The 144,179-nt window shown below is 48.8% G+C and overlaps 1 long non-coding RNA gene across 1 annotated transcript; it reads left to right on the top strand.

Moving 5' to 3' along the window:
• The first annotated feature begins 15,067 nt into the window (after nt 1-15,067).
• On the top strand, nt 15,068-117,627 carry LOC144139243 (uncharacterized). Its single transcript, XR_013316115.1, has 3 exons — nt 15,068-15,201; nt 74,716-74,858; nt 116,470-117,627. It is a non-coding gene; the product is annotated as an uncharacterized LOC144139243 (long non-coding RNA).
• Nucleotides 117,628-144,179: the final 26,552 nt, after the last annotated feature.

Consider the following 144,179-nt stretch of genomic DNA (forward strand, 5'->3'; position numbering starts at 1 on the left):
GACTACGGCTGCGTCAGCGAGTGATGGAGATTGTTTGGCAGTAACTCCAGCGTACCCATGTGTCTTTTCTTTGACAATGGCAACAGCATCCCCGCACGAGCAGCGACGCTTACCCATGACCTCAACAACTTGGACTTCTTGAGCTCTAGCAGGGCAATTAGAATAGTCAGCTGGGTGTGCCGCTCCGCACAAACAACATTTGGCATCTTGGGCAGTGCATAGCTCGACAGAATGGCTCTCACCGCATGCGCGACACCGGGGAGACGATTTGCACGCCCTGGATGTGTGGCCAAAACGCCAACAGCTGTGGCACTGAAGTGGCCGACAAGAGAGAGGTTCCACACGGTAAATGAGTGGCCATACTTTAATCTCCGATAGACATGCGGTCCCTACAAATGTAGCGATGACAGATTCTGTTGGCACCCTGTTTTTCTCTACAGCACGGCTGCAACGGTAAACTGACGTGACTCCCGCTACCGAAAACTGCTGTAGTACCTCCTGAGGTGTCATCTTAACATCAACACCTCGAACGATGCCCTTCACGCAAGCAAGGTGAGGGGGGATAAATGCACTCACCTGAACAGAGCCAAACATTGTACATTTCAAGAGGTCAGCGACACAGGTCTCGTCTGACGATCGGCACAAGACGCCACCTTTGCCGAATGGGCGAACCTCCGTAATGTGCTCGAACTTCTCAGTAGCCGCTCGAAGTGCCGCCTGTACAGCCCGCGGGTTTTTCAGCCGGATGAATCCGCCGCTTACTGGCACCAGGGCCACGGGGATGCTGCCCACCCCACTGCGCTTTAGGGCTTCCAATTGCACGTCCTGCGGACGAATAGAGGCCGCCCAGGGGGAACTCCCCTGGCCAGGAGACTCAAAAGACATCCAGGCGCGGAAACCAGCATTCTGGAAGAAAAGAAGACCAAAAGAATGACGGCAAACAACCGCTAATCTGCCTGAAGGTTGACCGATCACCTGAACCAGGAAAGCGAAAAACCAAGCGGCTTAGAAGCAAGCGACCACGCTGGCAGACACGTCAGCTCACTTCGGTCATTCCTTGCGGTCTGCTGCCACTTCTTTCTTCTTCTTCCTTTACTACTTCTTCGTGTTCTTTTTCTACATGATCCTTTGCCGAACAAACGCCAAATTTTGGAGTGTATTTGCTTGAAAACCCTGATATCCCTCTATATTTTCAGCTTGAAACAAACACCAATTTTAACACGTTGTAGTTAAGAAGCTTGTGATACTTACTGAAAATGAACTGAGTGTATTACATAATACACCTGTAGATTTAGCCGACAAAACCCGAATTTAGGAATGATTTTGCGAAAAAAACGATTTCTCACCGATTACCAATTTTAAAAAATATCACCCGATTTCTACCCCCAGATTTTAAATAAATTATAAAACCCGAAAACGAACAAACCTAAATATATTGCAGGCGACAATCCAATCACTGACTTGTGTTGGATTATGTACGGGTCGGCTTGCATCCGACTGCAGAGTTAGCTGTTATTCTTCTAGACGTTACACCACCATACCTTAGAAACGTACTAACATCTTTTTGCTATTATTTCCTCGATGCAAGCAATACTGATATGGAAACAACCCTCGTATCCATGTTTGAACTTGGCGCCTTGCCTGGACACGGCCGTCAGGCATCAACGAACAACTGATAGGCAAGGAAGAAGAAGACGAGGCGCGCTACGGGTGGAAAAGGAGGAAGACGACGCTCCAGCTCTGAGTCTACGAGCAGCGCATCAATTCCGGGCGCAAGTTCGCCTTGTAAATAAACCTTTACCACCTCATTCGCAACCATCGTTACAGAAGTGGTGAAGGCGGCTGGGTACATGATACGCGCCTAGCACCCGTCAAGACATCCCGATCGCTCCTGTTCACGGGAGCGCCGGGGCAATGGTCTAATTAGTGTTGCATCATGGCCGCCATGGGGGCAGTCATATTTGATTTCACCCGACCGGACGAACCGCTTCCAAGTTCATTGACTAGCGAGAGTCACTGTTAATTATTGATAGTGGCGCTTGCTAGTCAGTGGGCGGAAGCGGCTTGTCCGGTTGGGTGAAATCGAGAGACTGATCACTTGCGGTTGCGAAGCGACACCAGCGAGGATTGCTGTACTGGATGGAAGCAGTCTATCTTGATTCTTACCTAACCGGCCAAACCGCTTCCGCTCACTGACTAGCCAGCGTCACTATCAATAATTAACAGTGATTCTGGCTAGTCAGTGAGCGAAAGCAATCGGCCCATTGGGTGAAATCGACTGCCCCCATGGCCGCCATGATGCAACACTATTTCGACCATTGCCCGCGCCAGTCGCCGCTTGCTGGGACTGCTTACGGAGTGCGAGCCATTGCTCGGTCAGACACCCAAAATGCCAACGCAACACTCACACCTCCAAATGAAGCGATTCTCAAATATGTCGTCGAGCAACCTCGTGCACCTAAGCCTTTCTACGGGGAATCCTTTGAAGATACGGAGCACTGGCTGGAACAGTTTGAGCGCATCGCCAACTTCAACGGCTGGAATGAAAAGCGCAAGCTGCACAACGTTTATTTCTCCCTGGAGGAATCGGCCCGACCGTGGTTCTAGAACCACGAAACCGCGATGTCATTCTGGCAGGAGTTTCGTCAGCGGCTACTTGCGACCTACGTTAGCGTCGATCGCAAAGAGACAGCTGAAGCTGCACTACACGCGATAATCCAACATCCCAACGAGTCCGTCGTCATGTGCGCTGAAGCCATGACGCGCTTGTTTCAACGCGTAGATTCATCCATGACGGACGACAAGAAGGCGCGGGACATAATGCGTGGTGTGAAGCAGGAGATATTCGCCGGGCTCGTGAGGAACCCGCCGCGCACGACATCCGAGTTTACTGCCGAGGCCACCGCAGTAGAATGGGCACTTCAGCAAAGGTCACGGCAGTACTGCAGAGCTGATGCCACCATCTCCAGCGCAAACTGCATGACAGGGCTGGGGGGCAACTTCGACGGCCTTCGCGAACTGGTAAGGAAAATCGTGCGAGAAGAGCTCCAGGCGCTCCGTGCAAACCAAGCTTCACCTCCGACAGTGTCCATCGCCGAGATCATAGGAGAAAAAGTAAAGCAAGCGGTGCGGATTCCTGAGCCAACGGAAGAAGCGCTGACTGAAGAACCGCGGTGTTCGTGCGCAGCCAACCCTATTTCTGCGCACCTCCGACCGTCGCCAGCATTGCGCCCAAGCCGCTATTCAACCCCAGGCCTCGTATCAACCTGCCGTATTCGCGGGAAATGCCCCCCCCCCCCCTCCCCCACAAAAGTGATCTCTGGAGCACTTTCGACAACAGGCAACTTTGTTTCCACTGCGGAGAAGAAGGACGTGTCTTCTGCTGTCCCTACCGTCGTGCTGGGTTTCGAGGATTCGCACCGAATGCGCCAAGTCCGAGAAATGGTGAGCGCTCGCCAGAGGTAGAAGACTACCTCGCCGAACGCCATGAAGCCTTAACGCCACGACGCTCTGAGTCCTGTTTGCCATTCCCTATGCAATGCCGATCCCCGAGCCCACGCTTTGCCCGAATTCCGCCGACTGTTCATCGCGCAGCCCTGGAATCCGGGGAAACTGAGGTCAGTGACCCCGAGAGGTGAGGCCGCTGGCATCGACATGTATCATGATCTTGCAAGATCCTCCGTTGCGACGACGACGACGACAACTGCGAGATAAGCAGTTATAAACAGTTCCTTGTGGCAATATCACAACTCAGATCAAATTACAGTAACACGCGTACACGACATACCTTAACCTGGTTTGTGCCTCGTTTCTGCACTATGTATAAGTCACAAGCACTTCACTTTACCTTGCCATCAATTCCGAATGAATCTTGTGAATTAAATAATGCCCCACACCGACAGTTACGCGAACTATTTGCATCTGTGTTGTGAGCAACAGCTTTCACGGTGTGATCCTTAGGAAGGTGCACGTATGTTTTCCTTGTAGGCATCGGTTTATTCCTGTTTATGTTCTTATCCTATTTCTGCCATCTTTGTGCCACATATCTTTTTGCCATCTTTATGCCACTTCTGTACACTCTCTGTTGTATACTCACCCTATCAAACCTCGGCTTGCAATATTTCTCTACATGTCGAGTTTCCTTTTGTTTATAGTTATAAGATTAAATTGATCATGCTATATTTGAAGTCAATCATTGCTGCATTAATAAATCGTACTCTATTATACTGTCTTTGTAGGGAATTGTACGTTGCCATGTTAAACAATTTGTTTAAACTCATTCTGCAACAATGTTCATGTACAAATGTGCTGTAAACGTCATATGCTGCAAAATGTAACGGTATTCAGGGACCTGTCAAGCTGCCTAGAGCGGCATTTAGCCCTGAAGAACCGTCGAGACTTTCCTGGGAAAATAAAGATTGATTGATTGATTGATTGATTGATTGATTGATTGATTGATTGATTGGTTGATTGATTGATTGATTGATTGATTGATTGATTGATTGATTGATTGATTGATTGATTGATTGATTGATTGATTGATTGGCTAAACGGATACCGCCAGCTGCACCACCGAACATGTGACATGCGACGTACTTGTAGAAATCGACGGCTGCGAGATGACTGCGTTGGCCGACACTGGTACGGACCATTCCGTTATGACCACAGAGCTAAAGAAGATGCTCACGTCTGGACTGGCTTGCAGATTCGTACAGTACAACCGGAGGCCATTTGATCGCTCCTGTGGATAGGTGCACGGCGCAAATCACGATCCAAGGATTCACATACATCGGCACCTTCATCGTGCTTCGCGATTGCTCAAAAAGTTTAATTCTTGGTACGGACCTCTTACAAGGAAGCGGTGCGGTTATTGACTTGGAGAAACTCACGATCAGCTTCTCCACGAAACAGGCCATCGGAAGTAGCCTCGAAGACCGACGCGACATAGCTTTACGTATCGCTGACGACGGTGTCACGCTTCCTCCTCGCACCAGCGTGCCCGTCAAGATAAAGAATGACGCATTCCACGGCTCTGAAGGAAGAGCCGAAGGGAACATGAGGTTACTTCTGCATAAGGGTATCTGCATAGCGAGGGGACTTTTCCAACTGAAAAATGGGTGCAAGTCAGTTTTGCTCACCAATTTCTGCAATGAACGTCGACACCTCGCGAAAGACACCACTATCGCGTTCATGGAAGAGGCCGCCACGTAACGCGTCTAGCTACACTGGGAACGGCGCCACCGGATTCAGTGACAGCTGACGTCATGCGCTACCGGTGGAAATTAACCGAAATCTCTCTCAGTCACTCAAAAGGAGCGCGAATTTTCTGATTGCTTCGCCACGACGACATCTAACGTTCGCCAGACTCCGGACGGACGAATAACGGACGAATCCACCCGGCCTGTTCGTCAGCGTCCATACAGAGTGTCCACAACGGAGCACGAAACAATTAAAAAAACAGGTGAAGGAGATGCTGAATGATGACGTTATTCAGCCATCTAAAAGTGCATGGGCCTCACCTGTCGTACTCGCCCGGAAAAAAATTCGCGCATCTCCACGAAGTGAATCATGACGAGTGGGCGAAGCACTGGGGATCGTTCTTACCGCAAATCACCCGTGGCATTGCCCACTCGCGCATGTAAAGGAGTGACAACGCGTGTGTACAGTATATACGATTCCAATCCAATCCAATCCGACACAATTCAAGTTAATCCAATCCAATGCTCCGCGCACATGCGCAACACTGTGTACGCGGACGCCAAGCCCTGGACAGAGCGAGGTCCTAAAGCCCTTGACCCCTAAACAGACAACAGGCCCCGCTTCTAGAGCACTGCACGGGCCCGGGCCGGCCCGAAAGCCCGGGCCCGACCCGGCCCGCGGGCCGGGCCGGGCCGCCCGAAATCGATTATCGGCGGACCCGGGCCGTGCCCGGGCTCAGTGCCGCGGGCCCGGGCTGGGCTCGGGTTCAGTGCCGCGGGCCCGGGCCGGGCTCGGGTTCGACGCCACGGGCCCGGGCCGGGCTCGGGCAGGAATTCATAGGCCCGGCCGTTAATAGTTCCGACGTGAAGTGTAGAAAAGAGCATAAAATTGAATATTCTGAGAATACTTTTACGCGCTTTTGATGTTAGTTGTGCACATTGTTTTAAAAACGTGTTTTGCTAGGTCTGAAAGTCACTATACTGTAACTTTAACGACATTTCATCTACTGCATCAAGATTTTATATTTTGGTGTATAACATATCAAAGATACGGTTCCAAGGAATGCCCTAGCGGGGAAGGAATTAATTAAGCCACCCTAGAGCTGTGCACCTCTGTCTATGTACGTGTATTTTAGATTTCGAACTAATCTAAATGCGGCTGTCGTGGCTGGAAATCAAACTCACGTGCTAGAGAAGCGCCACCGCTTAACAACCACTCCAGGGAAAATATTTCAACGCATACACATATTCGTGGATTCAAATGGTGAGCAAAAAATTTCATTAATACCAACTTGTGATCAAAACAACCACATGAAGTTGCCAAGAGTCTGGTCATCAAAGGTGATGGTGTCTCTCGTGTAAGAATACGAGCTATTATTACGCCCATGTGGCGTGAACTGCAGACGGTGTGAGCTAAGCTACGTGTACTTTTAAACCCTTATTTTTTGCGTTACAATTCAGGGCGTGCTTGTACAGACTAGATGCACCGTCTGATTTCTCGCTAGGAAGACACTCGACCAAATATAATAAACAAATTCTCTTCGACGTCTAAGACCAGGCCTGGTCACACACATGCGGGCCCTCCATAGGCTCAAAAAAAGAAAGACCGTGCCCGGGCTGGGCGTGGGCTTGAGACGACGGGCCTGGGCCGGGCCTGGGATTGAGACGACGGGCCCGGGCCGGACCTCGGCTTGAGACGACGGGCCCATGCCGGGCCCGGGCTAGGCTCACTTATGAATGCCCGGGCTTGGGTCGGGCCCGGGCTCGGTGTTATGGGCCCGGGTCGGGCTCGGGCTTCACAAAGCGGGCTCGGGCCGGGCTCGGGCCTTAAAATCAGGCCCGTGCAGTGCTCTACCCGCTTCTGTGTCGATTACCGCCTATTGAACAGCGTGACGAAACGCGACGTTTATCCACTCGCAAGAATTGACGACACATTGGACCGCCTGCGCGACGCCAAATTTTTCGTTTCCTTGGACCTGAACTCTGGATATTGGCAAATTGACGTTGATGAACGGGACCGTGAGAAGACGGCATTTGTGACACCGGACGGCCTCTATGAATTCAAGGTGATTCCTTTTGGGCCTATGCACTGCGCCGGCTACATTCCAGCGCATGATGGATACCGTTCTCGCTGGGCTGAAAGGGCAGACGTGACGACGTGGTTGTCTTCTCCAGCTCGTTTGAAGAACACCTGTCACGGCTGAGACGTGTTCTAGAGGTCATCCGCTCTGCAGATTTAACGATCAAGCCTCAGAAGTGTCACCTGGGCTTCGAGGAGCTTAAATTTCTCAACCATGTGGTCAGTGCGGCCGACGTTCGGCCGGACCTCGAGAAGACTACTTCCGTTGCTTCTTTTCCTCGACCTACCGATAAGAAGGCCGTGCGACTCTTCTTGGGACTTTGTGCCTACTGCAGGCGCTTTGTGGAAGCCTTCTCAAGAATTTCAGAACCCCACACGCGATTTACAAAAGATGACGTTCTGTTTCTGTGGAGCAAAGACTAGCAAGAGGAATTTGACACGCTGCGCAGCCGCCTACAAACTGCGCCAGTTTTAGCCCACTTCGATGACGCCACCGATACGGAAATTCGTACAGATGCGGGAAACGGCGGAATCGGTGCTATCCTTGTCCAGTGGCAAGTTGGCGTGGAAAAAGTTTTAGCTTATGCTAGTCGCGCCCTTTCCAAAGCTGAAAGAAATTATTCGGCGACCGAGAAGGACTACCTCGCCGTAGCAAATTTCGTCCAAACTTGTACGGAAGACCATTCAACGCAGTCAGCGACCACCATGCCCTCTGCTGGCTCGCGAACCTGAAGTACCCATCGGGGTGACTTGCTCGTTGGAGTTAAAGGCTGCAAGGGTACGACGTCACGGTCGTGTACAAGTCCGGAAGCAAGCACAGCGATGCTGACTGTTTGTCACGGGCACCAGCTTCCGCGGGTCCATCCGAGATGAACGAGGACTTTCCCTTCATCGGGATCATCCACAACGCGGATATGGCTGACTGCCAGCTGGCCGACGTGGAGCTGCGACCGCTTAACGAATACTTGAGAGATGACAGCGCTGTGCCACCCCATGCCTTCCGTAGGGGACTAGCTTCGTACTGTCTACGCGAAAACGTGCTCTATAAGCGGAGTTACGACGGCAGTAACGAGAAAGTCCTGTTGGTCGTACCATCAGCACTACGTAGGGAAATTTTGCAAGTATGCCGTGACGAACCTACGGCTAGGCACTTAGGCGTCACCCGCACGTGTGCCCGAATTCACAAGAAGTATACTACTGGCCAAAACTGCTGGAATCGGTCAAAAAGTACGTAAGAACATGCCATGGTTGCCATCACCAGAAGTCACCACCGGTACAACCAGTAGGCGTACTCCATCCGATAGACCCGCGCCGTTCTGGCAAATCCGAATGGATATACTTGACCCATTCCCGACGTGAGCCGCGGGGAACAAGTGCATAATCGTGGCCACGGACTACTTAACCCGTGGAAACGCTGCAGAGGTCGCTAATTTTTTTCTGCCCAACATCGTCATCCGACATGGTGCGCCCGCCATCGTACTGACCGACGGAGGCATCTCTTCCACAGCCAACTTCATGCAAGAAGTCTTACGCCTAACGCGTGCACACTACTCACGGCAACACGACCGCCTAGCACCCCAAACAAATGGCCTTACAGAGTGTCTTACCCGAACCTCGTCTGCCATGTTGTATATGTATGTGGACCTGAATCGCAAGTCATGGGATGAAATTCTCCCGTAAGCGGCATTCGCGTACAAGACAGCTGCGCACAAGACGGCGCGATCTACGCCGTTTGAGCTTGTTTTTGGCCGCCCAGTCACGACAACCCTCGACGCAATTCTGCCTGTCGACAACGGCATGATAACCGACACCGACATTGTCGACATCAAGCAGCAGGCGGAAGAGGCCCACGAGCTCACTAGATTCCGCATTCGCAAGCAACAGGAAACGGACGCTCGACAATATAACTTGCGACGACGACCTGTGAAATACCGACCCGGCGATATCGTTTGCGTATGGACGCCTATTCGCCGCCGCGGGATTTCAGAGAAGCCCGCGGCGTAGTAGGAGAGCAGTACGCCGTGTGTCAAACGTGAACTACGAGGTGGTCCCAGAGACCATGGCCCCCATTTCTCCTCGACGGCGGCCACACGCTGAAGTCGTTCACGTGGTGCGCCTTAAACCGTACCATGCCCGGACATTTGACACTCCCAGTTGACATGATGTAATAAAAATGCGCAAGTAAGGACGGGACAAACGAAGGAATTCAACACACAGCGCATACTAACAAAGTGGGTTTATTTCCGCGCGCATATATACTCCATCCATCGGCACGTGGGAACAGAGAAAGAAAAAGAAAAAGAAAGACAACAAAGTAGCTAAAACCGACAAAACACATATTCACTTTACACGAAAGCAGCCACAGACCGGTCAATTGTCATCCAGAAATGGAATCTCTTTAGAAGATAAAGATATCGATGCAATGCTAATGCAATTGTCACTCGCACGTGAAATTTCCCTTGCATCTATTATTTCCCGGGTGAGGAGGTCATGGCTCCTAGCAAGCACGTACCTCAGTTTTCTTTAAAAAAGGGAAACATCCGCAATCACGGCAAAGTATGCCAAGATGCCTACAAGAATTAATGACGTTCCTGTGCTCCCTAAGCCTGTCGTTAATACATCGGCCGGTGTGGCCGATGTACACTTTTTTGCACATTAAAGGAATCTTATAAACCACTCCTTCTGTAGAAGCAACGAACCGGTTCTGGTGTTTCGTTTTGCACCCACTTCGTTCTTATTTTGCGCCGTTGACCTGCCCACAGAGTTTGGACAGTTTATTAGGCGCGGAGAATGCAACATCGGCCCCTGCTCCCTTGGCGATGCGTTTCAAGTTATGGCTGAGCCGGTGAATGTCCGGGGTCACTGCAACTTTTTGGTTGCGAGTGGAATTCACCGCACCCGACAAGCTCGCCAAACCTCGCGCTGACAGCGTGGCCTCTTTGAGCACTTTTTCGGCAACCGATACAACAAGGTGTGAAGGGTATCCAGACTTGGACAGCCGCTCCGCCTGCTGCGTGAGGCTTGCTGTCATCTAGTGCGGGCAGGATTTCTCCAGGGCATTCATAACGCATAGGGAGGCAGTGGCCCTCTTGACCAGCTTTGAGTGGGCGGACCTAAACGAAAGGAGCGGTTTGATTGTTGATTGTTGGCGAAGTGAAGATTTAGGTCTAAAAATCTGATGTGGGCCTCGTGGGGTAGCTCGCTAGTTACAACTAATGGTTGGAGGTGCTCACTAAAAAGCGCTATGGCCTGCTCAGCGGGGGCTCCGAAGTCGAGGGGAGGACAGTCTAATATCAACAGATAATCATCCACGTAACGGAAAACTTTTACCACCTTCGTTTTATCCAGAGAATCGTGAATTTTTCCGTCCAGGAGTGCAAGGTACAAATCGCTTAGGCGCAATGCAAGAGCCGATACATACGCCGTTCTTCTGAATGAATGTTTGTTCGTCAAAACACACGTTGGTGGACTTTAAGTACATGGACAGCAGCTCTAGAAACCCACCAGCAGTCGTTACTGCGTTATTTAAAAAGGTAACGCCAAAGTTGTCATTACATTCTCGAACGCAGGTGAGCACAGCGTCATGTGGTAGGGGGCTAAAGGTCCCTCATGTCGATAAAGCAAGCAAAAAAAGCTCCTGTATGAATTTTGCTTCAGATAGTCAGTAATGGGGTTAGAATGGCTAACCCGAAACGTGTCGTAGCAACGGGTCCCTGGTTGCTGGCAGAATTTGCATCCGGCTGAATATTCGCTTGGGTACATTAGGTTAAGTTGGGTGGGATGAGGACATGTATTTGATTGAAGAAGTCGTAGAGTTATTGCCTGATCCTTTGTGAGGCTTGAATGTGGGAGTGGGAACGTTTTCCTACTAAGCCTGTAGTGCTGAGTAATTAATCTCTTGGAATGTAGTGAGTGGGATATGCTCTACCGTACTCTCCAGGGCCTGGTTCGTCAGTACGCGGGCCTGTTGGTGAGCAAATTCGTTGTCCTCCATGGAGGCGTGGGCAGGCGTCCACACAATTTGCACCTTTAGGTTGGGGGATCGACTCGATAATGTTCGATGTGCTAGAGGGGCCACCCATCCCGGTTGGTAACTTCGCTACGCTTATTGAGAGTCCGTGATGATTGTACGGGCTGTGGTCTGCGTGAGCGCCAACGCGATGGCTAATTCTTCCGCTTCTTTAGTTGAACTTTTTTTTGCAGTAGCGCTTGTGACCAGATCTTGCTTGGTCGTCCCTACTGCTATCTTAGCCTTTCGTCCAGGGAGAGCTGCTGCGTCAGTATATAGACCGTGTTTTGGACTGCTCCATATACCTTGTTCAATGCTTTAGCTAGATCTTGCTGCCCGCCGGCCTGTGTGGTGGACGGGTTCATATTTCTGGGTAGAGGACAAAGAGTGACTTGCGCTCTCCAGTGGTCAGGAAAATCTAATTCTTGGTTTCCAGTTTCGGAAGCCCATTTTTATTTTCTCGAGCACTTTTCTTCGCGCTTGAGTCTTGGCTAGTCTTGAAACCCAGAAATTTTGGTCTGTCTGTATGTCTGTCTGTGACTCGATTCAGCCACCCGGCCAAAGTGAGACCAAGTCTGCGCAATAGTATTATATATTCACTGTCAAATTTAAACGTCTAAGCCCATTTTATATGTTCATACTGGTCAACATTGTACAACAAGGACAAGACATTACGCAAATATAGGACAGAAAATTAATACACAAGGCATATTTACAGTGTTTTTTATTTAAAAAACTCATAGATACTTGATTGTTGCGAAATTAAATTCTACATCCACTGCAGAAAAAAAATCTGTCTGTCGCCTGCCGTCGCCCGCGCCACTACAGCTTCTGGTGGCAATTTAAGAAATCAAGCGGCAACAGTTACAAAAGGTTCCACTAGATAGGTTCCACGTTCTGCTTGGAACGCACGTGGACTAGGGCAACGCGGTTCTAAAATTAAAAGCTGTAGTAGGACGCCTCGATTCACAAGCGTTTCCGCCGTACGGCAGCGCTGGCATCGAGACACCCGGCCTGGAGCAGTGGAACGCGGTAAATCTAAATTGACTTGAGCAAACATTTAGCGTGTTTACCTTGGGAGGAGCGCGACGCAAGAGGAACAACGTGAGAGGTGAGCGGGAAAGCGAAGGGAGGCATTTACTTGGCAAATGTCGACGGAAGACTACCGTCTTTTGTCGACATTTGCAACGACAGGAGCAAATACGCGGTCTTTTTTTTTTCTTGTTCAGTCCTCGTCTTGCGAACCTGCGTTTCATCCCTGGTATGTTTGTTCAGTGAACTTATCTTCCCTCGTGCCCTTCGTGCTAATGGCATCGGGTCGATGCCTACCGGGAGGGGGGAGTAATGCAACAAACCTCGTATCCATGTTTGAACTTGCGCCTTGCCTGGACACTGCCGTCAGGCATCAGCGAACAACCGAAAGGCAAGGATGAAGAAGACCAGACGCGCTACGGATGGAAGAGGACCTGTATACTGGCCGGAGCACGGATACGTCGGTATCAACGTCTGGCGAAGTGGCAGGAGGGTGTCATCACCTCCTTTGATGATTACGCCCATTTGGCATATGCGTGGAACTCCCGATGTTACGAATCTCGCCCATGCGAGGTTACATTACCTAGCTTACGTTGTAGGGTTCCACAGCTCAACTTCGATATGCACCGCGCTGGTCTCACCTCCTCTGGTCGTTGTGCTCTTTGTGATGAACCTGAAACCATAGAGCATTTTTTCTTAGCTTGCCGCGGTTTCTCATTAATGAGAAGAAGATACCTCGCGGAGCCAATTCACCGCCTTGGATTTACCCTTTCAATGCCGGTCTTACTTTCGTTTGGTGCATTTCGCTTGGGTTTACTGACAGGAATTTCGTTACAGCCATCCACGCCTACGTCTCAGAGACAAGGCGCCGCTCTTCTTGAGTTTGTTCTAGCTGTACACAGACGAAAGAAGAGCCCTTTTAAGTGCGATGCACTTCTTAAGCGACCCTGAACCTGCGTCCACCGGCGATGTCCGCATAGCATACCCACGTGGGGGATTGGCCAGGAATCTCCTCGTCTTCCTTGGCAACGGGGGGAGATGGGCGCGCGCTGCCTGGCCGCTGACATGGCACATACCCACGTGGGGGATTGGCCAGGAATCGGGCGTGAGAAGGGCTAATGCACCCGCTTAAAGGAGTACTGACACGAAATTTCAAAGCTCAGATCCGCTCTAGCAATCAGGTACAACGACAACACAAATAGGTGTCTGTGAATAAATGCATCTTTCTTTCTTTGTAGTTGTGCGTGTGTGTGTGTGATCTCTCTTTCGCGAACATTACCGAACCGCGCAAATTCAACTCGTGCATTCGCACTTTCACATTCTTCCCCTCGGGGAAATGCGGGGAATTTTTCTTCCAAATTTCCGCATAGCTTTTTTCTTCCAAATTCCCGCATAGTACGCACTTTTATTCTACAAATTCCTGTATTTGTTGCGCGATTATTCTCATCAATTTTTTTCTCCAAATCTTAGTTTCCTAAATCAGGCACATTACCCTAAATAAAGCTCCCGATCCTGGCCAATCCCCCAAATGGGTATGCGCCACAAACAAAGGAACAACAACAACAACAACAACAAGACGATGGTCCAGCCCTGAGTCTACGTGCAGCGCATCATTTCTGGGCACAAGTTCGCCTTGTAAATAAACCTTTACCAGTCCTCACTCGTAACCATCGTTACAATATTTCCATTTTATACAGTCGTAGATTGCGTGGAAGCATTTTGGATTATACATGCTGGCTATTTCATTTTGTTTCTGTCGACTTCATTTGGTTCAAGGACTGCTTTTATTTTCCACGGGATAGAAAGTATATTCCTACTGCCCTTCTTATTTATGCTGCACGCGGTAGACCCACTTAAAGTGTACAGTATTTTACGAGAGCGACATGATCAAATTTTTGTATTATAATTTGGCTTGCGAACAATTGTTTCGAATACTAAAGGGTCTGGCTTTCTTTTTTCGCCAAGAAATGGTCCTAGTGATGTTGTTGCTAAGTTCTCAAGATATTATGTTGTGTCCAATGATGTTATATGTAACAGCGGTAACCTCGGAAACGTTGAGTAGCCGGAAAGGATTACGGGAAGTAATCCTGGCGAATTTCTGGGGCTTTGAATTGTCCTTGTGCAGAGTAGAATCTCACGCTTAAAATGCCGCTGACGTGGACCAATGCCGAACTCTTCCCTCAAAGACGTCAAATCAACCTCCCACTCATTTAATGTTACGAAATTCACACTTTTTTGTTCTGTACGGCTCATGCCTTACTCGAAAGCCTGAATGAACCACTTAGGGACAAAGATATCGCCCGTGGCTGCGTTTATTTGGAATATTTGCTATTAACTTTCGCTACTGTGACTGATGTTACACACTGTATTTACTATTTTAGTTTCGTTTACGCGTGTAAATTGTTCAGCTTGTTATATAAGGGCTCAGTACATCTTGACTCAGCGTTGTTCGAGCGATAAGCATCACTCCAGTCTGTTTTGCACCCTGGGTCAGCGCAGTTGTTGAGGGCGTTACCTTGGTGGCATCCTGCGAAGCCGTAGTATCGCGTCAACACTTGTCTTGTCGCTCGCTTGATACGACGAACAGCCCCTCCAAAAACACACAAATAGCGCGAAAGAAAACCTTGACACGGTCGAGCGAGCGCGAGTGCTGCGCCGTCACATCCGTCAAGTGCAGCGGCGAGTGGCCCGCCAGTTGGCAACAGTGGCTCAGCGGCTGCCGCCCGTCGTCTGCTCTCTTGCGCATTTCGTCTGCGTGCGTTCAAAGTCGGAACGGGGCGTTGGGGTGGGTGCGCAGGCAACAGTTGTCCTTGACTACTACTTACCCCCGCCGTCATGCGCAGCGTCCGTACGCGGCTCAAACCTCGACCTGAGAGGCGCAGGTGAGTTCCTATTTCGGCCTCAATTTGGGCCAGCTTTTAGCGTGTTTCGTTTCGGGGGTTTTTGCGGAGCAGACGGCGCGCGGCGCGGCCGTGCGCGCGCACGCACTGCTCGGTACCGTCGCCGTCGTCTGCGCGAATGGCGCTGTGCAGACGACGATTCACGGGGGGCCGACGCCATGCTATTGTTATCGAGGTGGGCCAGACTTTTTAGGCAGAGAAACCCAGCTTTAGAATGCGTCGGGTGAGAACACAACTGCGCGACCGGCCGTCGAACGCGTTCGCGAGCGCTTCTGCGCGGCTGGGCGGATGCGAAGGAGAAAGAAACGATGGCTGACACCCCCGCCACCGTTCCGTCTGCAATCACGCTGATGGGATGGAGCTAGGGCTAGCGGATACATCCGTTCAACCTCTCATTATTGTGGTGCCGCCAACCGTTGGAATTAATTTTGTATCGCTTGACAGGTACCGCCGATCGTATATAGGGCACATCAAACGGTTGCGTACGACTTACCCGCAAAGAAAAAAAAATCATAGAAAAGGCTAAGCATCACACCACATATTTACGCTTTGTCAGCATGCTGTAACGCGTAGAGACGGTAACAATGCGAGTCCGTGGCAGAGGTATATGCTGACCGAAACGCAAGTACTAAGCGCTTTCCTAACTTCGGTATTGCATCCGCTGGCGTTCCGAGGCGTTTTCGACGGTCGCGCGGCTGTGACAGGGGTCCGATTCTTACGATGTCGAGACGACCGTGACGGGTTTTTAAAAATGGCGTCGTTGCGATGCGTTTGATAAAGAAGCTCCGCCTCAATCCGTCGTCGTGGCGCTGTAAGCGATGCAGGAATGTGCCGTTGCACGTGGGTAAAGCCGTCCTTCGGATAAGTTGCGCGTTGTCCGCAAGCAGCACTGTCCGCTGACCACACCCCTGAATTTCCACACGGGTATTCTGCATACTTTTAGCAACAGTGGACGAGGAATGCGAAAATTATAATCGCTAATTCTGGAACTCCGCGAAACGCTTTCCCTTTTTTTTCTTCTTGTTTTTACGCTTTACCAGATTGCGCGGGAAATTTCCACGCGCTAGCGCCACGTGGTAGTGCGATCGCGGCTCGCTGTTTGTTGAATCGTTTATATAACCGAACCTCGGTAAGCCCCAACGTACCTGTTGCTAACTATTACGATTTCAACGCACTTTTTAGGCGATCGAAAATTAGCGCAGCGATCCCGTGAAAACACGTGCTCTCTGGCGCGCGCGCGGGAACCCGTTTTGGCGGGAAATCCGGTTAAGCACGCAGTGCGGATTTCGGCGGAATTTTTTTACAGCAACCGGGACGTTTGATGCGACGTAGGTAAGTTGCACTTAGATGTCAAAATTGCGCGTAAAATGTAGTAACAATTGGATTTTAGAAGGCGCACGTGACCGGAAGCGTTGGGGGCTGGCGCTTCACATGGCGCTGGCTCGGCTAAAACTTTTACGTTTATTTTGAACTTTAGCCCCCATTTTTTTTTTGTTTCCTTCCGTTGTCGCGTATCTTTATTGTTTTCATACCTACTTGCCTGATCACATCATAAAAAAAATAGAGAGGCTTACGTAAATGCAGTATCGCACCTGTCTCCGGGCGCTATTCTGACGTCCTTGTATACCGCTTGAACATCTGATTATGTCTGCAACAATTAACCCTAACAAACACGCACGTAATATTGTTCTCATACCTAGTTGCCTGATTATATCTTTAAAAAATAGAGAGACTTACATAAACGCAGTATCGCACCTGTCTGCGGACGCTATTCTGACGTCCTCGTATGCCGCTTGAAGGTCTGATTATGTCTGGGATAATTAACCTTAGCAAGCACGTTTGTAATATTACTACATAGTTCTAATTATACAGCAAAAGTTTATGTATGTTAAAAAAGAAAAATCGAGAACACAACGTCGCACTGTACGCTCGTGAATTCCAAACGGCGGACTAATTGTCATATCGCGCCTAAGCTTCAGTTTAAGCTGCTCGCGTTTAACTCCCATCGTAGCCGAATGGTGGCGCTCGTCAACCTTGTTGGTTTTTCATAATTCCGTTCGGCGTATGGTCAAACATTTAAAAATTTCGTGTGAACAGTTGTTATATTGACACTTCCATGTGTTGTCACGGTCGTGAAGCCTAGCATTGTGGTAGTTTTATTGCGAGTAGGCGCATTTTCATCTATATTTTGTTTCAGTGAAATCCTTGTTATAACTGAGAGTTGCTTATGATTAGTTGAAACAACAAGACGGCAAATTCAGCGTTCGCAATTGCGACGAACTTTAAGTAATCGACAAGTGGTGTAGCGCTTATAACCTGTACGTATTTTCGGGCAAAATTTTTTTCCTGGGCTCATATCTGACACTATGAGTACGCGCTCCTAAAAATGCCTGCGTGCTGTTCGTAAAAACGCGCTCTATAATGAGTATTCGTGGCAGCCATTTTTCTTGAGAGGGCTTTTATTGTGACGCTTGAAATCCCCGTAGCTAACTCTTGGCGCCTTACTAAACGGCTTGAAAGCAAACTTAGGCCGGCTCAACGGGCCATGGAACGAATAATGTTAGGAGTAACACTCAGGGACAGGAAACGAGCTACCTGGACCAGAGAACGAGCTCGAGTAGATGATACCATAGTTCAAACTAAAAAAAAAAAAAAGGACTTCGCTGGCGATGTTGTGAGACGAATTGACAACCGGTGGACAATTAGGGTGACAGAGCGGATACCAAGACATGCGTCTAGGAGGAGGGTAAGGCCAATAACACGACGGCGGGATGAAATTCGAAACTTCGGGGGTAAACTGTAGACTCGGGTATATATATAGCGCAGGAGAGTAGCGGTTGGAGGACAATGGGAGAGGCATTCGTCCTGATGAAGTGTAACTACTAGTTGGCTGCTGCGGTTAATGATGACGGCCTACAATGTTCCTGACGTGTAAAGGACCATAAAGACAATGTACATCGTGATGTAATTTAGAAGTGCTTGCCTTTCGCAACTCGCCCAACTCGGCCCAGGCCTCGAAATACGCGGTTATTGAAAAAAAAAAAAAAAAAGACGTCGCTATGGTCAAGGTGTCCAGTTACGCTATACGTTAGCAGTGACGTCATCGGAAGGTGTACCAGAAACCGAGAATTGTGAATCTCTTGACTTCGCGTACCTGCGAACTCAAATATACTTCACTGTATTTAGCATTCGAGTGGTGAGATCACAAAGAACCATAGGCTGCAATTACTACAATCGCAACGTCATGTTTATTTGCAAAAGGATTTGTCAGCGGTCGCCACTCTCACAAACAATAGTTCCTGTGACGTCATAGAGGCATTGCGAAACAATGTCTGGTTAGTGGCTACTTGTTCGTCCGTTATTAAAAGCGCAGAGCATTTTAGGGCCACGCCTTGTCGTCGAAGCTCGCACGCTGGACCCAAGTATAGAGCCCCACGGCGTTCTGTAGTCGCCGCGTAACCCACAGGCTTCAAAAGCTAAGCGATTTATATAGTCATAAGCCTTTGAAACTCGTGAGCCGCTGGTGCTTGTCATACATCTCCCCGTTGTTTAGGGCAACGAAAACTGCAGGTACATTTGAGGCAACATATACGTAGTTAACCAGCAGCGCCTGCGTTCATTTAGTTAGGAACGCTGGTTGGGTTGGTTTTTGCGATAGTAAGCCCCCCCCCCCCCCAAAAAAAAACGGCGCCGGCACGTGCGGGAGGATTGGATTGGATTGAAAAACGTTTTTTTTATTATTATTATTGCACGGAGTTCGACCGTAGGCGGTCGGTGGGCTTCCTAGTCCGGTAGTACACGCTGGGCTGCTGCGGTACGGGCGCGCGTCACAAGTAACTCCTGATCTGCGAGCTGGCCACTGCGCAGCAAGCTCAAAGCAAGCACAAAATGAACAGAACTCCCGCTGGCGCAGTTTCAGGCAGCGGGCGCGCCAGCACCGCGAAGGCGGAAAATCTGATTTGCATTGGGTGGTAGCAGTGAGCGGATAACGGCGCTACAGCCCATTATGACGAATCATTGCTCTGCACTTCCGACAGTTTTGACATTGAGGGGAACGGATTTAATTTTTTTTATTGCTCTTCAGCTTAACTACTACAAGTTTGCGTTAAAATTGTCATGACCGTTGTTTTGACGGTGTTTTGTCTTCTCGGCCCGCTTAAAATGTGTGGTCTGAACCTCCAGTGCTTTAAACCTTGTAAATTGTATTAGGGATTTTAAACTGCTTTTTTCAAACGGAAGCTTCAAGGAGCCACAAGAAAGTTACAGCTTCAAAATCAGGCTGGCCCTGTTTCCGGGCTCAAAAAGTGCGAGGCTTGCTTATAAAGTTGTACAAGTAAAGTGGGTTTTCCTACAGACAATTAACTTTATTTCTCAACATTTACCGTCTCTGTGAGCGCTGCACGATCGTTCCGGTGAACGCCGCAAAAATGGGAATTGCCATGTACAGCGAAATAGGCATTGACGGAGGGCATGGCATCTTCACTTCTCTAAAATTCTCTCCCGCCGAGCAAGATTTTCAAGCTTGTAAAGGATAAATCAGGCGGACTAAATCCGGAGTATACGGGACAACAAACTGAGGGCAAAATTCTCAGTTTTGTCCATTTCATGTCCATTTCAAAGTGTCCACTTGGAGAGAGAGCCCTGATTGGTTGAAAGCGGACGACCCGGATGTGACGTAACACAAGCAAGGCAGAGCGTTGGTTTCTGGGCGTGTCATTGGTCAACGGCACCGCGAGCCGACGTATGCCGTGAATGAAACGGACACAAATTCCGCCCCAGTGGACGCCAAACTCATGCAATTCATTCCAAATTCATTCATAGAACACCTGCATGTGCGGCCGCCTGGGCCGTCTTTCCTTAGCTCTTCTTTGAAGCAGTCGATAAACCATGCATGCCGTTATACTGTTACTGTATTACCTTTTTCAGACAAGTAGTCAGCCAGGACTATTCCTTGGCTGTCCCAAGAAGCAGTGACCGCGATCTTGCTAGCCGACAAAATGGCCTTCTTTAGAGCGCCATTTTGTCTGCGCTGTCCATTGGTTTGACTGCTACACTGCATCGATTACACTGTAAAATTATTTACACCCTTTTTGTCTATAACTAACACCCTTACACCCTATAAAAAACACTCTTTGAAAGGGTGTAATTACCAACAAGCCACCCATTAAAAAGGCGTAGTCTTGTGCTTTTTGTGGGATGTAAGGGTGTTATAAATTTCAAAACATCCTTGAAGGTGTTTTCCTTCGATTTGCTTTGCTAGGGCGTAAAGGTGTTATAAATGAGAAAACACTCTTACGGGTGTTTTCCACCGTTATCTCTTGCTAGGGTAAGGGTGTTAGACAGTGGTTTTACACTCCTAATGGTGTAAATCATTTTACAGTGTAGGATGCGCAGCGGTAATGATTGCTTCGTCCGCGTCCACGAATTGCAAAAAGACCGGCGGGTTGTGATTCAGCATCGCCAGACACTGCATGGATACGTCGTTTTGCGAGCGCTTTTAGTACTGAAGTAGCCACAAATAGGCGTACGACGACGACAGCGGTGACGGCGTTGATGATGATGATAATGAGGGGGTGGTGGTTGGTGTGTTTAATCGGTTGTAACTACGCGCGCGAAATGAACCAAGACAGAGCCACCTTGAAATTCTGCGCCAGCATGTCGGGGATGTTACTCCGTTCAAACAGCCCGCTTCACGCCAGTATACAAGAAACTATGCAAGTATGCTTAAAGATAGTAGTGATAAAAGAGGAGAAAACTGGCGAATTTTTAATGCAAACAAAACTTACAAACGCGCATTCCCACCGTTTTGAGCGATGGCGATGGACTATCACTGCAACGTGAGTAATCTACGATTAATCGGGCCCCTTGCAATAACAGTGGATGCGGAGGTTCCTCATTCCAGAAATAGCGAGAATTACGAACGCGTTGATAAGCGTCCCGACCGGCATAAGGGACATGTGATGATCTGTTTACGTCACCCGGGAATGCCCATGAATAATCCCAGAAACATCCATCCCGGCAAGCACGCTTCTTTGTCTTCGGAACAGCACGAACTCTCTATGGAATTCGGAAATGGCTTAAACTTCGCCATATATGTCACGTTAAAGTAAAAAAAAAAACACCCGTAAAATGTGGAGCAATGTTTTAGGCGTTGTTTTTTACAGAAATGATTGGTCGATCAAGCAATGGAATAAAGCCTGCCGATTAAGCGGGTTAAAATTCCCAGTTGACACCTAGCCCTAGTTTTGTGCTGTCTGCTCGACCTTCGCCTGCAACATTTTAGTTCTGTTTCAATCATCATCATCATCATCATAACCATGTTTGTCTCCGCTAGGGGACAAAGTCATCTGCCATGACCCTGTCTTGCGACACCCTATAGTTCATTCCTTGCCTCCGATTTTGGCGGAAAGCTTTTCAGTTGCGCGAGAGCATTTTCTTTCCCCCTCATAAGGTCGTTGAAGTTTTCAACATTCGCCTTAGTATACATATAGATGCGTGTTTTGATTGCAAGCTGCTGTTCCCCGCGCATAAATCCAAGACAAGACATACGCGAAGTACGCAGGCGTAGTCAACAGTAATCGCATTTCGGTCACCTCCTGGAAACGCAGAGACTACAGAAGAGAAGTTTCATGTAACAAACATGTTTGTAACCAGAAAACAAAGAAGTGTTTAGCCAGCTTAGTCCGAGGAAATGAAGTGCCAATATAGGAATCAGGGGACGAAAAAATGAAATGGCGTATGCGAACTTTTAGATCCGAAGGTGGCCCGGTACGAGACTTGGGCAAAATGTACTTGAACTGCGTTCTTGAGGTTAATTAAAATGCGAAAAGCCGACGAAAGCTATACCTTTCGCACGATGCCTGCTAGCTGAACTTCGTCGCGGATACCTTATGTTGATTGGCACTACACGACAATACTTCTACACCATGAACGTATGCGCTTGTACGTTTTATAGCCTCGCTGGAAAATCAAGCCCGAAAATAGGCGAGAAGGTGTTCAAATTTGGCTTTGATGTGCATTCACACACCAGCTTCTGGAGAAAAGGTAATTGACCGAATTAGATTAACTTCCACTAAATGGCTCTATTTAGCGCAAGTCAGAGAAGCTTAGCTGGGCCAAGCATGTACTGCCGAGGACTGACAACATGTGGAACATGCGTGTAACAGAAGGCCTGCCAAAAGACAGCTTCAGGAGTACCTATTTTAGACTTAAACTAGTTGTCGCTGTTTACCCAGAGCTTGATTGTTTGTAGGGTTTAACGCGCCGACGCAACGCAGGCGATGAGGCGCGCCGTAGTGGAGGGCTCCGGATTAATTTTGACCACCTGGGGATCTTTAACGCGCGCCGAAATATCGTACACACGGGCGTTTTCGCTTTTCGCCTCCATCAGAAAAGCGGCCGCCGCGGCCGGGAATCGAACCCGCGACCTCGTGCTCAGCAGCGCAACGCCTTAGCCACTGAGCCACCGCGGCGGGTTACCCAGAGCTTGTGCCGTTTAGGTTTCATTAGCTTTCAATGTCGTCATAAGAGCTGAAAAAAAGCGAAACGAGACGTTTTTGTCAGCGAGGCTGTTCTCGGTCATGGGACGAAATGTGGTAACGCGGTCGCGGCGATGTGGAGAGGGCGCAGCCTAGCGAGGAGGGGAACAAGCTCCAAACACACATGCAGCAAGTTAAAAGAGTGCATGAAGGAGATTCTTATACAGGCAACGCTTTTCTAAATTACTAAATCTGGTGGCTATGTTTATTCTTGTCGACATTGTTAAGCAAGAAGAAGACATTAAGCATATTTGAAGCAAGACATCAATACATAAGTGGTATTTGCATTGTTCGTTTAATTAAAATGCGTGGCTGCTTGGTTTTTGCGATAGGAAGAAAAAAATACGCCGTGAAAAAAAGCAAAAAACGCTCGCGGCGCCCCCTCGGGGCAGTGTTCCAAGTTCAAAAGTAACAAAAGGCTCCAGTAGATGGCGCGAGCAGTGGAATACGGCAAAAATTAGTTGGCGCGAACTGGAATCGATCTGCCTGCTTTGAGAAGTTCTATGAAGCTTAGCCTTGCGATTAGGGAGCGCCAGGCAGCTTCGCAGTCAACATCAGCGTTTGCGACGTGAAGTCAGGGAAGCTGGGATAATTTTTCGGGGCGCCATCTTGGTATATGGTGGCGCTGAAAAAGAGCCACGAAGCCCTCGAAATAGGTGAAGGCAGATAACTTGATGTACGGGTGAGCTAAGAAGCTTTTTAGGCAAAGAATGGAATTGGATGGCGCGGGGATTGTATCCGTTGGGTGTCTGTGAGGCGTACAGGCATTTCCTAGTCAGCACAGCCAAGCTACGCGTGGCGCCATCTAGGGGCATGTTTGAAGCTATGTCCGCGTGCATGTGGCCCTCAGTTTAATCGCTCCGAACCGTTTGGTCTTGTAGTGTAGTAGTTCCGCTCCTGCGAAACGAACAGCCTAACCCGTGTTCAAATCCCGCTGCCACTTTTTTTTTTTATTTCAAGGGTGTCATATTTGAAAAACGACATTTATTATCAGGCATATAATTATTTTATGGCATCTTTATGCATTATAAATGAGATTTCTGGTATTTTCGTTGCCTCTTGGCCAGTTTCAGCTACTGCCTCTTGTAAGTTTTTGCGGGTTTGCCCCGTTTAGGTCGGTTTCAGCTATTTCTGTTGAATATTTTTCAACACCGAGGTTTTTAACCATTTTGAGCCCGTTTTGGCTGTTATTTATTTTTGTTCGGGTGGTTTGGTATGCTTTATGTACGCTTATGCTGTGATATAACCCCCATAAACAAGCTCAGGTGACGGCTGGCTGTACTTACTAGGAAACGCATATACGCAACTGGGCATTATTAAGGTGATGACGATGACGATTATGACGACAGCAGCCGAGGTGGCGTAGCTAGGCCCAGGGGTGCAGGTTCGATTACGGTCGCGGTGGCCGCTTTTCAGAATGAGGCGAAAGGCGAAGCAGCCCGTGTGCCAAGATTTCAGCGCACGTTAATGATCCCCGGGTGGTCAAAATTCACCCGGAGCCCTGTTGCTTCGGCCCGTTAAGGTCCCATAATTTGAATAATTGGATGTGATGATGACGACGAAGAGATGATGATGCTGATGAAGCGTTTGTCACCGAAGGTGCTTATTTTTCGTATCCAAACATGGAACTTAAATCGGCAAAGGAGTCAGCAGGTTACACAATTCAGGAGTAAGGCAAAGCAGAGCTTATGCGCAACCAAGGATTAAGAGGACAAACCTGAAGATGCGGTCGGTTTTTGTTTTTTTATGAGCTGAACGCGACTTGGTGAACTACACCAGTTTTTTTTTTCTTTGACATGGACGTTTTATTGAATAACGGACTAAGCCAGAGGGCTCTGCTTAACCATGTAAAACGATCGCCTGCAGTGACACCGATACTAGCATTATTTTGCATAACTACCGCGCTTTAAGTTGTTTAGCACTTGTTTTTAAAGGGACATCCAACCGCTTTTTCTGGAGTTCATATCCTCCAGCTTACTTGAAGGTCAGTGTTTTATATAGTAGAGTAACCACGAGTAATAGCTAAATAAATCGGCGGGAATAATATTGGTTGGGCACTAAACTTTCAGAAATCGGAGGGGTGGCGCCACGTAGTGTGTAAACGTGACACTACCGTTCTTATGCAAACTGTTCGGTTTCTTTTTTAATGCGCGATTAAGAAACCACGTTAAGGAATAGGGAAAACTACATTTTATTATGTTTTACTATAATTTTAGCTTGAGACAAGTCTTTAAAAAGCTTTTTTTTTTTCATTTCACGTATAGTTAAAAATTGGGCCCATCTCCCCGCGAGGGGGACTCGAGTAAATGCGTCGCATAGGGGGTGGGTGTATTGCGTTAACGTTTAGTGTTTGGGGAGTTGGTGGTAGTGAATGCGTTGTATCAGCAGCTTCTTGACGTAGTTTGAATGAGTCAAGGATATAAGGCGCGTTCGTAGCCTCCCATTCTGTGTCGGCTTTGTGGCGCAGTGGGTAGAGCACCATGTACATTGCGTTCCGCCCGCAGGGTCGAGGGATCGAAACCAGGCGCCGGATAGTATTTTTTTATGTAGTGTAGGGGGAGGGGTGCGGACTACGACCACGGACGTCAACGCGGGTGACATCGTGAGTTACTGAAATGCTCTGCGTTTAAAAGTATGTTGCCGAAGGGCTTACTGTAATGGTTGCCGGTATTCGTTTTGACAGCAGTTTTAAGGCTAGTAGGCCTAAAAATTTCGCTTTCAAGCGTTCTAGGGCCCTATCAGGACGACGGAATCGCTTCAATTTGTTTTAAGTGATATCCTCTCATTTGGGAAAGAGAGCGTATACTCAAAAAATCGGTTGACTCCCGTACTAAAGCTTCGCCATCTCCTTCAGAAAATACGTTCCTTACTTTCATTCAACGCGAAAAAATAAAGGTGAGGAATTCCGGTCGAGGGGTTTACGTCTGCGATAACATACAAGTTGCTACCCACTGTAGCTAGATCAGGGCGTTTTGGGAGTAACGGAGAGCTTCATGCAACTGCCGATCGAGATATGCGGCGCTTCGATCGTCCCCCGCGCTGCATGCCGCCATTGGAATGATGTGTTGCGGTGCGTTTAGTTAGGGAATGTGGCCGCTGTTTTAGCTTGAACGCATTTAGGGTAAAAAATATTACGCAGTGCTTTGCCGCTCATCGTAACCTGTAAATATACAAAACGTCACCCAGGTCTTTAAGTTATAAATGCTTTTGATAGCAGTTTGAATACGTGCATCGCTTAGCGCTGCGTTGGCATGGTTTCTGTGCTTGTGAACATACATGTGCTTAATATACATCTTTATACGGAGCAATGGTGAGTTTGAAAGGGTTCATAGAGAATATAGCCTTTCGGGCGTGACCTACATCTCAGCATACGAAACAGGCGCTCGCTTTGTTTTCTTAAATGGTACAAGCAGGGCCGTAGCAAGAATTTTTTTTCGAGGGGGAAGGGCGGGAGGTGAAGAGGGACTATTAGTCACGGCTATTAGTCACGGGAAGAGAAAAGTTTTGTCAAAAGGAATAGTAGCACTCGCTTACGCCCCCCGCGGTGGCTCAGTTGCTATGGCGTTGTGCTGCTGAGCACAATAACCGGGGTTCGATTCCTGGCCGCGGCGGTCGCTTTTCTAATGGAGGCGAAAGGAAAAAAAAAAAAAAAAAACGAATGTGTGTTCGAGATTTCAGCGCATGGTAAAGGTCCCCAGGTGGTAAAATTAATCCGCAGCTCTCTACTGCGGCGCGCCTCTTCGCCTGTGTAGCGTCAGCGCGTTAAACCCCACAATCAATCAATCAAGCACTCGCTTACACGCTGCCTGAAAAAAATCGGGTTGGGGGAGGGAGGGGGGGGGGGCTGGAATTCCCTCTCTCCCGGCTACGAACCACCTGGGATACGAGGCGACTGAACCAGCAAAAGTAATAATTCAATTTTTAATGTCTTATTGGCCATGCATTCAACCACCATACATGTGCGCCGGATAACAGCAATAAAAATACACCTATCCTATCAATTGCCCAGATGGAGAGAGAACAAAGTACTGCAAACTGCCACGACTTCGCATCCTTTGAGACCAAATCATGTCCGGTGCATGACGAAAGCTTCTTTAATAGACGTCCAGCTGTTATTACCCTGCGCTGCCCGAATCGGCTATTTGTTCACTTCATTCCCCTTACAATAAGCTGCGGTGTCCTTCACCAGGGTTTCCTCCCTAATCCACGGCGCTCGTTTTCTCTACCTAAGCGTTACTCGAATGTCTCCAGTCTATGTCTAGTTGGACCGACGTTTGCCTTCCAAGTGCTTAGCAAGACTCCAAGTTTCTCTTCATAAGTCACCACCGGGAGCACGCATTTGTTGTTGCATGCCTCTACTGACAGAAGTTTAGTGACAGAGGTGGCAGAGTTCCCTATTTCGAGGTATTCGCCGAATATTCTCCAGTCCATAGTAACTATACCCTTGATCTTCTTTTCGTGGTTTGGCCCAGCACTCACAAGCTGCCCAAGATGGCTGTGTTCATCCACCTCTCCTAGTCCCCTCTTGTCCTTCGAAGAAATCACTACCGGCATGAGCGAACAATGTGCCCTCCTCCACACAAAAACCTCAGAAAAGAACAAGAACGCCACCTTCGAGGCATCCAAACAAACACCTTTCCCCACCCAACTAGAGACCACATTCTGGCTCCCACCCTGTACTCCTCGCAATGCCACTTCTGCGAGGCTCCGGGTGCGCTTTACCATATCATGTGGGGCTGTGATAAGAACCCCAACCTACGCCCCCCGCCCTTCCCCTCCCTTGAGCCCTGGGAGAGAGCACTGTCCGGCTCGGACCCTGAAGACCAGCTTTGGCTGGTGAAGAGCGGCCAAGAAGCCGGGCGGTCTCAAGGGGTCCTGGAATAAGGACTCTTCCCCAAGGCTAACTGCTCCATAGGGACGTTTATTCCTCCTCCCCCTCTTCTAGCGTTTTATTGCCTAGACTGAAGAGGGCGCTTGTCGCATGTCTATTCAATATCACTTTCGAATTATTCCTATACATGCTCGGCCCTACGTTAGCTTTTTGAGAAAAGTTCCCGAAGAACCCAGTGCAGGTCTTTTCCTGTAGGAGCAATACCACGTCACCCGCAAATATCAAATGACTGAAATATCTTGGGTTTACTCGGGTCCCTGACTTCCCTTTATCAAGCTTTCTAAATACCGTCCCTACACTTGCCATAAATAGAGTAGACGAGCTGGTGCCCCATTTTCTGGCCCCCTTCTTAATAGGAAGCTTTTTCCCCCCTCTTGTGAAGCGATTTATTCTCCGCGTACTTTCCTTTTACATGTCACTACATGCGTTTCTGCTGCTACCAGTTCTCTCACTGCTTTCATGACTGCAGCTGTCTCTGCTAAGTCATAGGCTTATCCGTTACATACATCTTTCATGAAAGAGGTTTATTACAACCTTCCGACTTCTTGATTACAAGGTTGATGGCATTATTCTGACCATCTGATGAGTAGCCGTTCCTGAAGCCAGCCTGTTACCTGGGTTGTTCGAAAGTTAAGGTATCACTTATTCCGTTAACTTGCATCTCCGTAGGCAATTTGCATACAAATAGGCTGGTGGCTGCGTAATTCTTAAGCTATTTAACATCATCCTTCTCCCGCATTATATTGTATCGACATTTTTAAACGTAAAAGTACCTAATGTCATCAGGCATCCTTTGAATAATTTTGCCAGCTTGTCTGGTACAGTAAGGAAACGCCACCACCCATGGTTATTCCGTCGTCTAGTACAGCTTCCCCTCTCCTGATTCTTCTGAACGCCTTATCTACCATGGGTTTAGTACCCATAGAACCTCACAAACAAAGTTAGTGCGTACATCCTGCACTTAGTGATGTCCTCGGAACATGGCACTAGGTTTTTGCTGCGACACGGGCTATACATGAGCCTTTTCTTCTCTCCGCAAATTCTGCTTGGACAAATCTCTACGAACACTCTACCTTGATTCAACTCCTGTGCGCGCGTTAACCGGGTCTTCCTGCATACTTTAGTGTTTTTTGTGCTCTGTGTGCGACGCGTTTCTGTATGGTGTTTTGTTATGTGCGCGTTATGCGTTTTAGATGCGAAGCATCTCATGCCCGGGGCTGTGTCCCTCCCTCCCTCGTTGTCGTTTTCCGCCGTCCGCACTCTACTGCGCATGCGCGTCTCTTCAGCCCTATCAGCGTTTGGGCTGACGTCAGTGCAGTCCACTATAAAAAGAAATAGTCAGGCGGCGCCCGGTTTCGATCCCACGACTCTCTGGCCGCAACGGGAGGTACGTGGCGCTCTTCGCTTTACGCTACAAACCGAGACGGGAGCGTGTGCTACGAACGCGCCTTATGTCCTTCACTCATTCAAACTGCGTCAAGAAGCTACTGATACAACGAAGGCACGCGAAGCTGAACGTCAACGGAAACGACGAACTGAAAACTAATGGGAACTTCAGTCAGCCCCGTGGCTGCTTCGCATACTACTCTCAGGGTTCCCCTACGGGAACTTGGTGTAATTTTTTTGACGTTTTTTTTTCGCTTTTTTGTTTCCATTTGGGGTTCCAAGCCAAGCTGGATGTTAGGAAAGCTGCTGTATATCACTATATATATATAGACAGAAAATAAAGGTTGGTAGTCAAGAAAACCTCGGAAAGCAAAGGGGAGGTTGTGGTGGGATATATATATATATATTGCCCGTACAGTTTCGCTCGGACCTAACGTTGCCAGAGTTAAATTTGTAGACAACCTTTTCGCCTTTTCACTATACTTTCATTCACTCATTCATGTTGTTCCTGAAGTTACCAGTTTCGCGTCTTAGAGCATACCACATTCCATCTCTGCCCATAGAAAACTTCTCCTTCGTCGCGTTAATATTTCTTTAATACCTTGCATCCTCGCCATGCTGGCACAATTGTCACTGCCCGTTCTTGCTCCCGTACAGATCTGCTAATTCAATCTCCAACTGCCTCTAAACAGATAAACGTGGTATTCATACTACCTCTACCAAAAGTTTCATAGGTGTGTCATCTAGTGCAGAAACTCCCGTGAAACGATTCGCCCAAACTTTTTGAAAAGGACCCGAATGGAAAGGACAAATGATTCTCACGGTGACATTGCTGCCGCAAGCTGCGCAGTGGCTTCAGACCATCTGGGAAATGGTTTACACAGCGTGCCGCTACAGCTGTGAGGCTTGTTACTTCCGTTTCCGGGACAGTGCCCTGGTCACAGAGAACCCACGGTACGATAAGCTGCATTTGTTGCTCGGGAAAGCGAAGCAATTACACATAAATAAAAAGTGCAGTAGTAGTCATATCAACGACGACATGGGGGTCATGTCACCAAGTAGCCCAAAAACATGTTCTAGTTGTAGGAAAGCAACTGGAACGTCTTTGAGCTGTTGCAAACTACGACATTCAGCAGTGAAATCTTGTAATTAACAAGGGACAGTTGTAATTGAACTGGCTACCTACAGTCAAGCCAGTTTCGGGGTAGCGTATAAGACCTTCAATCTGATGTTTAAAGTCAGTACAGTGTATATCTGTGGCGGTATTCTCGTGTATGTCTGTTTTGAAAACGTCCGTTTTGCGTCCGTTTTATTCTGACGTACTCCCAGTTGTATACGGGCTTTTGGTTGACTTTTGCGCAACTGTTCTTGTAAACACATTTTTAACAACTAAACCTATTTTAAACACTATTTCATGTGCTTATTGTTCCGCGACGAAAAATCGTCTGCTCCAAATCGTCTGCTCCGAGAAGCCGCGCCTCATCGCTCCGCCGTGCCACTGTAGCCGTGCTTGTATGGCGTCACATCCGGGCGTTCGCTTTCAGCCAATCAGGGCTTTCTCAAAACGGAAACTTTTGAAACGGACACAAAACGGACAAAACACGAAAATACCGCCCCTGTTGTCAACTGGGGAGGACTTTGCAGACCGATTCGTCATTTGCTGGTGCAGTTGTAGCAACAAGTTAGCCGCTTATCTGTTTGTTCCAGTGTGAATATCGTCGATAGGCGATACTCTTGTTCCGCCGCTGCCGGGTAACCACCCTCTCACCTCCCCCCTCCAACTCTCTCACCTAATTCCCCTCCCCTCTCGGTCCTACAATGAAGAATGTAGTAGAGGGTTTCTCGATTCAATTCAATTTTCCCGCGTTCGCACTGCTAGAGCGCCTTCTGTTGGCACCTTTTGTGTATGTTGTGCTTGGACGAGCATGAGTCTACATATCTTCGCTTTCTTCACGCCTCTCTTCGACACCGTTGTTAACGCGTTTTTGTCTTCCATATGATATTGTAAAAACCAATGTAACGTGCATTCTTAATTAAACGAACGCTAGTACTCTTGGTCATGCACTTACATTTTGCCTCAAATATGCCTGGTGCTTCCTTTGCTCGGAATGATGTAAGCATGTATCAGACACAGCAGCAGCTTTAATAGAACAGTCTAGCCTATTCAGAAATTCTTTCACATGCTTTTTGACGGGGCCGTTGAATAGAGGGACAGACAGACCAATATTTTCACGTTTACGTGGCCCGATGAAGACTGTCGTCTCAAAATATGTCCTTGTATGAAGCGGTGTCAGTGTCCCACCACTCGCTTTCTTCGAGGCGCTCCTGCAATCGGCGAATTCTCCCCGCTACAACACGTCCCACAAAAATGTATCCCTGTCCCGCGCCGAACAGTGGTGTTCGTGCGGTTACGTATTCCATCCCCCAACGCACACGAAGGGCTTCAGGTTCTCCTCGCTCGCGCGAGCGTTAACATTCCGTTCGCACGCGATTAAGACAAATCAGCGCACATTTCACAGTAGGACGCGGAGGCAGAAAGAGATAGAGGAGGCAGCCGCGCATGATATAACTGGCGGGCGGCGGCGACGAGTTCCGTGACTTGGCCACGACAGGCGATGATTCCTGATGCGGGGTGCGCTCAGTCGAACGAGCGAGCCCTTTGGGCTCCAATGCCCGCGTCTCTCGGGGTCCCTTTGTGGTACCGTTGCGCAGCCGTCAGAATGGGGGCTCCCCTCCCTCGGACCGGGGGCGGGGGCATTGAAGAAGGCGGCGTGCATTCCCGGCAGAAGGAGGAAGACGAAGAGGTGGACGAGCAGGAGGAGAGGCGCAGCGGCGGCGGCGGCCCCAAAGGGCACGCAACTGCGAGCGGTGCGCCTGTGTGGTGGCTGGAAGGAGCGCAGCCGCCGAGGCCGTCGCTTTCTCAGGGGTGGGCCACGCCGCCGCCGCCGCACGCCACTTCCGGATTCCAGGGGCGCTGCCTCTCCCCCCCCTGCTCTTCCCAGGCCTCCCCGGTCCGCGAAAAAGATCAATGAACGCCAAGTGGCCCCCGCGGCAGCTCGGTCCGCACCACCGTTCCGTTGTCTCGCGTTCATCGCCCAGGGGAGGACTGTGGCGACGCGTCTGCGCCACCGGGGAGCGTACGATGATAGCTGGCTTCCCCGCCTCTCACGGCAGAGTCCCTGGGTTTACCTACCCCGATCGACTCCTCGCAGAGTAAGGACAACAACGGCCCGTTAGCTCTGCCTCTCTAATGGACTTAGGCTTGAGGAACTCGGTTTAGAGGCTGAGCAGCTGGATTACGGGTATCATCGGCCCGTCATTCCTGAGGTCCAGTTCGTTTTATTATGGCGTGAGCAAATAGATGGGCATGTCGTAAGCAAAGTTTTCGCGGCGCTCTGTCAACAGAGCGAGTGATATAGGAGCACAGGACGACAAAGTGGCGGAGAGACAGCTGCCTTCAGAAGTAGAGAGAACTCCCTTGGAAACGCTGGGGACGTTGCCATGGAGACGACAGATCGAAGCGCGGCTCGCCAGCTGCGTGTGCCTCGACAGGTCTTGTGACTCCCGCCACCGCCTGCCAAGTACGCATTGTGGAATCGAGTCTGCAGGCAGTGCAGGTGGCGAGATGGGAAGGAATCGGAATGGCGACGGCGAAATGCCCCACACTGGTGGACAACAAAAGAAGCCGATATGCTTACACATTCTTAAAGTTCAACAATTGAATCTCCAATTATTTTCGTACCTGCCGCAGCAGCTTTATTGATTTTAGAGCTTGATACCCTGGTACCTTCACAGCAGACTGTCTCACACACGATGTCTAGCAGGCGTTTTGGGTGTGCTATGAATGGATGCGATTCGTCGCTGAGTGTCGCTTTAAACATACAACGTAGATTTGAGCCATTTGGTACGGACCTATCTAACCCACAGAGAAAATGAGGCGAACCTAAAGGCTAAGAATGCCACGGTGTGGGGCCCACTATTAACTGACGATATTCCTTGAAGATACGAATATTTATTTAGTACTAGCACCAAGGTGCCACAAACAATACTAAATAGTCCAGGCGGGAAAATTTAAAATTCGGGGGTTGCCTCATCGGAGCACCAGTATAGATGTTTCAGTACTGGTGTGTGTTTTAGACGAAACATAATGAACCCTGTAAGGTGTATGGCCAGTGAAACTGAGGGTAGAGAAAATTTTGAACAAAGGTACGGACTTTTGTCTGAATTCGTGCTGCGAGTATACCGTTCTTCGGCGTCGTCCAATGTGGTTAGATGGTCTGGATAAGGGGGTGGACACTCGGGGCAGGGCACCTTTAAGAGGAGAGTCAGCACGCACCCCGTACTTTTGGATTTTTTTTGCATTTGTTCGCGGTGGACACTCGGAGAATGGCATCTTTAAGAAGAGAGTCTGCACTCACCCCGTACTTCTGGAAATTTTTTGCATCCGTTCGGGGTAAACACTTGGGGCACGGCACCTTTAAGAGGAGAATCTGCACGCGCTTCGTACTTTTGGAAATTTTTTTGCATCTGTTCGAGGTGGACACTTGGGGCACGGCACCTTTAAAAGGAGGGTGCACGCGCCCCGTACTTTTGGGAATTTTCTGCATCCTTTCGGAGTAAACACTCGAGGCACGGCACCTTTAAGAGGAGAGTCTGCACGCGTCTCGTACAATTGGCCATTTTTCGCACATGTTCAAAGTGGACAATCGGGGCACGACACCTTTAAGAGGAGAGTCTGCATGCGCCCCGTACTTTGTGAAATTTTCTGCATCCTCAGCGCCAGGAGGAAAGACTCCGACAATCCTGACACTGCAACAGTCCGTTTTGCAGGATCCCACGCATTGCGAGTGTTGGTCAATTCGTTATCGAACCACAGCCGATCAGACACCGCACAGCTATACATCTAAATTGTGTGTCCAGAAAGCCCCTTTTGAATTTAGTTAATTTCTCCAAAAAACTTTACCGTCCCTTCCCAAAGAACTTCAAGAGAAGCGCGAAAGCTTTCTCGCATCAAAACTGCGTCAAAAGTGCGTCAAAACCATCCCTGAACGTGCGTCCAATCGATCGTCAAACCTTTGAAAGACCCAAATCGCAAACGAAAAACGAACCCATGCGACGATTTCTCGCGCACTAAGTAAACGCATTTACGAACGATACGTGGTTTGAGATAAACGTACATTATTGTGCTCTTTCTTTGTGATCAATGCGTGTGTTGCCGCATCTAGAACCGTTCCTTTTTTCGCGATTTCGAAGCAACCGCTTTGACAAATGCAAGCCCGGTTTCGCGCATGCGCCGTGTGTCCAGACATCTTATCAGAGCTTTTCGGTCGACCAACCGGTCTATGTGAAAATGCATTAGTTCTTTGACAGGACGCCATCGGTCTCACAAGCAAAGCTTTCGCTTTAATAAAGTTTTCAAGTTTAGCATCATGCTATACCTGCGCCTTCGCGATGCTTTCTCTGTCCGACGACTTGGGTCGTCTTGCCTGACTGGCGTTTTTCGCGCGATCTTCATTCATGTTTTCTGTCCACCGGCGACGATTCCACTCTCGTCTTTGTTCGCGCCATCGATCTTCGTATAGGCGCGCTGCTCCTCGGGAGCGTGACAAAAGAGGAGGGAAATTCAAAATGGAGCGGAGACAGATAAAAACGAGAAACCACGCAAACTAACCAACCAACCAACAAACGAACGAACGAACAAAATCAGAGACATGAATGCCTCGCGCTACGCAACGCCTCGTGCTTCAAAGACAAACCACCGCACAAAAACGGACGCCTCGCTCACGCTGCGGTATGCTTGGAAGACACGAGACGCCTCAGGTTTTTTAGATTCAGAGCATCTGATTCACTCGCCTTGTCCCTCCGGCGTCGTCGTCGTTGTCGTCGTCGTCGTCGGCGTTGTCCACCCATCCCCATTCTCCTCGCCGTGCCAGCTGCGCTCTCCGCCGCTCACCCCCTTTCCTCTCCGATAGCGAACACTCTCTCGCGAGGGGCATTGGATTGGATTGTATTGGCTTGGCTTGGATTGGATTAAAGTGGATTGTGTTGGATTGTGTTGCGTCATAGCCGCGGCAGACGCGCTGGGGCCGGCGCATGTGCAGTACTCTCTCTTCCGCGGTTTCCTCGCCTCCGGGCGCGCTGCGCATATAACCGGTGTGCCGTTCTCCGGCGAAGCATTATCCACGCTTGGCTCAAACACCTAGAGTCCACGCCGCTTTACAAGTACGCCAACGTCGTCATCGACTGGGACCGGCTTACGCAGTCCCCTCAACGTTATGCGCGCTATAAAACGCGGTCCCTTCGCCGCTCCGCCTATGCGTCGCATGTACACAGGGGTTCCCGCGAGGGGAGGTGGGAGTTTTTTCTTTTTTTAAACCCTCAAGAGGAGGCTCAGGGGTTTTTGTTCGCGCACGCGAAAAATACACGTAATAAGCGATAAGAAGCTTTGCTATAATAGTGGAAATGCTAAAACACCGATGTAGCAAGTGAAAGACGCCGCTAGGTTGGTGGAGTATACAGAGTTACCGTACCTGCAACGTTATGCTAGCCGTTCGGTCCAATTTCGTACGATGCGTCACTGCTTTTATTTTTATTCCTTATTCAATGAGCGCCGCGTTTTGCCAAAAAGCCATTACAACAGGAGGTAACAAGCTGGAATAAACCGATTGATTGTAGGGTTTAACGCGCCGACGCAACCCAGGCGATGAGGCGCGCCGTAGTGGAGGGCTCCGGATTAATTTTGACCACCTAACGTGCGCCGAAATCTTGAACACAAGGGCGTTTTTGCTTTTCGCTCCATCAGAAAAGCGACCGCCGCGGCCGGGAATTGAACCCGCGGCCTCGTGCTCAGCAGCACAACGCCTTAGCCACTGAGCCACCGCGGCGGGTTGGCTGGAATAAACCAATCCTTCATTCACACAGCACACTTGCGTTTCTTGCAGCCGGTTCCAATTTCTAATAGTCTTCACAAAAACGGTCTTGTAAAACATACTTGTCCTTGCACGGTAATGTTTTACTTTCTGTCGGTTGTAATTTCGACTGGATGTGTAATTGCGTTAACCTTTACCGGGGCTCTCAGACATCGCTGCTCCCATACGGCTTACGTGAAAAATAAATGTCGCAGAATTTCCGATAATTGTCTACGAATGCGTAAGCCTTCCCCCGCCGTTCTCTATACACTGCGTCCGTTTAGGTGGGCTTCACTGCGCTGCACAAATGCATTTTTGGGAATACATTTTAACAGAGCAACGGAGGCAGCCTTACAGAACAGTATTACGACCCAACGTATTATTTAGAACGCGATACACCGAATTCCTTTAAAGTTGGCTTCGTTATTATACACGGGTCCATTGCTACAGCGTCATGTCACATGTTTTTGTTTTTGTTTTTTAGTCAGATTCTGTCTTATCGGTTTTAAATCCAACAAGACCAATAATTCGTTAAACCAATAATCTACATTCGCACTAATATAATGATCACACCCGTTAACTTGAGCAATTAGGCATTTGTATTGCACATATTTGGTTCGTTACAGACGGAGGCGGTTCAGGGCATAATGAAGGTAGTTCCTATATTTCTTTTGATTGAGAAAAAGGCCCTTGGTCCTTCAGTAGACATAAATAGGCTCCTTGCAAGCCTCATCGTAACGCGAGCGCTCAGAATCGCCATTATTGCCTTCATGCTTCGTTTTCGCCCATACCCTGTGTGCGTCCATCTTCATCTCGTCGCTCTCTATCCATTACAGCGCGCCATTATCGATCATAATTATAGCTGTTCGGGGGCGTTGTTGTTCTTTTGCTCTTAAGTAAAGCTTTTTTGATAGCGGTCGTTCACGCCTGCTCACCCGGCTTCCGCCCTCCCTTCTCTCGGTATCATACATACACACACACAATATATATATATATAAATATATATATATATATATATATATATATATATATATATATATATATATATATATATATATATATATATATATATATATATATATATATATATATATATATATATATATGTGCGAAGGGGGGTGGCTACGTCGACTGCTGGTTGCATGTCCTAGAGCTGATTGGTTGATTGTTGTATATATATGGCTACCACACTCAAGCGTCAGATACACTTCTAGTAAATATAAATACCCCAGAAAGTGAAGGAGAACACAGACGCCCAGATAGCCGAATTGGTAAGGCATTCCAGATCAAATCGAAAGGCGTGTGTTCGGTCCCCACTCTGGGCGCGTGTTTTTCTTTCTTTCTTTCTTTCTTTCTTTCTTTCTTTCTTTCTTTCTTCGTGTCGTATATTTAAAAAAATGTTAACCTCACTAACCGTAGTAAAAAAAGAGCCTAACAACACCCTTATGCCTCCTTTGGCGTTGTAGACTGCCGACCTATCTTTCTGTATAATATATATATATATATATATATATATATATATATATATATATATATATATATATATATATATTTATATATATATATATAGGGAGTAGTAGAACTTTGAAGATGGTAGAGAACACAAGAGAAGAAAAACTTCGAACAAGGTAAAAGCACGATTGTGGCCTACGTTTCAGCAAAGAGAACTTGCTTTCCTCAGGGCCCTGAGGAAAGCAAGTTCTCTTTGCTGAAACGTAGGCCACAATCGTGCTTTTACCTTGTTCGAAGTTTTTCTTCTCTTGTATATATATATATATATATATATATATATATATATATATATATATATATATATATATATATATATATATATATATATATATGGAAGAAGAAATGGACGTGGGCAGGGCATGTAATGCGAAGGCAAGATAACCGCTGGTCATTAAGGGTAACAGAGTGGATCCCTAGAGAAGGCAAGCGTTGCAGGGGGCGGCAGAAAGTTAGATGGGCAGATGAGATCAAGAAGTTTGCGGGGATAAATTGGTCACAGTTGGCACAGGACCGAGGTAATTGGAGAATAATGGGAGAGGCCTTTGCCCTACAGTGGGCGTAGATAGGCTGGTGATGATATATATATATATACATATATATATATATATATATATATATATATATATATATATATATATATATATATATATATATATATATATATATATATATATATATATATATATATATATATTTCTATCTTCTCATCTTCTATATACTCATCTATATAATATACTATTTCTATATACTCATCTTCTTATATATATATATATATATATATATATATATATATATATATATATATATATATATATATATATATATATATATATATATATATATATATATATATATATATATATAAGAAGATGAGTTAACGCGCGGGCCAACAATGAATAGTAGATGCCGAAGCGACATCCGTCCAATGGGGTATGCTCCTTGGATTACTGTGGAGACGACGATGGACCATCTCGGACGTGCATGCCCACGATCTCGTTTCGGCTGGACCTGCGCTCGGCCCCGTTGTCTTACGCTTTTGCCTCCGAACGAAGAATAAACCCCATGACCAACTACCGTCGTGACTGCTATTCCCCTTTGCAATATATTTATTAAAAGGCAGCGATTCGAGGGGCAGCCTTTTGTTCTAGCGAAATGGCCACCGAACACCCACAAAACCATGATAATGATAATGACGAGATTATAATGATGATAATGATAATGTCCAGTAGCTTGACGCCACGGCACGATGATGGCCATTTACCGGTTACACAATGAAGGCGCGCTTGAGGTCTAAATCTGTCATTCCCACGTATATATTCTCCGAGCGAAAAACGGAACACCTGAAGACGTCGGCGGACAAACGCGCGGTGCAAAACCCCCCGTGTGCAACAAGCTGTCGAACTCCTGACCACAGTGGTCTTACTCCTGACCAGGTGGGCACTCTCGTCACCCGAGCTTCACGACGAAGCGAAGCCTGAAGCAAGGCCGCCTCATGATGAAGCTGCGATCGGCTGCAACCGTTGCACGCGGCGTGCCACTATTAACCGAGAGGCGCTCGCGTTGCGAGGCGGATGCCCGTGTGGGTGACCCGGTACTGGGGGTGATGGAGTACACGCCCCTCGCCCAGCGGCACCCTCTCACCCCTTTTTGTTCCCACGGTATGCGGTGGGTGCCGCCCGTATTTGCCCTTTCCTCCGCTGCTGTTGTTTGTTCCGACCCGCGCTTCAGGTCAGTGCGGAGCCAAGAAGGTGCGGTCCTCGCAAGGCGAACCCCGTACAGTTGTAACGGGAATGAGTTGCGTGTGGACCTAATCGAGTGGAAAGCCCGTTTTAAACGCCTCAGCATTCCTACGTCGACTAAACGAGGAATCCCGTTCGTTAGACTTTAATGCTTAATACCTGTTGGCACTGTCATCTACATATTGTTTTTCTTTTCGTGGGAAATTTGGCGTTATTTACTTCCTGGGGAATGTTTACTCTACTTTTTTGCCCGTCTTTCTCCTTAGAGTCTGTTTCAAGTACTTTATTGCGTGTCGTTTTTTACAATAGTTCTGTTTTCTCCTTAAGTTTTGTCTCCAGAATCTTTCAGATTCGCACCACTTCACTGCAGTTATCCCCATCTATTGTAGCGAGCAATGCCTCTAGCAGGGTTGACCTCTCCAGTTTCCATTAAAGGGCTCTCTCTCTCTCTCTCTCTCGCTTGGATGAGAGAGAAAGATAGATAGAGAGAGAGAGAGAGAGAGAGAGAGAGAGAGAGAGAGAGAGAGAGAGAGAGAGAGAGAGAGAGAGAGAGAGAGAGAGAGAGAGAAACACTTTTGCCGCATACGAATATGATAATGGCGAAAGGCTATTGGGTCTTCGCATTTTCATACAAGACCTTTTATATTGCATCTAGACATATCTTGCCGGCAATGCACTTTTGTATAGCAGAGAAGCCGACATTACAGGGGCTCCGTGGTGGTATTATATAGGCACACAGGGCCTTTTGGTGGTGCTTATTAAAAGGCCGTAGGGCCTTCATATATTCATAAAACACCGGTTATATTGCCCACAGAGAATGTCTTCACAGCAATACATTTGTTTATAGTACTGAGGCCGACTTTGAAGTGGCTCGTTGTACACACCGAGCGCTCTATTTTTTGTCACTCGGTGTGTCCCTCCATTCGTACCCTGCACGGCGATTTCCCGCCGGTTGCCATGTGCCGAGAAGGTGGATGCGCATGCGTATAACTTCTAGGCAGAACTCCTCTACCCGAAACCGTTACTATTTATGCGACCCCCTTTTAGGATGCAGCGCAGAAATCGCTTACGCAGATGGTACATTTTTTAGATGCGGAGCGTCTTATGCTCGGGGGTATGTCCCGCGGCGTCGGCGGTGGTCCGGCGTCCGCAAACCACCGTTTCTTGGCCAATCCCCCACGTCTTATACGTCGCCGGGGGTATGTCCCACGGCGTCGGCGGTGGTCCGGCGTCCGCACACCACCGTTTCTTGGCCAATCCCCCACGTGGGTACGTGCCATACAAAAGGAACAACAACAACAACAACTCCTGTTGTGCTTGCGCTTGACTCCGTGATTCTTCAGATGAAGTAGGATGGAAGCAACAGCCCCGTCAGTGAGTGTGCTGACGCAATTAAGTCAGAGCATCAGCGCAAACACTAACAGCAATTACACGCAACAACAATCCACGGAACGTGTATCGATCTCGTCTTTACCAACTGCAACGGCGACGACTGTATACAACCGCTGCTACGAGATCCACTGACTGTGCATTTCAGCGACCATAAGGCCGTCATACTCAAAGTAAGAAGACGTGCAAACCTAAATAAAGACCTTTGGATACCACTTCAATCTCGTCTCACTCGCGTATATACGCATACAATAAGGAAAATTACACCCATCACCCCGAAGGGAACCATGAGTAGGATATATGAGCATTACGGGGTTCACTACATTTCCACCAAATTTGGCTAACAAACATAACGGAAACGCAAACGGAACCCATATGACGCTCCGCATCCTACTCATGGTACCCTTCGGGGAGATGGGTGTAATTTTTAACCATATTGTGGATTAAGTTCCTTTATGATGGCACTGATGGCGCTGCGCTATTCGAAACAGTGACATATGGCGTTTAGCAGTGTAGTTTGCCTGCCATAATAATATTGCGAAGGTATTGCGTGGCAAAGCAACGCCTCGATCATGAGGTGAGCCATAGTGCAGGGCTCCGGATTGATTTCGACCATTTGGGTATCTTTGTTTCGCCGGAAACTCGCCATACAGGCGTTCTCGTTGTTGCCACCATCGCAAAAACGGCAACCACGGCCGAGATGGCATCCCTGTTTTTGGGCTCAGCAGCACAGCGTTTTATCCACTGAGCCATGGGTAGCAGTGTCAAATAGCGTGAATTTGCTGATTCCCATCAGAAACGTTCCAGAGAAAATGAATTCCGCGCAAACCGCCGTTCGTGGAAACATCCCGGTGGGGTAAATGCATTCGCACAGCTAGAGGTACTCTAAGAAGCTTCCAGATTCTCGCTGGCGGTATTAAATGCATGGTTCAGGCGCAAGGCGTCGTAATGCCGGAGATAAATGCACAGAAACGCGTGTTCGATTGCCGGCTTGTGCTGCCATATTTACAGTGTATTCCAGATACAAACCTATCAGCCCAAATGGCGGTTTCCCTGCGCTAAGAACCATCCACGGAGAGGGTGAATTATTTGTACATTTTACTGTGAACTGCGAGTTCAAACCTTAATATGAGTACTATCAGCTGGTGGCACACTGTATTAACACTGCCATTTCATTACCCTTTTGCGCATGCGCAGTGACGATGTCAGAGTATGACAACGAGCATAAATTAATCCGGTCTTCTTAACGTGGACCGCGGGTTTGGGCTATAATGTCCAACATCAGTGGCGCTATACAAGCACGTCGACTGCCATTTCTTCATCATTCTGCGCAGGCGCCAGTGCAGTATATTAAGGGCCTCATTAGAGGATTGGCTTGGTATTAAAGGGACCCTGCAACACTTTCGATAAACGCTTTCACTCTTTCCCTCTCGTCTGGAAGCACTGCCAGAGCTACAGTTATCAACATCACGAAGCGGCTCTCCGTGATTTGCTAGTCGCAGCAGAACTATCCGCCTTCCGTTTTTGTTTTGCTTTGTGGATTTTTTTCTAGAGTGGCTATCGAATGCATATATTGCTGCAGTAGAAAGGACGCGGCATATACCGCTACTTTGCGGTAATGACGTCATTCGAGCGCTCAAAGAATGCCAAGACTCGGGAAATGGAGAAAATGTTTTGAGGAGGCTTACAAGTTTTTTATGGGGATAGAGGAGTAATTTTTGGCTGAGGTACTTTGTTGCCCCCTATTCTAAGTACTGGGTGTGTTTTCTGCCTACGTTCTGAAAGCATTTAGGATATGAAAAAAAGTCGCAAACAAGGTTTGAAGTGTCCCTTTAACGAATGACTGCGTCAGTATGAGCACGTAAAAACCGTCTGGACTGGCAGTTTACAAACAAAAGAAGGTTACCCTATTGTGACCATGATAGTACAATACTTGAAGGTTAAAAAAATCATGCACCTCTCCGTCTAACGACGACCCCAGTTGAACACGAAACTTTGTCGTGACGGGTTCTTTGGTTGTCGTCTGAGTTTTCCAAATCACTTCGACCATGTTGAAATGGAGCAGTCGGACATACGCCGGCTTCATAACCCCAGGGATCCATGTTCGATTCCGGCCACCGCAACCATTTTTTTTTCTTTCACCTCACCCACGATAATTCACATCATGGTCAGAGAAAGTTGATTTTTCTGTAGGGCGTATTGGCGTTACAGACGCATCAGTGAGGACACTAAAGCTTTCGTTTTAATCCCACAACGCCCATCGTATCACATTTGATACGCGGTGTTTCAAAAGACAGAAAGAGGCGATAAATGGCATAAAGCTGAGATCAAAGCCCAGAGTATCGTTTTTGATGCACTGACGGAGTTTTCTCGTGTGAGTAGTTCAGAAATGCGCTTCGAGAGGTGTGCTGGCAGCTCGAGAAATCCGTCCCCACGCGGTGGCATCCAACGGGCATCATTTAACTAAAAAAAAAAAAAAGTGATAATTTCCTTCTTTCGTTTAGCATTTGGCGATTTTAATTCTTCTTCAGATAATGTTGCACGACCAAAATAATATCCTTGCTGTCATTTTTGGGGCCCGCCAAATCGTTGACATCGCTTCGAATTTCCGCGTATCATATTTGATGCAGCGGGTGTTCATTGATGGCACAACTTTTCTATCGCTTTTGATACGGTTTCAACGCAGCTTTCAACTGTAAACGCTTGAACTATCTGACACACTTTTGTTTTTTACGTAGTGAAGTTAGGAACATATTGGACCGCATCGTTGCCGGCGAAGATGTCGGCGATTTTACTGACTTGTCGCAATGTGACGATGAAGTGACGATGACCACTGACCCTTCCCAGACAAGCGATGATGATGAAAATGAGGATTGCTCTGGATCATCTATAGCTTCGTCTTACCATGAAGGTAACAAATAGTGAAAGGAATCGCTTCAAAAACCGTCACAAAAACAGCCTATACAACAGGTGAACCAGTTTGGCCGCAAGGCCAAGATCCACATTTACGTCCCACGCCCTGAAATTGCTGGTACGTAGAGCAGTTTCATGGGGTATTGACCAGCATAGCTATCAGGCGTCACTGACAAATCAACGGCTTCTTCGAATACCACAAGTCATAAGACTGCAGCTGGAAAGAGGTAGCAGGAAGGCCGGCTGTATCATATCTTATACGTTCATCAATCTTTTACTTGTTTAAAATCTCATCTTTTCGTAAGAATGAATTCGCATTAGCGCTGAATAAGGGCACACACGTTTCTGCAATTTTTATTTTCCTGGAAATATGTTTGGGCTTTATGGGGTCAATAACAACAAAAAAAAAAAAAAAACGGCCGCGTGTCTGCTTGGTTCACTGCAAATGCAGTAAAAAGATCTTCTGCCTCGCACCCCACCTCCTTCTCCCTCTCCCTCGCACCATTATAGAGGCAATGGAAGTTTGTTAATTCAATTAAACCTTTCCGCATTAGCACCCCTCCGCCGCTATCTGTTCCTACAGCATGCGCGTTTATATTCATGTTGTATTTTTGTTAGCTTGGAACGAACGAATATTTTGTGTGATGGCTTTCTTTGAGCTCACCTCTCTTCGACACCATTTTCTGCTTTTGGCGTTAAGATCGGAGCGGTTGTTGCTGCCCGTAATGTGTTGTTGCTGGCCGTAACGTACTAAAAAAAGAGTTATGTATGTATGTATGTCTTTATTAAGAAACGGTGTGGCCAGTGGCCTAAAAAGGGGGGGGGGGGTGTTCGGAAGGAGGTGCAGGGCTCTTCTAGACCCTACATTCTTCGGGCTACGCCTAACTCTTTGGCGACCTCCCTTTGGCATGACTAGGATTCATGGGCGGAGTACACTCTTCGTATGATGGCACCTGTTGGGCGTCTCGGGCTCGGAGTTCACGGAGGCCCCCACAGTCTCACAGGAGGTGTCGAATGTCCTGCTTGACTGTGGAGTCCTTGCAGTACGAGCAGGGGTACGGTGGGTCGATGAAAGCGCTGGAGCCGTTGCGTCATTCTGTGGTACCACGTGCCGCCACTTTAACGTAGGAGTGCCACTTGTGCAGCACATCCTCGGTAAGGGCAGCCCCTGCTCGGGCCTTGTAGGTCAGAACTTGAGCCCCTCTGGGTAAGCCCTATGGAAGAGGTAGTTATTCTCGCCGTTTACCGCGTGCGTGAGCACGCGCTTTCTTGATCAGCGCCCGGCGTCGTCCAGGCTTGCGCGTCCCGCTCGCAAAAAATACAAAGAAAAACAGTTCACGTGCGTCGGCGCCTCGAGGAGGGAGCACAAGACCGCTCGCGCTACAGACGCCCAGTTCGCGAAGCGGTCGCCGCCGGTTCCAGCGCGGGCTGACGCGTTCCACTTCGGGGAAAATCTGAAAGCATGTGGACAAGACGACCCGGCCCGAAAGTCATGCATGAGGAAGACGGTGATATAGATGGATATGACAATGACTACTACGGCCACAGTGACAAGTGATGACTGAATATGTAAATAAACAATTTCAAACCTAATGCACTGCCTGGGGGTGTGCCCCTCAGTGCTCCCATAGAAAGAAATTCTCCGGCTTCGCTGTGGTTCAATAGTTGCGTGACTTAGTGCAAGCTTCGCTATTTTTTTGGCTGTGTCTAGAGTCCCGTCCAACGGTATGCACTACACTAAAGCGACGTCCATCGGCGTTTTGATTTAAAAAAAATACCGCGTCTGGCACTACTTCACCCTTCATTGACGTAACTTAATGTAAACTAACCTAACTAACTTAAAGGAATCATTTAAAACAGAGTCGTGGGATCGAAACCGGGTGGCGCCGATTTCTTTTTATAGTGGACTGGGCTGACGTCAGGCCAAACGCTCAAGGGGCTGAAGAGACGCGCATGCGCAGTAGAGTGCGGACGGCGGACAAGGGAGGGAGGGACACAGCCCCGAGCATGCGATGCTCCGCATCTAAAACTCCCGGCGTGCAGAAGTAGGAAAGCCCCCATTGTTTGTGAACACTGAGGAAAACTTCATCCTGCTCAGTGCTGTGAATAGCCACCAGACAAAGATCACGTGCTTCTTAAAAAAATAGGAACGCAGGCCTGCTTTGCCGAATGAACTTTGTTCTGTTGTAATATCCCGTATCATGTTCTGGTTCGTTGAGCTTGAAATGCCACAAGGAGAAAGATAAAGGTTACCTTATTTGTAGTAGGTTCCGATATTAAAATAATGTGTTTTTGTAGCAATGATTTTTGCGGGAGCCAGATTACCGATTCGTTTGAACCAATTTTTGGCACTACTGTTACAACGAATATCGGGTATAACGAAGTAAATTTCTGTATTTTTCTTTACTGCTTCGTTATAATGAGGTTCGACTGTATTGTGCCTTCTGTTTAATTCTACGGATGGTTAATTCGAAGTTTCTTGCGTTCCCCGTGGATTTTGTATTGTATATATGGTCACGAAGCCTAAGATAACAGTTGTTCGAAGCAAAAACAAGTTTATTGGAGCGAACTTGTGCTCCCTTAACAACTGAAAGAATACAGAGGCTGCGAAGCAGCAGTCAACAAAGTGACGTGCGCAAGCGAGTGTCGGTGAATCGAATACCGCGGCGTCTGCTCTGTAGGTTTTTATCTTATGGCGGGAGTGTTTCTGGAATCGTCGATTTGCATCGACAACATTGTAGATCAAAGATTATTCTAGGCTAGTGACATTAGGGCGAAACGCTCTCCTTATCAGAATGAGATAAACCTTGGGGCATAAAAATAAAGAATGGAACACGCGCTTCGACGGGGACACAGATAACACACCCGGGCGCGGCCAGGCAGTAAAAACAAAACATAAACAAACAAACCCAATGCATGTTCGCGGCAATATGTACTTCGTTTTTCACCATTCTTTAACTTTGGCCGGACGGCTGAACAGACGGACAGACAGACAGACAGACAGACAGACAGACAGACAGACAGACAGACAGACAGGCGGGCAGACAGGCGGGCAGACAGGCGGGCAGACAGACGGGCAGGCGGACAGACAGACAGACAGACAGACAGACAGACAGACAGACAGACAGACAGACAGACAGACTTTCCGAGTTGACGAACCCAAGAAAGGCTATCTCTTTAAAAATAATGCCTAAGTTTTACACGTCGGTTTTGTCGTAGCTTGTAGCGGCAAGGCCTGCATTTTACCAAGAGTGTATAGTACCCGCAGAAAACCTGCATTTTGCAACGCTCTCGCACGCGCACGCTGGGACACATGGGTGCACACTCATGCATACACATGCACACTCGATCACCACAATCGTATACGAGTGGAACCCCCGGCGCTATTGTATGGCGACCACGTGTTCTGCGGGCTGTCGTCAGAGGTTACCGGGCGATTGCCGCTGCGACATCAGCTGGAACTGCGCCTCCCTCTCCCCGTCACCTCCAGCTGCCTGCACGGGTCACGTGATATTTAAAAAAAGTGAAAGAAAGATATGCCTGGGCCAACTGTACCTACGCTGAAAAAGGGTTTTCAGCCTTAAGGGTTATTTTTGTCTATAACTGCTACCCTTACGCCATAGAAAAAAACGCAAGAAAGACACCCTTTTTTGTCTATAACTGATACCCTTACCCCATACCAAAAACAAATGAAAGCCACCCTTTAAACGGTTTTTTTTGTATTTCTGCTAGGTTGTAATGGTGTTAGTTACACTATACACCATTTAAGAATGTTTTCTTGTGCTTTGGGCTGGGTGTAAGGGTGTTGGGCAATACGTATAGACCGTCGAAATGTCCTTTAAAGGTGTAAATCATTTTACAGTGCACAGAGAGAGGGAGAGGAATAATTAAAAGGAGAGGGGTAGGTGATGGCCACGCCGGAGAGCTTCGTAGAATCAGAGTTTCAGAGTTCCTCCACCCGGGCTCCCATTGATGGCCTTATAGGCGAAGTCCACCAGTCCACACTGCTCTACCCTGGTCTTCTGGGTAGCTAGCCATTCTGTAGTCCAGCGTCGTCTGATGTGCGCGTAAAGGGGGCACTCCCATAAGGCGTGTCACTGACTGGCGATGGCATTGCAGGAAAAGCTTATGGGGGTGTATTTGTGCTTGTGTAATCTAGCGGACGTGTGTGTAGCGTACCCGATTGCGTTTGTCTGGATGTAGTCTGTCGGTGTCTTTTCTGCAGTCCTGGAGGTGAAATCGTTGTTGCTTGATTCTGTTTCTGTGATATTTTTGCCGCCGTTTCTATAGGAAAAACGGCGTGTCATCGTCCTTCCAGAACGGAGTACGAAGAAAAGTTTCAAAGTGTAAACGTTGATTACTCGCAAGCCTGCTGCCTCGTTGCACTTCTGTAGGCCGCATGTCTCTTTGGGTCTTCAATGGGTCATGAACCAACACACATCTTTGTTTAATTTGTAAGAATCATCAGGTGATGATTCTCACTTAACACCACTCCGTAAGACGTTGTCCTCTTCCCCACCACAAAATTTACGAATATACCCCAAGTTTCAAATTTACCGATGCTCAAAGTGTGCAGTCACGTCGCTGGTGAGCTACAAAGAAAAACATACTAGTCGACGTGTTCGCTCCATGTCAGCATTGCCACGGCGCCACCGACGAAAGCAAAGACACCGGTAGAACTGGAAATCGTGCTTGTTGGCTGTAGGTTTTTTCGGCGGCCGCCAGTAGCACAAACTAGTGCATTTGACGTCACAAAAGTACTGCGAGAAAGTGGATGTTGAGTTGCCAGCCTTTCATCTGTGTTTTCCTTATAATTTAGATTGTCTGATGATTGCGTTACGTTTTTCATGACTGTTACTGTGAAAAACGCCCGTGTGCACAAGATTTCTGTGCAAGTTAGAGATTTCCAGGTGGTCAAAATTAATCAGGAGCCCTCCACTACGGCGCGCCTCATCGCCAACGTTGCGTCGGCGCGTTAAACCATACAATCAATCAATCAATCAATCAATCAATCAATCAATCAATCAATCAATCAATCAATCAATCAATCAATCAGTCAATCAATCTTACTGTAACGCGGGAACCTTTAGAACGAAACGAACTTGTACTTTGTCTTTAAGGTATCTTTAAAAGGAAGAGCGCGGGCCGCAATACAGCTTCCTACGTTCATCATTGAGCCGGTACGTGCCATCGTTATCATGAACCGGTTTACGTCCACTGTAGGACGAAGGCCTTTTCCGTGTTTTTCGAGGCGCTCCTGTCTCGCGATGACCTTACTGCGTTCTTTGTCTCCGAATTTATTGATTTCACCCCTCCATCGAACTAATATGGTATTCCCTTATTTCTAGGTCGGTCTGTCAGTAGCCATTCCTTACCGTGATGGTCCACAGCTTCTCACTTCTCCGCATTATATGCCCAGCCCAAGTCCCCTTTTTAACAGCGGAGTTGTTGTACTAGCTGTACGTTTGCCGTTACAGAAAAAAAAATACCAAGAAAATGCGAACGCTCGTGAGCGCGTGCCCCGCGGCGACCACCGAGTCCGCTGAACGCGCACTGGCTTTAGCAAAAAAGAAACATCTTCAGAGTTGTTGTCAAGTGCTACCATGCATGTGAAATAAAGCACCAGTTGTAATGCTAAAGTTGACAAGACACCCTGCTTGGGAGAGGTCACAGTGGCCGCCACATTCTCTAGAACCTATTATGGACAATTGGAGACATGGCTACGAGTCTGCCACTCCTTCTCGAGACGACTTACAGATCCCACCACAGCTGCCTCGAGTCGATGACGAAGAGCTGGTGGAAGTGTACAGTGCTGAGGACGACTTTGCATCCATCGCCCGCCGCGAAGACGACGACTATACCTCTTCGATGTCTATGACGACGATTACTAGCACCACCACTAGGCAGATAAACAATGATACTAAAACTTAACCATGTGTCCGGCAATGCTCACCTACAACATCTTCGCCATTCAAGCCTTGAGCATGAGTGCAAGCTTCCTTGAACTTTTTTCCCCTAATTTGAGCTATATCTTCCATTCGAGTTTGTACTCTGATAAACGCTAAGCGATTTTGCAAGCGATTTTGGGGAGTGACGCGACAAGCGGCGAACTACGTTTCGCCGCGGACCAAATTCCTCGACGCTTCGCTCGGTTCTGGGCCGCCAGAAAAAAATCGCTCACCTCCCGGAAGTGGCCTCAGCGATTAGCCAATAGGAGAGCCGGGACGGGCGCAACTTCCGGCTTAGGTAGAGAACGAGTGGAACGGGCGAGTAATGGCACGGTGCATCCTACAAAAGTACGACCCTCTGCTTATGAAATCCGTTTATTTCCCGTTTTTGTGACAAATGCACTCATCAGAAAACTTTGCGGCCGTGTGTACTTCGATAATCGTATTGGGCGCTGTGTGGTAATGTTGGGATCGTGTTTCACCGTCGCTGGCGTGATTGCTCTGATGTGGTTCCCTCGGCAAGCGATTGGGGCAAGCGATTGAGGATTCTCGTCGCGTCGATCGTCGCTCTCGCAAAAAAATCGCTCCATGTGGTCACCACTTTACGCGATGATATGCGGCGTGTGATATCACTCTATACTGCTAGATGGATACAGACATCAAGGGCTTTTTGAGAAGTACCCCGCTGATGTTTCCAGCACCAAAAGAGCAAGTCACCATTTATGGAAGTGTACTTCTCCCCCTTAACATAAGCTATGACATCTTCCACCCGTGTGTGTACTCTGATACACGATGATACTCGGTGTGCCATATCATTTTACTATTCTGAAAAAGACACGGACATTTAGGGTTCTCCGACAAGCACCCCAGTCGTGTTCCCAGCGCCGAAAGAGCGAGAGTCACCATTTACAGGAGGGTGCAGGCAGGGGAGAATGAGCAGCGTATAGAGAGTCTGGATTCGCTTTCGATCACGCCGTGCCGCCATCTTTGTGCGGGGTGAGGGCGTGCGCAAGCTGACCCGGGATTTGAGCTTTGTTGTCGTTGTTCGCCCCGCTTTTGTCTGTCTGTCGTCGATGCGTGACGCGGACGACACGCCCGGTTGCACGCAGCTGTTGTCTCATGCACACTTGTGGTCCGATCCGCTGCCCGCTTTCGCCTTCTTAATTTCCCCCCTGCGAATTCCATGCAGCGGAACACGCTGTAAGCGAGGCCAGCGCCCTTGTGATTGTATACATTAGCGTGCGACAAAGGAGTGTCGCGGATTGGTTTCAGTTTGTGAGTCTGTGGCCGGTTAGATCGTCGAAGTTCGCTGCTAGAACAAGCATGGGAACTGTCTTGTTGGGTGGGCGTCTTTTGTTCGATCGCCGATAGGTGCCAACGACGAGATCTGTCTTACCTTACGAGTGAAAAAACAGCGCTAAAAAGACAGGACAAGAAAGGACACAGGACCACGGCGCTGTGGTCCTGTGTCCTTTGAACCAACCAGCCCAAATGCGTACCTTATTGCTGTCTTACCTTGTCTGTCTTACCTGTCTTACTTTGCCTGTATTTGTCTTACCTAGTCTTCTTGGTCCACGTCTAGTTTGCTCCACGTTCTCTTCTAGCTCAGCAACAGCAACCAACTAGCTCAGCAACAAGTTTTGGCAAGATAGGTTTAGGTCCAACATTGGGTATCAAAAGCAAGCCACGCAATCGGGGGGTGGTGAAATGTCGCGTCTGGTATAATCATTCCTGTCATAACTCATGTCCTAATGAGAATTAAATTCCATGGCAGCACTTTCTGTTAAATTTGTGCATTGTTAACCAAGTCGCAAATGAAGTGAACCTGATATCAATTAAGTTTGAAAGGTAATTCAGTAATTAAGAGTAATTCAATTTAACTGAGTTTCTCACTTTGAACCCGTTTACTTACACATTCAGTGTGTAATTATTACGGTCCCACTTTGTCATGTCAAGCCTTTACAAAAAACAAAACCAGGAAGTGTGCCGGCTAGAGTGAGAAATTAGAAAGGTCGTTCCCAGTCAGACAGCGCCGACCGTTACACAGCAATGCCGTTGTAACTAAGCTTAACCCGTCTTTCAGGCTGAATGTACCTTCTCAAATCAATGAAACAACCGTCTGTCCATTGCGCCACATGACGTCATGTCTAGGGGTAGCATACAAACGTGTAATGTTTGATCTTTAACAGTGACTATTATTGTATACACTAAAACCTCGTCGTTGATTTGATTGATTGTGGGGTTTCCCGCGACGACGCTACACAGGCGATGAGGCGCGCTGCAGTGGAGGGCTCCGGATTAATTTTGACCACCTGGAGATTGTTAACGTGCGCCAAAATCTCGAACACACGGGTGTTTTCGCTTTTTGCCTCCATCAGAAAAGCAGCCGACGTGGCCGGGAGCCGAAGCCGCGTCGTTGAGCCCAGCAGCACAACGCCATAGCCGCCGAGAAAACCTCGTCGTAACGAAATCTGTTTATTGGAATTCTTGCTTAATTTCAATTTTTTCGAGTCCCAACTCCAGTGCAGGAAGAGTAAATAATCCGGGTTTTAACGAACACCGCTTATATTGAAGTCAGTTTTCTGTTCCGAGTACTTAGTTTTAACGAAGATTTACTTTATCACTTCTTTGATTTAAACTGCGGAGTTAATTATAACGGCCCATGCGTGTTATCTCACCTAACATAGCACTAGTGACGAAACAGTAACGGGTATGAGTAGCCATTCGTAGAGCGCCTTTCTTGGCTACTAAGTTGAAGTTGTCGTTTCTTCTTCTATCAAAGAAGAAGATAACGTTAACACGAAGAGCAACAGATCACAAGACACTTGCTGCGCACACAGTGAGCAGCATAAAGTAGGCTGTTATTTCAGAACACACATAAAAAAAGTCGTTTAACGGAAGTACGTACTCGCATAACGAACTGAAATGAGCTGAGGAATTGACAAAAAATCAGGTCACACAGATTTATAGGTCTTTTTATTCTTCTCCTGCATACATTATTACGAAGGTGAAAGTTGGTGTGGAGCACAAACATGTTAATAGCCATTGAGGTTTATTACTCGCGAGAAGAATATACCTTTTAGTGATCTGAAATTGTTGCGTATTGTCACATCTTCACAAATAAATTATCTGCATTGGAGTGCAGACAGACTTGGTTTTAACTGGCTGCTTTCTTTATCTACTCTGCTTTTAGCGCAGTTCGCTGCACAGCATGTCTCCCATGTACCTGCCCCACCTTGTACTTCATGCACGTTGCGTGCACCTTGTACTGCGTGCGCCTTGCACCCATCTTGCTGTTCATGTACCTTGCGTGCACCTCGCATTGTAAATGCCTCCAATCCACCTTGCACTTGATGCACCTTGCATTGTATGCACCTTGCGTGCACTTTGCACTGCATGCACCTTCAATCCACATTGCAGTTCATGCACCTTGAGTGTACATTGCATTGCATACGCCTTGAATCCACCTTGCACTTCATGCACCTTGCACTGCATGCACGCTGAGTGCATTTTGCACTGCATGCGCCTTCTGTCCAACTTGCACTGCATGCACCTTGCACTGCATGCCCCTTGCATGCACTTTGCACTACATGCGCCTTGCATCCACTTTTCACTGCATGTACTATTGTGATAAATTGAAATACGAACAATGGTTCGTGTGGTTTTTAGTATATGATTCGCATTCTAAGCGAATGGCTGTGCCTGCGCAGTAAGAATATGTTACGAGAGAGCTTTCCCATCCTTATGCCTGCTTTGCATACACGGCCCGTCGCCAGAGAGCGCAGCATGTACTGAAAACCTCGCGCACCGCTGTTGGTATTTCAATTGACCACGATAGTACATTGTACTTTATGAACCTTGCGTGCACCTCGCATAGGATAAGCCTTGAATTCACCTTGCACTCCATGCACCTTGCACTTCATGCACCTTGCACTTCGTGATTCATGGGCCTTCCATGACCTTGCCGTTCATGCGCCTTGAATCCACATTGCACTTTATGCACCGTACATGTACCTCGCATTGCATACGAATTTAATCCACATTGCAATTCATGTACCTTGCACTGAATCAAGCTTGCATTTCATGCTTCATGCAACTTCCGCGCATCTTGCACTTCGTGCGTCGTCAATCCACTTTGCACTTAACGCACCTTGCACTGCACGCAACATTGAATCCTGCACTGTGTGTACCTTGCACTGCATAGGGACCGCAGTGTAACAACTCTTACAAGTCTGAATGTAATTCCGATCAACTGATCGCTCTTCCTTGCGACCGTCAATGATGATACTGAAGCAGAGGTTCACTTTAGCTAACGAAGGAATGACTCTGACCATTTCATGCCGTCGTGCAACGGGAGAAAACCACAGCGGACCCCACACGCACCTCCACCGCGGGGGATGATGCGACGACCTCTGCGAAATTAGAGGGCCCATATTGACAAAGAACAACATTTCTATTTAAATCTTAAGTACTAGCCTTTCGCAGCTCACTTAATTCCATTCGAACCCCGAAAGACGTTTTACAAAAAAAAAAAAAAACAGGGAACAAGAACTTTAAACTCGCGCTACGCAATGACAGCAGTAACGTAATAGGGCGAATACGATAAAAAGTTATCAGTGTATTAAATGTCGTGATGAATGCGGCCATCAATCTCATGAGTAAAGACGTGGCAGCTGGATTACAGCAGTGTTGCATACGTATTTCATCGGCATCTGACTCCAATCCACCCGAAAAAGAGGTCATGTTGCATTTACGAGGATTTGTTCAGTCATTGGTCCTCTGAGCTGTACCCCGCTACAGCCCGCGCTGCAAGCCAGTCAACTGCTACGTCTTGGAGGATGGAAGGAAGCACGAATAGAAAAATATCAGCATCAAAAATCTTCTCAAGAGGTCCTTGAAGAAAGTGACGACCACAGGAACAAAGATTGCGCGAAGCACACATGCAGTCGTTTCTGGTCCTGGCTTGAGAAGGTTGCGGCCTCTTTCAGAGGGCACATGCCATAATTTCATTTGTTAATTTTTTTTACTACATGCGAAGTTTTTTAAGACTTGAACAGTTCTTCCCCTATTTTTGATGTATTTCGTTTCACAGTGAATCCTCCATATTTATCACAATAACTACGTGTAGTAACTCTTAGTGGTTGCCGTTGTCATTGAAACACGTACGCGACACGTTTAGTGGGAGTGTAGTTTAATACAACGAATGGAAGGGGCGGGTTGGCTTCTCCCCAGAGAAAAGATTACACCTGGTGCTAGGGCTTACAATTCAACAGAACGAACAAGTTCTGCAGCGCACAAGTGAAGTGCAATACAAGGATATACAGTGTAAAACAGGTTCTGATAAGACAGCTAGACACTTAACAACAGTTTCCCACGTACGTTAGGACCACTTGGGAACGGAACAGCTTTGGCATTCCGTTTTGTAACATGTCAGATAAAAGATGAACTGCGTGTCCAGGCCGACGGACGCGGCAAGAGGCGGTGCAAGGAAGGAGTGTAATATGAGATGAATGCAGTGCGGCGTGGTTCCTGCAATAGAAGGATGCTTACTTTGATGGGACGTCTCCTCCTCTCCGAGCGGAGGCGAGGAGGAGGGTTATGGAGGAAAGGGAGAGGTTCGGCAGCTCCTAGGAGGCCAGTCGTTCAGGGTGGCCGACCGGCGCTCGCGGAAGTCGACTCTGCAGTCTGCGGCAGCGACCCCCTCCTCTTCCTCCCTGCTGTGGAATGCGGCATCTTCTCGGCCGCTGCTCCCGCCGCTCTGACGTTGGTCCACGCGGCTGTTCCCGGCAGGCTGGCCGGCTGTTTCGAGTAAGGTTGAAGCGCCGTTAAGGCCAACAACTTTCTCTCAGACAAGGTGCACGCTTGACTGACTCGCTACCCGCTCCGGGGTGGAATGCCTGTGGTACTTTTGAAGGGACCATGGTGACAAAATACAAATTTTGTTTATTCTGTGGCATAGAAGAACCAGGCAGTGGTGGCCGAAAATACCGTATATTGCTCCGGGGTGAAAGTCTGTGGTACTTTTGAAAGGACCATGATGACAAAATACAAATTTGGTTTATTCTGTGGCATAGAAGAACCAGGCAGCGGTCTCCACAAATACCGTATATTGCTCCGGGGTGACTGTCTGTGGTACTTTTGTAGGGACCATGATGACAAAACACGAATTTGGTTTATTCTTTGGCATAGAGAACCAGGCAGTGGGGTCCACAAATACCGTATATTGCTCCGGGGAGAATGTCTGCGATACGTTTGAAGGGACCATGATGACACAACACAATTTTGGTTTATTCTGTGGCGTAGAAGAACCAGGCAGTGGGGTCCACAAATATATTTCTCCGGAGTGAATCTTTGTGGTACTTTTGAAAGGACCATGAAAACAAAATACGAAGTTGTTTTATTCTGCGGCATAGAAGAACCAGGCAGTGGTGCCCACAAATATATTGCTCCGGAGTGAATGTCTGTGGTACTTTTCAAGGGACCATGATGACAAAAACCAAATTTGGTTTATTCAGTGGTATAGAAGAACCAGGCAGACGTCGTAGCTTGGTGTCCACAAATATATTTTTACAGGACCTGCTTACCTAGGAAGGAGTAGGACAGCGTGTCAGCATTCAATCTTTCCACTACTGCTTCCATGAACTGCGCGCGCCCGGCTTGCATGCTTTAGCGCCTTGTAGTCGTCTTAGTCCTACCAGAGTTAACCGACTAAAACGCACAAACAACAAAATGGCGGTGCCCGTGAACCGTCACAGTGTAAACAAATATCATGTAATGCGAACTGACCAATAATCATGCCGGCGGCACGGAAATAGGAGAAAGGATTGCCGATAATCTGTGCCCCTGTGTAGTGACACTAGCCGAGCGCGAGCCACAAGCCCACCGAGACGACGAGAAGCATTTCGTACATTCCTCCACCACCATTTCTAGTGGTTTACAACCGCCTTGTTGGACGTCCACTTTCGCAGGGCGGTATTGCGACAAATTTTTTTTATTGCATTTAAGATCATCTGTACTTTCTTAAGCACAACTTATATGGCTAAAGTTTTGTGTATTCTTTATGCCTGCTAACGAAAACTCGCGTCTTTTTTAAGCGCGAGGCTTTGGAAAAATTAACGTTCCGGTTTGTGCAATATAAGGACGCGGTCACCACCAAAGTCGCACGTGGTTAAAAGCGTGCTTTTGAGGTCAAGCTTATGCGTCTCCTACCTTGGATGCGAGTATTGAGTAGGTTATTTAATAATAGACACCATTTCCAAGGTCAAAATGTTTCTTGGACCTCAAACTCAAGGCCAAATAAAAATAAAATTTGCTGATACCTTGCACCCAAATTCTTTGCCACCTCTACGCCGTGTGCTAAGATCTTCGCTGTCAATCCACGTTCACAGAGCGAAGATTTTTTTGTTGTAACAAGCCAGCCATAATTAGCCCCAGAAGTTCTTCTGCAGATGTCCCAAAGACATGTTGAAGAAGCGGACTAGAAGGTGCTTTTTATCGTCATCCGCGAGCGTATACAGCTACACCTCTCCTTAAGCATCCGTACGCTCGTTAGAGGTCGTCCGCGCTCGCCAACCTAGAAATGTATCGCTCCGCGCCGATCTCGTCCGAGTCTGAGCGACGCGTTTCCTTCAACGTGCGGATCTAAGAAACTCAGTTGCAAGCGACTACCCCCTCCGCGAGAGGGCGTACGCTACGCAAACCACGGCGTCACGCCGTCTACGGACTACAGACGTATCCCCGTTGCGTCACACTTATCGGACTCTATCGACAATAAACACTCATCTACACCTTTTTTCTGAACTTGTTCTTTTTTTCCCCTGCCGAAGAAAAAAACGAGTGACATTCCGGTGGTGCAGGAAGCTCTGGGAGCAACAACGGTAAACACTTGCCTGTTATTCTGGTTCCGTGGCACGGCGGCGGAGACGGAATTCGTCCGGAATCCCGGTGGATTCCGAGGGCGGGGTGGAAAGGGTGCAAGGGGGAGGGCGATGAGCGGAGTACCTACTGGAGCCTTGCTGGAGCGCATTCCTGCGTGCGCCTGTCTCTAACAGCAGCTTGCTGAGAAAGCAAGGGTCGCGGTTAGGCTGGTATTCGCGGCTTGCTAGCGCCGCTGCTGCGGCTTCCCGCGGGGCAGTTCGAGCCGGCGTTGTCAGGGCGGGAATTTTTGAACTGGGTCGTATGTCGGGCACTGTAAATTACTTCGGAGCCCTGGTGGTTAGGGGCTATAAAAGTGTCTCCGCGGTAACCCTGCCTGGTTTAGTTTTTGTTTCGACGTCGACTGGAGTTGAAACATTTTTTTCTTAGATTGTATTTACTTCGTCCTGCATACGTAAGACCTGCTGCAGTTACGAACGCGATAAAGTTGGCCGCATGGGCTATGAGCGGTCTGCTCGTGTGGTTGAGACGCATTGAAATAGCTCAGGCGGAGAACGACAAAGATCTGGGGGTCGTAGATAACGTGAGTCGCACGGAATTAATCCGAATTGTTCCATGAAAAGATGCACCTGCAAAAATACCCCAGGGAAAAGCGGAAAAAGAGACGGGGGATGGAGGAGTTGAAGATAAACAGTTGTGAATAAGTGCTGCTTCACCAATGCAACACTTGTTCACAATTACATACGGTACGCCAACAAGGGCGTGTCATTTTAACCAGGCGACAAGATGCGTTATCGCATCAAGAAATCCAATGTCTGTTCAAATATATCATTTCCTTCAAATAAAAAAGAATAGAAACGACGGGTGGCTCTCCTGTGCAGTTCTCTAAACAGCTGTTGATCTCAGGCTCAGTCACATCACGTGGGCAGCATGTGATAAAATGTCGGACGTCGCATGGGACACCTCGCGTTCAACGCACTGGCGAAGAGGCATGATTCAGTCTGAACGCGACTATGCTCGGTTCTTGTCGGATTCGTCCTGAAGCGGAGAAGTCACACAAGGTTGATAACATGGAGGCCATATTGACCCGAAATGATCTATGAAGACCTGCTTTTAAATCTGCTGTTCGTTTATCTCCATTTTTAGCAAGCTAATGGAAGAAAGCCCTTCTCAGGCGAACTGGTCAGCGGCTTCGTTTCTTAGCACCCCTACGTCAGAAGACACCTACTGGAAGCGCACAAATGACCGCGTGCGTTGGGACGGTGGACAAGACATGCAGAGCGTTGACATGTCTTATCAATGCAACTTCATGCTACCAAAGTTGCAGGGCAGGCTTGATGTCTGTTAGAACGACAGCTCGCAGCTCTCAACGTAGTTTACGTTTCTTTAAGGCTGTATCAATGGCAATACACTCCGCCGTTGTAGATGATCATATAGTGGCAGGAAAGATTCCTGCCCAGCCCAGCCCAAGAAACATTATTGGTGGAGTTCACAAAGGCCTCTGCGGTACTCTGCAGTCTTCTACCGACAGAGCTGTCCGTAGGTATGTGAATATGGTAACGATGTCCAAGTTCTCAAGTTTATATACTAGCGACCTGAGCCTTGGCTGTTGGACGCTTCGAGCGAATGCAGAGCAAGAGTTAGCGCAGCACAAACCCTCCAAAAACCAAGCGTGGTGTGCAGGCCGTCGTTTCTTCTGCCATTGTGGATAAATAACGGTCAGCGTGTTGAGTAACGCGTGTATGTGCGATTAATCCCTTCGGACGTAGACATCGTGGAGCATTGCTTTCCCATTAGCGAACTCTTCCTGGTAGTAGAGTTGCAAGAACAGCGTCTGCGGTTTCTAATACACCAATACAATGTTATACACCAGTTGATTTAAAGCAAATTGTTTTGGTCACTTAAGCCTGTTTAAGTGTTTTAAAGTCGAAAGCCTAGCGATACCTACCAACGACTCCTTTACCGCTATACGTTGTGTTTGTGTCTTTCTTCGCTTTCGTTTCTTCTTCTTTTGGCGCGACATACCGTATTTTCACGGTTGTAACGCATCCCCGATTATAACGTGCAGGTAAGTTGACTCACGAAAAGTTTAAAAAATAATGTGGCACAGATTGTACCGCACATATGTAAAAGAGATGACATAAGTACATGGAAAACAGATATCTGGCGCTTCATTAACAGGCTTTCTGCTAACCTAAAAACTGGTGTAGGGAACTTGGAAAGCATTTGTTATTTGAAACATTTTGACCTTCATAATTTCGGAAGCCGTTGGTTCAGTCTTTGCTCCTTTGCAAATTCTACCTGGGAGTCCAGGTTCTTGAAGACGTCTGTGCTTGGGGCCGGTGAATATTCTCCGCGAAGTCTTGCATGAAACGTTAGCGCTTTCTCGTTTACACCAATCACACAGGCATCTCCGGTACGCCGAGTGTGCCGCTTAGTTCCCTTCGCTCTTTGCAAGTAGAATAACCTTGCGCTTGAATTGCGCTTGAGAGTGACACTTTTCGGAGCCATAATTGTGCGAATAGCAGCAGCAGCAGACATCTGTGTAACATAAGGTGCGCCATACTTTGCTAACTTAATATTGACGGGATGTTCTGGATTGAATTAAGTTGGATTTCTCGAAATATTGGTGTCTATGGCGATGCTGCTAGTCACTTTGCAGGTGATTTCGCTTTTGAGTCTGATTATATTGCAACACAAATTTAAAGGCTGCTTTTGCGAAAAAAAGGTGCGCGTTAGACTCGTGCAAATATGGTACTTCAACAGGCGTACCGGTGACACACCCCACAGCTGGGTGTGGCTTTAGTGCACCTGTTCTACTAACGTACCATCACGTTCAACTGCTACGCGGCACGCACTGGTGCAACTTTTCTTCCAACGCTGGCAACGTGCCGAAGTATAGCGCGGTGGTAGCGCACTCGAGTCCTACACTGGAGACCAGAGTTCAAATCCCATACCGAATGCGCCTTTAAGTGCGGATAACTTTAGGAACCCGGCTTAGCGTAGCTTGCGCGGGGTCACGGCGTCACGCACCCAAAACATGCTTCGAAAAGATAACCACTTTCCCTGGTCGGGATCGAACATGGGACCTGTGGGTTGGTTACGAAGCCGATGTCTATCCCATCGCGCCATACAGGCACACGTTACTCATATGCAAAGTTTTGGGGTGATCTTTGCGCAGCGTCCGTTGCCACGGATGCTGCCATTGGTAGGCCCTAATTAAGTACACGATAATATAAAATATGACAAACATCATGAATTAACGCAATAATGACCCAAAATTAATGAACTCAATTCAGTGTTTCTGTGGGACTTTTCAGGGCTGCGGCACCCTCTCTTGACTGCTTTCGGTATCAACGCCAGCCTGGTATTGAAAATAGTCAAGAGAGGGGGACACAGCCCCTCTGACGAATCACTTCTCCGCACTTCGACTGCTTTCACGTGGAGTGGAACTGCTTAAACTTTCTTATTTACCCGTTACAATTACAGCTGTTGTCTGTACCGGACAACAACAATTACAGCGGCAAGAACGACATTTTTTCGCACTATGGGGAACTGAAGTCTTTCGCCTTGAAATGCTATGTGCAGCTAGACAAGAACTGTTCTGTGTAACTCGTACAAATGAACAGCACAAATGGTTTCTTGAACTAGACTACAAGAAGTGTCCGGTATAGCTGAGTTGCAGAACAAATCTCTTGAACCAGTTGAATACAAAAAAATATTTGTGGAGCTATATATCAAGAACTGTTTCATATGGCAGGTACGATTGCAGAACACAAAACTTTCCCTGCAACTAGACTACGCACCATGTAGCTGAGTTTTAGAACAGATCTCGGCACCAGTTTGTTACGAAATAATTGTTCTGTACAGCCAGACAACAAGAACTGTCGCGTACAAGTGTCCCAAATGAATAGCAAAAAATGTTGTATGGAACTAAACAAGAAACATCCCGTATAGTTGAACTGCAGAACATCACACACACCAGTTGGTTACAATAAATGTTCTGCGCAGCTAAACCACAACGTGTGTGTTCGAGTTACTTGGTAATCCATTAAAAGACCACAAGACTGATCCCGTATAACTGTTACGAACGAACATCACAAAATAATACCTCAATCTGGACTACAAGAAATGTCCCGGATAGTTGAGTTGCAGAAAAAAATCTCTTGCACCAATTGATTGCTAAAATGCTCTGTAAAACGAGAAATCAGGAACTGCTTCATATAACTCCTAGGATTGCAGAGCACAAAACTTTCCCTACAACTGGACTACGTACCACGCAGTTCAGTTTTAGAACAGATCTCATACACCAGTTTGTGGCAAAATAATTGTTCTGTACAGCCAGGCAACAAGACCTGTCCCGTACAAGTGTCCCGAATAAATAGCAGAAAGTGTTATATGGAACTGAATAACATAGGTCCCGTGTAGTTTAGTTGTAGAACATCACATACACTAGTTTATTAGAAAAAAATGTTCTGTGCAGCTAAACCAAAAGACCGGTCCCGAATAACTGTTACGAATGAACAGCACAAAATGCTTCCTAAACTACACTACACACAAGACTGTAACTGGAATAGATTCTACAACCATGCCGCAGAAAATGTCCCACATTGTTGAGTTGCACAACAAACATCATTGATTACAGAAATAAAATAAATGCCCCCATGTCTACCGTACAGATGGTTAACCAGCGAGACTGTGACGTGGGGCTGTTGTTTTACGCATGACGTGTGGCCTACCATTTCGATGAGGCGTGCGGCCGGTGTTCGCCACTGCCACGTTGACGCTGCCCTGGCCACACCGCCCACTGCTATCACTTCATCAGGGATTCATGCAGCTTGCTGTGCGCGCGCTCGGCGCAGAGAGAGATACCACAGCCTCGCTCTGGTACATTACTTCTAACTCCTCTTTCAAACCTGAGTTTTTTCAACGCGTGCTGATCGGTTTGCGCCGGAGGAGTTTTCTGCGTACATAGGACCACCAGATTTTTGTTTCGCATAGCCATATGGAGCTTCTCTTCAAAAAAATTTTGTGCAATGACACAAGAACTGCCCCATATAACTACTATGAATGAACAGCACAAAATATTCTTTACAACTATACTACCAAAATGCCCCTTACAGTTGAGTCACAGAACAAGTCGTGTACCCCAGTTTATAATGAAATTCTTCTGTGTACATAGGCAACACGAACTACCTAGTGTAAATGTTATAAATGAACAGAATAAAACGTTTCTTACAACTCGACTACAAGAAAAGTCCCGTAGCGCCGAGTTGCAGCACAAATCTCATATACCAGTTCATTACGAAGGACTGTGTTGTGCAACTAGACAACAAGAACTGTCCCGTATAAGTCACAAATGAACAGCGGAACAGTTTTCTGTAACTAGACTAGAAGAAATGTTTCGTACGGTTGAGTTGCAGACCAAATCTCATACATCAGTTGATTACAACAAAGTGTACAGCATCCACGCAAATCATCATCATCGTTTATTTATCCTCATCCATTATTTCTCACTTAAAGCAAAACATGTTTGATTTAAAGCTGTTCCTGCCCAGAGCCTGGTTGTCCGATACTCTTCCATCCCAATTTCTTGTAAGATCCCTGCAAATGGCCCCTTCCGCCCTTTGAATACTCGCCACCTGCCTCAGAATCCTGTATGGTTCGTCTGTTGAAATTCTGCGCTGCAGGGATACTGCCTAAACCTACGTTCTGTTATTTCTTGCTGCGCAATGTCTATGTCCACTAGACTTAGTCTTAGTCCACATCGCTGTCTCGTGATCTCTTAAATTCTCCCGTGGGCACATCTCTGCACCGCCGATAAGGTTGTTATTTTCCGTCAAGCCCTGCCTTTACCCCTTATCTTCTCGTCGACAAATGGCAGTAAAATAAACACAATCAGCCTAGGCACAGATCGGGCTCCGAACCACGTCGCCACAATTCCTGGTGCACACACCTCGCCAGAAAAACCGTGCCCTTTAGACTACGGACTGGAGATAAAATAGGTTGGCGCGTGCGACACTATTCTTACGATACAGGGAAACACTGCGGATTCTCTATAAAGGTCGCCTCAGTCAGCGCTCCTCTTCCCCTCCTTCTTCCGTCTTCGCGAGGAGGAGCATTTTGATGGTGGCCGAGGTCCTCCCTGAAGTCTCTCCCTCTCCACAAAGACGCGACCGGGCCAGACTGCGTGGTGCCAGCGACGGCCCGAGGCGATGCCCTGAGGTAGCGAGCAGCCATGCACTGCCGTCACCACCGAAAGAGCAGCAGACCTCCATTCGAGCTGTTCTCGGGGTGTTCTTGTTATTATATGGTAACCGTCCACTGGCTATCTTAGCCTGCATGGCGTGTCTCAAATTGCGCCAATCAGGAGGTCGTAACATAGGGCTCGACCAGTCACTGATAACGCTCTGTAGAGGCCTCCATCGAGTTCAAAGGTGACGGCGCTGCCCGACATTCCCGCGTCCGTGCAGCACGACGATCGTGCAGCTGACCTGGTGCGCAGCCGACGGACGGAGACGGTGGAGAGTCAATTCTCTCGCGCCAACCTGGTAGTGAGCCTAATAACGTCTCCCTGTACGTGCCAGTTTCTTAACCCTGCTTTTCTTGCTTTCGGTTGGTTTCTTTCTTCCACATTTACCTTTCTTTTTTCTTCTTTTTTTTCTTGAAGATTCTGCGACAATTACCTTCTGCTGCTTGAGCGTCAGAGGTCAAGGGACCTTTCGTCCCGCTTTCGTTTCGTCTTTTTATTCACGTGTTTCTGCGCGTCACGACGGATCGAGTTAATCTTCGTTCTTCAGTACCTTGCTGGCCGCGTCTAGCAATTTTTTTATTTGTGTAGGTGCGCAGTGTTTCCTTCTATAAAACATGTGTTAAATCGCCCAGATGCCTACGTGCTCCTCAGTAGAAAAAGTCATAACGTTCATGGTTTTGCTTTTGGATGGTTTAATCGAAATATCTGCACACTACTACAAAAGGTCAAGAGAACCAGTTTTGGCTTCAACGCCATCATTTTGCTGCAAAGCTCCGAGTTGAAGGCTCTGTGTACCCTTCCAGTAAAGTTTCTACAAATTCTGCCAAATTTACAAATTCATTAAGGGTTCATAATGTGGTGACATCGTCATGGATATTTTACCGCCTCCTGAAAAATTAATGGCGTGGGGCGTTCTAGGATTTTGTGACATTCCTACCCACCGGCTATTTACAATACGATATAATGACCTCCTGAAATGGGGAGCGTTCTGCACTGGTAGTGAATGAAGTCGACAGCACTGATAAGGGTTTTCGCCACCTAATGTTGGAGAATTTTTGTATATTTCTAATCTTCGTTGCGGATTGCATGTAGTTGGCAGCCGGGTCTATATCTCATATTCCGCTTATATGGGACCACCAGAAATGTTTTATTGGAGTGAAAGCGAAGCCTTTTCGCTGTTGTCAAGCTGCTATAACTTAGCCACATTCAGACAAGCAACAGAAGGCGAGCGTTCCTGCAGAACCATTCCTACGGCAACAAGCCCACTTCTGTGATAAGTCTAGGGTTAGCGATTGAGGCGCTCGCCGCCTGACACTGATGCTTGCCGCTTTCAATCCGGTGCTGCCTCTTGACCTACACACCCAGCGAAGTTTCTAGGAAAGCCGAAAGGGTTAGAAAGAGGGGCGCAGTATAAGGCGGCGACCTCTGCCCGCTCCAGAACACGTCTCCATTTAAGACAAATCCAGATATCGAACTCAGAGAAAGAACGAGAGATTTAATCCCTCGGCCCCACGTTGGGCGCCAAATGTGGCAGAACAGAGATGTGCCGCCGTTGTCAGGCTCTTAGCCCGCAAACGGCTATCGACGTGCCATCTCTCGGGCTTCCTCCGCGCATCGAGAAGTCCCGCTTGTAATCTCTATTAACCGGACTCTCCTCCCCTCGCCGCGCAGCTCGTCGTTCGCCCTTCTTCGGCGATGTGACGGTGCGTGCCGCTCGCTCCGGCGCGGAGTGTTTCTTGTCAACTGTGCAGGGCTGCCTCCGGTGTGCGCGTGCCCAAGTACAGTTGGTAGCCGCTGTGTTTTTTTCTACGTTGCATGGCGTGCGACGAGCCCGGCATCAGCTTAGATACGATCCCGATCTATGCAGGGCCTGTGCCGCGTGCGGCAAGCGACGACGAAGAACAGATGCAGGACGGCCGCTTGTGTAGAGCGAGGTTCAGGTTTCTTTCGCTGTTATCCGCATTAGCCATCTTTCGCGGTGTTGAAGGGAAAAAAATAGCGCGGAAGGCCCGAAAAAAAAAAAGGCGGACACAATAAGGTTGAACAGCGAAAAGATCTGTATTTAGAGACTAAATAAGAGAACTAATGGGAAAACATTGAGATACACAATAGGATAGTAATTAAACCCCAGTGGGTGAAATGAATGTACACTCACGTTGAATTGCGCGTTCACTTCGGGGAATGACCCAAACCCCCCGGTGGGAATTGGTGATAAATGCTTAAGCCTCTATGCTATAAACCCGGGGCCCTAGCATGGTTCACTACTTGTATGCTGCTGAGAATAGGGGCGATATAAGCACTCGTATATCAAGGTATGACGCCCTTTATTAAATGTCTTCATAAGATCACCTGTGTCGTTTAAAGCTCTATACACCGAAACCCTTAAAGTTGACTTTACCTCCATGCACATATGCATTGGTGAGAAATCTAGTTTTTTGGTGAGAAATATAGTTCGATGACGAAGTGTGAAGGCCCTCGGCTTTTTAATTAAAATACCTCCACGAGACCACATGTACCCCTTGAGGTGCTTCACCCCAAGCCCCTTTAAAGTCGGCTTCACCATTACACAGAGATGTATTGCTCCGTAGCCATATTTGCATAGTTTGCATATTTTGCAGGCAGACATATTTGCATCGCTAGGCAGACAAAATATAAGTGGTCTCATATGAAAATACGAAAGTTCTACGCCATATTGGATTAAGGGGGACTCACATGTTCCTATGTGGCTTACTACATCATGACCGACGGGCTTAAGAACCATCGTGCACGGATACGAAATGATTTACAAATGCATACAAGCGTTCAACGCGGCCTTGTTAGCTTAATTTAGAAATATGTGACTTCTTCACCGAAATGAATAGAAAAAGCTCTCACTTGCTAGACAGCTAGCGTCATCTAGTGAAAATTATATAAACCAAAATGTGTTTCGTGTTTATTTTTTATTTCTACAACGAAGTGACATATTTTTTAAAGAACCAAACTATGCCATTAGGGACATGCCTGTGTGTTTGTTAAACTTTTCGTATTGGTACGCGATGCTTTTTAAACCCGTGGGTTATGAATTAGTCAGTCTCATAGGAATGTGATCAGATGAGTCGCACTTAAACGCATATTTCTTATGCGGCGAAAATGTGACGCATCTGGCTTTACAGAAGGGCGGACTGGTATCCTTGTTCAGTCTACACAGAAATACTCAGGCATGTAAAAATGACCCGGGAAACACGAAAAGAAGACGGACGCTATTAGTTTGAAAAAGTGCGTTAGGGGTGAAGATTGTAATCAGGGGTTAAACGAGAAAAATAATCGGGCAGAAGTAAGAAAATATTTTGATAACAAATATGATAATAAATAAATAAATAAACAACGATGGCAGAAATCAACTACCCCTCTGTCGAGACAACAGCGATGGGGGAATTAACGCAAAGCTTTCCAAAATCAAGTCCAACACCAAACGAACCAACCGAGCGAAGAGCACGTGTTTCTTGTTGTGAAGGTTTACTGCACTGAGATTGTGCTCTCTAGTGCTTTACTGGTACGGGCATTCTACGGATTTCCCTAGCGTTCAACCATCGTTTTCGTTAGAGTGAGGGCGCATTTTATGCATAATTTTGCACATCCGTGCACCCTTCTTAGAATCCAAAATGCTTCGCCCATGCCAGAAATGCGCGATCGCATAGACGTCGCCTTCATAACGCGAGGGACGCGGATTCGATTTCGACCACGGAAAGTCTTTTAATTCTTCACTTCATCCACGGTCATCGTCATCGTCATCGTCACGAGAAAGGAAGGATAATACAGTGCATGAAATGCAGGGAGGTTAACCAGGTTACAGTCCAGTTCCACAACTTTTCTGTCTCCGTAGGCTTCACGTAAAAAGTTCCTAGAGAGCTGTTGAAGACCTTGTGGTGGTATATCTGCTTTCTTGGTTATTCCCGGGATGGTTAGATGCACTTCTGGCTTCGAGAGGCACCAAATGGGTGATGATGGTGGTGCCGCTGGTGTGTATGAGGTGGGGGAGACTCTCACAGGGAGCGGTGACTATCTTAGAAAAGGGTGCCCGTGGTCTCGTTGACGGCATGGATGCAAGGTGGCGATGAGGCAGCCGAGCCAGATGTCTAATGTGATCCCGGAGTGCATCCACTGCCACGTAGGTCGTTATCGGATTATTTCTCGTGGTGAATATGGTTGCCACTGTTGAAGCACAACGCGGTAGACCAAGACACTTCCAGAGACCTCGGGCTTGTATCGCCTGAATTGCGCGTAAGTTCGTTTTGCTTGTATTGAGCAGAACGGGAAGGCTGCAGCTTAGAACACCGAAAAATATTGCATTGTAAAGACGTAGCATTGAGCGAATAGCAACGCCCCACGTGTTTCCGGCCGGAAATTTGAAAAGTTAGACAATTCCAGTAATCCTTTCTTTTAGAGATGATATTTGTGCTGTCCATGATGAGTCCCGATCGATCAGTGGCGGTCCCAAGGGGGGGGGCGAAGGGGGCGATCGCCCCCCCCCCAAAAAAGGTCCTCAGCTTCTTATTTTTTGTTTTTTTCGAAGCATTCCACTTGCGCGAGGTTAAATCCCACTTGTGTGAGGTCGCAAACGTGTTGCGACCGTCAGAAATGCGGGCTCGAGTCAGCCGTAGCACCGCCTACGGGAAGTAAAAAACCACTGTGTCGCTAAGTGATTTGTGCGCAAGCGGGTTACACAACATACACGCACACGCCGGCATGGTTATCACCTCCTCTGCAGCAGAACTGGCGCAAGGAGAGGAGCGGTTCTTATTCGCCCCACAAAAAAAAAAAATCGCCCCCCCCCCCAAAAAAAAAAAAAAAAATCGCCCCCCCTAAACCCAATCTCTGGGACCGCTACTGCGATCGATGATGATTCGAAGAAAGCGTTGGCTCTTTACGTAAGCTATGGGGTGTCTATTTCCTACGGTGCACTTCGAATACTGAAACCGGTCATAGTCTGTGTCAGTACCCATAGACTAAGATCGTCTGTAGTCAATCTACAGACTGCAGTCTGTGTACAGACTGTAGTCTGTAGTTTGACTACCGACGACCTCAGTGGGGGGATGAAAGCTTCGCTTTAAACTGAGACGGCGCACACTCATGCGAGATAGGCGTTCACTTTGGGAAATGAGTCTCTGATTTTGAAGTGTTTCAAGGGACTCTGCAACACACCCGATAAATGATTTCGCTTTTTACTTCGCGCCGGGAGGCATTCTAAAAGTGGCAGTTACCCGAGCACAGAGCGGCCGCGTGATTTGTTCGTCGCAGCAGAACTATCCACCTTTCGTTTCCGCTTTGCTTTGTGGCTTTTTTTTCTAAAATGTCTACCGATTGCGTTTATGCTGCAACGGAAAGGAAGTGGCGAATAGCCGCTACGTTGCTGTAAAGACGTAATTCGACCGCTCAAGAAACGGCAAGACTCGGGAAAGAGAAAAATTGATTGAGCAAGATTTTTAGTTATCTGATAGGCTTTTAGCGGTAATGTTTAGTTTTGGTGCTTTGTGACTCCATATTCTAAGTACTTTTGTGTTGGTTGACGACGTTCAGAAAGCATTTAAGATTTAAAAAGAAAGTGTTGCAGGGTCCTTTTAAGAGAATAAATTGCCTCTTGCCGAAGCGTGTTGAAGCGTAACAGCACGTGGGATCAATATTTTATGTGATGTGAAACTTTGGTGTATTTAAAATAGGCCGTGTCTAGAGTGGCGTCCGACGGTATACTATAAGCACTGTAGTGAAGCGACATCCATCGGCGTTTATTTTAAAACGGCGCCTCTGGCACTGCTTCGCTCTCCCTAATGCCATAACCTAACCTGACATAGCCTAATGAACAGAACGTAATAATTTGAACAGCAAAAACTAACCTAAGATATGCGGATTCTGATTGAAAATAAGGGAAAAAATTAAGGGAGGCAAGAACCAGTCTTGATGCACCAGGCTTACTGTCAGGAATCTAAGACGGAACCTCTACACTAGAACGGCAGACGTTCTGTCTCGTCACAGCTTTAGTGTTAAATTTTACAATGTCACTCTAGCAACGCACTCTAGCAACGGGTGCAGCGCTGAGCTGAAGTGCCGTTGGACGTCACCCTAGACCCCGCGTCGTTTAAAATTTAAGGAATGACCCAACCAGGTGGTGGTAGACGTACAATATATTGTCCTTGGAGGACTACCATCATAACTGCGTAACCATACATGGTTACAGCTATCCCTGTACACTTTCCCTTGGGATGATCATCTGTTTCATTTTTTAATGCGAAAGCTTTCTTAGTGGGACCGACGGCGTCCTGTCAAAAATTAATGCATTTCCCAGTAGACCGGTTGGTCGACCGAAAAGCTCTGATAAGATCTCTGGACTCACGGCGAGTGCATGGAACCAGGCTTCCATTGTGTCAACACGGTCACTTGAAAATCGCGAAAAAGGGGCGGTTCTCCATAAGACTATACTAACATAGATCATGAAGGAGTATAATGGTATATTTTTATATCTCATAAACCAAGCATTGGTATACATTTATATCGTCCGTAGATTCGCTTACACTTACTGTGCGAAAAATTGTCGCATGGGTTCGTTTTAGATGCGGAGCATCTCATGCTCGGGGCTGTGTCCCTCCCTCCCTTGTCGTCCGCCGTCCGCACTCTACTGCGCATGCGCGCCTCTTCAGCCCCGTCAGCGTTCGGGCGGACGTCAGCGCAGTCCACTATAAAAAGGAATAGTTAGGCGGCGCCTGGTTTCATTCCCACGACTCCCTGGCCGCAACGGGAGGTACGTGGCGCTCTTCCCACTGCGCTACAAACGAAGACGGGAGCATGTGCTACGAACGCGCCTTATGTCCTTCACTCATTCAAACTACGTCAAGAAGCTACTGATACAACGAAGGCCCGCGAAGCTGAACGTCAACAGAAACGACGAACTGAAAACTAATGGGAACTTCAGTCGACCCCATGGCTGCTTCGCATACTACTCAGGGCTCCCCTACGGGAAGATGGTGTAATTATTTTTCCTCTTTGGTTTGGGTCTTCGAAGGTTGGACGTTCGTTTAGCGAAGTTTTTGACGCACCTTTGGCGCAGTTTTGATGTGAGAAGGCTTTCGAGCTTCTCTCAACTTTCTTTAGGACGTTCACGAGCACATGCATAAAGATTTTGACATTGAAAAAGCAATGTACGTCGTACTGGTTACACACGGGGCGAGTAGTGTTAGAAGATATGTTCAGGTTTAAAGCATCCGTGGTTGTGCCTGTCGGGCAGAAAAGTTGCACGCGTTATCGGTTTGTCATTGACTCCCAAACACAATTCCGACAATAACTAAACACATGGTGTCACACGCACGCAGGCACGCAGGCACGTCCACAGACGCACACGCACAGACGCTCAGGCACGCGCTCGCGTACACAGAACACATATAGGTCTCGCTTTGATTTACGTCTGGTTTTGTTTTCTACCCATTTTTCAGCAGGAAATGTTATCCTGTCTTGGCTAATGTCCCAGATTGGGTGCGGGCTATTAGGGCGCCAGTCAACTTTATTTCTTAGCAACTCGTAGTTAATGCACTGCTGTACACTTTCTTTTCGCGTTGTAATGTGCTTCCGCTGCCGCGCCAGTTACCGCATCTAGGCGCCTACCCTAAGCCCACCTTAATGTTCGTGCAAAGCCCGGCCACTTGGAAGCTGGAGGCTTCTAAGTTATGACCTGGATAGTGGGAACTGGGATGGAATAGCCCTTCTGATTCATCTCGAAAACAGGCGCGGAAAGACGTAGACTAAGAAGAGAAATACACAGGACGACGCGCTTTCCCTTCTTAGTCTACGTCTCTTCTTAGTCTACGTCTTTCCGCGCCTGTTTTCGAGATGAATCAGCACCAACTCGCCCAACTTGCCATCCTGTTAGCCCTTCTGAGCCGTACGGCCACCGCGCAAAGTCCTGTGGAGACAGCCCCGTGGTCAAAAGAGCGTCCGCGGGTGGGTGTCGCAGTTCCCAAAGAGGGTCATGTGGGGTCGTAGCGCTTTTCCCACCATGAACATTTACCAACAAGCCCAACTCGCAATTCTTCTAAGGGTCATGTGCTTCTTTTTGGATCCCGTCTCCAAGTCCTCCACCTACACTTCAACATTTGGAAACATTTACAGACCTTTTGAGCTTTTTGGTCATGGGATAAGCCATTTCATCATTGCGCATTGCCGGCGGGAACTGGCGCAGTCGACATGATCACCTAACTGCGCATGCGCAGCACGGTTCAGAATATGCCGAGATATTATGAAGGCTTAAATAATGAAGAGGGCTGCGACCATTCCAGCCTATAGCTCTTCATTTTGAGTGCAGCCATTCGGTTTTGCTAGCGTACGCTCAATTAGCACCATCGACAGAACTGCCTAACTGCGCGTGCCAAAAAGTTAACAAGGCTTGAAGAGACGGGTCCAGAAGAAAAGGAAGGCCTGTAATTCTATGGAGAGACGAAATAAGTTAACTCGGAGGCAAAACATGTACCCGTGCAGCACAGGACAGGAGCGGTTGGAGGTCGATGAGAGAGGCCTTCGTCCTGCAGTGGACCTAATGGGCTGCTGCTGCTGTTGTTGTTGTTGTTGTTGTTGTTTATGATGATGATGATGGTGATAATGATGATGATGATGATTGTGATGGTGATGATGATGATGATGACGAAGATACCAAACAGCACCCCTTCTTTCAGCCCTTTCGAGTCACATTGAACACGACTACATGCGGTTCTTCCAGGACGCTAATTATTTACTTTCCAATAATTGCGGCGATCTCCGCTTCCCCACCTAGCGGGCTGCTGCTGCTGCTGATGATGATGATTATCGTGGTGGTGGTGGTGATGATGATGATAACGAAGATACCAAACAGCATCTCGTCTTTCAGCCCTTTCGGGTCACGTTGAACGCGACTACATGCGGTTATTTCCGATTCCACCATCCGCTCTCCAATAATTTCGGCGATCTCCGCTTCCCCGTGCGGGAGCAGCCTATAACTGCTCCCCGCCTCGACCACCCTCTCAGCGGAAACGGCCTTTTTCTTTTCCTCCACCAACATCTTTGCAAACTTTCGAACCAAGCACGTATGGCGTTCGCAGACTCACGTGCGTTTCTATTTTTGTGCTTTCCCGCCAGCAGCGGCGGCAGGGTCCGGCGTGCGCTTCGCTCGACCAACGCCTCCCCTGTGTATACAGCGCGCACGCGGCGTGGCCGTATTTAAAGCGCCTCGAGCCCTGGGCGCCGGCCAAGGATTCGACGACGAGCTGCAATCGAGCAGCTGCCGTCTTCTTCCTCTTTCCGAGGCTCCTTGTTTCTTTTCAGAGTCGCGCGTCTGACAGCGCATCCTACGCATTGTCTGGGGATGATCGTTTGAAACACCCGCGCACCCGGCTTCTCCGGCTGCACTTAACCGATCGGAGGATAAAAGGACACTGAGGGCTCTGTAGCTTTTTTGTGTAACTGAAAGGTCAGTCCTTTTTTAGCCCTTCCGGCTTTGGTTCGTATGAGCGTACTTTTAGAAATCGAGCGCATCGTAGAATCTACAGGACCTCCGCGAGCCAGTTTATATGCGCGTCGGAAAAACGGTGATAGGCAAGGCAGAGGAACTAGTGAGTGATAGCAGTTGGCGTGAATATGTGCCAGTGTCAAATGACCTGCTGTCTAACTGCGTATATTACACTGAATACAGGATATTACTCTGGAACCCCTTTCGATGTTAGCTACATTTAATTGATTTACCATACCAAGGCGACAATAAAGGTTTCATTCTATGTATTTTATTCTATTCTAAAACGCAATATTAAAAAAATATCAACAATTACGCAATATCAAGACACAGTACGCAATATAAAGACACAATAACTTCATTGGAATTTAAGATCAAACCACGTCGCAATGTCAACGAATTGTCACTTGTCATCAAGCGCCTGTCATCACGTGGCATTTCTTTTGATTGTGCGTCACAAACGTACGGTATCTGTTATATCTGTTTCGTGGGTGAGATTCGCCGCCTTACGTGTGGTTCCGAGGTGAAGCACGCTTGGGGGTTTTCAGCCACGTCAACCCAATGCTCGGACAACCCGCTTAGTACTGCAAGGCCCTGTAGCAGGGAAAGAGAGATTGAACGACGCTGCGAGCCTTGTGTGTAATCACCAATTATTGGTGATCAGAATGAAAGATGGTTTATTCGTCCAAGCTGCCACTTAAGAAATCCCTTCTTTACTTAACTGAATTTTACCATATATTCAAGCTGATGCAGCAAAGATTATTGTATGCACGTACGCTTTATGTTGTAACAAAGCTTGTCGACTGAAATAAAGTGCTGCAAAAATACGCACGTGGGCACCCCATCTCAAATATGTTTGCTTTATGTGCTACGTAAAATATTAAAGGTTGGTACTGTTAAACTTACTCGCGAAGAGCGATGTCCCTGTTTCGTAAAACGTCCTTCACTAAAACGTATCTAATAAATTTCTGGGTACGTATTTAGATTCATAATTTTATTTATTTTCGCGTTTCATTACGGGCTGCTAATGACCGAATCCATTCGGACGCAACAAGCATGTTGTTTGTTATATCCGGCTAAAAACTATGTCCAATCCCCTGCAGCGAACTTCAAATGACTTTCGTAAGGCAGCATATTCTACTTCATAATACATTTTAAATGCCTATGTTCTGCACCCATCAATATTGCTCAAATCATGGGGCCAATACAAAATTCTTCTAAAATGGTTTATCAAGACGTTTTACTAAATACTGTGTTTATAAAATGATTTGTCAACACCTCAGAATTACATTTTGTGATTAGTCATCATAGATTGATGCCCATAACTTCACGCCTTTATTATCCCTAACATCTAACAGAACCGTCTCACAGACGGGATTTTTGCGCACAAAGTAACTACTATCAATATTATCTGTATTAGGATACCCCGCAAACCAATGAGACGCGAAAGGGACGTGATGTGCCGAAATCTCGCACATCTCCAAAAGGCCAAACGTTCCGTGAAAATTTTGAGTCTGTTTAGCCTCCCATCATAATATGTCTGAATTTAAAATCTGTTTTGCAAAAAGCATCCAAACTCACCTTCGCTTATTGCTGCATTAGAGCGGGAAAGGAAGCAATCATTACCGCTTGTTCGTTCCAGTGCGAAGTTCCGGCTGCCTCCGGAAGTTGTGGAAGCAGAACGGAACATCCTGCCGACCACGGTGGTTGCCTCATGCTGTCCGGGGCGGGCACGAGACGTTCTCGAGGACAGGCGACTCCGCTGGCCGGGGGGCGGCGGCTGCGGTGAGTGCTAGCACCTGCGCGCCATCGCATGCAGAGCGCCATCCCGCTGTTTCTGAGCCCCTTCTGGAACGCGTCGCCGATGTCGAAAGCCGGCTGTGGACCACGCAAGAGGCTTTCTCCAGACACTATCTACATAGTTACCAAAGCTCCGCCTGTACCTCCTCCCCCAAGTCCTTCTTTTACTTTCGTCCGTTGTCTGCCAAAGCCACCTAAACATGTGACGTCATTACATCTCGGCCACTCAGGATGGCCACTTGGAATAAAGGTGACGTATAAGCATGGCGTCGCTATCTTAGGAGTGTTGCCTTTTTTATGCGCCGAGGGTAGCTGAAAAAGAGCGAAGAGAAAGAGAGATTACTTTAACATCTGGCAACTGGTCTGGTGTTCGGGTTACGGTATCGGTGCGGCCGCAATTCGCAGCCTTGTATAAAAGCTTCGGGACTCACTGGTCTGTGCCAGTGGTTCCGCTAGATCAGTGGAAGCTTGTTGTTCGTGGTGTTGCGAACGGGATAACCTTTTGCGGATAAAAACGGGCTGGAACCAGCGTCCGGCCGGCTACTCCTGGGTCCACCCACTCCAAGTTTGCAACACGGCCAAAGGTATACGTTTTAATCTACATATAGTGCTATTGTCTATGCGCTGCCCTCTTGCATTTTATAGAGCGCGAACTGAAGGAACAATTCGAGGGTGTAAGAAAGCAGCTTCTATCGCCCTATGCGTTTGCTATCCGGCCTGCAGAGGTGACCTTATATATAAAGGCAACGATGTGGTAAACTGTGGTTGCACTTGAAGCATGCTCAGTTAGTTGCCGCAAGACACAAGTGGTGCTTCGCAGGGCATTCAAAATTGAAATAATCTCCAATGGTTGTTGTCAAAAGTGTCTATGTTAAATTTTCAGCTTGCATCTTATTTTAATGAGAGTAAATGAAAACGAAACATCCATCTTTGTTGAGACAATTGTTTCTGAACGACCCTATCAGCTCAATCAATGCTAGGCTGAGAAGCTATAACGGAGTGTGAGGCTCATGTGCGGCCAAATTGAGTTGCCTGCTGTTAGTAACGCCGCCGAAATTGGACTGCAAGAGGTCTTACTATTTGATCTTAAAATAATGAACGCCTAGTTTAGGCCTGTGCTCACATCAGGAAAACAGATTAATGCTAACGCTAATCTCGGACACTTCTCGCTTCTTTGGTTGAGAAGGGCGAAGACTAAGCAGGCTGTGTGCTCGTTTACATGTATACACACAGAGAAAAAGAAGCTATACTGCCCCGTTTTTCCCCTTAAGGAGAAAACCAGTTTTTATTCATTGCTGAAAACCAGAGCACAGCGGCCGGTAGTGTTAAATTGATACATTTGTGCCGAAATTGCCGCGTGAAAGGTTAAGCGTTTTGTAAATGACAATTCTTTAAAGGCGTTCATTTATGTTTGGCGTGCCATGTACATACTATAGGAGTTCGTGATTTTATAATTAGACGGAAAACTTTATACTGTGGTTGTAAAGGGAATGTGTCATATCGATAAATACTTGCGAAGCTATGCATTACCTGATGGCGGCGCAATTGCCTTTGTCCCGATAACGCGCGAAAGAGCACATTTTCAGCGCTTCGGTGAAATTGGTAAGCAAACGGAATGCAAAGAATTATTTATAATGTGCAAACTATGGATGGACAGTTTCTGTTTGGAGTACGGGATGAATTGGCGCTCCTACCTTCTGCTTGTCTCCTGGCAAGTTGGCGCAAATTGGCGCAAGTTGACGAAAATTGGCGCGGGTTCAGCAATTTGGCGCAAGTTGGCGCAAGTTGATGCAAATCGGCGCGAGTTAACCAAAGATGGTGCTTGTGCTGTCCCTGAAATACCGGCAAAGCATGTCGTTGCTCCTGTCCGCTGTTTACATCGTACCCTTGCAATCTTTTGCAAATCAATAGCGCCATATTGCGCTGAAACGCGCGTCACAGACGAGTCTGGGCCAATCGTTCATTCTAGCCGGTTTAGTTTCAGCTGCCCCAGTGAAAATGTTGATAGCCAAGAAAGGGACGCCATAAAACAGAAGTACACTGTACAACGGCGTGTCGATTGCGTGTGCAGTACCGATGTTACCGACAGTGCAACAATGGTGACGACAATTTGGCGACACAGACCCACGCACAGCCACGCAAACTGCAGTTTAATCACCACTGCAAACATTGATTTATGCACTCCATCCTGAACTCTTCTTGACAAGCGGCGCTCAAAATGAACTCCAATGGCGCTACTCTGGGCGCGCGCGCAACCACGACGAATGTGACGTTCGTATAGGACGTTGCAGCGGGGAATATCCGGATAGATTTCGTTTCCATGTTACACGGGGACACTTCGATGGACGCTCGTACGCTTCATGACACGCTTTTGATTATTCGCTCATAAACACCGTCGGTGGTCATCTGTTCGAATAATGTGGCTTCGTAAGTTGGTCCGCTTACTTATGCCTGCATCATGTTTGATGGTTGTTCACGAAGGGCAACCACGTGCGTGTCGTCGCACGGATTGGAAACGTAAGCAGGGGGAGGGGCGGGCGAGCTGGTGGCGGAGGGGTCGCCCCTGTAACCACTGAAACTCCGCCCCCTTCTTCTTGTTCAGGTCAGGGTGTGTGCGCCTTCTCGCTTCCCCCTTCTCTTTCCGCCGATCGAACGCGAGTCGAGATATCTCGCGACGGCCGAGGCAAGTCGGGCGACCCGGGCGGCTTCAGGAGGACGTTGCCGTCGATACAGCTCATGGCCCGACCGGGGAATGCTGCAGCGCGCCCGGCAGTGTGGAATGACCGGGTGAGCGTTGCATACGCACGGCCGACGCGTACGCCTCCCCCCTCCTTCTCCTCCCCCACCCGCATACCAACCGCATTCCTCGGGTACTACCCACAAAGGCAGCGGGTCCAAGATGTCCTCGGCGCGGGCCGTGCGTCTATACTCACGTGTGCCTCGGGGCCAGCCTCCTGGAAGCGACGATTACCTGTGGGGTCCTTTACGCAGACCACGGTGCGCGGGTGATCTCAACGGCCTCAGAACCGATCTCTATCTCGGTGGCCGCCCGCAGTGGTCAGAAAAACCTGCGAGCCGCGAATGGCACCGCGTAATATCGCCGCGCGAGTTAATCGATCGCTACGGAATACTAAAGATCGCCAGACATGGCATTCTCCAAGCTCGTTGTCCCACCGAAATTGCCCATTGGTATGAGTAGTGTGCCTCCAAGTACAACAGTTGCCCGCTGCTAAGGATCTGGGTCCCGGTGTCCATCTACTTCTCATTGGCTCTCACATCGGCCCTCTTTTTATTCCTACACCATTCCAGCCACTTGTTCGTAACCTTTTTTGTCTTGAGGTTCGAACTCCGCCTTACCCCAAAGCTGAGAGCCTCAGTTCACTGTGCGCTCTCATCCTTTATCTCTGGTTGTACACCCATGCACTCCGTCACAACACGTTCCATGGTTTCTCGGACACGGCTACAGCATACAAAGGTCTCGCCCTGTTGTTAGCACTTGTCCACGTAGGCCGTTAATTTAGGCATCCCGCTTTTGCCCGCTTTTCTTCTGCGCCTCCCTGGCCTCACAGGACGACCAGCCCATATGTCCCGGCATCACTTGGAGATTATTCTGGAGATGTTGCTACGCGTCTTCACTCATTCACTCTTCATCATTTCCATGCGAGTAGCAAGCCAAGCTCGCTGCTAGTCTGACTTCTCTGCACGATCAAAGTTATCCCTCTCTCTCTCTTCTTAAGTCCCATGACTGTACGCGTAATCTGTCTTTGTTAGGTCACACTCTTAAATGTTTGTGCTCTTTTGCCTGCTGCTTTTGCACTTGTTGGAGTTATACATGATTCTGCCCCGTGTTTTTGTTAAAACACGGGGCAGAATCACGGGACCACTGATTTAGCCCTCGATGCATCGCTTCTAGGCCGTATAAAGCTGTAGGGCTCCGCATAAGCTAGCTTGTTGTCCGCAATTGGTATTCCTGTACAGATACTAGGACTCTACTAACTGTTTATCACTTGCCCGTTTTTCATGTAGGGTAAGTCCAAACCCATCTACCGGCATGCCCTCTTTTAGTCACAACGTGTAGGTCATAAACAGCAGCGGAGAAAATGGTCATCCTTGCTGCAAACCCTTGTAGGTGTAAGCATACGTTACCCCCTCTAGAGATATACCTGCGCCGTGTTCTCTGGTATATTTCTCTTAACAACTTAACGAAGTCTGCTCCCACTACTTAGTTTTCCAAAACAATTAATATATATTTGATTGTGGGGTCCTACGCGTCGCAGATACACCATGGCTATGAGGCGCGTCGTAGTGGAGATCTTCGGATTAATTTAGACCACCTGGTGATCTTTAACGTACATAATAATCCACTGGAGATCCCTATCTACGTTGTCATACGCCGCATCGATGCTCACAGTCATATCCATGATGTCCCGCTTGAATTTGGCCCGCAACAGACCCTTGACATTGACTTACGACAAGTAAGTTGTCTTCTAGTCTTCTGCCCAACTAACTCTCCCAGAACTCTACGTTCCCCTATCCACTGTTGCATCTCAACTGATATTGACTCTACTGGTATAGCCCGCACAGCACTGACGTGACAGTAACTGGTACGAGCTTGGCTTAGCCTTGTATCCTTTGCCTTTATGAAGTAAGCCCGCCCTGCCAGTCGTCCTTTTGACTGCTATTGTCTTCCTTTACGTCCCTTTCCCGCCCTGAAATCCGTGAGCGTCATCTCTTAGTGGAACGGGAAACTTTATTGGAACTGAGATGTATGTCATCCTACCCCTGCTGCTTAGATGTGTAGTCGTTGCGGGTTTAAAATTTCAGTTTTCCCAGCAGTCGTTGACATAATTTAGTGCATGGGTACTTTTTCTCGGCGTGCGTCCGTCATCGTCGGCATAATGGCGCATGCGCGGGCGGGCACGTAAAAAAAGGAAGACAAGATGCTTTTATGGTTCAGGAGTTTTGGAGATCGAGCCAGACCCCTGTGACTCTAAAGCGGTAAACCACAACAATGTGGGCACTAGTTCTTTCTGACTGCTGGTTATCGTTACGGCTTTTGCCGTCAAGTTTTTTGGCTTGTTTTAAGGCCTAGAGGTGCAGGAAAAACAATCATCATAACTTGTACAGCCCCCCGCAACTGGAAACAGCAACGCCACAGATACACGCAGTTGCTGATCCATAGCCACGCTCTTACCCTCTACCCTATATCCCTATATTATATCCACCCAATATCCACGCCCATCCATATCCGCAAGGATGATTTGACCAAGAGAGAGAGAGAGAGAGAGAGAGAGAGAGAGAGAGAGAGAGAGAGAGAGAGAGAGAGAGAGAGAGAGCAAACTTTATTGCCAGAAGGATGTCGGTCCAGGTCCTTGTGTAATCATCAGTTCACCGGGTCCACATAGTGTTGAAGAATGAATGCTCGCGCGAATCCGGTGCACATGTTCACTCAGAGCTTCCTGGGAAGCCTGGATTTTCACTGTTGGCGGGCGAGACAACCAGAGCCCCCAGGAAGTGATGGAGGCGAGGGATTCAGCATGAGAGTGTGGGGTGCATTCCCCGTAAGAATGAGGAATGCATGGGTAGGAAGAACGTTCACATGCCACAGGTGACAAATACACAGATGGCGGTTGCGGGCGCACTCGGAGATATTTTTCTTGTTTTTGAGGGGAAACGATGTCCTTGGTGAATGAAGTGCCCTTAGAGGGGATGGGTCTCATGTTTTGCGTTTGTCCCGGGCACAGATCGCTAGGTTCAGTCCGCTTCACGACGCCCTGGCAGGCAACGAATTATCATCATGTAATCGTACAGCCGTACGTCAAGAGTCCTCGCTGTGGGTCGCATCACCCGAGGTTCGTTTGTTTAGAAACGTTGGATTCGTATTTGTCGACGTTTTGAACCGGCTTGCGGGAGGTAAGTTTCACCGTCTTGCACCGTGAAGACTGAGAACGGGAAAAAGCAAATGGCGCAGCAAAGGCTGCGAAACAGTCTTCCAGCTCGTCCCTATTGGGAAAACGAAGTTACGGGCTTCCTTCTGTCGTCATGCTTGGAGTAACCCGAATAGAACGTCTCTCTCTCGCTTGGCAACGTGAAACGGGGGGACAAACTCGTCGCGTGCGCGACTCTCAAGTCTCGTCGAGATTTCGCCCGTGCCGCCACCAGTTGGGAGAGCAAGCAAAGTGCGCGGGGTTAACAAGGCATGAAAAGACGCGCTCCCCCTCCCGCCCCTTGTTTCCGCCTCTCCTCGTCGTTGCACGCGACCCGGCGATCGGGCAATCGGGGCGTTGTTGCTGCCTGCCTCTCGCGATTCATGCGAGCGGAAGCGAATCGGGGGAGGAAGGTAGAAGAAAAAAAAAGTGAGGCAAGCTCGGGTCGCGGCTGACATAATTCGGTGGTTCTCGCGCAAACGCCCAAATCCGACGTCCTCTGCAAGTGTAACAGCACCTGAGAGCGTGTGGTCTGGCGTCATCTTCCGAGCCGACGTGATTGAGCAAATAGGCGCATCGCTGCAGGCGTTTACCGTATTTGCACGATTCTAACGTGCACCCTTTTGTAGCGTGAGCTACACTGCCGAGGTTGGGCAGTTTCGCGTGGCTTCTGGAGAGCCGTGCTGTGCATGCGCGAGAAGCAGGGACGTCACACGGCGCAGAGAACGTTGCTCGCTGTCCGGCGTCTCTCACACACCCCACGCGCCCAGCGTCTTCGCCGACCTCAGCGCCTTCGCCAAACGTAAAAGTAGAACAGCGAAGCTAATTAAGCTGTCTAATTAAGTGGGGAAATGCGGGTGACAGGAGAGTTTGTGTGGACGTGAATTTAAGGGTTGCCGGTTTCCATCCCCTTCTGTGGAGCAGGATGGCTCCTCAATTTTTCTCTCAACCGTCTCCGGCGTCTTTACTTTGTTCAATTTCTCCCTCCCTGCCTTTTTCTTCTCCAGCTTGTATCGTCCGAGCACACTTACGGCACGTTCGCGAAGGCCTTCGGGCCGCCTGGCCATCCTCAGCCGGGAAGCGCCCGTTTCGGCCGGGCGCGCCAATAAACAGACGGCCGGACCGGGGCTATTTGCAGTGGAGCCACTCGGGGCCCCGAACCCCGCGATCCAGCCCTCAGCAGCCGACGACGATGACGTGGCGGCTACCGTTGGCACCGTCCGGGCTACTTTTATACCCGCCCGAGCTTATCTCCTTTCGTAGCCAAAGTTCGGCACGAGGACTTGTGTTTGTGGCCGGGTATGAGCCGGGACGAGATCGACATGACCGACTCGACGCTAAGGGAGACCAATCGACCGAATGGACCAATCACGTGCCCATCTTTTAAGGATGGACTGACTTATTTACTTCCGTGATTTAAGTCTCTACACTTATCGACTGTTACGCAAAATTATCTCGCACAATTAATCGTCGTCCTCATCTCCAGCCTGTTCATGTGCAGTGCATGAAGAAGGCCTCTCCCAAAGATTCCCAGCGGCTTCAATCGTGAGTTGGTTTAGCCCATTCTTTGCCCTTGAATTCTTCTGGTTCATCCTTTCGTCGAATCCTCGCTCTTCCTGTATTTTGTTCACCATATTTCTTGGTAATTAACCACTCCGTTAAACAGATGGTTCACCTTTTGTCCCTCATCCAGATTACATGACCTGCCTGACCTCACTTGTTTCGCTTAATATGAACTAGGATATCTTTTATTCCAGCATTTTTCGTTTCATGGCTGGTTGGGCCTATCTAAGTTTTCCCTCAACGTGCTTAGTGAGATCACATGTTTCCGCCTTATTAGTCGTCACTAGGAGCGCACACTGGTTGAACACCAGTCGATTCTCTCAGTGCTTATAGCAATTAGAATTGAATAACATTTATTAAGATGGGGGAGACCACATGGCCGTAGTTTGGGAAGAGGTAGAAGTGAAGGAGGGGGGATGATCACTCAATCGTTAGAGATGACTCGTTGGAGGAAGATGATCAGTGATTTCTTTGGGAGGGGGAGTGTAGACCCCATCTCAAACTGCTCTTGCCAGGCAACTGCTGATTGAAAAACACCTAGAGCATGTAGAAAATTTGGGTCTTCGTACGGGGGTCATCAGGAGACGAGTACACTACCCTTGTCAGGCACTCTAGATCGAAAAAACACCTAGAAAATTTAGAAAATTTTGGTCTTCGTACGGGTGGTCATCAGGAGGTGAGTTATGGGGCAGAGCGCGGAGCAATCAATCACTAGAAGATGCGAAAGCTGCACAGTGCCAAGTGATAGTGAACTAGACGCGATGCGAGATTGTATTTTGCAGCCCGCATATATATAAGCCCAGATCGAGAGCCTTGGAAGCATTGAAGCCTTGCAAGGGGTTGAAGATAGCCATTGGCCTTTCGCTACCCTTAGTGTTTAAAAATTAGATGAGTACCTCGTGTGTCCTGTGTTCTACAGTGTCCAGGTGATTCTCGATGCCTTACCTTGCAGTTGTATGCGTTATGTAACCCTGGCCAAAACCTTCCCAGTCGGGTTCTCCCCCTTCCGCACAGTGCCGAAAAAACCCCTTGGATGGCGTTCGATGCCACAGTCACCACAGTGGCCACAGGATTCAGAGCAAGGAACCCCCGTATTGATTGAATCCAAATGAGACATGGGCACTGCTTGTAGCGCAGCGTGCCACACCTATCGCGGAGGAGAAATTTTATGCTTTTGTGTGCACTGCACGCGACGTCAAACGATCCGCATGTGAGCACATCTGGCCCATGCAGTGAACAGATAACTTGTCAGTCGATGAGAGAGTTCATGGTATAGTTATCCGTTCCATATACACAGCGATTGTGCCCCATCGCTTTCTTTGTGTGACGTTATCAAAAGAGGACTAGTGGGGACAAATCGTAAGAAACTCAGCAAGGCTAGCCGGACGTGCCTGTTTGCTAACAACAGCATGGCCAAGTTTATGGCCAAAAGTAATCGAAAATTATGCCGTTAATTTTAGCAATATTTGGGTGTTAAGTTTGGATTTGCCTCATATTGAACTGAAACACTCAAGTTTATGCTACATTTTCATAAAAACTTTATTTAAATTGACTTTCAAGCATTGTGCGATTGAGTTTTGGTGGAAAAGGCATTAAAATATGCAACAGGGCTTCAAGAACAGTAGACCTATACACGGTGATCAGGCGAGTCCTCTTGGCACCATTAGCTGCTCTTTTCAGATTCCTTCCTAGGATAATTAACTTGGGCACGCCTCAAGGCACTCACCAAATAAGCAAGCTCTTCATTGTAAGCAAGCTCTTGTTGTAAGAAAGCTCTTGTCGTAAGCAAGCTCTTCATTGTAAGCAAACTCTTAGTCATGAATTTCCAAAACGTTTCACAAGAAGGCTGCTCATTTCTTTTTCTTCACCTTGATGAAGTGGTTCGTACTCTCAAAGCGCGGGAGAGGGTGGGGGGTGGGAGGAATTTGCCAGGGCTTGTAAGCACCGGCTTTTATTTATGTACTTCAATGGTAAATATATGGAAGAAAAAAAATAAATATAACCAGAGTTATTTCGTAGGAACGAGGGAGACGAACTGAAATCATTGTTTCATATTTCTGTTTCATTTCGTTCAGTTCTCCCGTTCACTTCTCCGTTGACATCTGCGGACGATCTTTCGCCGATCTCCTAATTGCTGTCTGAATGTATAATAAACCAGCTCCGAAACGCAAAAAAAAAAACTTTCTGAAACATCCACGATGCAGTCTGAATACAAGCCGAAAACAAACTCCCATTGGGAAAATGCATTTGGCGCATTTTTATCCTCCGTAAAACGGCAGTATTTGGCTCATTTTGATACGAACTAGGATCTTCGTACACGTTTTCAGGGCGTTATCTCAAATATTTTCGAGCCACCCCTTTTTTTAGGGGAAAGTTTCCTAGATTTTCTTGTCACTGCAGCTTTATACGACTCAGTTTCGGTTTCTGGATCTGGCTCAAGAAAAAAAAAACGTTTCAGGTGTTGACAGCGTTAAATGGGCTGATTTGAAGCGGCCTTTCAGCACAATCCAAACGAGGATTTAACTTGGATAGGTTTGTGCTGATATGTCTGCCGAAAGGGTTGCGCGAACTGTCGGATGTCCGGTAGATCTGTCCAACAGAAAGGGCACGAGTGCGCGGATGCAGTAAGTTGTGTATGCCGCCATGTAGTCACTTCTTGTTCGAGCAACGGTACCCTCTACACTTGTCCTCTGTGATGGCACATCGAGATAGTGCTTAAAGTAGTAAAATCTTGAGGCAACGAGCTCGGTATGCCACGCGGCAGTGGAACTATCCTTTGGCGGAATTGGTTGGAAGCCGTTTCAATTCTTTCGCTCGTGGCACACTCCACTGCTTTACAGTTGTGGACAAGGGTGCAAAGAGGCTGTCGCACACGCTCTCTTCAAGTTGCGACGGGACGTTGACTCCTTGCGCTCGTTGCCACTGTTGGCATGATTTCTGGTGTTCCAATCGATGTATATAACAGATGCGGAAGCCATGCTACCCAAGCTTGCAGACAATAAACTCTCCGAATGGCATCGATCAAAGAAGGTTGTTAGTGCTGAGTGCCTTCAAAGAGACTTTTCCGATGTCAAGGTAAGGTTTTTTGTTAGAGATGTGCACAAATGATTCAATAAACACTGGTGCACTCTTCCTGGTCAAGTGAAATTTCTTGTTGGAGGTGTCCAGCAACTATTCAATGAATACCAGTGCACTCTTCTTGGTAGGGATAAAATTTTTCGCTGGAGGTATCCACCAATGATTCAATGAATACTAGTGCGCTTTTCCTGGTAGGGTAAAACTTCTTGTTGGAGGTATCCACCAAAGATTCCATGAATACTAGTGCACATAGGGTAAAATTTGTCGTTGGAGGTATCCACCGACAATTCAATGAACACTAATGCACTATTTCTGGTCGAGCCAAATTTCTTGTTGGAGGTATCCACCAGTAATTCAATAAATACTGGTGCACTCTTCCTCAGGTCAAATTTCTTGTTGGAGACATCCACCAACGATTCAATGAATACTAGCACCCTTCCTGGTCGCTTAAACTTCCTTGTGGGGGGTATCCAGCAACGATTCCATGATTGCTAGAGCGCTTTTCCAGGTCGAGTCAATTTTTTTTTGTTGGAAGTATTCACCAATGATTCAATCAATACTGGTCCACTCTTCTTGATCGGCTAAAATTTCTCGTTGGAGGTATCCACCCACAATTCAATGAATATTAGTGCACTCTTCCTGGTCGGGTAATTACTCGTTGAAGGTATCCCAGTGAATACTAGTGCAGTCTTTTTGGGTGGGTAAAACTTCTTGTTGGAGGTATCCACCAAAGATTCAATGAATACTAGTGCACTGTCCCTGGAAAAGGAAATTTTCTTGTTTGAAGACGTCCACGAATGGTTCAATTAGAACTAGTTAAATAACTCTTCAACCATAAAAGGAAACCGACGTGTACTTTCTAGGCTAAGCTTCTCGTGTGTACGCCTCTGACGTTTCCATTTCTGCGCGACGTTAGCTTCACCGTAACTACATCCCTACCTTGTCCATATTCGTGTGTGCGTGCTACCAGCATACCATGGCAAGATGCGTCATGTTGTTGCTGAAGTTGATGCATTCGCCAGTCATGATATCGTGCAGCCCGGATGGGGTCAGTGATTTTCTGTTCTCGTGTTCCGACCGGCGGGGCGTCAAAGAATCACGAAAGGCCATGGAATAGTGAAGAGGTCGTACCTGCGCTCCCTCATCCGCATCTTCTCTTCTTCCTCGCCATTAATCACACCGTCATTGGCGCTGTCGAACGAAACTCGAGTACGGCCCCCGCGAATGGCAATCTCCTGTAGTTCCCTTGACCGGAACCACCACCCTCTAACGACGGAAGAATACGGTTCATCTACTTCCTCCTTCCCCCAGCTCTGTTGCCTTGATACTTCTCTTCTCCGACCCTCCCAAAGCCTCATTTCGTCATATTTGAAGCTATTTTCCGTCTGTTTCAGCGCAAACGGCCTGCTACCGTTACCGCTCCGTAGCCCGTCCGCTCATAGCGCTGACGACCCGATTGGCGCTGCGACCTCAAAATGCCTTCAACAAGAGAACGGCCAGAACTCGTTGCCTCCGCTGCACTCCTCCACCTCTCAAACCCACGATCTTGAAGAAAAAAATCCGCGAAAAGCGGAGAAAAAAGGCTTGCAACGGCGTAACTAGCGTCGGCGTCGTCTGCTTCGGCGTCGTCTGCTACGGAGAAGGGGGCGAAGCCCGCTGCCTGGAACAGCGGGCCGACGGGTGCCCCCCGCCGCCGTCTGGGAGCGCGAGCGGCGCATGCGCCGTTTCGTTCAGCAGCCATTTCATTGAGAGAAAAACGCGTCCCCCCCCTTCAGCCTACTCTCTGCCCCCCTCCGCACTCCGGCACCCTTCCCCCATTCTTACGATCGTCGGAGCCAGTCTCTTCGGTCAGTCCACTCGGTCCCTTCGGTGCCCGTCTCTCCCGTTCTAAGCGGGAAAGAAACAAAAAACGGACGAAAAAAAAAAACGCCCGTTTTTGCTTGTGTTTTCTCGCCCCGCTCGTCGCACACATCTCCGGCTTCTTTTCTGCTTCTTCCGTCGGCGAGGCCCCCCCTCTTCGCGTGCTCTCTTCTCAGTTCGCCCGCCGCGGAACCTTTTTTATCTCAGCCTCGCTGGAATGCCAGCTATGCGGCCCGTCGCCTCCTTCGCACGAGAGCCGCAGCCTCCTCCTCCCCATCCTCCGCCACCTCTTCCCTGTACCCCGTCTGCGGCTTGCAGCTCCCCCCTCCCTCTTTTTCTCCTCGCATTGTCGTACGCAACACCCGTTCTCGCCAGTGCACAAGCGATGATGAAGGCAGCAATGGAGAGGAGGCCTGGGAGGGGAAAAAAACGTATATTCCGCCGCCGCAATGGAACGGGCAGTTCGAGACGGAACAGAATCACGTGCGTACCTTCTCTCTTTCGTCTATCCTCTTTCTCTCCTCCCAATTTTTTTTTTCTCGCACAAAGAGAGCCGCTCGGGCCCGTGCAGGAACTGTTCGTCTCTCGCCCCCCTCCCGGGCCTCCCCCTCGACGATCCTCACGTTCCGTGCCCCCTCCCCTCGGTTCCGCTCGCCACTCGAAAACGCCCGTGCCGGCCGGCCGCTTCACACGACGGGAGTCGGCGACGCAGCGGACGCCAGCGCGCTCTGGGCTCGCGACGTCCTGAGAGTGTCGGCTGCAGCAGCGGCGGCGGCGGCAGCGTCAAACCAAACTCCGGCGTCGGCCGCGACGGGGTCGATTCCAGGCGCCACGCCGGCGTCAGTGCTTCTCCCCTCGCCCCTCCATCCTCCCACCTTACACCCCCTACTCTTCGCACCATCCCGACGACCGGCGTCGGAGAGGCCCGGTGACGCTGGCGGGCTACGTCGGACTCCTCGTCGTCTTCGGCAGCATCCCAGAAAAAGAGAGAAAGAAGCTCGTCGGTGAGTAGACTCGACGCCGCCAACGTTGCGCAAAGGTCCGCAGCTTATTAGAAGAAGAGGGAAAGATGCCGGGCCTGGGAAGAAGAGGCTGTGGTTGGTTTGGCTGCAGGAACTGCGGAGATGCGGGAACACGCCCTATTCTAGTCGGCTGCCTTCCGCGGAAAATTAGAGCGCGTGCGACCCGGTTCGTTGGACCGGAGTTATCTGCGTGCCTGGCCATTAATAAGCATCTCACGGAGGCTGGCGGATACTCGGGAGGCGGTGCGGAGGGGTCAATGACCCCGTTTCATTCTTGAGGGCCGGGCGCGCCCTTGAAAAATGCATTGCGTTTCTTTCGCCCCAAAGAATGAAGTACTTAGTGTCGATTATTATGGTTGGTTCAGGACTGAGACAGAAAGCAAGTGTTGCAAAATCTACACACCGACATCCAATCTTTGAGATGCCATTGTTGGGAGCATGTCTGCTTTCAGTGCACTGTTCTTCCATTACCGATTCATTCACAGCTTGTAGTAGTTCCTGCATACATTGTTGCGAATACAGAGGGTGACCCAAGTGCTCCAAGTTCTCCCAGAGTTGTAGTGGGCGTCTTCTGACAGAGCAATCGCGCGATAGTCGTGTCCGGTTGAGACGACTCTGTCTTCCGCTTTTACATCGGACGTCTGTCTGGGTGGAAAAAAAAGACTGCTTTAACGACAGTCATGTGGTCCTGTCTGTACTAGCTGCGACAGTCAATCCGCAGCTGTTTGTCAAGGCACCAGACGTTGGAATCGTTTGCGGCACATTTGGTGCTAGCAGCTGTGGCAACCGCCATTAAATTGTAGTCCGGCTTCATCAGTAACTGTCCCCTTTCCCATGAAAGTAATCAGGATTGCCCGCTATAGAGATTACGTTGTTATTATTGTAATCAGCTCCGTTAGCCAGCATCCGCATGCCTCTGATGGCACGCCGAGGTCAACTGTGCCGACGTCAATGCACCGGTCATTGGCCTTGCACCTGTCGTAAAACGCATTCCTCAATTGGCTTAGCAGGAAAGGGATCACCTGAAGCTAAGATGATTGCTTTTACGCCACCGGTGGGGAACTTCTTACCCCTAAACTCTTAAAGCACATCTAGCCACAGCTGCAGGACATACATAATTTTGCTAGGGAAGGACCTTTAGCCTAACGGTGGTAGCTTACGTTATAATCGCTACGGAACTAGCTTAAATATTACCTTGCAATAAGCCCTTACAGGTTGCGTGTTCTTTCGTGAATTTGATCATGTCTGCGACTGTGACGGCCAGTGAAGAAGAGGGTAGACTAAGGCCGTGCGAACGCAAATGGCACAAGTAAGCCTAATAATACCGCGTGGTTTTAAATACTTCTGGGAAAGGCGTCTTAACGTTGCTGAACAGCTGTCATTGAACGATCCTGCTCGTGTAAAATGAAACGTTTATCTCCGCAGCGTTTTTCGCGGATGCGCAAAATCGTGTTTGAGGCAGGAGCCTATCTCGGGACGAAAGACGTGTGACGTGCTCGCGAGCTTCGAAGGATGCATTCATCTCGAGGCCGGTGCAAGTATTCAACGTCGTCGCATTCGCTACTAACGAGTCGCCGTATCTCAATCGTCGTGGCCCGGTGGCCTCCGGAATGTTGACCTCGTTTCGGCCAAAGTCAAGGAATGTCCTGGGTCATCGGCTTTGCCACACCACTCGATCACTCTGAAGACACTCGTTCAAGGAGTGAGACATCTAGATGAAGTTATCGCCTGTCGTCTTACGCTCGTCATTAGGATTGAGTTAGAAGACATGAATATTGCGTAATATGTTTGCCTCTTCGCATACTAGCATCCACGGACTGCTTGGAACCAGCTGCCTTCTTCGGTTTCGTCTAGTATTCCTAGCAAGGGTTGTCTAATTTCTTGCCCCAGCGATTTGGGGCTTCCATGGTTAGTTTTCTTCTTATCTTCGAGTCCTAATGAAAGCCTTACTCGGGACAGGTCATCCACGTGCTTTGGGCGGCCGTACAGTCAATTGTTCCCGTTAACCTGTTCGAGGCCAGCGCAGGGCTTCTTCTGGAAACCGATTGTTGCCAGATGCCATTTTCGAGGTCATGGATTGTCTGCGCAACGCTCTCTCCACCCACCCTCACCAGCCCTGCGTCTTTCTTTCCCGGAGCCGACCGTCCAGGGACCGTTGTCCCATCCCCGCCTGCGGCGCATTCTCCGGCTTGGCTACGGTCTCAGCTCGGCTGGGAACGACGCAGTGAATGGCCGAACGGCAGACGACGTCCAGCTCTGGATCTCAGGAGAGGGTAACGGGAAGGGGTAAGAGGCGTCTCCGGGAGCCATCGTCGGCGTCTTTTGACCTCCGCCTGGCGCGCACGTCTCGCGCAAGAACCGTCCCAGGGAGTAACGGCCGCGGGCTCCCAAAGTGGGTCGGCTCGAGGGAGAGGGGTCGAAGACCAACAGACTTAGTTGCACTAAAAGGCTACCCCGTGGAATGCGGCGGTGGCGGCGGCCAAGGGGGTACACGCTCCGAGAACAACCGTTACGACGACGCATCGTGGGATAATTGTTATGCGCGCTCCTCCGCCGTTTTCTATTCGCGGCTTCGGTATGCGCCGGGCCTGATTGTGCCGCCCCGTTGCCCCGTTCTTGGTCCGTTTTGTTTGTGCTCTTTTGCGCGAACAGGCGGCGCGTGCTGACGCTCTTCCCACGCTTTTCTCACGTACCTGCCGACGGTGCTTTGAAGAGAGCGTCGCGAGGTCAGGACCTATTCTTATTGCAAACTCGATGAACCCGTCGTCGCGTTGAGGCCAGTTGTTCGCTTCCAAAGATTGAATGACCCTGTGCTGTTGAAAGAGGTCTTTATTGATGAGATCCACCTGTTGTTGCCTAAGCCCACCAATCGTTGTCTGCTTTTAGGGTTACCTTGCTGGCTATACCCGGTGCCGAAACACTCACTTGAAGGCTGCATACGTACTGGGCGCTGATAATGAAACCCTGACAACTGTCAACTGGCGGAGCTCTCCAAGCACTGTGGAGCACTGTATGTGAGAGCAAGGCGTTTGATTTGTAGGATAGTTTGTGTCCGATAATGTCGTCAACGCTCGCAGATGACTACTGTTCGTAATGACCCCGACTAGGACGCCTGCCGTTGTGTGTAACGGTTCTTGTTTTCAATGCCGCCAAGGATTTCGGTGCAGAGCTTACAGGCTGGACCGATAAAGGGCGAAGGAGCCTAGATTAAGCGATAAGCACGTATGAGGGCATCTGAAGTAACGGGCCTGTGCTTGGAAATATGATGAGCGGAACATATGAACGGTATATAACAGGAGCTATAGGGTAGGATACCGAGAAACCAGGAAGCCACGAAATATAAGATAAGGATGAGATAACAAAGAGAGTGTGATAAGAATTGATGCGCACAAATATAGTAAAGGTCTTCGCCCCGCAGGGACCAGATATTGGTCGTTCATGATAAGAACACACTGTTGGTCGCAAAAGCAACCTCTAAGGACGATGACGCTGCAAAAAGCAGCTATAAGATAAAGATTGCAACAGTAGTTGACAATTACAACAACTTTCCTCTTGCGTCTTCTTTCACGTGGTAAGATGAATTCCTCGCGAAAGGCTACCTCATCGCGGGACATTGCGCCCTCTTGGGGAAGGACAGATAGTTTCTTTCATATAACCTTGTATTACGTTTACACCACTGTCATCAATTAACTTCTTTTTGGTGCTGTTTGCCCTAGTCGGCCTTGTGCCATTAAACACCAACCATCATCATCATCCATATAACCTGATTGTCGCAGAGCGGGGTGGTATCATAAAAAGTCAAAGCCCTTTTCTTAAGGGAAAAAATGTTGAAACGCGAAGCTTCCTCCCATTAAACCTGAGTGCAAGTCAAATTCCAAAATCCGAACCAACCTCTTCGAGCGAGTCGGAATGCCACTACTGGATAGACGGCGGCTTATTAACTCGAGGGACCCAGGTCAGACTCCGACCCCGGCAAGCGTTTTCTTCTTTTAGAGCGCTTTATGTGCCTTCGCTTATCATCATCATCGTTTTGTGAAACCGATCGCGTAAAGTTTGCTTTCCTGCAATGTGTCTCGTGTGAAGGCCGACGCCGTTAGTGAAGCATAGAAAGCTTCGCTTTAAAAAAGTGCAACACATTCTACAGTGCCGTTTCTTTGTAAGAAGGAAGAATGGATTGCGCGACTTCTTTAGGGCAGTGCGTGCGCGCCGTCGACAGCCTCTCCGATCCGATCACGATGCCCCCATCGACTTCTCAGAATACCTTGTCGACACGTGCTTCCCCCCCGTACCTTAGATTGGAACGTCGATTTCTTTTCTCGTCCGCGACGCTGGACTGCACCCTCGTTGGGCAGGCGATCTGAATACGAAGAAAACGAGTCCGTCCAGTCGGGCGACATGCCGACGTGGCCCCACGGGCCGGAGGCCTTCGTGCCCTCTGGCGAGACATTCCTCGGCAATGACCGCCGCATGCCGTCCAGGAGGAAAAGCGCACGATTTCTTCGGATTTCTGTGAAATCGCCTTTTCGTAGCCGTTTCCGGCTGGAATCTTGGCAAGGTTGCGGATTTTATTTGCCTTTTTTTTTTTTGTTACTCACGCGGTAAACACGTCCGTTGCCTTTACCATCTCAGCGTTGCAAACTTCCCGAGTCCGCCTGTTGACTCCTTCTGCGGTTTAACGCGTCTCGCCAGACTATTACTATTAGTCGCCACCAGGTGGAGGGCGCAGTGCTGCCGTGAGAAGAGGTGAAGGCGTATGAAACGGTGGGCACCGTTTCATGTCTGAATGTGATGCCAAACGGGACTGATCAAACGCTGGACGAACTTGCGACCGCCTCTGCAACAAGCACTCCTCGTTCTTCGGCGGTGGCTTGCTTTCTGCCTTATCACTATCATTCGAGTGGAGGTAGCGATATGCGGTTCATCACCCAGTTGACAACGTCCACCAGTCCCAGTTGACCGAATGTTGACGTTCGAGATCTTTTCTAATCATTTGAGACTACCAACAGCCTTCAAGTAGCAATTCTTGCACCGTATTTGGGGGTTAGGCCTTGTTAGTGCCAGACCTTGATACTGTCAACAAGAAAAGCCCACCGAGCTGAGTGTTTTTTACACACACGTTTCACAGTTTTCTCTTCTGGAAACATTTTTTGTAGCGTTATCCGGGCAGGCGGCCTTGCGACTTCGTATTGTGTACCATAGTCCACAGTGTGCCATACTAACATATACTACAGAGATATCTGGAACTGCCTTCGCGTGCCGTTGGAGGATCCCCCATAACAGCTTACAGTATCCCAGTTCTGGCGTGGCTTTTGTTATGGTTTCTTGTGAGCCGTGATGACCACAACAGGGTCAACGTTTTCTTGTTCGTATTTAATGGGGCTCCAGAAAACTCCTGACAGAGAGGTCTTCTGTCAGCTGTGCTTTGACAACGCAACTTCAATCTTTTTCAGCCACAGGTAACTTTTTACCTCGTCCGGAAGACATCGGAAGTAAGAATGGATGATGTTTCAGTGGTCCATGCTTGACTCGTTGAAGTGGGGCTTGCTTGTGGACACTAGCAGATTCCGTCTAGACGATCTTAGCAGAAACTCCTTGCCAGAGTTTTGTGTGTGTGGATACGCCATGAAGTGTTAAGTATTGAAGTACTTACAGAACCGGCGGCTCACTGCCCGCTTTTCGGCTAAGCTTCGGGTTCAACACTTCAGTGAAGGCGTATTCAAGACAGCGGTAAGGCTCAAAAGGACGCGTGACCACCACGCACGTCTTAGGTCATCAGAATCCATTCGGAGCCTTTGAACACAGAGCGCGTTAGATGCGAGCGCAGGCGCTGGTTTAGAGCCGTATATTTAAATACGTCGTCTTGCGATCGACAGCTACCAGCACCCCAAAAATGTAAGATCTCTTATCCAAACTGTTTCGGGTGCTCGCTTGAGCTTCCTAGCTGCATTAATGACGATCCGACGAGCAAACGCGTTAGGAAGACATCAAACAACGTTCATACCTGCTGGTACCAATGGCTTTTCTTCAGCGTTTGATTAGAGCGGCAACAGAGTTCCGTAAGTAGCATCACCGACTGCACACCGTGCACTGGTGCAGTTATTTCATCAATAAGTCCTCAGCTTCCAGAAACCGTACGTTCGGGCGCACTTGTGCGTGCTTGCGGCTAATCGGGTCGGGTTGAAATCAGTTTATCTCGATATGTTCTCGTAATTTTGGGAGCTAAATTGTTGTGAAGACGTGACTTTTTTTCTCTCCTTCCTTTCACCGCTATGCTTCCAGGGCACAGGCTCGAAAAGGTTGAAAGCTCTAAAATAGCGACGCTTTGTTTCGGAATGGTCCCGCTATTCGAGAATCCCAGCGGGGCTAGCAATGCATTTGAACTTCCCTGTGGGTGTGTCCGGTCGTTTCTCCCGTTGTCGTGTCTTTTAATCGTAAACCAGGATGCTACTTAGGCCTACTTCTGGTATGCATATTCTAGGTTTATGTCTTCTCGACATTGTATACAACTAACCGCACTAGGACGACACGGGTCTAGAGACGCCCTGGTTAAGTGTAGCACGTTTGGAGCGGAGGATACCGCAGTATGACAACACGGGTCTGTTTGGAGCGAAGGATACCACACTATGACGACACAGGTCTAGAGACGCCATGGTTAAGCGCAGCCCGTCTGGAGCGAAGGATATCGCACTATGGCAGCCCGTTCGGAGCCAAGGATACCGCACTAGGACGACATGGTTCTAGAGAATCCCTGGTTAAGCGCAGCCCCTCTGGAGCGGAGGATATCGCGCTATGACGACACGGGTCTCCTTGGAGAAGTGTGTGAAACTGACATACCTCTTATGAAAAGTATCTGCTTGCAGGATAGATTTTTCATTTCCGGTGCGGCCGTTGTGCTGCTGACATCGAAGCGAGGAGCTGGTGTTCAGAAGCATGCATGTAGGATTAGTCCGCGAGCCCCACACTGGTGCTGGCTGGCTTCTCTTCTACAGCTCTAGGTTTGGTCCTGATGCAGAGAAACGAGAAACTTTGGTTAGCACTTCTCTGTGTGATTGATCGGTGATAGTTCGAACAGAGTGCAACGTAAAAGCAGCCTTTCAAACACCGACAAAAGTCATGTGCAGTGTTCTTCCTACTTCTGTATTGCCCGTTTTTGGTCCCTACCCTTCCACTGAAGAGATTTCATCATAATCGAATGTGCCGTCTGATGACACGTATCCAGCAGTTTTGTCCACACGGCGCACTCCTTTCTCCAATTGGAAGCTTCTCCCATGCGGGTAGAAGTTTTACAAAAGGGCAATGGGAGGACCTGTCCCACAGGGACGGGGGTTTCAAATGCTCCTGTAGTCCTGTGCGGCGTCATAGCATTTTTTCTTCCGCTTTCGCGCTGGTGTTCCGGACAATCATGTTTGTTGTCCAGGAGGCTGGAAATAAACATTGGTTTCAAGAGTTGCACACTGCTTTTGGCAGTCAGTCCGCGGTAGGCAGTCTCAGCTAGGGCTAACAGCTTCTGCCATCGCAGTGCTTCTGCCGTCGCTTCCCAGGAACTACTGGTCTTGACGTTCGAACGGCCGAACTCCACACACTAGGGACCTTTGCTTCCGCATTCGAAGATTAACGGCAACGAGCACCTGACGTGACGTCACGTGACACAACGCTGCTGTTCCGTACCACCAGCGTCGCCGCTATCGCGACACCCCCTGCTCTCCGGGCGGAATTCCTACGCGACCGCGAGAGGGAGAGTGAGAGCACTTCTTTCAGAAGGAGCGTTTCTCCGGTGGTCCTCTCGGGGGCCCAACATTCTTCGGGACCCCTCCTTGCCTCGAGTCTGTTTGTTGTCGCTTGCCTTCCGCCGCCCCGGAGGCTTCTACCGTCCGGTTGGCTGTACGGAGAGCCCGATCTGAATGCGGAGAAGCGAGGAGTAGCCGGGTGGGTTCAGCGGACGTCCTCCCCCTTTTCCTCTGAAGAAAGGGACCGTTCTGTGCGGGTGGTTGCCCGAGCACTGCTTCTTCTTCTGCGGCCGGCATTCCTTTCCTCCTTTGGCGCGCCGGTTGAGTTCGATCAACAGCGAGCCGATAAGAAGGCCGTATAACTGACGCCCGCTTCCTTATCTCTGCGGCCGAGAGTTGTCACACACTATTCCGGCCCATGCGTGACGTCTTGTTTGTTTTTGAACTTGGCATCTAACCTTAGGGCAAGGTACTCGGTATGATGACTCAATACTGGGCCTTCGTTCTCGTTTTTCTTTCACTTGGTTTGGGGCGTAAACTGAAGACGGGGGAAGAGTGACATGGAAGGGAACGAAACAGTGATTGGGATGTTCACCAAGTTTTGGAGGAGACAGATCAAAATGATCAAGAGGAAATGGTAGGCCTTCTCTGCAGCGTATGAGAGTCTCAGTAAATGGGCTAGCAAGAAAAAAAAAAAGCGTGCTTGGCCTGGTTCTGTGATTTGGTATTTGGTGTATATTATGATGCATGACTGTAGTCCTGGAAGATCCACCTGCGGGGAAAATAAAACTCATTGATTGAATGATTGATTGATTGGCTACATGGAACCACGTTCAGATAATTGCGAACGAATGTCTGGTCCTGACTAGCTACCAGACGTCTCATATCCTTATCGTGCTATGCGGCAGTGTCAGTCGTCAGGAAGCAGGAAACAAAAACTTTGTAATGCAGTGGCCCCACTCCCCATGGTATTCCTATCGTCCTGTTTATGTTCGTTTTTCGTCGGGAACACAACAAAATACCAAACCGTCAAGGTGAGAGCGATCGTCGAAGCCGCGCCAGCTTGGTGCGTCGCTTGTGACAATAAGAATAAGTGGTAGTCATTGTGGGATGAAAGGCAGTGTCGCGGCAGGCTGAAGACGCCAAACAGCGGAGGTAGCGTGGCACTAGGTCGAGGGATAGAATACATATGTTTGCTGCCGTGGAATTAGCCTCACTGACAAGGATCCTGAACCGGTTGTGGTTGGGATGAGAATGGGCGCTATGATCTGTTGGAGATCACTGTGAAGTGCCATTCGTGACATAGAAGCGGAATGGGTGACATTTGTGCGTTTGGGAACGCTATGGTCTGGTGGAGATCAATAAAACCGTGTTCGTCACATGGAAATGAGGTGATAGCTGCGATGCTGATGAGCGTTATGGTCTGGCGGAGATCAGTGAAGCGGCATTCGTGCGTCGTGGAACTGGAAAAGGGGGTGGTTGGTAGCCGTTATGGCACCGTAGAGAACAGTGGAACTGTATTCGGGACTTGGCACTGCAAGAGGTGATGGTTCTGGCTGGGGATTACTGTGGTCTCATTGGGAATTATTGAGCTGCATTCGTTACGCAACAGACTGTGAAGTCGCAGATGATAGTCGATTTGGTCATGGTTCGTGGAAAGAACAGAAAAGACTTTATTCAGCTGCTTCTTTGCCCTGAAAGAAACGAACTAAGCTTGCTGTGATGACTTTCCTGGGCTGGCCATGCGCAGAGCTTTCTCTGCCACCGACTATAACGTCGCATATTTTGTCTCCGTCTGATTCGCCCGTGCAGCTGATGAAAGATAAGTGCGAACACTGTGCACGGGGCTATTTAATCGAGGTGATACATACTTGCCATGAACCCTAATTGACGGGGGCTTAGGTCAAAGTCCAGTTGTGCATGCAATACCATGTTTTCGGATTGTGAGGGTGTTGGTGAAGGGACAAGCTTCGATTACCTCTTGTGTCTGTTTTTTTTTTCTTGTGGAAGAGAAGTTAGATATGTGCAGAGGTTTCTCTGGCGCCTGGCATGACTTCGCATATTTTGTCTCCTCCGATTCCTCCATGTACGTCTGATGGAGGAGAAACACGAACAACATGGTGCATGGGGCTATTTAATCTAGGGGTCGAAGCATAATCCAGGTCCTTGACAGTGGCTCAAGTCAAAGTCCAGTTGTGCGCACAATACCACGAATTCGGATTCAAAGGACGTTGACGAAGGCACAAGCTTCGATTACCTCGCTTGTGTGTGCTGCTTCTGTGGTAGGAAATGTTAGATAATTTAGCTACACGTGTGCCCACTCCTCCGGATTTCAGCGTCAATGCCAGCTAGGAGGGGCGGGCGAAGGACTGGGTGGAGGCGAATGACGGAACGGGGGCCTATCTTAGCGCTCTTTCTCGTGCATGTTTGTTCAGCGCGAGGGGCCATCGTAAAGGGCGAGGGGGGGAGACGTTATGTACCGGCCGAAAGAAATAAAAGAGACGCCGCCGCCGCGGGCCGACGCGGAAGGGATGCCATCGGAATGCGGTCCTCCCGATCGCGCAACCCGCTGTCACGTGACCCCGTGTACTCCCCTCCGTGAACCGCCTTGCTGCTGTTGGCTGCTGCCGGTCGCCGCGGCGTCACACATCCGGGTTCTTTGGCTTGCCGCGCCGCCGCCGCCGCCGCCGAGGATGAGAAAGACCCTAAACTGCTGCTGCAGCGTCGGCATGCCTAATACACACAGCCGGTCTTCTTGGGGGCTGGTCGCGCCTTGGAGTAGAGATGAACGCTCCCGCGATTCTCGTCGAGCGTTGTTATTCTCCTGAATGTTATCGTTACATCAAAGTGAAGTCAAACTTTCGTTAAAACGAAATCGCTTCATTCGCATTATCCTTTTATGAGAAGTTTTTCGCTATCCCGACTGCGGTGCAGGGATATCAGATCTCCGCTTTTAGCGAAGTCGTGCTTATAGCGAATTCACTTCCCGCTCCTGGGGTCCTTGTTATAAGTAAGGTTTAGTGTACCATAATTACTCTAATTCATTTTGGAGAGCTTCCAATAGCGGCGAATTATCTTCAGTACCCAATCGGCAAGTCAAGAAAAAAGAGCTTGATTTTAGGGGATTGCTGATTGATAACAAACCTTTTTTTTGGTTGCGCGACTCATGGGGGCCCAGTCAAATCACATGCTTCACGTACGCATGGTATGGAACGTAAGAACGACGATGTCATCTGTATGGCCTTTGGGTTTGACTGTCAGCCTTGTACAACACTCAAAAGATGGATGCAAGCAAGCGGTAAGCACGACAAGGGCACACCAAAGCCGCTTGTTTGAAACTGGTTTGAGACTTCAAGACAACTGGAGCATTTGAACCTGAACTGAACCTTCGAAACTGACATGTACATTCGAGCTCCACCTTTCCTTCTTAGTTTCAGCCTGGCTATATTCCTCAAAGCTCTGTTTTAAATACACGATACTCACTTCGTATCGGTGACACCTATCATCATTTCTTGTACGAAACTTTGGGCTAACCCACGTTTTTTCCCCTACGAAGGTTAGTTATACCATAACAACGTGAGGGTTCGAGCTAGTGTGTAATATATAAGATTTTGAAGCGCCAAATATTAGACAGGGGACAAAGATGGGCATGAAATGCATGTGTCTGTCCTTTCTGTCCCCTTTAAAAATATTTGACGCTTCAAAATCTTATAGTAGTTGTACAATCATTTCCGCATCCTAACATCGCACCGGAAGTACATAATGCATGCTATTGTTTGTACCTAAGGTAGCTCACTGTCCATCATTTAAAGGTGCCTAGCGAACGCACCCCAACCCGTACTAACTACGGGCCTGATTTTGGCTCGGGAACAGCCCTGGCAACTTGTCCAGGACAGTTTTATAGGCTAGAAGGCTACCTAACCGCTTGACTGTTTACCGTTACTCTAGAGATGTCCTGCGCCATTGTTTAAGCCTTTTGCTGACACGCTGAGCACACAATACGAGCATACTAGTTCCTCAATTCACGGATAACGCTTTCGCTTTCACTACATCATAAGAGCTGCTTTGATGTCCTAGAATATATATTTTTTTTACAATGTCATACTAAGAAGCGCCCTGAACAGTGGTGGATACACGGCGATAAGCGCCCTGCACGGTGTTATTCTCTTCCTCTTCTCTGTTTATTTCCGCTGTGTGAAGCACGTGGTGACCAGTTGCAAAAGGTAAAGCCGAATCGCCTTCGCCGTTAATATAAATGAGGAACAGCAAGGGCACAAGCACGGAACCCTGAGGCACCCATTATACAAGTTTGAAGCCTAATACAAAATATTCAAAGGCAAAAAATTTGAATCGATTAGGAGATAAAAATGTTGAACGAAGATAACTTTTCCGTCTGCGATAACGCTTCGCAGTTTGGTTATCAGCGATAAAATGTAGAACAGAGACAATAACTTTCCCGGCTCTGATAAGGCTTCGCAGTTTTATCAGCTTTGGTCACAGATGAAAAATTCTTGACAAGTAACCTAGCAATGATCCCAGTATTTAAATGTAAACATAATTATTATGAAAATCTTTAATATGGTCCTAAATAACTGCAGGAGATTCGGTTAGCAAATGCAGCTAGTCAGGCCGTCAGATCATATGACTTATATGGCATGCGAAGTTGCCTTGTATAGGTGTCAGCATGGGACGCATAGATCAAACTTCGCCCGGCAACCGTATGACCTCGACTGCTTATTTAGGGCGCCAGGGGGCGCTGCTTACAGTTGTCCATAACGAGTAACCGCCCTCAGCGAACAAAGACGTTTCAAATCACCACCGCTCTTATTGAACGGGCCGAAATAGTTTTATACTTCTTTGCCGTCGCGGGATCCCCCGTGGCTTGTATATCCGGCTGTTGTGAAGCAAGAACTGAGCCGTAGTTCCTGTCGAAACCTTTCGAGAACGCGTTTCAGAACACGCGCTGTGGTCGATCTCATATGCGTCGATCCCTTCATTGACACGCCATCTGCTGCGGTACATGAGACCGGTTTGGAAGACAGGGAGTGTCGTTCTCGAGTTGAGATAAGGACGACTCAGTCTTTTGTCTGCCACCATCTCCCGCTGTTTTCGCCTCTAATTAGAGCAGATGAAAAAGTAATTTGAGTAACTAATTAACGTTCTTGTTATGGTTCAGTCGCCCGGTGGCTTGTACATATAGGTCTTCTATGTAGTCCGTTTTGTCACGCCTTCAGATGACTACTTGGACACAGTTTGGAGCCTTCGTGGTGGCGGCTCCTTCCTGCATATTCTTCGCGGTGAAGGATAGCATTTGTAGAATTGTGTACCATAGCAAGGACAGTCATTCCAGCGGAACAGCCTGGCCACTGCCACGGAATAAAACTGAACCTAATTACTCTAGAAAACTAAAACGCGTATTCCTATTCAGTATTTACCTCCAATTGGCCTTCTACATACAAAAAAAAAATTACGAAGGCACCATAGGGATTCTCCGATGTAGTCAAAGCGAAAAGAAGTATTGTCTAATTGTCAGACGGATAACCCGGTATTAGGGTTACCATCCTAGCCCCCTGGATCTCTGCATGGTGACTGCTGCGCCTACGGGTGAGGTAATCTTTTTGTCTTCCGAAGGCAAGCGTTCTGGTTTAATTCCCCCGGTAGAGGACCTCACAAGGTCCGAATAGTACGGAGCATTCTACGCCCACTAACTTCTTCCTCGTGTGAAAACTCAAGATTTCAATTTAAAGCGGATTACCTTATGGTTTAGTCATATAAGCTGAACGTCATGGCATTAAGTTACTTTCATACACACACACGCCCCGCGACATTCGCGCATCGCTACAGTTGCGCCACGAGAGAGACATCGGCGAATCTTCCCCGTGCAATCTCTGGAAAGTTCGTCCCTCCACCTCCGCACCCCTCCGCCGCTAGGTGCGAATCCATTTTAAGCTCCAACATTCCACCGACACACACGCATGCATGCCGACCTCGCTCGCCTTGACCCGCCCTTGCTACTCGATCTCGTCGGCGTTACTCGCGTACTTTACAAATTCCTGGCCGTCGCGTCGATCCCTCGTGACGACGCCTTCGTTTCCGCCGACGCTGCTGCCTATACTCGACAGTGGTTGAACCAAAAGATTTTTTTTCTTTATTGCGACAGGACTCATTGCTACCACGGAGAAAAAAGCAGGCGTCCAGCGCCCCTAACAGAAGAACGGCCCATTCGGGAGTGTTCCGTAGCACGAGGCGTTCCATAGCGCGAGGTTAGCAGTATAGCGAGACATGGTCATCCATGTTACAACACTGCAGATGATGACAGCGGAAGAACGAGCAAGCTGGCAAGCAGCTAAATTAAAAATCGCCGTCAACACGCCCATTGCACAGCGGCAGGACCGATCAGTGGCGCAAGGCGTAGGAGACAGATCAAAGCCATTCGAAAGCATGAAAGAGGAATTAAAGCGTCCCAAGCGGCAAGATTACAAAGCTCTCGTACAATGCGAGGCGGAAGAAAGGCGTCTGAGTCATTCAACTGGACATTCACGCTTTCTCATTCCAAACACATAAGAAGAAGTGCTTAGGCGTCCTCGGACCTGCTCGTCCTCCGAATAGTTCTCATCTGCGTCAACCGTCTGGCGTCGCGTCGGCTCGGATCTCGCGCCGCCGTTTCTTGCATCCTTTTTTTCCTTCCTTCATCCACGTAATGACAGATCACCACCGTCTTGCAAGGCCCCAGTGGGAGGGCGGCGATACTTGGCTTCGTTTCTGGCTTCGACCGGCGGGACTGTCTCTTTTTCGCCGTCGCTAATAAGGCTTTACAAACGTTGTCGCGCACTACACACGCTCGTGTACTACGCGCATGTTAGCGCGGCTCGAGTGACGTCGCCGAAGCGTTATTCCGCGCGCCGGAGTCGCTGCCAACTCGACGCTTCGAGGAGGGGACTCGGGCGTTAAGAAAGCGTAGGCCCGGCTCCTTCCTCTCATTCTGAATAATACATTGTCGACGATGACTCATTCTGAACGTTTTCATCTCTCTCGTTGCGTCTTTCCGTTGCAGCCGTTTTGGCAATGTGCATATATCCACGCGTGAGTGCTCGCCGCTCGCTCGCGGTCACATAGTTTTTTTTTTTCCTCTCTAAAGGCGCTCCGTCGTTCATTCATAAAACGACGGCGAAAGGTCGAGGGCACAAATTAGCGGCCATTCAGAGAGTGCCAACGGTAGCTAGCTGCTGTCTCCCTTGGCGCGCGCATCTACTACGAGAAAGGCAAGGCTGTAGTATAGTACACACTTCAGGGCGCGAAGTGGCGGTGTTGGGCCGTGAGTCATTCATTCCTTGGCGGCCTGGTGTGCGTTCATCAGCCGCTCAGCTTGGCCCGTCTGTGGGGAACCAAGGAAAGGCGTAAAGGCCGTAGAGAGGTAAACAAACGCCGATGCCAGGAAGCGAGCTTTCCGACTCGGTTTATCCTTATTTAGCCAAGACCCAGGTGCTACCTCGCGCTCACGGCGCGTTCCGCGGTGACTCACGCCTTTCACTACGTGATCGCGTGCCGATTGCGACGATGGCCGAATGAATTGTCAGAATTCTTGTCGAGTGAACGGAGAAAATACGCGGAAGGTGTGTGTGTGGGGGGGATGCATGCACAAACACATTCCGGTGCCAATAGCTGGCGTCATTGACACATTCTCGAGGCATATACTGCGCGCCGCTGCAGGTGACTCACGCCGTCACCACCCGCGGTTCTTGACGGTAACAAATCGTGAGCGTTTACTAAATGGACGCGGGCATAAGCGAGTGTGGCTCGACCGAGACTGTGTTCCGTCTTCGTGACTCAAGCTGACTTTCGGAGGTCGTCGCAAGTCGGGGGGTGCGGATTCTGTAAGTCACCGGCTTCGTCACTTTTTTATCGTTTCAGCTTCAGTCGAGGACGTGGAACCGGGGTTTCCCGCGTCAAGTCCGGCACAATATAAGGGTTCTGCAAAATGGCATACAGCTATAGCTTGGAAGAGCCCTTAGTATAAGCTGCGCTTCTGTCTTTCTTAAGAGCGCGGAGAATGGTCGCAAATTCGAAGGCAAGACTTGAAGAGACTCGGTGGCCCTAAGCTACACCTGCGCTTAAGTTACACCTGGCACGTGAGTTCCGAATTAATTTAGAGACCTCCTGGGGTTCTTCAAACTGCGGCGAAATCTCGCTGCGCCGGTAGCATGTCGCGTGGCTCCAAGGTTGACCGAAGGAATAGAGCCAGTAAGGTGAGGCGGCAATTGGCTTGCAGAGGCCTCATCCTGTGAGAAGATATGCAGAACTTAAAGACAGTATGGCAGAATGAAGCGATTAGCATCGAGATTTACTGAAAAGCACGCGTGTGCTTTGAATGTTACAGTTCTTTTTGAGGGAGGGAGAAAACAAAGAGAACACATCGAAGGCCATATCTTCCAGAAGAAGCACAGTCGATGAAAAGGCTAATCTAGCCCAAGGTCGGGCCTCTGCTTCGATACCTCCTCCCGCAGCTTTCGTGATTTCAACACGCTCTGTTGTCATCACGAACCACAAGAACATCAGCGCTTTCACATGCCGAATAGTTGGGCAATTGCGTGCCCTGAATATATTGTCCGCAGCCCGGTGACGTCATGACGCTCCCTATCGCGGGGCTACCAGGTGCTTGTTGAAACACGCTCTCCGTGCCAAGAGCTCTGCTACTGCTTGCTCTTCTGCTAAATCGACGCCAACCTTATTTCGACGTCCCGTAACCTTAAAAAAAAGCGATCGAGGAGCGCGTGCGAAAAGACAACGTGCTTAGCGGATTTAGAAGTTGTCAGTACGCTTTGAGCAGTCTACACGTGCGCCTTGGCACTGCTGATTGCACACTCACTGACTGTAACTCAGAAAAAACAGAAAACTTTTCACTTTCGAGGCGCGTTGGTGCAGGTAGCGGAGTTGTCCCACAGAGCCCCTCCGCTGTTACGCGGTGGCAAGGAAACGTCCATTACCGGTCTTATGGGCCAATGCGTGACGGAAGCATTCGTTTTCACAACAGAAATTGCTACACCGTGAGGCGTTGGGTTTAGTTCTTCTTGACTTTGTGGGCACATGCATGCGAAGTGTCTCATTTTTGGCCTTTTTCTAATATTGAGGTCTGTCCGGCATAGCATGTACTGCTGCCAACGGCGGTCATGAGCTATCCTTTTCCTGGTGTCCTTGTAACCTCGAGGCGCCGAAGGCGCCTTTCTTTTCCACGCATCAGCACCATCAGCGACAAAAATTGCTACTTCTGTTGGAATCGCCATATAAGATCAGATAAATCAGTGACTCCTACACCTGTATAGCCAGCCAGTCCGGCGTAATTTCGGCTCAGAAAGTGTCTGCGTTTTTTTTTATGCAAGTCCAGTCAGCCTAGGCCTGAGTAAAGATACCTTTGAGTTTCTTTCTCGCCCGTTCCTTCCTGGCACACAGCCCGTGGGATGTACCACGCCAATGTTGACGATATTGTCGGTCGCGCCAAGATGCAGATTCAGATAAAGGCAAGATGCAGATCCAAACTGTCCTCTTGCTCTTCCTGTTCTTACGCATGAGTGTACATGACCTAGCCTTGAAGATCCGTACCGCGGGTGTATGAAGATCGCAGCCGCCCGAGCAAGAAAACCCGTTGCTGTAGGCAACACCGGGGATAGTCGATGTGTGGCGCTGCGGGCGGGAGCGTTGGAAGCGTGTTGTCTGCTACCGTGTGTAACAAAGCGGTGCTCGCCCGGCTTAAGCTGTACCACTCGCATTCACCTTGGGGAGACAAGTTTCAATTTGAGGCGTAAGTGTATGGATGGAGGCGAAAATCAAAAACGCCCGTGTGTTCGAGATTTGGGCGCATGTTAAAGATCCCTAGGTGGTCAAAATTAACCCGGAGCCCTCCGTTACGGTGCGCCTCATCACCTGCGTTGCGTCGGCGCGTTAAACCCTGCGGTCAATCAATCAAGGCGTAAGTGTATGTGTCCTAACCTTGAAGATTCGCGTCCACAAGTTGATAAGCAATAAGAGATTAATTAGATAAACAATGACGGCAGAAATACGGGAAAGTGTATACGCCGATGCGAAATTCCTTTCAGTTCCTGGAACGACTCAAATGAACAGCTTCCACGCAACCTATAGAGTGGGCATATGTGCACATATTGTTGCAGTAACAGCACACCAAACTTGTTCTATCTTATCTAGGCATGTTCAGCCTACTCACCTTATCGCAACCCGCTTCTTACAACTCCGCTGCCCGAAACGGCTTTCGCGAAACACGTCGAGTGTACCAGTGACAATCCTAAACTATTAGATAAAATCACAGACTTCGTACTTTAGACAGGGTTGTACAGAGTAGTATGATGGCGGATAGTCACCCTTCACGCCTGTAAATTACCTCCTGAAGCGCACCTTCTGCGGTCGGTACCCGGATGCCTGCGTAATCTCCAGAGTCTATTCATAAAATCTGCGAAGCATATGTGTGTGGTATACCGATAGGCGTAACCTTCTCTGAAGTGCACGAGTGGACGCTGCATGGACATGGAGTGCTCAAGTCCACGACACTTCATGTCATGTCCATGGAAAGTCATAGATAAACTTTACCTCCACCATCTTCCCCTACCCTTGCTTTCTTTTGTCACAACGGGGCAAAAGATGTCTTTGGAGAAGACATCTTTTGGCTTCGCATTCAGAATAAAGTAATCGATTCCATTTCCTTTGGGCCGCTTTGACATTGTCCGTGACGATGACGTTGAAGAAAACAAACATATACACTTCTGGGAAGCTAAAAAAGAGCTCATTTAATGAGACGGAACGTACGTAGTACAAGGTGCAAGTCTTCCTTCGGTGCTCAGGTGGCCACTGCCATTCCCCTTTCCCTCGCTTCTGGCAAGACCTCTGAGGATCCGTTTTCAAAACCAGCCGCAGCGGGCATTCCGAGGGCCGTATCCGATGGATCACGTGCTTCCAAGTTCCGGTGCTGGGCGGCATATCCAAGAGGAACAGTGAAACGTAATATAGGCTTAGCAAGACTATAGTTCCACAGGAGTTCGCCAAAATTCGCCCTGTAATCGGAATGAAAGGCTTCCGTCATCGTGCCACTGAAAATGTACGTGTTATTTTTGTTTAACACGTTTACTTTTCACATTTTTATGTCAATGTAAGACTGCTGAGGAAGAATGCAATGGTGTCAGATAGACCGTGTGTTTGCTGATCAGTCTGTGCGGTTTGGTAATGACGGTAGTGACTTCATTTACGTCTCGCCTTGGTGGAAGATGCTACCTTGCTGACTTGGATTGGCTTCGTTTTAGTTATGCGAGGTTGTCGCTACCATTACTTTACTCCGGTCTTAGTTCGGGTTACAGCCAACCGCAGTGCCGTTTTTTAACCCAACAGTAGATTCGGTGGAAGCGTTTTCTTAACGAAGCTGGTGTCGCTGAACTGATCTCAAAACTGTTGCGCTGCTACACGCAGTAAGACTGCGCCTTCCAGACAGGAACCACTTGTTGCACATCCCACAGGCGACGTTCTTTTTTTTTTTTTTTGGTTTTGGGCGCTGTGGCGACTCGCCCAATTCCCACCTCCTACAAATTTGCTCGAGGGTCTTCGCGTCCAGCGGACCTTCGCGCCTGCGAGGCTGAAGCAAAGCAGTGCCTGCCCTACGTCACCACCGCATCGCTGGCTGTCACGTGTCCCACGCTTACTCACGCGACAAACAGCGGGCAAACAAAAATCACCCAGAGGAAACTACGACAGTGACGTCACGACGCAGCGTCGCTGACGTCGACAGCGAGAGAGAGCGAGGAGGCCCGTCACGAGACTGGCGTGGCAGGGAGCAGTGCCACGTGACCGGGTTTTCTCTGAATGGGAAGACCTCCTCTCCCCGCATGCCTCGGCAACACTCTCGTCGAGTGCGGAGTGGGAGGGGGCTCTCCTTGTTGCGATGGCGGGGCCGGCATTTGGGCGGAGAGGGGAAGCCAGTTTCGTGTGTCTCCGGGGCCGGCTGCTGGGATGGCTGCTGCCGCTGGTGGGCTCCTCGTCGTTTGTGGCGCCGCCGGAGCTCTCGGGGTGAATGAACGCGGGAGCCGTGTCGGGGAGCCAACACCTTCGAGCCCGGAGGAGGTGGGAGGGGCCCGCTGGACATTCCGTTTCCGCCCAGCTTATTCCTCACCGGTGAGTCTCATTGCTGACTGACTTCTCGTCCATTCGAACCGCAAAAGAGCAGGAGAAGGGGCGTCACATGTTTGACCACAACTTCGATAAGCAGGCTTCTTCATCTAGGAGGTGAAAGAGGGGGGGGGGGTAGGAAGGTTGCATCGTTGCTGCTTGGTTGTCGTCGCTGTTCCGTGAGGCTTCCGCCCAACGCTGCAGCGGCCACAGCGTCGGTGGCAGATCACCTGCTGTTGTTGGCCGAGACGAGGCACAGACCCTTTCTCAGCCCCCCCCCCCCGTCCACCGTTTTGGGCCGCTTCCTCCTCCGTCTTCTTATTCTTCTTCCGTGCTTTGGCGGGTACCGGCTTTCGAGAAGCCCTGCCGAGTGAGCTAATTGGTTCGCCGCACTCGATGAGACCAGCTGGAAAGACACGGGCCGACTGGTGCGGAAAACAGGATATGTGTCGATGGGAGATCTCCGGCAGCGTAATCGTATCACTAGTGGGTGGACAAGGTGGTGGGAAGCCTCGTGGCTTTACCTGACGGGGCTATTCATTAACAAGTATTGGTAATCGAGAATATTTGTCTTCCATAATCTGAATGGCTGGCTGACCGTATGCTCTGGTGGAAAAGAAAGGCCAGTCTGAAGAAGTTCCTTCAGTAAGCCTGCAGCGCGGAGAATTTTTCTCCTTCACCAAATGCACGGGGTTAGAAAATCCCAAAGTCGCGAAACGTATTGCAGAAAAAGAAGAAAGGTTAACAGCGGGCTGAAACCCAAGAGCTGTTCTAACTGGTCACTGTGCCCTGTAGCAGCGTTGAGATGGTCCACGCGGTCATTGTTCACATTTCTCCTTGGCACCTCGCTGGTGCGGGTCTTCGCTGCTGCTAATTGAAAGCGATGATGCGTGATCCACCAGGGCTTCCACAAGTTGTGTGCTTCGCCGGCAGGTATCATTCATCCATGCTGCTTCTGATCAGCATCCATACACCCGCCGCGGTGGCTCAGTGGCTAAGGCGTTGCGCTGCTGAGCACGAGGTCGCGGGCTCGATTCCCGGCTGCGGCGGCCGCTTTTCTGATGGAGGCGAAAAGCAAAACGCCCGTGTGTACGAGATTTCTGCGCAGGTTAAAGATTTCCAGGTGGTCAAAGTTAATCCGGAGCCCTCCACCACGGCGCGCCTCATCGCCTGCGTTGCGTCGGCGCGTTAAACCCTACAATCAATCAATCAAAATCCATGCACCAGCCCGTATAGTGACGTCTACCGTGATGCACGGAGGTTCTTGAGGCTGGACCTTCAGGACGGTCGTCCTGGAGACGTTCAACCCAAATGGATAGAGGTAAAAAAAGAATCGGGTCACGTCTGCCGCACTGTCGAATGATTGGAAGCCAGTAGGCGCAAGTCTGTAACCCACAAGTACGGTGTCATGAAGCTTCATGGGTCGCACAAGTTTTTACACCGCATGCGCTGCTGGCTTGGTTGTACTATCGGTAAACGAAACGTGGTGCATGAAAATCTTCAGAGTTCTACGCTGTGTATTCTTCTCAACGGAGCAGAAATATTGCCCTGTCAAGTATCTTGTATTACGGCTAGGAGTTGCTTTACAATGGCTCGACAAGAGACCGGCAACTCTAGCACCGCCTGTCTATCGTAGTCATCGACGTAGAGCACTCTGCGGAGGGCAAAATGTCGGCCATTATCTTCGTCTAAGTGAAGGCAGTCGGTAGCGTTGTGTGGTCCGACTGGAGGAATGCGGAGCGTTTTTCAAGAAGGGGTTACTAGAGGCTGAACATAAACGCACGAGTTGTTGTCCTTATCTACGGGTGATACTCGTGATGGCCTGCGGGAACAACATCCCTACGAGTATGGCGACGTGTGTGCTATATATCAAGGGCCGCATTGACCGTGGGAAAGGTGTACGTTGTTTCGCCAAACACTACTCACCCCCCCCCCCCTCCCGGCACAGAAGAACATGAGGTGCTAGCGTGCTTCAACCTATACGCTGGCAGAGATTAATAGTCCCTGGAAATTTGTGACAATTGAATCGGGACTCGCACTCACCATTGCATACAGACAGGGCTCAATCCCGTGGTTATCGAAAAAGGTGCAGAAAAGTTCATCGCAGAGCACAGGGGCAATGATTTCGTGAAATCACCGTGTTCTGTACCTACAACAGATCTGTCCACGTCACACGGCCACCGTAGATGTCCCCGTCTCATTTTCTTAGCCCAAAAGGGCACTTGTGTGCATCCATGCTTCCTGGGATCCCGTTTTTACCAGCGGAGATGGCTTAGCCCGACCTCAAGTTGTGCAACGGGAACACAAAACTTCAAATTGGAAAGAAACCAGCGCTTCCTGTAGTTGGACTCGAACCTGGTTCCTTCGCGTTATGAAAGCGGCGTCTATCCGACTGAGCTATCATCGCATTCCGGGCGCACGACATTATTTCCTTTGTGTTATTCGCAGCGTTGGCTCTGAACAGCCGGATCTCCGACCTGCTGTTTCTCTAGCCTGTCACCACTAGTGCAAGCTACGCCACTTTTTTTTACTATGGAAATTGACGTTTCTGCAGGTAGTGGCGTAGTAAAATCAGTACAATGAGAACTAAAAACCGGAAACAAAAAATCAGCTATAGGTGGTGTTCATAACCGAGCTCCGTTGAATCTCGTCGTTCACGCACGCGGGGCCGGACAGCTTTCCAACTACTTGCCGATAGTTGTCTTAAAGCTAGTTAACCCAACCTAAAGCGCAGATTAGCGTTCGTGATTTCCAAATACGTTACGTCATCCTAAGCGGCAGGAGCATCAGTGCAGGCGATAAGTTCTAACTAATCTAGCGTCAGCCTTCATCGCCGATTCCGCCTGCCTCCCTATTTAACCTAACCCGTCATGACAAAATAGTTTTATTCAAATTTCCGCTTTATTCGAAGTTTTTGATGGCCCCCACTCCAATACGTGGACAGCAAATTATACCCGCTTTAAACGAAAGGCCGCTTATAACGAAGTCGGTTTCCTGTCCCGAGTAGTGCGTTATAACGACGGCTTACGATACACGAAGCCGGTCGAATCATGTTCTCGTTCATTTTGCAGCCGTTGTCTGTCCTAGGCAGCTATTAGACGGCAGAGGTCTGGGTTCACCCGGTATATTAAAGCGAAGCTTTCTATTGCTCAGTCATGGCGTTGATGTCAGAGCAAAACGCACTGCAGGAAATTCGACTTTACACGTTGGGTTCCAGAACGATGATGATGATAATGTGTTTTCACAAGGGCACATCAAGCGCCTAAAAAAGAACTGCTTCCCGGGGTGTGAATCGAACCTGGGTCCTTCTCGTTCGACGTCTATCCCGACATGGTCGAAGTTGTTTGAATTTTGGACTTTAATTCAGGTTGCATGGGATAAAGCTTCATTTTAACCATCTTTGCCTAAGAAATGGGCTTTGATTTCTTTCTAGAATTTCGGTGACTGCACTACTAAAGCTTATGCAGCGATTACAAACGGAAACGCCCCTAGCAGAAGCGGAACACTAAACAAAATGCGCTGTTAACTCCCCGTTTTTTTTTTTTTTTGTTTTTTTGCGAAATCGGTGAAGGCATTGAATAGGGTTGCACGTCAGGATGACGAAGAAGCGCCTGGCGTACGTACGCGCGGACAACTTTTGTGTTTGGAGTCCAGAAATAAAAGCAACACTTGTAACAACAAAATCGCTTTTTCGAAACATTGCTTCAAAGAAAGTCATTCATGGTCGTTATTGCAGCACATAAAGAGCAAACCATCCCCGCTTTTAGCAAACTTTCGCTTACAACGAAGTCAGTTTGCTGTCTCGGAGACTTCGTTATAGCGAGCGTCAACTTGCCGACTAGGAAGTGCCATCGACTGGACGCGAGCAAGCAGTCCAGAGATGTTGAGGGCTCCTCACAGACCTTTCCCACTTCTCGGTGGCATTGCCGCATTCCAAGTCGGAAGATGGCGAGGAGTCGGCAGAGCGTGCGAAGAAGAGGAGGGCGAACCACGGGCGTGTAGTACCGAGAATTTCTCCGCACCCTTCGCTTCGGAATGAGAAACACGCGCTCCAAGAAAAGAAGGGGGCGGCCATTTTTGTACCTTTTTTTGGTTCTTTTGGGTCGCAAAGTGGCGTTTTCTGCGCGTTCGGTCGCGGAGGGGTGGGGTGAACGCGTGTTGTGAGTGCCCGATCTTTCTATGCATCGTCTCCCGCCGTTCTTCCGCTTTGCTCGCCAATGTCGGCTCGTTTGTGTGTGTCCGGCGGCGTCCCTCTGGCAGCAGAGGAATGTCAACTTGTTTTCCGCTACTTGGCTTCCCGGAACAACAAGTCTTGTTTGTTTTCTGTTTTTTTGTTGCTGACTTGTTTGTTCGGTCGTTTGTCGCTGCCTTCCCGGAACAACAAGTCTTGTTTGTTTTCTTGCTTGCTTGTTTGTTCGGTCGTTTGTCGCTTCTGCGGTGGTCCGAACGCGTAGACTTTATCTGGCGTTCGTGCTAGGATTAAGGGCTAACGATGTTCCTTTTGCATGTCGTTGAAATGGGTGCCGTGTTTACTAGGTAGCAGTGACACCACCATTGCACGGCGCGACGGGTGTCATTTTGACGGTTATATTGCTTGCCTCGTAACAGTTGTTGTAGTGTGACAAGAGCTTCTATTTACGCTTTATCTTCGCCACATCGGTCGAAGAACCCGCTCGCCCGCTTGCTCGTTCAGAAAGTTCCTCTTCCCATTTCATGCACTCGGTGGTGTTTTCACCGTGAAGTCTGACTCATATATTTGTTATTATTAATATTAGCTACGATGCTAATGATGCAGCCTTTCTCGTAGTACTTATTTTTATCTTGGGGTACGTGATTCAGGAGAACAACAAGTTTTGTCGGAAAAATAAGCAAGCAAGGCGTTAAGTGGCGCCAGTGGGCTCAACGCCGCGCGAATGACCCCGTTGGCATTCCAGCCGTTATTCGGGCAACCTTTCCGCGCCGAGAGACACGGCTCTCGCTCGACAGGAAGAAACGAAAAGGCCACTAAAGCGGGGATGGGGGGACTGCTAGATGAGCTAGGAGGAGCCGCCGCGTTATAGCGAAATTCGCAGAAACGGAAGCGATCTCACGGCGGCGCCTTTTTGACGGAGCCTTCACCTCTCTTCCGCCATAAACTCGCCGCCAGGGGGCGGGAAAAGGGCATAAAGAACAATGTACGAGGAAGGAGGAGGCGAGAACGCAACCGGCCTTCAGCTCGGCATGATTTTTATGCCTTTCCTTCTGTGAAGAGCGGGCCTCTGAGAGAAGCGAGAGACGGGCCACGACGCAACGTCACAGAGGAGCGTCAACCTTTGAGGTTGTCAGTACTCTCTGTCAAAGTGTTTCGAAATATCGCACGGAGAGAGAGAAAGAGAGAGAGGAGATCGGGGTACGCAACGTGACAAAAAAAAAAGTTTCAGCCTTTGAAGTTGTTATTAGCCTCTGCGAAGGGTGGTACTTGATTCTCATTGGTCACCAGCGTGGCGTATAAAACGCGGATTATGATTTTCTGAGATGAAAATGATAACGGCGTTATTAAGGTTAGGCAACAAGTTGTAGCGAGACGGAGGCAGGGGAAAGGGGAACTGGACACGGAGCTTGGGTTGTAGGGGTACGAGGCCGGGGCCAGCGGGTTTGTTCAGTCCGTTTTGCCCATAGCTTCTGTGGCGGCCGGAGCAGGCGGAGTTTCAGCCGGCCGTGTTGCAAGAACGGGCGGGTGTTGCGCTAAAGCTGGGAGGTGAGGAGCGGGTGGGGGAGGCGGAAGGTGGGAAGTTAGGACGCGCGATAGACGACGGCGCCGTAGCGGCTAGCGTCGACGACGGCGTCTGGCTCCTCCTGCGAGAGAAAGGAACACACTTGTTGCTAGGCGCGACGACGGAGCCGTCGCTCCCGTCGCTGAAGCGCGCCCGCCGCGTCGTGCGTACACACTACGCGCACTTGACGTCCCGATGTGTCGTTGGCGTCGCGCGAAGTTATGTACTCCATTGGTTCGTCTTGCCTTGGTTTCGTGACTTTGGTTTCTCGATGAGTAGTAAAACGTGTAGTAGTAAAACGTGTAGTTTCGTGATGCTGCGAGGATTACGCATGCGCTGTGGTTCGAAGAAGCGGGGAAGTCGCGGATTAATGCACATATGGCGTGCCGCAAGGGTGCCAACTCTTCTCAACGCTTTTGACGTGTGCCCATTGCATGCAAACCGGCATAACTCTGATACTTTGCATCGAAGCCTTCTTGTTTCGTTGGTTATTTAAGATATCTGGTTATTTTGTTAGGTGTCGGAATAGAGTTGTTATAATATGTATTTTTTACCGTTTTAGGCAGTTCGTATATGTGGTACGAAACCTCATACTTTGAGGGACATGTACGCGAGAAATAACAGAGTGCTATTAAATAACTGTGACCGTATCCTAGGTACAATAGTAGGCTGTCGATATTACCGTCCTATTTTTTTTCTTCTACAGTTTACTCTAAATCGGGGGCATGTTTAAACACTACCCTAGGATCAAGCTCCCAGTTATGCCCCTTTATTAAGTTGGTTGCTTTCCCGCATAGCGAGTGTACACGTTAAGAAAGCCTCCTCTACGACTTCCACTGGATGTGTGTTTGCAAACTTCTTTTTTTTTCTAATAGTCACTAGTTTCGTACATAACAAAGGGTCTACTCAAGGAAGAGCGATAATGGCGAAGTATAACTTGGGGAACTTCGGTCGTAATCCATGAAAGGAAGAAATGTCGTAACCGCCAGAATTCAGCAACGTCAAGACACCGTATAAATTTGGTAATCTTTTGGTGTACAAATCTCTTTATTCGCTGTTGTAAACGGTTCAAAATAGCCTTACGCGTTGAAGAAACACTCGATTTTGCCAGAATGCTGCTTGCATTGTATTTTTCTTGTTCTCTAATTTCTCGAAGAGTTTTAAGTAAAGTGGAAGTTAAATTATTTCGAAACTGGTTTCCTTCTCATTCTCAGCGTTCGTTTTACAGTAGTTTAAGATCATTCTTGCTTAAATTAACAACATTTTCGAATAATACTTTCTATTCTTGCCCGGCGTACAGTAATTAAACCTGACTTACTCAATATTGTGCTTACATATTGATTCTGTTCAGCCGACTCTCACCTTGACTGCCTGAACTGTTTTCTATTTATAATAGCGCTTATTAACAGGAAGTCCCCTCAACAATTTTACTGTGGGCCCTCCGCCTGTACTAATAACTATGTGAAATATGTATATACGAAAATGTAAAATAAAATCCTGCAGTACTGAAATATTCGTATTGCACTTGGAAATATGATGTTGCGCGAGAACCGACGAGTCGCCCAAGAGCAGGGACGTTAAGGCGCAAATAACTCCCTCATTGAACCAAATGCAATGCGAACGGCGATGTGCTCTTGCTAGTACCACTTGAGGGAATGAGATATAAGGCAGGCTGAAGTGGGCTGATATGATGAGCGAAGCAAAGAAATGAAACGGAGTTGGAGCCAGGAAGCCGGCGGCTAGGCCTTTAAAGGGATGCCTGAACCGTGCAGGAAATCGAAAGCGATAGCGATAACTTGCTTGGCCTCCCATTGACACCGCCTAGATAACAAGCACTCGGAACTTCGTCACGACCAGAGCAGCCACCAGCGTTTTTCGTTCTCATCTACGTCAACAAGAGAACGAGTGACATGGACGTTGGCTAACACCGTGTTGAAACCACTGACGAAAGCGGCATGTCGTAATCTATGGACTTGCGAGATGGCTCTTGGCGTAATTTGGTTGGTCGAAGTTTCGGACGACGTCAAAGTTTAGGAATGTAGTGATAGTCGCGACGGGAGACAAGAACCTGTCGCGAGAGGAACAGTTCTTGAATACTTCTGTTCAGTGCACGGCCGACGTACTCCCCCACTCTCCAGCAGTGCGATAATCTGGCTACTGTTGAGAAGAAATCAAATTGTTTATTCAATCGATTCTAATGGTCCGTATCAACGACCAACATAAAGCGGTGCGCACTCTTTTTAAATGATGACGTGCTTTTGAGTGATATCGCCCCAGAACAAAGAAATTTTATCCCTCTGTTTGTACTGCACCACGCACATACACAAACGCGCACACAGTGTGTGCATGTGTGTGTGTGTGTGTGTGGGTAATGTCAAGCGCACGTGAAAAACTATAACAATGAGATTTACTACTCACGTTTCGGCAAGTGCGCTTGCCTTGACGTACCCCCTCCCTTCCGCCCCTTATTTCAGCAATGACATCGCGACGTCTTTATTTCGTTGCAGACACCGCCCGAGACCTGTTTCCATGATGCCTGCCCTGTTGTCCCATCTTCCGTTAGACGCAAGAGCGCTCCGGCGGAACTGGTGGACGTGGGACCAGGTGACCGTTCAACCTGTGCAAGCGAATCGGCTTGCGAGATTATCGCCGCCAACACTGTGAGGTGATTGACTGGTGAATGAAGCTCGTGCTCGCAGAAAAATGATGGAGGCGAAAAAAACAAAAACACCTAATTGTCGAGATTTCGGGGCACGTAGAAAGTGCCAAGGCAGTCTAAACTAATCCGTAGCCTTCCGCTACGGCGCGCCTCGTATCCCAGGTGCAACTTCGGGGAACCCTAAAATTTCAATTTGCCGGTTGAAAGTAAGAATACTAAGAATAGCCCCCTCCTGTATTATAATATTGACTCAGCGAAGACATTTTCAACCCAACGCCGGTAGTATCTTTACTCTTCAGCGCGAGAGACCGGTGGTCTCATAGATCCACTAACCAGGTAGACGCAACACGAGCTCCTGGACGGCAAACTTACGCGAACCTACGGATGGCATCTCCCCTAAATAAAAATTCGGGAAATCGAACGTTTTTATTGTTCGCGCACTTTTTGCCCCCCTCCTCTCACAGAGGACGCGCACACGCTAGCGCGGCGGAAACGCGCAGAACGGAAGAGGAAGCCTATCAGCCGGTCCCGGCGCTGCTGCTCGAGCGTAGCGGCGCACCACGCGTTTTTACGCAACAGCAGGGAAATAAAAATATATAAGCTTACTACGGGACACCAGCCAGTCAGGCGGGGGTGGGAGGAGAGAAACGTGAGAGCGAAACTAGATTAGAGGGGAAAGCTGGAGCGAAAAGAGCAAAGATAATTTTGTGGTAAAGAAAAGGCAGTGGTGGTGTGGGGTCGTCCGTCTCCACGTTGTCGCCTGTGTAGATACAGCCCGTTCCTCCTCCACCCCCCGGGGATTCCTCCTCGCGGCGGCTGCAAGGCCTCGTACTATCACCTCCCCTTTTTTCTCCACCACCGGAGTCAATGGTCCACGTCACTTCCGGTATGTGTACGCGATGCTCGCTTCCGCGAGCGTTCAGAGTGGCTCGCCGTGGTGTGTCGTGTCCGCGCTGTGTGTATGGGCGTGTGACTTTCAAGGAGTCAAGCGGGTCGAACATGTACGCCCCCCCCCCCAACCCCCTCTTCCGTGAGGTTTTGAGGTTTTGACTGGGAACGACAGCGCGATTAGTATAGACAGACTTGTGTGGGGGGCTGCTTGTTTTTGAGAAATTGGCAAAATAAAGTAGCAGTTGGGCACTCGGGTGCCATCAACAGCAATTGGAAGCGGACTATCATAGAGCGGCTAAAATTTGGCCACATCGTCCGAAGAAAAGCTCACGGTATGCTCAAATGTGACGACATCGTCCAAAGAAAAGCTGATGGGGTTCCGCAGGGATGCGAACTAGCTCCACTCTTATTGAATTCCTACACTAACGTTAAATAAAGTTCTAAGGAGGGAAGAGGAGATTCCAAGCGGCCTCCAACACCTATTCAGCTCTGAAACCAGCCATGTAGGACTTCCGCGACATATTTTTCCTATGCGTCCTCTCCAAAGCTACCGCATCGAACAATTTAATAAGACAGGAGGCACTGTGCCAAGATATGCGCTGGTTGATCTACGCGGCTACACTACGGCCCGTGGAGTCATACCGCTTTCCCGAGCGTTCCTTTCCCCAGCATGCCTACCCATTCAAGTACTATGTAGCACGGCCGCGGTCGACGCTTGCGCGCGTGCGCGTGTGACGTCACACTTTTGTACCACGTGTGACTTCCCCCGACTCTCCTTCTCCGTTCGCGCCTCTCCATTCACTTCGCTGCGCGTTCTCTTCCTATCGTTCTCTCGTCATCTGTCTCTCCTCGCACCGTCGTTCTCTTTCCAACTTGGCTCGTTTATCGTTCTGTCGTTCCTCCCTTTTCCGCGAGAGAAGCTGGCCCCCTCCTTTCGTGCGGTCGGAGAGACCCCAGCAGCAGCAGCCAAGTAGCGCCGACGCGTGTAGCCAGACGCTAGTCGGCCGACCTCGCGCGCGTAGTAGCGTCGTTCTCGTACTACTACTACATCTTGCACCTTGTTCTCCGTGGCCTCCGCTACGACCGACTTTCTGTCTCGTTCGTGTTCACGCCCTCTTCTGAATAACCCTGGAACGAACCGAAGACGACGGCACGATTCGTGCGCGTGTGACGCTCTTATGACTGTTCACTCGAACGGAACGGCTGGTGCGGGTGACGTTACAGTGGCCGTGGCTTCTCGCGTTTGTTGTCGAAGTAATTGAACCGTCCAGCTTCCATCCACCGCGGCCCTGTCGTCAAACTGGACGTCGGTCGTCTCGACGGAAAGTTTTTAACGCTACTAATATTTAAAAAAAAGGCATCGTACCAGGGCTTCTAGCGGACCCGACATGGAGAGAAGAAACTCGACAAGCCTCAGAGAACGTAAGATTTCCGCTTTAAAGTCGTATGCGACGTTTGATTGTCGTCTCGATGATCAGCGGCTGTCTGCGACATTCGGACGTCGTCTGCTACTCGTCGGCCTGCAACGGAGCAAGCCACAACGGCTCACGCGCAAGACGGAGAAAGACAAGGGCCCTGGCTACGCGCAGCAGTCGGGAACATCGCAGTTTACATCTCGGCGGAGACTTGGCACAGCGCACGGGTCTTCTGAAAGCTTCGTCGACCGCCGCCGCAGCCAAGATCTGCGTAGTTAGCAGCAGACCTTCGCGGAAGACTCACGTGAGTAGGGAGACGGATCTTGCGCTGTTTGTTTATTACGTGCAATCTTGCGCTGTTGTCACTCCCACAATGCTCTCTCATGGCCGAAAAAAGACTAGTGGCCACCTCCTCTTGAAAGTGCGAAGAAGAAAGAAGTGTTTCGAGAATTTCCCCAACCTAGGAAAAGTGCCACTTGTGAACTGTAAGACTTGAAACTCTGGAAATTACATTTCTGGGCACAGTTAACACTTTTTTTCACGAAATGCCAACCCTTTTTGACTTTTGAAGAAGGCAATTTAGCAGTCCTGGAGAAACAACTGGGTATTGACGATTAACAGATCGTTAATGAGCATGTTTTACTCACGTTGTTATTTCATATTCAGCGCCTAAGTCTTTCGGCGGACAGCAGAACAGAATGAAAGAAATGAGGGAACGTCCGGAAACTGTAAGAGCGGATGCCGCATGCGCCTGCTGCCGTTTCCGGTTGCGCGGAGTAGGGACTTGAGGAAACAGATGGACGATCCCAGTGTAAGTGGTTAGCGGCACAATTGGCTTTAATAGTACTTTAGGGTACCCACGGTAGGTGCTACAATGTGGGGCTTTACTGTTCTTAATTCGTGAAATCGTTTGCTCGATTCGTATAGCCTTCCCGCGCAATTTTGCGAATGTCCCATGAATGATTCGTAGTGCCGTTGAGAATTTCGAATAAAAATTACACAGTCGTTCTACGAGGTGCAGCCAGTTTTCGTGTTAGCGTAACTCTTCTCCTTTCTGCCCTAATCGTTTATGTAATTTTTCTTTTAAATTTCATGCTACCGTTTGTGTAATTAGTCATCTTAATTGTTAGCCCACTCCAATGCCGCGTTATTCGGTGCATTATTCAGCATTCAACTTTCAAAGTTTCGTTTCATGTAAAAAAAAAAAACAAACAAAGAAAAAAGAGCTAGTATGGTACATATCCGTACGCTAGCTGAACTCTAAATTATGGGCCGTCTCCTCTGGGAGAGACCTCCGTCCTGAGGTGCTCTCAAGCGGTCTTTTAACGGTGATGACTGACACCCGAACACCCGTTCTGACACCCTGTTCTGAAACACCTGCCTCGCGTTTGACCACGTCCCCTTATACACATATAGCTACTAGTCCACGCGCTGTGGAGGATGTACAAACGCTCATTCAGACAACCTAAGCTTTTTCAACGCTCACCGAAACCTCCTTCTCACGGTGGGCGTCTTTTTTTCTCACCCCTGCCAGCAGAACAGCCGCTGAAACCGGAAATCGAACCCACGACCCGGTGCTAAGCAGCGCAACGGCCAATCTTGTTCCTCGCATGCGTGTTTCGGTGCGCGTGTAACGAGACGCTGTATACCTTTGCTCGTATACATCTCGTAGTGAGCTGCAGCGTTCAGAATAGCTTCCATTCTGGTGTGAACGAACTTTCCGCCGAGAGCGCCCACGTGCTGCGAGACGGACGCCCCAGCGGCCGGCCAACGCAGTCGGCGGCGGTGCTTGCCGCCGCGTCATAGCGGAAGTCTCGGTGGGCGACGTTCGAGGCCGACCGGAAGCGAGGCGTCACGGGGTCCGTCTTCCACTCGGGCGACCGCAGATGAGTGATTTTCGTGGCAAGGCTTGCCGAGGGGACGGTCTGTTAGATAACGGGTTGGTCCCTCCCCGGTGCGCAAGTACCGGGAGACGGAACTGAAGTGCAGGAAGACTATTAACTCGATCGAGGGATGAAATTGGAAGATTCGGAGGGAGCGAACGGACTGGGGCATCATGGGAAAGGCCTTCGTCCTGCAGTGGGCTCAAACAGGATGGTGGTGATGAGTGCACAGATCAAATTCGACGTTTACACTCTTAATAAAAAAGGTCGTAAAAAGGTAGTAACGGCCGTATTTACTAACTCCTTGCGAACCTTACGACCCCGCGGTTTTGTACGTAGGCTCTGCCACTAACAACTGCGTGGTTAGTAAATTAACTGAGTGTAGGAAGTAGTATGCACTGGATTAAGGTCGTGCTTATGACAAGGTTGTGCATGGCCAGTTAGTAAACGCACGTAGCTCAGAAGAGTGCTGTCGCTGGAGCTTTACCAGTAGGGGGCAGTGGTGCTTACTGCCTGCTTCGGGGTTAGTAATTCTGACAAGTGCAACATTTACTACCTCCAGTTACTAAGTACCTAGTGTATACTGGGACGAGTAACTTGTTAGTATTCCATTAGTGAATGCCCCGACCTTTTTTTAAGAGTGTAGGATTCGGTTAGAAGGAAGGGGTGTTGATACATCTCAATGTGTGTGCTAACCAAGACGTACACCAAGGTCTATTTTATTGGTCCGATTAGCTACGTGGGAGGATGCGACTAACCGTGTGTTAAAGTATGCGTACAAACGGACCAGTTTTTTGAGCGTTCGATGTCTTTAGAAAGAACGTTCCCGGCAGTTCCAGCTCCAAAATAAAAAGTGGGAAAACTAGCGGTACACGCGGCTAAAATATTGAGACCATGCCACAGACGTGGCAAAAGAAGGAACGAAGACGAGACGAACAACTCCTTACTTGCCTCGTCTTGTGCCTCTGTTCCGCCTGTACCCATTTGTCTTTCACTGTTTTAACTACCGTTGACCTTGTTTCCCGCACGCCTATGGTGCTGTGGCGAACGCATTCCTGTACCAGACACGTAGACAAAGGCTCAGTTCGGCAACGTCCTTTCACTGAAGCGCCTGTGGGTTTTGGCGCCCAAACTTGGAGCCTAATAGTCACCACCACCATCATCATCGTGCTCGCGTTCACCTCAGGACGAAGGCCTCTCCAAAATTCCTCCAGCCGTTCCTGTCCATTCTATGCCTCCGAATGTCTTTATCCCGTTCCTCTATCGAGTTATTAATAATCCTCCATCTCTCTATGGCCACTCTGTTATCCTGATGATCCACCGGTTGCGTTCTCTGCATTACAATCAACGTTCCACCAGGTCACGTCACTAGTGTGCTTGCCACGCAAAATAAAAATAAAGAACTATCAAAACGTACCCACATTTTTTAGTTTCTACTTGCGTATATCGATATTTTCACTCCGCGCCAATACCATTGCTCGCAAAATACGATCACGCAAGACCGCAATCCGCGTAGTCCCACCCAGAAGGACTTCAGCAAGGCGCACGTGGCAGGCTTTAGGACACGTGGCAGAGGGAGGAGACGGTTTTGGGTTCGAGAGTTAACCATTACTCTCGCTTTCATATTCGCTTGCCCCACGGCTCTCTGGATGGTTGGCGTGATACAGAAGCACTGGACGCACGTACCGCGAATGACTCTTGACCCGGGGGTGACGTGCGTGGCGCCTCTACGTGTCTCATTTGTTGGGGTTTTCCCCCCCGCTTGAGCGGGCTGGTAAAACTCTCGCTGGATGCTTCTTTTCTGATCAGTTGGGCAACGGCGGGTCCGCATTTCTGGCCCACCCACGTGGCGCGTTGGGGGAAACCAAGCTAGGTGCCCTAGACGTAGTAGACGACAAGTACGATCAAAGCGAATGCGGACATAGCAGGTAGAGTCATCGTACGTAGCGTAGTATATAGCTATCCACTCGCGAGTAACCTTTTATATGCTGCGTCGCAAAAACACAGAGCGAACAAAAAGTGTAAATGCGGAACACTAAACTATAGAATAACGTTTATGTTGGTGTACAGAATATAAAGCCACATGGGAAAATTATTGTTCGCAATAGTATTTTGCTTCGCTAATCGGACGCTTTTAGAATATCGCGGTCAGCTATCTTGTTTGGTTGGCGCGGTATTTCGCCGGCCCGATATATGCGCGATCAAAGCAGCGAAGTCGAGTGGTATAAAGTGTCTATTTCATATGAAAACTTTGATGGTAAGGTGATTGTTTCTTAGTGGCATGTGCATTTGTTACACGTGTGCACGAAACCAGTGCAGTTTTTCGGGTCACCCTCACAATATTATTTCCTGTTAGTGCCTCAGCAAGTACTGCGCTCCTATCACATTATAATGGCCGGTTAAGGGATAGCCCCCGGGCTTTATAAATATTCTATCGAGTTCCTGTTGATTTCTCGTGGGATAAAGGGGAGAATTAACATGACTGCTAACTACATAAGATACGATAGACTACCAATGTGTAATTAAGTTTCCGCGCAACACTGACAGTTCCAATACCAACGTATTTCGCATTACCAATTAACCAGAATTCATCCAGTTACACCGATACAACTGAAATTGGCAAAACAGCCACGGATTCCAGTGAGCAACTTATTCCGTTCGGATATTTTCGTAAACCAGGGTCACGCAGTTACTACTCAATAATCAAGTGTCAGTTGTTACCGTCGGTCAAACTGTGTTGGAGTTCGTATGTGCTACAATAGGTGGCGATAGTATATCACGACTCACCAAGGTCACAGCACGGTGTACGTTGTTGCAAGCAGAAATTCAGCGCCCTGATCTTTTTTTGACCGGTGTAACTTACACGCTGAGAACAACGGAAAACGATCGACAGCGCGAACGGCACTGCCAAATCGGTTTATTCGGGTAGGCGTCAAAACGAGAGCGAATGAGTCCAAAGCCTTGGCTGCCAGTGCAGCGGCTTCCATGAATTAAAACGGAGTAACTTTCCGTCGTCGGCGGCCAGCCCGTAGTACGCATCCGCCCACCAGCCGAGCGTACTCGAGGCGACGTACTACGCGTACGCTACCCCCGCTGGGAAGGCGTCGTCAGGCCGACCTCCCTCCCCGCCGTCCTCCACCCGTCCACAGGCAGAGCCTTTATCTCTGCCCCCCTCCTTGTCTCTTTCTTGTCTTTATCTCAGCTCGTTCACTTCCGAGCCGTCTCCTTGGCCTCGTTTCTTGTCGCGTGCGTTCGTGCGCGCGCGTAACTGCGTGCGTGTATGTGAGCGCCGACCCGCCAAGCGTAGGAAGCCTCGCTCCCTCTGGGGCGGAAACCGAACCGCCTGGGCGTCGGGCTGCCGCCGCCGACACCCCCGACACTCGGCAAGACCGTGGGCACACGTCATCGGCCGGAGGCACCGAGCGGTCGGAGGCCCAAAGGGGCTGTGAAGGCAAAAGACAACCTTGTTCTGTTCGAAAGAACTAGCCTTCAGGAACTCACTCAGCTCCATTCAAGCAACGAAAAACGTTTGCTAACCCCCCAAAAGTAAAAGGATACTAAAAAAATTCAAATTTCGCGCTACAGTGACGTAATATGGGTCAGCAGTAAAAAAAGACATCGTTATCAGTGTGTTAACTGCACGTTAGCGTTCGAGTGATACGGCCGTTCGGAACTGAAGGCGACAGTACGATCGCCAGGTCGTGTTTGTTGGCGGTGACCTATGTGGGCGGCAGCCAATCGCACAAGCGAGGTTTTGTGACGTCATAAGGAAACTGCAAGGAAGTGACTGAGGAGGCGCCGCTGCTTCGTGTAACTTAATACGGTGTAGTTTTGGGCGAGTTGGTCTTCCATACTACACGTTCACTTGTGCAAAAAGACGACGACAACAGAAGAGAACACAGGACGCAAGGCGCACTTCATGTCGCGCGTTGTCTTTGTGAACGTACTGCTTCACGGGCTTTCTTTAGTATCTAAATGATTTCCTTGAAGTCTGCGATAAAAGTGGTATCATTGTAATCAGGACAAAGCAGTGTTTCTAATGAACCAAACTTGTTTTTGTTTTCATGCCCCATTTCACGCAGGCTGCACGCCTAAATAGAAGTAAAAGGCGTTAGCACGTTGATTGGAAACTGCCCCTCTTGGCACGCAGTCGATAGCATGGGACGCGGCTTTGTAGACTTACTGTGGAGAGGAACGGGATCGCTGTCGGTGCCTTTGAGACAGGCGGCGTGACCTCGAGAGGAGGTGAGAAGCCTCGTGGAAGCCCCTGCAGGACTTCTTTGCGCATGCGCGGCGCTCCGGGCTGCCTTGTGTACGAGGTCATCGCCTGGCTACTGGACCAAGTCATTTAAATGACTGCAATTCGGAGGATGGTTAAGGACGACAAACGAAAGCATTGAATATAAACGCAGGAGTCAGCCTGGTGTTAACGTTTTGCCAACGGTGAAAACGTTAACCGTTAACCGTTAGACATAAGCGTTAACGCTCCGTCCTTTTATGTCTTGGCTTTCCCTGTACTTTGGAGGAGAATTTGAATTGGACGAGAATTTGATTGATTCCACTGAGTGGACGGGGAGTGTGCGAGTTGTATTCAAAAAGAGAGTTTAGCAAGAAAAAAAGAAAGAGCAACGTCTGGAAGATGTAAAGTAGAAGGCCTTATCTTCAACATTACGATAAGACTGTCGCTCTTCGAATGAGGCCTTCGCTGGAGACTCAAGTTTCGTCCTTGCGTGAAGCCCGCCGTGTGAGGTCCGGCTTAGATCTCAGATACCGCTTTTCTTTTTCCTGCGTCCATGGGAACTAAACATCATCTCGATTGCTCCTCGAGCACACGATGAAATGTGCGTACTTGCGTCCTTCGACAAAAGTACTCGCATGCGAGCGCCCTGTTTTTTTTAAATCGCTGCGTAGCCCAAGCGATCGCCCATCGGCTCCCGTTCAGCGCTTTCTGCTCGAGTTGAATGCGAGGACAGGTTGCTGAGCGGGGGAATTCCCGAAGTCCTAGAGCGCTGCTGATAACAACCGTGTCAGCGGTACTCAGTTGGGGCGGGCTGAACTCCGATTGATGTCATGGGCGCGGCGCCGCGCTACAACGATTATCGCAGGACCGTATATGGCACGAGTACCGGAGCAAATAAATGAAAACGATCTCTGCACGGCCCAGTGGTTTCATCTTGGGACACTGAGGACGAACAAACATTTTGAGGATTAAAATTAAGCGTATGTTTGTGCGGAGAGGTGACAACGGGTGACCACGAGGGTGACAGACTGGCTACCGAGACCTATCAGCTGGATGTAGGAAGGAAATCTGAAAATTCGGAGGCAAAGAATGGACTAAGGCCTCGCAAGACAGCATTGGCTGGAGGAGCACGGGAGAGACCTTCCCCCTGCTGTGGAATCAAACATGCTGATGATGATGATGACGATTAAATTAAGGTTCCTAGATTTTTGCCCTCATTGGAGCTGTCATTTTTGAGAGACACTGAGGCGCATTCGTCCCAGTCTTGTTTCTGGTTGCATTGCTCAGTTTACCCAAGCAATCCATTACCTTGCTACACAGCGGAAGTGTAGAGGCTCAGTCGGCACAAAGTCGGCAGTCGGCACGGTTCAGTCGGCTCGGTCGGCACAACAGGCTCAGTCGGAACATTGCCTTACTACGCAGCGAAAGTCTAGAGGCTCAGTCGGCACAAAGTTGGCAGTCGGCATGACTCAGTCGGCTCAGTCAGCACAAAGGCTCAGTCGGCACATTGCCTTACTACGCAGCGGAACACTAGAGGTTCAGTCGGCACAAAGTCGGCAGTCGGCATGGTTCAGTCGGCACAAAGGCTCAGTCGGCACATTGCCTTACTACACAGCGGAAGTCTAGAGGCTCAGTCGGCACAAAGTCGGCAGTCGGCATGGTTCAGTCGGCTCAGTCGGCACATTGCCTCACTACACAGCGGAAGTCTAGAGGCTTAGTCGGCACAAAGTCGGCACAGTCGGCTCAGTTGGCATGGTTCACTCGGCTCAGTCGGCACAAGAAGCTCAGTCGGCACATTGCCTCACTACACAGCGGAAGTCTAGAGGCTTAGTCGGCACAAAGTCGGCACAGTCGGCTCAGTTGGCATGGTTCACTCGGCTCAGTCGGCACAAGAGGCTCAGTCGGCACATTGCCTTACTGCACAGCGGAAGTCTAGAGGCTCCGTCGGCCGCAGCGACACTGCGGTGCTGTAATTTTCAATGTGTTTCCACGTAATCCCAGCTGTCAAAAGGCCACTTTTTGTCTAATGCACGGACAATATCGACATCTTGTTTGTTCGTGCGCGGATCGTATAGAGGTTGTCATAAATGCGAGATGTCCTCCACATTTAAGCCCGGCCTACTGGTTGGCGGGTCGTCGTACAGCTCCCCACTGCGGACGGAAAAACGGGCCCCAAACGGAAGCGTTTCCGTAAAAGGCTCTCCTGCAACGGAACGGCCATTTCTTGCAGCGCGGAAAGAGAGCAAAAGGGCTTGAACCGCGGCGAGGAGAATGGTGCGAGGGGAACGACACTTTTCTCGCAAAGAAATGCGTGCAAATCTTCGGCCTAAATTCGAAACGCTGCCTACGCCTTCTAGAATTTAATCGGTTGATAAGATTAGACAACGTGCGCAACTCACGTTAGTGTTCATTGACGTTTTGTATTTTACACATTCTTATTGTAACACAAAATTAAATAAATTCATATTCAAAATTCAAAATTTTCGCACTCCGCCTCATATTTGTGGTGGTAGCGTTAGGTTGGACGGCTGGACATGTTGCTTAATTATTCCCTTACTTTGTTTTTGTTTAGCTTTTCATTATTCTCTAGTTTATCTTATTTTATATTTTCTACTATTATTATCTGCTTAGCATTACTGTGTTTCTAAAAAAAACCACGTTTGTCATTTCTTTGCTTTGTTCCACTGACCTTTATGTCGTTCGTCTTGAAATGCGGACGCAGTGGTTGTTGATTATTCTGTGTGTTCCAGTCATGGTTTTGTCAATTTGTCGATGTCGAGCTTGTAGAGCAGAAATTGAATATTCAAAGCCTTATAATTAGAAAGGCGATACCAGGAGAGATGGAAAGAGGGCGTCGAAAAAACCTTTATTCATGTCGTGGCGTACTGTATGTGCTTCAGCGGCACATACCAGAGAGAGAGAGAGAGAGAGAGCGCTTCCAAAAGCTATCATGTCGTAGGGTACGCAAGCGGCATTGCTAACTCAGGGAATTTTGCAGTGGAGGCAGGTTCCGACCGTCGCTGTGTCGTTCACTTTACAGTTGCTATGCGCTTCATCGCGTGCGGTTCGCGGCTCCACGGCGCTGGTCAACATTCCTCCTGTGTCACAGGCCGCCAGGGCCTTGACAAGTACGTGTTTATTCCTCTCATTCCGACTACGCTCTGCCCTCCGCTAGTCTTTTCTTTTTCATCATTTATTGCCTGCTCTCCGCACAACACCCGCGATCTTCCGTCATCCCGCCTTCGCCGCGATACAGAGGTGATAAGGGTCCATCCACGATAGCGGCTACTGTCCGATAACGCGCGCTGCCTCCCCTGGCAGCAGTTGACGCTGTGCCGCTGAAAAGAAAGTCTACGGCTTCCTGGTATTATGCACTGAATCTAGGCACTACGCGAAGCTCATTAAGCTAGGTACGAACCCAGAAAAAAACGGCTGGTAACGTCACTCTGACCTTCAAGCTCAGCTAAGGTCAAGCCAGCGCCTCGCGCGGTTGCGCAGGAGGCGGCCATGTTCCGGCCGATATCCGCATGACCCAGTGAAGGCGGTAGCTCAGTTGCGAAAAATTTGGGGGGCATTTTAAAGCGAAAACACATTTTAAAGCGAAGCTTGCTATGCCTTACTAATGCGGTTCGATGTCGCGCCAAAGCACACTCTAGGGAAGCCAACATTACACGATGGGTTTCAGGAAACGATGATGATGATAAGCGAAGGAACATCAAGCGCTTTATAAAAAAACGCTTCCCGTAGTCGGAAGCCAATCTGGGTCCATCGCGTTATGAAGCCGACATCTATTCGATTGCGCCATTTCAACACGGTTGAAACAGACTTGAACTCAGGTTTCACGTGAGAAAGCTTCCCATTTTAACCATCTTTCTATAAAGAAATATATTTTGTTTTTGTTTATTACCGTAAAGTTCCGAAAGAACGCCGCGACCCAAAGTGCAGAGATATCAAGCGAAAAATACGGGATGGGCGATCTTTCGGGTCATGTGAGAAAAAAACTAGAAAAAAGTGGCCGCACCGCCAACCAAAACTGGGCAGATATCGAGAAAAAGTTCGAGAAGGGCGAACTTCCCGCTCAAGTGCGGAGTTGACAAATAAGTGACCGCATCAACACATGAATGGATGATTCGCGTTAATTTTGTGCACTCGTCCGCGCTAAATTAATCGATTTTAGGGGGTTCGCGATCTTTGGGGTCTTCTAGTTAACTGAATATTTCACCCCTAAAGGCGGGTAGGCCATGTTTCTGGGGTGGGCGTTCGCTCGGAATTTTACGGTATGTTTCTGTTTTACAGCGGCGGCCATTTTGGTGCCGTTCGCATTGCCGGCGACGACGAGTACGTCACTTTTTGACGCTTGATGAGGCATCTTTAATATTCAGATCCATCGAGAGCGAGTGCCCCGGGCGCTACACGCGGTTCTTTAAGCAACGCCACCTCCGCCAAGAGGAGCTCTTCGACAACGGACCCGCCGCGGTGGCTCAGTGGCCAAGGCGTTGCGCTGCTGAGCACGAGGACGCGGGTTCGATTCCCGGCCGCGGCGCGGTCGCTTTTCTGGTGTAGGCTAAAAGCAAAAAAACTCCCGTGTGTACGAGGTTCCGGCGCACGTTAAAGATCCACAGGTGGTCAAAATTAATCCGGAGCCCTCCACAACGGCGCGCCTCATCGTCTGCGTTGCGTCGGTGCGTTAAACCCCACAATCATCTTCGACGACGGGCCTTCGCGTACGTTGAACCGCCTCGCTTTACAAGCATTGTTGTTGGTTACGTTCTCCGAGCCATCGTTCGGCGCCTTCCTCGTCGCCTTTGTTGCTGCCTCGGCCGCGTACGTTGCGCTCCGATTCGCTGCAGCTCGGTCCAGTTCCTTGTACGGGTCGACGGGGAGCGATTGGGAGGGGGAGGAGGACGAGGAGGCGTAGGACGGCGCTTGTAGCGTTGTCGCGGTCGAGTCGCTCTAAGGAATGCTCCTTGGTTCCCCTCCGATGCTCCTACGTGTGGAGGCAGTCGAGGTTGAGAGAGAGAGAAAAATGGAGTTGTTTTAATTAGACGTCGCGAGAGGTTGCTGTTTTGGGGCGTCTCTATCATCTCTACATTGTAGAGACACTCTCAGGTCATTCTTATAGTGCTGCAGTTTGTAAAGGCGAGATTGTTGTTATTAGGGGCGGTATTCGGACTTGTTTCCAAGTGATTTGACCTTTCTGGATAATGTAACGCCCCGATTTTGAACGGGGAATGTTAGGTGAGTGTAAGGGGAAAGATTGCTGCCGTTTAACGCGACGGATTTGTTTCAAAATGATTTGACCTTTTCGGATAATGTGACACCCTGGTTTTTGATCGTCGACTGTTAGGTGGGTGTAAGGAGAAGAAAGATTGCCGCCCTTTAACGCAATGTATTTGTTTCAAAGTGATTTGACCTTTTCGGATAATGTAACACCCACATGAGTGGTCGTTGACGGGAAACCAGGTTTTACCGGAGAGGCTTCTACGGGCTCGTTCAATTACAAGTTAAAAATGACTGTTCTGTGAAGCGCCATGACAGCATACGTATGTTGTACGTTCCTTGAAGGGCACGTTGTCATGTGACCTGGGCCAGCGGAAATTTTTTCCTGTCAATTGATTTCTTCCTGGAGGGTTATGTGTGTGTTTTACTGTGAAGTCGGCGAAAGCAATGTCGGACTAACCGATATATTCTTCGTCCCGTTGGGTTGAGCTGAAAATTAGCAAGTACTCAAAGGCTTTCGATAACAAGTATTCGATAATAACCATTCGGCAAGTAGTATTGTGTAGATAGCCAAATATTCGGCCCTGCGAATGACACGTTGAAATGATTAGCATTAGTATCACGTTAGGCGCGAGAGATAAAAACGTATATTGGAGCCGTTTTAAAATAATACGAAGAATATTTCGATATAAAATTAAGAAAGTGTCATTCTGCAGCGCCATGGACGCCGTTCCGAGGCGTGATTTTGTTAGTTTCGTGGTCAAAAATGCGCGCGAAAAAAATTGATTGAAGAAAGAACGCGAAGACTGGCCAACTGCGTACAGCTTCATTTTTTTTTTAATGCGTTGCGAAAAGCGACTGGAACCGCACGAAATAGCTTAGCGCTCACGGCTTACGCCATTCGTGACGTGCCATGCGCCAAGCGTGACACTCGGCGTCCATCAACCGTTCACGCGCTGTCGTCTGCTCTGGCTCGCCTTCGACGCCATTAGAGCGCGCCGCGTCGTCTGCTACGCCGCGCAGAGATCTTCTGCACACCGCGCATGGTCACGCTTGTCCGCGAAAACCCGTGGCACACGCAGCGTGGTCTTTCCTTCTTTATTCACACCACGAAACAAAGTTTTTTCACTAAAATTAACCCTACCGCCAGGGCTGCGTGAGCTGAGGACGCAAAACGAAAACGAAACAAAATCAGGGAGACAAAGATAAGACGCTCACGCCGCGCGGCGGCTTGTCTCGGCTCCGCACGCGCTATGACCGGACCGCGAAAAAAAGGTCGTCTGCGCCTGCTGCTTCTTCTGCATCCTTTGTTCTCGGCTAGCGCCAAGCGATGCTGCTGCGCGCTGACCTGAGGAAGCGGCAAACGAAACATAAAGAGCAACACCGGCTGAAAAAACAAACAAATACAGCTACAAAGGAGACGAGGGATTTTTTTTTTTCTTTTTTTCTGTAGCTTCGTCTGAGCGTCGCCATTCACATCTGCGGTACTGCAATGATCGTGTCACGACGCTCTGCTGGTCAACGGCCCGTTGGCGTCGTCTGCTGGCTGCCTCACGGCGCTTCCACCTTTTTTTTTTTCGCCCGCGTTTCGTCTGCTAACGCCGCGACCTGTAGTGCGAACATTAGCGTTCCAGCTCGCGGTCTGAAAGAGAGAGACGACTGCGCATCAAATTCGCCTCGCACGGTAATGGTACGCGTTATAGTTTGTTGACCCTCTGCGAGAGTTGAACGGGTTGCGTCGGGTTATAGTCTTCTCCACGAATTGTTCTGTATGGAGCTGAGACTGATGAAGACTATAGTAGGCGTACAAAACTAAAAAACAAAAAACAAAATAAGGATCCCGTGTATTTTTAGCGCACAACGTAACATCTTCATCAATCGTTTCTAGACTGTACAGTCGCGCCTCTCCGAGAAATGTAAATGGTTTCTCAGCACCGCGATCGTTCCCGTGAGGGTGACAACGCCATGAGCCCATCGGAAGTTGACGTAAGCCGCTAACCAAAATTAATATTATGGCTATTTAGCTCCGTCTTTCTGATTAATTTCAGCGCACCGAAGTCTAATCTACTATATGATAGGCGCCGATGGGGGCCTTTGATCAATTTAGATGATTTGAGCTTCGCTAACGTTGACCGAAATACTCAGTTCACTAGCTAGTTTAAATAGTCTAGAAACTCGGCTTATCTTTCGAATCTTTCTCGTAAATCCATGATAAACAGGCGATGGGAGTCACTGAAGCGAGTTTATCCAGCTGAGTACAAATATTGCCAAGTACAATGCGAAAGCTGCAGAATATGATCGTTAACACAGTTCAAGCCGTCCGTTTTCGTAGATGCTGTTTCTAGTGGACGAACCTATTCCTACAATTATTCGAACGGCTCGCGTGAGTGCCAACCGTATCCGTATCCTGGTATTCGAAAACGTCTGCCCATACACGCTACGAACGTAATGATACCCGCCGTTCCACCTGGTACCGATAAAATATTGCCAAAGCTTGAGTTACCCAGTGTGCTACAACAATTAAACAAGAATACTACTACCAGATTCTTCTCTTAAATAACAGTAGCATGTTTGTGGTAAATGTATACTGTTTTTCTTTCCAAGAGGCGGTTGTTTGTGAAAAGTCCGCGCCGAATGAAAGTCAGGGCAGATGGTACAGGCGTCCTTTGGATAAAGGGAGCGTCATCGCTGATAGCCCTAGAAAACTGTGTCCTATCTTTTCCGCGTGGCCTTCGAGCTTGGCAGAGGACTATCTGTTCGCCTTGCAGGCCGGAACATACGTTCGTTTTCTGATTCTCTGTAGCTACAGATGTCGCATCTTGCTGACGACTGGAGCTAACGAACTATAACGCCCGCGACGGTGTTCTCTAAAATGGTAACCAGACACGTTTTCGGTAGCCTTAGGCGTTGCAGACTTAGGCCTGAAGGCAAAGTAAAAATCTTGCACCCCTCCGTCTGACGACGACGATTGAACGCGAAGTTTTGAACGCGAAGATTTCTCGTGACGGATTAGTTGGTTGGCCAATCCCACAGTGCGAGTATGTGCTCCTCTGGAGGTACGCACCACTCTTCTAGAATACCCACAGCAACTGTCGGGTTTGCACTCCGTAGGCCTAACGCTTGGGTTTGTGGTGTACCGCGCGAATCGGTACCTGCCGCTTGGCATTCGCTTCGGTCATGTCGAAACGGAGCAATCGAATAGACGCCGGCTACATAACGCGAGGGACGAGGCTCGATTCTGGTCACGGGAAGCGTTTTTTTTTCTTCCACTTCACCCACGATCATTCATCATCATCTTCAAAGAAAGTTGGCTTTCCTGCAGGGCGTATTGGCGTGCGACGGCATCAGGGAGGACACTAAAAGCTTCGCTTTAAAACCAGTTGCTGCCATGGAGCGCATTGGTTTCTGTGTTCGGCTGTCCGTGGGTCCTGGTAGCTGGGGTCATCCTTGTCATCGCTTCCACACACCGCGTCGCTGGTTTCATGAAAAAAAAAAAAAAAAATGGATAGAGAGAGAGCCGTTCTCTTCACAGATGAACGAACTCTCGAACCCAGCAGCAGCGATGAATGTCCGCGCGGCGCGTTGCCGAGGGCTTTTCCTTGACGGGCCGCTGCAGTTCGCGGGTTCGCGCGAGGTTATGTGCGAGGGCGTGTCTTCTGGCGCAGTTTCTGCGGTGGGTACGAGGTTGCAGCCGGGTTCCCATGGCTGACGAAGAAGTGGCAGTCGACGACGCTCTCCTGGGAAGCCGCGGAAAGGAAGAAAGCGCCCGGCCGATTGCGCAACGCGCCGCAATGCACAAACAAACGCACAGGCGTAAATGCGTCAAGGCCGAGCGAAGCCGCGTCGCCGTCTTGGCCGTCGTCTGCCAAAACGGTCCGATCGTCTGCTGCCAGACGCTGGCCGCATACGGCGCGTGACGTCACACTCAAAGGGGCGCCGCACCGCGGCCCTGCTGTTGCGTAGCCGGATGCTGTTATTAAATACTGTTCTCATTAAACGCGCGCGACACAACCTGATACACGCGCTGCTTGCGCAATTGCACCTCCTCTGCGGCCTGCCTGCCGGTTTCGTCGTCTGCTGCCTGGAAGCTGTCGTCTGCAGCGACCAGCAGCGGAACAGGTGACTCGACGGTGGCAGCTAGGGGCCGCGCTGTGGCGTTAGGTGGAACTTTTGCGGGCTTACGTAAGGAGCTGCGCTGCCACCGACATGTTGGCGTCGAGTGCTGCTTTCTCAGCCTCGTTCAAGCAGAAAATGTTTAGCCCTTTCAGTAAGCTATTTTGCCTTTGATGTCTTCGGCCTGCGGTGTGGAGTGTCGCCAGCTGTACCGCGCTGTCTCTGCGAATAGATGTACGTCTACGCGACTTAACGAGTAGCGTATACAGGTGTGAGTGGATTTAAAGGAGTAATATACACGTTCCGCTACAAAATTGCCATATTTTGACCCTTGACCCTTGATGCTGGTGCTGGGTGGGAGCGAAGCTTAGTAAATTCGGTTTTAGCGAAGTCGCGCCGTGGAACGCGCCCTCGTTCAAAAGACAAATACTGATTCTTGAGTATTCTGCGTTAGCTCCTGAACTTTTACAAGGCCGCCGCAGAAACTTCAACCACTTCGTGAATTCTGTTTTCAGTAAAACCCTTACGTGTCTGCGAAATTGTCCTGCGTGAAATCCAGACGCATACCAACTCCAAAACTTCCCTAATTTTAGCGCAAATTTCGAAGCTATTTACTTTTACTCGGCACTTTATGAAGGCGCTAGCGACAGCGGAATTAACAGTTCCCCCGTGTCATCGCCGAGCAGGGTAGGCATAGAGAGGCGGCGTGTGACATTTGTCGGTGGAAAGCTTCCAGCTAACCCTTCTCAGCACCTAGCTTTTTGTTGCGATTCTCCTCGGCTCTGCCTTTTCTCATCCGTTGTTGCGGACGCAACTCGTGTTCGCCTTTGTTCGTTGTGCCGAAACGCATCTGCAGCCAGCCAGCCAGCCGCGCGGTCTGATATAGCCACAGCAGACGCGGCCGACGCCGCGTGAGTCGTCAATAGCCGGGCAGGGCCACACGCCCCCCTTATTGTAGACCCTTCCTGTTGCGAGGACGAGCTAAGCCTTTTTCTTGTTTTTTTTTTTTTTACAAAGACAACTTTTTTTTGTGTGGAGTTTTCTTTTTCCCCCGCCTGGCCATCTTAATCGACCCCTCTAACACTTTATGATCACTTTGTGCGTTGTTATGGTTGTTGTTGCTGAACATTGTCACAGTGTTCGCTTCGCAGCTGTAGATGCTTACTCACGACTTGGAGATTATCACGCTGTATGCGCTTGACCTCCGCCGTTCTCGCAGACGTATTTAGCATATATATTTTTGTATGTACAGCGTCAGATTTTGATGCGTTTATCGCTCAAATCAGCTTGTTTCAAATCCGTAGATAATAATACTGATAATGAACGAGAAAATAAAATCAGGCATACAATTCATCACAGTATCAGTATTGGCTGTGATAAAAAAGCTACCGAGTATCAAAATGCTGAGCCTGACATTAGCAGCAACCCCGCGTGCTCTTCCTATATATTCATCATCACCACCACCACCACCACCACCACCACCACCACCACCACCACCACCATCATCATCATCATCATAATCATCATCATCATCGTCATCGTCACTGTGTTAACATCTGTGTTAGATTGTTGCATTGCAAGACAGGAAATGTTGCACTAACATTGGAGATGCCTTTGTCTTGCAGTAGGCACAAACATGATGATGATGATGATGGTGATGATGATTTTCTGCTCTGGTTAGGCCAGGAAACCATCCCAGAGCTCTCGCACACCCGGGAATCGTGTACCTTAATGCAAGAGATGCGCAGAAGGATGTTTTGTGTTCCTTAGCGGAAATACAAACTTGGGGTTTAGCTGATCGAAAAAATGCGTTCTCTTAAAAGAAAGGCAAGCTTGGAGTGATCGGGAATTGCATCGCCACAGATGTTGTTAACAAGTTAAGCCAAGGTAGATCGCTTAAAAAAAGAAACAGATCCGTGATGCCGGGTTATAGACGGGGTAATGCAACTGTTGGATGCGCTAACTTATGGAGCAAGCCCACGTCGTGTATCCTGTACGGGGCCTTTCCACGTAACTTGCGTGCCTGGCGGTGAAGGTGCACCTCTCGCGTTATCCGGTCGATTTTATTTTATGCGCGCGCCACTCCCCTTTGAATGCTTAATTGTTTGACTTCTGCATTCTCGAACGAGGCTAAATAAAACGAGTAGTTGATGATGACGACGATCATCATCATCATCTTGGTTGTGTCCATGCCAGGGCGAGGGCCTCTCTCAAAGATTTCCAAATATTTCTAGCCGATTTGACCCTTTCCCCACAAATTTTCGTAGCTCATTCCTCCATCGAGGCTTTGGCCGACCCATATTGCTTTTACGCTCTATTGTCAGCCACTCTGTTAAAGGGATGGTCCCCCTGTTGTCCTCCATTCGCATGAAGTGACCCGCCCATGCCTATTTTCTGCGCTTAATTTGAGCTAGAATGTCTCAGATTTTGAGCTAGAATAATTCATAGGGAGTTTTAAAAAATCGGCTTGTAAGGCAAGGTCGCTTCTTAAACCATATGGGGGACTGTTCCACGGTGATTTAGCTTGGTGGTGACACAATGTTCGCGCTTTGTACGGTTGGTCTGCACGTCTATTGCGGTACTCTTGGTAAACATCCGCATTATTTAACTGTCGTCCATGTCCAAAGATTAAAAAAAGAGAACTCGAAAACGTACATTCAAATTCCAGATCGTAGAATCATAAAATCATGAGAGATGATAATATCAGAGATAAAAGAAGCTTTTGAGAAATGCCTCCTCGTCTTCTTTTTTGTTTATTTTATTTTGTTTTAATATTATCATTATTATTATTATTTTTTTTTTTTTTGCTTAGCGGTGGCCGCTAACGTGTATGTCGGTGCTAACTGCAGATGCGAGCAATCTAATTCAAAGGCGACTCGTCTGTTAGGTTCGGCGCATGCGCGTAGCGACGCATTCTGAGTCTTGCCCAGCGCTGTTTTCGCCACCGCCCTCACCTCCCCCTCGACATTTTTGGCTCCTCATTTATTGTTATCTCGCGTTCGTATACATCCTCGGCACCTGCTTATATTGATTGATTGTAGGGTTTAACGCGCCGACGCAACGCAGGCGATGAGGCGCGCCGTAGTGGAGGGCTCCGGATAATTTTGACCACCTGGGGATCTTTAACGTGCGCCGAAATATCGTACACACGGGCGTTTTCGCTTTTCGCCTCCATCAGAAAAGCGGCCGCCGCGGCCGGGAATCGAACCCGCGACCTCGTGCTCAGCAGCGCAACGCCTTAGCCACTGAGCCACCGCGGCGGGTGCCTGCTTATATCGCAGTCTTGTGGTGTGCTGCTCTTCATATTGGCATCTAATCAACAGGGCTGGGTACAGGTCGTCCATTGCCGGGGGATTTTTTCTAAAAAATTCAACTTTTTAGATGCACATTTAGCGCTTTCCTTGGCTCTTTTTTTTTTGTTTCCTGCGATGTTTAATGACGTCGAGGAACCAAGAGCCCCTGCTTGTGTTAATGGGCGCGTGAAGTACTTTTAAACGATCCCAAACGTTTACACCATCCTATATCGGCTGTTCCCTCTGACGTCTACTTCGCGAGCACAAATTTCACTATCTCCGGCACGGGAATGTTTGTTACTCTTTTGGCCGGAGTTCAATCGTGGGAATATTTTGCCAAATTGGAATAACGACGCACTCATTCACATCAGAAAAGTGGCCGCCGCGGCTGGGAATCGAGCCCGCGTCCTCGTGTTCAGCAGCACAACGCCCTAACCACTGAGCCACCGCGGCGGGTTAACATGTTCTACAGCTGCGACAAATGATTAGAAACGTGCATATTCACAGAAGTTGCAGTGCAGTAAAGAAAGTGGCGGTAGCTTGTACGCAGAAATGAAAGCTAGGCTCGGTGTATTAAGGGACAAAGCACTCGATACCGCCTCACCGAGCCGAACGGGAACAAAGGAAAGCCGCCGCAAAGCCCGAGCTTCTATACGCTCGCCGTGCGATGCGACACATATCAGTGGAAAAAGCCCAGGAATGAAATGTATAGCGCGCATAACGCAAAGGCCCAGGGAACCGCACATGAGGTTGCAAAAAAAAAAAAAAACCCGCTGTTCGGTTGGCGCAAATGTCACGAGCGGATCGCATCTGTGCTTCCGCACCGCCCTTTAAACAACTGCATTCTCCAGCGGCGCGTGTATCGAGCGCCCCGGGATAATAGGCGAAGTTGATTTTACGCCGGAGAGGTCCGCTTTGCGCGGCGTTTCCCCGGATCATTGCGCAATAACCGGAAATTGCCGCAATAAGGGGACCAGGGAATGCTGGCCGGGCGAAAGGGCGGTTGCTGGCTGGGAAGGAGGGGAGAGGGGGGGGAGGGAGGTTGTGTTTGATAACGTCTGCGTGCTTGCATGGCCTATTATCGTCTTTTAGTTTTTGTGTGTGCCCCTCTTTCGTTCTGCGACGTCGGCCCGAAAAAACAGCTGCGATCTCAGCTGCTAGTCCAACACGTGCCTCTCGGCATTCTCTTTTTTACCCCCCCCCCCTCCCCCTCCCCCTCCTCTCCCCTCCATAACAGACGGTCGCATAGTCTTGTCAAAGAGAGTACCACGAGAAAGAAAAGGCAGAAATGATGAGTTGTGTACAAACAAACCGCTAAAGTGGATTTCCGGAACAGGTTTTAATCCGCTTTTTGTTTTGTACTTCCCACCTCTTTTTTTTTTTTTTTCCTTCTGTTCTGGCTCCTCTGGTTTCACAGACAGCTGACCCCCATCAGGTGGTCGTGGAGTCGCGAGGCCTTCTACGAATGCGAGCAGCAAGCAGACGGCGCTTTGCGCGCTGCCAACTCGTGTTGCCAGCGCCGGTGCTGCCAACGCGCGGTAAGCGGAGAAGGGGGTTTTAAGGATGCTAAAAGTAATGGATAGATAGATGCTCGCCCTTCTCGCCACAGGCGTGCTGGTGGGGTTTTGTCGCAGACCTGTTGCGCAGTCGATAATTGTTCCTCACACCCGTGTACTATAGCGGGCCCGTAATTGAATGCAGCTCAAGCGTGACGAGATTTCCGTGATTGTTTATTTTCCTGCGTTTCGTTTTTTTTCTTCTTTTTTTGGTTCCCACTTCGCGGTTGTGCGTCGACCGTAAACGAGCAAAAGACGCACCACGCATCGACAGAACGGCGTTTCCTCGTGGTTGCGCGCTTTTTGGTAAGGGTTCGATGTTCGGCGACTGGTTTTAGCTTGTACGTGATGGCTGACGCTATAGAATATATTTCTAACACGGAACTGGCAAAACTGTTTCTGACGGGGAGTCGTAGAGTGAACATTCTCTAAGTAGCCTCTCTGTGTACGTTTGAAGGTTCCCACTTTTTTTTTTGTACTTCAGAGGAAGATACAGAACACAAAGTAAATCTGAAAAAGAGAGTAGTCCTAAACGTAAACTCAGTTTTCACCAATTACGTGGACGGTTAGTGGCGCCCGGCTTCCGCAACGTACGCGGAGGGTTAGTGGCGCCACCTGAGAAAGGCGAGGGAAACTTTTCGAGTCGCCTGCACCTTGTTGTCGCTGGGGTGCGGCCCGAGCTGCGGTGAATACGGGTGCAATGCCCTTACAAGAGGTGGGAGCCAAAATCCGTGTTTCTTTTTTTGGGGACTTTGTTTTTATTCGTTCGATAGCTGCTTCTCTTATACTCAGTTGGCGTAACTCGTTTATTGGGGGTGCATTGCTCTTGCGCGTTGTAAGTCGGTTGCATTATGATTTTTGCTGCTTAGTCTGCAGCAACCTTCGTCTTAATTATTTATTAGGAAGCCGGAGGGTAGCTCATATAAAATGTTTGAAAAACTAGCTACAAAGAATTGTGGAAAGCACTTGTTTTGCTAACATAGTAAGAAAGTAGAGGAATTTTGTTTGGAAATATTTGTCGCATAAAATCATAGGAAAATTACTTATTAAGGTTCGTAAAATGGGCGTGAGCATTATTTCCCGAACAACATTAGCTTCTCTATGCACACCTTCAAGTTGCATGTGCAGGGACACGCGTTCATTCTTCAGCCCCGAAACCGGTTCTGTCATTCGGCTGTGCCTAATTTAGGTTTTGTTTATTTTTCTTTCTGAAATTGTTTAATTTGTGCCAAGGTTCATTACTTGTGGCATCGTGTGCTGGTAAACATTTTTGTTATTGTGGTTAAATTTCGGGGGTTGTTTGTTACAATGCGTGCATGCTGAATAAAAAAAAAGTTCGGTGCATCTTTTAATGTTCTGAATATTGCTTACGCGTTATCGATTTTTTAATTGGTTCGATATATCCCGAAGACTACGGCAGATTTAGTCCGTTGGCTACGCAGTTCTCCATCTAACAAGAATAAGCGGCATGGAGTTGAAAACAGCGAAGATCTCTGTAACGAGAGCATTGCTTTGGTTTTTTAATTAAAAATTTCCGCCCACTCTTGGGGTATCTTTTGTGTTTACTGTTTAAATATCTATGCCGGATTGTTGCAGCGGACAACATATGGCAAATTTATCCGCAAAAATGTAGCAAGGTATTAACAATTACTACTTGCTTTCTTTGAAAAATAAAAGGCTTGATTTTCAGTTGTTCTACTTTCGCTTTTTTTGACTCTCTCCAGTTGGCGGAGTTTATTGCATTCGGAAGCTCGCAGTATTGAGATTGCCATCGTGTAGGCGCTAGCGAAGCAGCGCGGCCTTCGAAGAGGAAGCCGTTACGATTATCAAGTGACGCTTGAACGCTGTCAAAACTGACGTTATCGGCCTAATATCCTCGGAAATTGCTGTGCAGAACGAACGATAGGCAGGAGAAACTATAGAGAGTTATAGCAGTGCGGTGAAGCGGTCCCTGTACGGTACACGGCAGGCGACCGGCGCTACTGCGCGTGCGCAAAGATAGGAAAACGTAGTGCGCATGCGCGGATGTACCGTTTACCGTACCGGGACTGGCTCTCCGCTCTGCTATTACTCTCCAACCAATATTTGCACGCTAGAGGTACGCGTTTCGCGCTGAAACTTGCAAAACCACTCGCCTGTACAGCGTGCTCCCTTATTTGCATCAGTGCAGTGTCAACTGCCTGCTTACAGGAGAACATTTTAGCTGACAAGGCGGTACCGTTTCTTGTGGTGTACGTCGCATTGGTTGAATAATGGAATAACTGTTTGAATTAATAGGCTCCGTTGTTTTTTTTTTGTCGGTTTTGTAAATACGCCAAAAAAAATAAAATAAAAACAAAACGCAAAATAAAAAGTAAAACAAAGAAAGCAAAAGAGGACGCACCGTCAGTTGTTACGCTACGTAAACAAAGAGATAAAATGAGCTTTATTTTCCTTTTAGAGCGTCACCTGAATGGTAGTATATTCTACGTTTAAGTATCAATTTTTATATACATGCTTTAAGATGAGTGGCAGTAGGCTCATGAAAACTTTGCGTAAACTTGAAATTTGTGTAATTCTTGAGAATTATCGTAAGGTGTTAAGATAGCACGTATTGCTTTCCTGTTGCTGCTGCTGCACTTCCTATCCGTTTTTCTTTTTTTTTGCAGAGGAACACGTGAAGCTTCATTCCAGAAAAAAAAAGAGAATAAACTGTCATTGGTTAAAGGGGCCGTGACGTCACACGATGTTCTCCAATCACGCAGACGCGCCGAGAAGAATCTGCTAGTTGTATTTTTGAAGGACTGGTAAGTTTTCCTCTCTCGAAGTACTATTAATCAAGAAATTTACTACTTTTGTTAGGTAGTGGGCTCATTAAACGTTTTTCTTTTTAAATTAAAATCAACTTTCGACGTGTGAACTTTCCTAATCTGCTTAAAGACCATCACTATTTGTCGAAAAGCAATAGCCAACATCTAGGCCCACTTGTTCCGTACCAGCAGTGGTCGAAGTTTCACCGGTCCACAAAAACGGTCCTTCTCGTGACATTAAGAAAACGTAAAAAAAAAATGACGCAATCCTATAAGAGCGGGAAAATTCAAACTTGCTTCCAGCGTAGGTTTCACGGTTGCTGCTTCCGGTTCCGTCCGTGTCAAAGCAGAACGGGATGACCGAACGGGGAGAGTCGCCTCTGCAAGCGCCATCACTTCAAACCCGAGACAAAACTGGTTTTCACAATGATCGTCCAGATGGATTTCCATGTCTGAGATCATTGTGAAAGCTGATTTTGTTGACCCCTTCATCGTGGGACGCCATGGGGCCGGATTTCCACCTCGAAGGACATCCCTGACCGACGTGGGATCCACCGTCTATGGAAAAGGTTGGTAACAGCACGGCGCAAAGTTCAGCTACGATTGTGACGTGTGTGAGGCCGTCGATTGATTGATTGATTGATTGATTGATTGATTGATTGATTGATTGATTGATTGATTGATTGATTGATTGATTGTGGGGATTAACGCGCCGAAACTGCACCTGGGGTATGAGTTGCGCCGTAGTGGACGGCTCCGGGCTAATTTCGACCACTTGGGGATCTTTGACGTGCGCCTAAATTTTGACGCGCGGACGTTTTAGCATTTTGCCTCAATCAAAAATGTAGTCCCCGTGGCTGGGATCGAACCCACGTCCTTCGGCTCAGCAGCACAACGCCTTAGGCACTGTGCCGCTGTGGCGGGTATGTGATGTCATTCTCAATGAACTCGCCTTAACTACGCGCATTTGCGCAGTGCGTCAATATGCTAATTTACTAATTTGCCGCTTTTAGTTAATGATCGGAAATAGCGAAAGCGAATTGGGCGAGTGCTTAGGAGGATGGGAATCTAAGAAATCAATGATTAAAGCTACAACTCATTCTTCCTAAGTACAAATTTTTAAAGGTGTACTGACACGAAATGTCAAAGCTCAAATAACTATGTAAAAAAATCACGCCATATCCACGGAATGAATGATGATAAGTGGGGCGAAGCTCGAGAGGGGGAGATCATCGGTAACCGTAACTCTCCCGTGAAAGTTCGCCCATTACATCAGTAAGAAAGGCGTAAGACTGTGTGCGTACATTGTACAAATCAACTTTTATTTTCGGAGTCAATGCTCCCAGGCCCAGACCTGGTGAAAGACCCCGCGCCATCGAGGACTACCCCGCACCTAGACCACAATTTGTCACGTAGGATGGGACACAACGGTAAAGAAAGAACTTTTATTTAGGGCGAAATTGTGCCCGAACAAGACGAGAGGAAACGAGCAAAGGTCCTTGCGTCTCGTTCGATCTCCGCGAACGACTGCCTGCGTTCGTGGCGTGATCTCTTGCGTGATCTCCCCCTCGCAGTGCACGTGCGCTCGCGCCTCCGTTGGCGAACACAGACAAGCTCGCGCTCCCGGTGCCGAGTTTGCGCTGCCGGTTGCAGCCGGTTCTTGCGCGTGCAACGCGGCCCACTTTGCGACATCTCCGAAAGCATGCGGCGGTCACGTACGACGAGACACAAGGGATGGACAGACCCATGGCTTTAGGAGCTTCGCCCCTAAAAAAATACCCCCTCGGAAGTTTTTATTTATTTTTATTTATTTATTTGTGTTACCCTCAGGGCCCGAGGGCGTTACAGAGGGGAGTGGGAAATACACAATAATACAGACAAAAGCAGCCGTGACGTCAGTTTAATCGTAACCGTTCAGTAGAACATATTTTCAATCAATTTTAATCTCTGCGCGCACGAGAAAGCTCATCCGCGCCATCAATCAATCTCATGACGTCATCTGCAATACGACCTAAACGGCCCAAGTCAGGGATCTCGCGGGCCCGTGACGTATCTAGGCAGCCGCGATGCTGCTGGCGCGCACCTTTGCGCGTTGTGCTTCAAGTCACAGTTCTTGGGACTGACGTCACGTGCGACTGCGGCCGGTCGGGCCGGTGTG

This window comes from Haemaphysalis longicornis, unplaced genomic scaffold (genome assembly GCF_048455015.1).
Source record: "Haemaphysalis longicornis isolate Haplotype H1 unplaced genomic scaffold, Haemaphysalis longicornis Haplotype H1 scaffold_5, whole genome shotgun sequence".
Lineage (NCBI taxonomy): Eukaryota > Metazoa > Arthropoda > Arachnida > Ixodida > Ixodidae > Haemaphysalis > Haemaphysalis longicornis.